The sequence below is a fragment of the Telmatherina bonti genome, assembly GCF_933228915.1.
Source record: "Telmatherina bonti genome assembly, chromosome: 18".
Taxonomy (NCBI): domain Eukaryota; kingdom Metazoa; phylum Chordata; class Actinopteri; order Atheriniformes; family Telmatherinidae; genus Telmatherina; species Telmatherina bonti.
Window position 1 is genome coordinate 5,454,135 of NC_136616.1, and position 144,179 is coordinate 5,598,313.

A 144,179-nucleotide genomic window follows, 5' to 3' on the forward strand; every position below is an offset into this window, starting at 1 on the left:
ATCCATCCATCATCCATCCATCATCCATCATCCATCCATCATCCATCCATCATCCATCCATCCATCCGTTATCTATCCATCATCCATCCATCATCCATCCATCATCCATCCATCCATCCATCCATCCATCCATCATCCATCCATCATCTATACATCATCCATCCATCCATCCATCATCCATCCATCATCCATCCATCATCCATCCATCATCCATCATCCATCCATCCATCCATCATCCATCATCCATCATCCATCATCCATCCATCCATCCATCATCCATCATCCATCCATTATCCATCATCCATCATCCATCCATCATCCATCATCCATCCATCCATCCATCTTCCATCATCCATCATCCATCCATCATCCATCCATCATCCATCCATCCATCCATCCATCATCCATCCATCATCCATCCATCATTCATCCATCATCCATCATCCATCCATCATCCATCCATCATCCATCATCAATCCATCATCCATCCATCATCCATCATCATCCATCATCCATCCATCAACAATCCATCATCCATCCATCCATCATACATCCATAATCCATCCATCATCCATCTATCATCCATCCATCCATCCATCCATCATCCATCCATCCATCATCCATCCATTATCCATCCATCCATCCATCTATCCATCCATCATCCATCCATCCATCATCCATCCATCCATCGTCCATCCATCCATCCATCCATCCATCCATCCATCATCCATCCATCATCCATCCATCATCCATCATCCATCCATCTATCCATCATCCATCCATCCATCATCCATCCATCATCCATCCATCCATCATCCATCCATCCATCGTCCATCCATCCATCCATCCATCATCCATCCATCATCCATCATCCATCCATCATCTATCCATCATCCATCCATCATACATCCATCCATCAATTATCGATCATCTATCCACCATCCATCCATCATCCATCCATCCATCCATCATCCATCCATCACCCATCCATCATCCATCTATCATCCATCCATCTATCCATCATCCATCCATCATCTATCCATCATTCATCCATCATACATCCATCCATCCAAATTCCATCCATCATCCATCCATCATCCATCCGTAATCAATCCATCCATCATCCATCCATTATCCATCCATCATCAATCCATCATCCATCTATCCATCATCAATCCATCCATCATCCATCCATCATCCATCCATCCATCCATCCATCATCCATCCATCATCTATCCATCATCCATCCATCATCCATCCATCATCCATCATCCATCCATCGATCCATCCATCATCTTTCCATCAACCATCCGTCATCCATCCATCCATCCATCCATCATCCATCCATCATCCATCATCCATCCATCATCCATCCATCATCCATCCATCCATCCGTCATCCATCCATCATCCATCCATCACCCATCCGTCCATCCATCATCCATCCATCATCCATCCATCCATCCATCATCCATCCATACTCCATCCATCATCCATCCATCATCCATCTATCATCCATCCATCATCCATCCATCCATCCATCCATCCATCATCCATCATCCATCCATCATCCATCCATCATACATCCATCCATCAATTATCGATCATCTATCCATCATCCATCCATCATCCATCCATCATCCATCATCCATCCATCGATCCATCCATCATCTTTCCATCAATCATCTGTCATCCATCCATCCATCCATCCATCCATCCGTCATCCATCCATCATCCATCCATCACCCATCTTCCATCCATCATCCATCCATCCATCCATCCATCATCCATCCATACTCCATCCATCATCCATCATCCATCCATCATCCATCCATCATCCATCCATCCATCCATCCATCCATCCATCCATCCATCATCCATCATCCATCCATCATCCATCCATCATACATCCATCCATCAATTATCGATCATCTATCCATCATCCATCATCCATCCATAATCCATCCATCCATCCATCATCCATCCATCATCCATCCATCATCCTTCCATCATCCATCCATCATCCATCCATCATACATCCATCCATCAATTATAGATCATCTATCCATCATCCATCATCCATCCATAATCCATCCATCCATCCATCATCCATCCATCATCCATCCATCATTCATCCATCCATCCATCCATCCATTATCCATCCATCATCTATCTATCATCCATCCATCATCCATCCATCATCCATCCATCCATCATCCATCCATCCATCCATCCATTATCCATCCATCATCCATCCATCCATCCATCATCCATCCATCATCCATCCATCCATCATCCATCCATCCATCGTCCATCCATCCATCCATCCATCCATCCATCATCCATCCATCATCCATCATCCATCCATCATCCATCCATCCATCCATCATCCATCCATCCTCTATCCATCATCCATCCATCATCCATCCATCCATCCATCCATCCATCCATCATCCATCCATCATCCATCCATCCATCCATCATCCGTCATCCATCCATCATCCATCCATCATCCATCATCCATCCATCCATCCATCCATCCATCATCCATCCATCATCCATCATCCATCCATCATCCATCCATCATCCATCCATCCATCCGTTATCTATCCATCATCCATCCATCATCCATCCATCATCCATCCATCCATCCATCCATCATCCATCCATCATCTATACATCATCCATACATCCATCCATCCATCATCCATCCATCATCCATCCATCATCCATCATCCATCCATCCATCCATCATCCATCATCCATCATCCATCCATCATCCATCATCCATCCATCCATCCATCATCCATCATCCATCCATTATCCATCATCCATCATCCATCCATCATCCATCATCCATCCGTCCATCCATCATCCATCATCCATCCATCATCCATCCATTCAACGAACATCCATCCATCATCCATCCATCATTCATCCATCATCCATCATCCATCCATAATCCATCCATCATCCATCATCAATCCATCATCCATCCATCATCCATCATCATCCATCATCCATCCATCATCCATCCATCATCAATCCATCATCCATCCATCCATCATACATCCATAATCAATCCATCATCCATCTATCATCCATCCATCATCCATCATCCATCCATCATCCATCCATCCATCCATCATCCATCCATCATCCATCCATCCATCATCCATCCATCCATCGTCCATCCATCCATCCATCCATCCATCCATCCATCATCCATCCATCATCCATCCATCATCCATCATCCATCCATCTATCCATCATCCATCCATCCATCATCCATCCATCATCCATCCATCCATCATCCATCCATCCATCGTCCATCCATCCATCAATCCATCCATCCATCCATCATCCATCCATCATCCATCCATCCATCATCCATCCATCATCTGTCCATCATCCATCCATCATCTGTCCATCATCCATCCATCATCCATCCATCATCCATCCATCATCAATCCATCATCCATCCATCATCCATCCATCCATCCATCCATCATCCATCCATCATCTGTCCATCATCCATCCATCATCCATCCATCCGTCCATCATCCATCCATCCATCCATAAACCATCCATCATCCATCCATCATCCATCCATCCATCCATCATCCATCCATCATCAATCCATCATCCATCCATACATCATCCATCCATCATCCTTCCATCCATCCATCCATCCATCATCCATCCATCATCCATCCATCATCCATCCATCCATCCATCATCCATCATCATCCATCCATCCATCCATCATCCATCCATCATCCATCCATCCATCCATCCATCATCCATCATCCATCCATCATCCATCCATCCATCCATCATCCATCCATCATCCATCCATCAGTCATCCATCATCTTTCCATCAACGATCCATCATCCATCCATCCATCCATCCATCCATCATCCATCCATCATCCATCCATCCATCCATCATCCATTCATCATCCATACATCATCTATCCATCATCCATCCATCATACATCCATCCATCAATTATCTATCATCTATCCATCATCCATCATCCATCCATCATCTATCCATCCATCCATCATCCATCCATCATCCATCCATCCATCATCCATCCATCACCCTTCCATCATCCGTCATCCATCCATCATCCATCCATCATCTATCCATCATCCATCCATCATCCATCCATCCATCCATCATCCATCATCCATCCATCATCTGTCCATCATCCATCCATAATCCATCCATCCGTCCATCATCCATCCATCCATCCATAAACCATCCATCATCCATCCATCATCCATCCATCATCCATCATCCATCCATCATCCATCCATCATCAATCCATCATCCATCCATCATCCATCCATCATCCATCGATCATCCATCCATCATCCATCCATCCATCCATCATCCATCCATCATCCATCCATCATCAATCCATCATCCATCCATACATCATCCATCCATCATCCATCCATCCATCCATCCATCCATCATCCATCCATCATCCATCCATCATCAATCCATCATCCATCCATACATCATCCATCCATCATCCATCCATCCATCCATCCATCCATCATCCATCCATCCATCCTTCATCCATACATCATCCATCATCCATCCATCATCCATCCATCCATCCATCCATCCATCCATCATCCATCTTCCATCCATCATCCATCCATCCATCCATCATCCATCCATCCATTATCCATCCATCATCCATCCATCCATCATCCATCCATCCATCCATCATCCATCCATCCATCCATCCATCATCCATCCATCCATCCTTCATCCATACATCATCCATCATCCATCCATCATCCATCCATCCATCCATCCATCATCCATCTTCCAACCATCATCTATCCATCATCCATCATCCATCCATCCATCATCCATCCATCATCCATCCATCATCCATCCATCCATCATCCATCCAACCATCCATCATCCATCCATCCATCCATCCATCCATCCAACATCCATCCATCCATCCATAATCCATCCATCATCCATCCATCATCCATCCATCCATCCATCATCCATCCATCATCAATCCATCATCCATCCATCCATCATCCATCCATCATCCATCCATCCATCCATCCATCCATCCATCCATCATCCATCCATCCATCCATCCATAATCCATCCATCATCCATCCATCATCCATCCATCCATCCATAATCCATCCATCATCCATCCATCCATCCATCATCCATCCATCATCCATCCATCATCCATCCATCAGCCATCATCCATCCATCATCCATCCATCCATCCATCCATCCATCCATCATCCATCTTCCATCCATCATCCATCCATCCATCATCCATCATCCATCCATCATTCATCCATCATCTTTCCATCAACCATCCATCATCCATCCATCCATCCATCCATCCATCATCTATCCATCATCCATCATCCATCCATCATCAATCCATCCATCCATCATCCATCCATCATCCATCCATCCATCCATCATCCATCCATCATCCATCCATCATCTATCCTCATCCATCCATCATACATCCATCCATCATCAATCCATCATCCATCCATCCAGCCATCATCAATCCATCATCCATCCATCATCCATCCATCCATCCATCCATCCATCATCCATCCATCATCTATCCATCATCCATCCATCATCCATCCTTCCATCCATCATCCATCCATCCATCCATAATCCATCCATCATCCATCCATCATCCATCCATCCATCCATCCATCATCCATCCATCATCCATCCATCATCAAGCCATCATCCATCCATCCATCATCCATCCATCATCCATCCATCATCTATCCATCATCCATCCATCATACATCCATCCATCAATTATCGATCATCTATCCATCATCCATCATCCATCCATCATCCATCCATCCATCATCCATCATCCATCCATCAATCATCCATCATCTTTCCATCAACCATCCATCATCCATCCATCCATCCATCCATCATCTATCCATCATCCATCATCCATCCATCATCAATCCATCCATCCATCATCCATCCATCATCCATCCATCCATCCATCATCCATCCATCATCCATCCATCATCTATCCTCATCCATCCATCATACATCCATCCATCATCAATCCATCATCCATCCATCCAGCCATCATCAATCCATCATCCATCCATCATCCATCCATCCATCCATCCATCCATCCATCATCCATCCATCATCTATCCATCATCCATCCATCATCCATCCTTCCATCCATCATCCATCCATCCATCCATAATCCATCACTCATCCATCCATCATCCATCCATCCATCCATCCATCATCCATCCATCATCCATCCATCATCAAGCCATCATCCATCCATCCATCATCCATCCATCATCCATCCATCATCCATCCATCATCTATCCATCATCCATCCATCATACATCCATCCATCAATTATCGATCATCTATCCATCATCCATCATCCATCCATCATCCATCCATCCATCCATCATCCATCCATCATCCATCCATCCATCATCCATCCATCACCCTTCCATCATCCATCATCCATCCATCATCCATCCATCATCTATCCATCATCCATCCATCATCCATCCATCCATCCATCATCCATCATCCATCCATCATCTGTCCATCATCCATCCATCATCCATCCATCCGTCCATCATCCATCCATCCATCCATAAACCATCCATCATCCATCCATCATCCATCCATCATCCATCATCCATCCATCATCCATCCATCATCAATCCATCATTCATCCATCATCCATCCATCCATCCATCCACCCATAAACCATCCATCATCCATCGATCATCCATCCATCATCCATCCATCCATCCATCATCCATCCATCATCCATCCATCATCAATCCATCATCCATCCATACATCATCCATCCATCATCCATCCATCCATCCATCCATCATCCATCCATCATCTATCCATCATCCATCCATCATCCATCCATCCATCCATCATCCATCATCATCCATCCATCCATCCATCATCCATCCATCATCCATCCATCATCCATCCATCCATCCATCCAGCCATCATCCATCATCCATCCATCATCCATCCATCCATCCATCATCCATCCATCCATCATCAATCCATCATCCATCCATCCATCCATCCATCCATCATCCATCCATCATCCATCCATCATCTATCCATCATCAATCCATCATGCATCCATCATCCATCCATCAGCCATCTATCATCCATCCATCTATCCATCATCCATCCATCATCTATCCATCATGCATCCATCATAGATCCATCCATCCATCATCCATCCATCATACATCCATCCATCCATCATCCATCCATCATCAATCCATCATCCATCCATCATCCATCATCCATCCATCCATCCATCATCCATCATCCATCCATCATCCATCCATCATCTATCCATCATCCATCCATCATCCATCATCCATCCATCATCCATCCATCATCAATCCATCATCCATCCATCATCTGTCCATCATCCATCCATCATCTGTCCATCATCCATCCATCATCCATCCATCATCCATCATCCATCCATCATCCATCCATCATCAATCCATCATCCATCCATCATCCATCCATCCATCCATCCATCATCCATCCATCATCTGTCCATCATCCATCCATCATCCATCCATCCGTCCATCATCCATCCATCCATCCATAAACCATCCATCATCCATCCATCATCAATCCATCATCCATCCATCATCAATCCATCATCCATCCATACATTATCCATACATCATCCATCCATCATCCATCCATCCATCCATCCATCCATCCATCATCCATCCATCATCCATCCATCCATCCATCATCCATCATCATCCATCCATCCATCCATCATCCATCCATCATCCGTCCATCCATCCATCAACCATCCATCATCCATCCATCCATCATCCATCCATCATCCATCATCCATCCATCGTCCATCCATCCATCCATCCATCCATCCATCATCCATCCATCATCCATCCATCCATCCATCATCCATCCATCATCCATACATCATCTATCCATCATCCATCCATCATACATCCATCCATCAATTATCGATCATCTATCCATCATCCATCATCCATCCATCATCCATCCATCCATCCATCATCCATCCATCATCCATCAATCCATCATCCACCCATCACCCTTCCATCATCCATCATCCATCCATCATCCATCCATCATCTATCCATCATCCATCCATCATCCATCAATCCATCCATCATCCATCATCCATCCATCATCTTTCCATCATCCATCCATCATCCATCCATCCGTCCATCATCCATCCATCCATCCATAAACCATCCATCATCTATCCATCATCCATCCATCATCCATCATCCATCCATCATCCATCCATCATCAATCCATCATCCATCCATCATCCATCCATCCATCCACCCATAAACCATCCATCATCCATCCATACATCATCCATCCATCATCCATCCATCCATCCATCCATCCATCCATCATCCATCCATCATCTATCCATCATCCATCCATCATCCATCCATCCATCCATCATCCATCATCATCCATCCATCCATCCATCATCCATCCATCATCCATCCATCATCCATCCATCCATCCATCCAGCCATCATCCATCATCCATCATCCATCCATCATCCATCCATCCATCCATCATCCATCCATCCGTCATCCATCCATCATCCATCCATCATTCATCCATCATCTTTCCATCAACCATCCATCATCCATCCATCCATTCATCCATCCATCATCCATCCATCATCCATCATCCATCCATCGTCCATCCATCCATCCATCCATCCATCCATCATCCATCCATCATCCATCCATCCATCCATCATCCATCCATCATCTATCCGTCATCCATCCATCATACATCCATCCATCAATTATCGATCATCTATCCATCATCCATCATCCATCCATCATCCATCCATCCATCCATCATCCATCCATCATCCATCCATCCATCATCCATCCATCCATCATCCATCATCCATCCATCATCCATCCATCATCTTTCCATCAACCATCCTTCATCCATCCATCCATCCTTCCATCCATCCATCATCCATCCATCATCCATCCATCATCCATCATCAATCCATCATCCATCCATCCATCCATCCATCATCCATCCATCATCTATCCATCATCCATCCATCATCCATCCATCCATCCATCATCCATCTATCATCCATCCATCTATCCATCATCCATCCATCAATTATCCATCATCCATCCATCATACATCCATCCATCCATCATCCATCATCCATCCATCATCCATCCATCATCAATCCATCATCCATCCATCATCCATCATCCATCCATCCATCCATCATCCATCTATCATACATCCATCATCCATCATCCATCCATCATCCATCCATCATCTATCCATCATCCATCCATCATCCATCCATCATCCATCCATCATCAATCCATCATCGATCCATCATCCATCCATCCATCCATCCATCATCCATCCATCATCTATCCATCATCCATCCATCCGTCCATCATCCATCCATCCATCCATAATCCATCCATCATCCATCCATCATCCATCCATCATCCATCATCCATCCATCATCCATCCATCATCTTTCCATTATCCATCAATCATCCATCCATCCATCCATCCATCATCCATCCATCATCCATCCATCATCCATCATCCATCCATCATCCATCCATCATCAATCCATCATCCATCCATCCATCATCAATCCATCATCCATCCATCATCCATCCATCCATCCATCATCCATCCATTATCTATCCATCATCCATCCATCAATCCATCATCCATCTATCCATCCATAATCCATCCATCATCCATCCATCATCCATCCATCCATCCATCATCCATCCATCATCCATCCATCATCCATCTATCATCCATCCATCTATCCATCATCCATCCATCATCTATCCATCATCCATCCATCATACATCCATCCATCCACCATCCATCCATCATCTATCCATCATCCATCCGTAATCCATCCATCCATCATCCATCCATTATCCATCCATCATCAATCCATCATCCATCCATCCATCCATCCATACATCATCCATCCATCATCCATCTATCATCTATCCATCATCAATCCATCATGCATCCATCATCCATCCATCAGCCATCTATCCATCCATCCATCCATCATCCATCCATCATCCATCCATCCATCCATCCATCCATCATCCATCCATCATCCATCCATCATCCATCCATCCATCCATCATCCATCCATCATACATCCATCCATCCATCCATCATCCATCCATCATCCTTCCATCATCCATCCATCATCCATCATCCATCCATCATCTATCCATCATCCATCCATCATCCATCCATCATCCATCCATCATCAATCCATCATCCATCCATCATCTGTCCATCATCCATCCATCATCTGTCCATCATCCATCCATCATCCATCCATCATCCATCATCCATCCATCATCCATCCATCATCAATCCATCATCCATCCATCCATCATCCATCCATCCATCCATCCATCATCCGTCCATCATCTGTCCATCATCCATCCATCATCCATCCATCCGTCCATCATCCATCCATCCATCCATAAACCATCCATCATCCATACATCATCCATCCATCATCCATCCATCATCCATCATCCATCCATCATCCATCCATCATCAATCCATCATCCATCCATCATCTGTCCATCATCCATCCATCATCAATCCATCATCCATCCATACATCATCCATACATCATCCATCCATCATCCATCCATCCATCCATCCATCATCCATCCATCATCCATCCATCCATCCATCATCCATCATCATCCATCCATCCATCCATAATCCATCCATCATCCATCCATCATCCATCCATCCATCCAGCCATCATCCATCATCCATCCATCATCCATCCATCCATCCATCATCCATCCATCCATCATCCATCCATCATCCATCCATCAGTCATCCATCATCTTTCCATCAACCATCCATCATCCATCCATCCATCCATCCATCCATCATCCATCCATCATCCATCATCCATCCATCGTCCATCCATCCATCCATCCATCCATCCATCATCCATCCATCATCCATCCATCATCCATCCATCCATCCATCCATCATCCATACATCATCCATACATCATCTATCCATCATCCATCCATCATACATCCATCCATCAATTATCGATCATCTATCCATCATCCATCATCCATCCATCATCCATCCATCCATCCATCATCCATCCATCATCCATCCATCCATCCATCCATCCATCATCCATCCATCATCCATCATCCATCCATCGTCCATCCATCCATCCATCCATCCATCAATCATCCATCCATCATCCATCCATCATCCATCCATCCATCCATCATCCATCCATCATCCATACATCATCTATCCATCATCCATCCATCATACATCCATCCATCAATTATCGATCATCTATCCATCATCCATCATCAATCCATCATCCATCCATCCATCCATCCATCCATCATCCATCCATCATCCATCCATCATCTATCCATCATCAATCCATCATGCATCCATCATCCATCCATCAGCCATCTATCATCCATCCATCTATCCATCATCCATCCATCATCTATCCATCATGCATCCATCATAGATCCATCCATCCATCATCCATCCATCATACATCCATCCATCCATCATCCATCCATCATCAATCCATCATCCATCCATCATCCATCATCCATCCATCCATCCATCATCCATCATCCATCCATCATCCATCCATCATCTATCCATCATCCATCCATCATCCATCATCCATCCATCATCCATCCATCATCAATCCATCATCCATCCATCATCTGTCCATCATCCATCCATCATCTGTCCATCATCCATCCATCATCCATCCATCATCCATCATCCATCCATCATCCATCCATCATCAATCCATCATCCATCCATCATCCATCCATCCATCCATCCATCATCCATCCATCCATCCATAAACCATCCATCATCCATCCATCATCAATCCATCATCCATCCATCATCAATCCATCATCCATCCATACATTATCCATACATCATCCATCCATCATCCATCCATCCATCCATCCATCCATCCATCATCCATCCATCATCCATCCATCCATCCATCATCCATCATCATCCATCCATCCATCCATCCATCATCCATCCATCATCCGTCCATCCATCCATCAACCATCCATCATCCATCCATCCATCATCCATCCATCATCCATCATCCATCCATCGTCCATCCATCCATCCATCCATCCATCCATCATCCATCCATCATCCATCCATCCATCCATCATCCATCCATCATCCATACATCATCTATCCATCATCCATCCATCATACATCCATCCATCAATTATCGATCATCTATCCATCATCCATCATCCATCCATCATCCATCCATCCATCCATCATCTATCCATCATCCATCCATCCATCATCCATCCATCACCCTTCCATCATCCATCATCCTTCCATCATCCATCCATCATCTATCCATCATCCATCCATCATCCATCAATCCATCCATCATCCATCATCCATCCATCATCTTTCCATCATCCATCCATCATCCATCCATCCGTCCATCATCCATCCATCCATCCATAAACCATCCATCATCTATCCATCATCCATCCATCATCCATCATCCATCCATCATCCATCCATCATCAATCCATCATCCATCCATCATCCATCCATCCATCCACCCATAAACCATCCATCATCCATCCATACATCATCCATCCATCATCCATCCATCCATCCATCCATCCATCCATCATCCATCCATCATCTATCCATCATCCATCCATCATCCATCCATCCATCCATCATCCATCATCATCCATCCATCCATCCATCATCCATCCATCATCCATCCATCATCCATCCATCCATCCATCCAGCCATCATCCATCATCCATCATCCATCCATCATCCATCCATCCATCCATCATCCATCCATCCGTCATCCATCCATCATCCATCCATCATTCATCCATCATCTTTCCATCAACCATCCATCATCCATCCATCCATTCATCCATCCATCATCCATCCATCATCCATCATCCATCCATCGTCCATCCATCCATCCATCCATCCATCCATCATCCATCCATCATCCATCCATCCATCCATCATCCATCCATCATCTATCCGTCATCCATCCATCATACATCCATCCATCAATTATCGATCATCTATCCATCATCCATCATCCATCCATCATCCATCCATCCATCCATCATCCATCCATCATCCATCCATCCATCATCCATCCATCCATCATCCATCATCCATCCATCATCCATCCATCATCTTTCCATCAACCATCCTTCATCCATCCATCCATCCTTCCATCCATCCATCATCCATCCATCATCCATCCATCATCCATCATCAATCCATCATCCATCCATCCATCCATCCATCATCCATCCATCATCTATCCATCATCCATCCATCATCCATCCATCCATCCATCATCCATCTATCATCCATCCATCTATCCATCATCCATCCATCAATTATCCATCATCCATCCATCATACATCCATCCATCCATCATCCATCATCCATCCATCATCCATCCATCATCAATCCATCATCCATCCATCATCCATCATCCATCCATCCATCCATCATCCATCTATCATACATCCATCATCCATCATCCATCCATCATCCATCCATCATCTATCCATCATCCATCCATCATCCATCCATCATCCATCCATCATCAATCCATCATCGATCCATCATCCATCCATCCATCCATCCATCATCCATCCATCATCTATCCATCATCCATCCATCCGTCCATCATCCATCCATCCATCCATCATCCATCCATCATCCATCCATCATCCATCATCCATCCATCATCCATCCATCATCTTTCCATTATCCATCAATCATCCATCCATCCATCCATCCATCATCCATCCATCATCCATCCATCATCCATCATCCATCCATCATCCATCCATCATCAATCCATCATCCATCCATCCATCATCAATCCATCATCCATCCATCATCCATCCATCCATCCATCATCCATCCATTATCTATCCATCATCCATCCATCAATCCATCATCCATCTATCCATCCATAATCCATCCATCATCCATCCATCATCCATCCATCCATCCATCATCCATCCATCATCCATCCATCATCCATCTATCATCCATCCATCTATCCATCATCCATCCATCATCTATCCATCATCCATCCATCATACATCCATCCATCCAACATCCATCCATCATCTATCCATCATCCATCCGTAATCCATCCATCCATCATCCATCCATTATCCATCCATCATCAATCCATCATCCATCCATCCATCCATCCATACATCATCCATCCATCATCCATCCATCATCTATCCATCATCAATCCATCATGCATCCATCATCCATCCATCAGCCATCTATCCATCCATCCATCCATCATCCATCCATCATCCATCCATCCATCCATCCATCCATCCATCATCCATCCATCATCCATCCATCATCCATCCATCCATCCATCATCCATCCATCATACATCCATCCATCCATCCATCATCCATCCATCATCCTTCCATCATCCATCCATCATCCATCATCCATCCATCATCTATCCATCATCCATCCATCATCCATCATCCATCCATCATCCATCCATCATCAATCCATCATCCATCCATCATCTGTCCATCATCCATCCATCATCTGTCCATCATCCATCCATCATCCATCCATCATCCATCATCCATCCATCATCAATCCATCTTCCATCCATCCATCATCCATCCATCCATCCATCCATCATCCGTCCATCATCTGTCCATCATCCATCCATCATCCATCCATCCGTCCATCATCCATCCATCCATCCATAAACCATCCATCATCCATACATCATCCATCCATCATCCATCCATCATCCATCATCCATCCATCATCCATCCATCATCAATCCATCATCCATGCATCATCTGTCCATCATCCATCCATCATCAATCCATCATCCATCCATACATCATCCATACATCATCCATCCATCATCCATCCATCCATCCATCCATCATCCATCCATCATCCATCCATCATCCATCCATCCATCCATCATCCATCATCATCCATCCATCCATCCATAATCCATCCATCATCCATCCATCATCCATCCATCCATCCATCCATCATCCATCATCCATCCATCATCCATCCATCCATCCATCATCCATCCATCCATCATCCATCCATCATCCATCCATCAGTCATCCATCATCTTTCCATCAACCATCCATCATCCATCCATCCATCCATCCATCCATCATCCATCCATCATCCATCATCCATCCATCGTCCATCCATCCATCCATCCATCCATCCATCATCCATCCATCATCCATCCATCATCCATCCATCCATCCATCATCCATACATCATCCATACATCCATCCATCCATCCATCATCCATCCATCATCCATCATCCATCCATCGTCCATCCATCCATCCATCCATCCATCAATCATCCATCCATCATCCATCCATCATCCATCCATCCATCCATCATCCATCCATCATCCATACATCATCTATCCATCATCCATCCATCATACATCCATCCATCAATTATCGATCATCTATCCATCATCCATCATCTATCCATCATCCATCCATCATCCATCCATCATCCATCCATCATCAATCCATCATCGATCCATCATCCATCATCCATCCATCATCCATCCATCATCAATCCATCATCCATCCATCCATCATCAATCCATCATCCATCCATCATCCATCCATCCATCCATCATCCATCCATCATCTATCCATCATCCATCCATCAATCCATCATCCATCTATCCATCCATAATCCATCCATCATCCATCCATCATCCATCCATCCATCCATCATCCATCCATCATCCATCCATCATCCATCTATCATCCATCCATCTATCCATCATCCATCCATCATCTATCCATCATCCATCCATCATACATCCATCCATCCAACATCCATCCATCATCTATCCATCATCCATCCGTAATCCATCCATCCATCATCCATCCATTATCCATCCATCATCAATCCATCATCCATCCATCCATCCATCCATACATCATCCATCCATCATCCATCCATCATCTATCCATCATCAATCCATCATGCATCCATCATCCATCCATCAGCCATCTATCCATCCATCCATCCATCATCCATCCATCATCCATCCATCCATCCATCCATCCATCATCCATCCATCATCCATCCATCATCCATCCATCCATCCATCATCCATCCATCATACATCCATCCATCCATCCATCATCCATCCATCATCCATCCATCATCCATCCATCATCCATCATCCATCCATCATCTATCCATCATCCATCCATCATCCATCATCCATCCATCATCCATCCATCATCAATCCATCATCCATCCATCATCTGTCCATCATCCATCCATCATCTGTCCATCATCCATCCATCATCCATCCATCATCCATCATCCATCCATCATCCATCCATCATCAATCCATCATCCATCCATCATCCATCATCCATCCATCCGTCCATCATCCATCCATCCATCCATAAACCATCCATCATCCATACATCATCCATCCATCATCCATCCATCATCCATCATCCATCCATCATCCATCCATCATCAATCCATCATCCATCCATCATCTGTCCATCATCCATCCATCATCAATCCATCATCCATCCATACATCATCCATACATCATCCATCCATCATCCATCCATCCATCCATCCATCATCCATCCATCATCCATCCATCATCCATCCATCCATCCATCATCCATCATCATCCATCCATCCATCCATAATCCATCCATCATCCATCCATCATCCATCCATCCATCCATCCATCATCCATCATCAATCCATCATCCATCCATCCATCCATCATCCATCCATCCATCATCCATCCATCATCCATCCATCAGTCATCCATCATCTTTCCATCAACCATCCATCATCCATCCATCCATCCATCAATCCATCATCCATCCATCATCCATCATCCATCCATCGTCCATCCATCCATCCATCCATCCATCCATCATCCATCCATCATCCATCCATCCATCCATCATCCATCCATCATCCATACATCATCTATCCATCATCCATCCATCATACATCCATCCATCAATTATCGATCATCTATCCATCATCCATCATCCATCCATCATCCATCCATCCATCCATCATCCATCCATCATCCATCCATCCATCATCCATCCATCACCCTTCCATCATCCATCATCCATCCATCATCCATCCATCATCTATCCATCATCCATCCATCATCCATCCATCCATCCATCATCCATCATCCATCCATCATCTGTCCATCATCCATCCATCATCCATCCATCTTTCCATCATCCATCCATCCATCCATAAACCATCCATCATCCATCCATCATCCATCATCCATCCATCATCCATCCATCATCAATCCATCATCCATCCATCATCCATCCATCCATCCACCCATAAACCATCCATCATCCATCGATCATCCATCCATCATCCATCCATCCGTCCATCATCCATCCATCCATCCATAAACCATCCATCATCCATCCATCATCCATCATCCATCCATCATCCATCCATCATCAATCCATCATCCATCCATCATCCATCCATCCACCCATAAACCATCCATCATCCATCGATCATCCATCCATCATCCATCCATCCATCCATCATCCATCCATCATCAATCCATCATCCATCCATACATCATCCATCCATCATCCATCCATCCATCCATCCATCCATCCATCCATCATCTATCCATCATCCATCCATCATCCATCCATCCATCCATCATCCATCATCATCCATCCATCCATCCATCATCCATCCATCATCCATCCATCATCCATCCATCCATCCATCCAGCCATCATCGATCATCCATCATCCATCCATCATCCATCCATCCATCCATCATCCATCCATCCGTCATCCATCCATCATCCATCCATCATTCATCCATCATCTTTCCATCAACCATCCATCATCCATCCATCCATCCATCCATCATCCATCCATCATCCATCATCCATCCATCGTCCATCCATCATCCATCCATCCATCCATCATCCATCCATCATCTATCCGTCATCCATCCATCATACATCCATCCATCAATTATCGATCATCTATCCATCATCCATCATCCATCCATCATCCATCCATCCATCCATCATCCATCAATCATCCATCCGTCCATCATCCATCCATCCATCATCCATCATCCATCCATCATCCATCCATCATCTTTCCATCAACCATCCTTCATCCATCCATCCATCCTTCCATCCATCCATCATCCATCCATCATCCATCCATCATCCATCATCAATCCATCATCCATCCATCCATCATCCATCCATCATCTATCCATCATCCATCCATCATCCATCCATCCATCCATAATCCATCCATCATCATCCATCATCCATCATCCATCCATCATCCATCCATCATCCATCTATCATCCATCCATCTATCCATCATCCATCCATCATCTATCCATCATCCATCCATCATACATCCATCCATCCATCCATCATCCATCATCCATCCATCATCCATCCATCATCAATCCATCATCCATCCATCATCAATCCATCATCCATCCATCATCCATCCATCCATCCACCCAAAAACCATCCATCATCCATCGATCATCCATCCATCATCCATCCATCCATCCATCATCCATCCATCATCAATCCATCATCCATCCATACATCATCCATCCATCATCCATCCATCCATCCATCATCCATCCGTCATCTATCCATCATCCATCCATCATCCATCCATCCATCCATCATCCATCATCATCCATCCATCCATCCATCATCCATCCATCATCCATCGATCCATCCATCCAGCCATCATCCATCATCCATCATCCATCCATCATCCATCCATCCATCCATCATCCATCCATCCGTCATCCATCCATCATCCATAAATCATTCATCCATCATCTTTCCATCAACCATCCATCATCCATCCATCCATCCATCCATCATCCATCCATCATCCATCATCCATCCATCGTCCATCCATCCATCCATCATCCATCCATCATCCATCCATCCATCCATCATCCATCCATCATCTATCCGTCATCCATCCATCATACATCCATCCATCAATTATCGATCATCTATCCATCATCCATCATCCATCCATCATCCATCCATCCGTCCATCATCCATCCATCCATCATCCATCATCCATCCATCATCCATCCATCATCTTTCCATCAACCATCCTTCATCCATCCATCCATCCTTCCATCCATCCATCATCCTTCCATCATCCATCCATCATCCATCATCAATCCATCATCCATCTATCCATCATCCATCCATCATCTATCCATCATCCATCCATCATACATCCATCCATCCATCATCCATCATCCATCCATCATCCATCCATCATCCATCCATCATCAATCCATCATCCATCCATCATCCATCATCCATCCATCCATCCATCATCCATCTATCATCCATCCATCATCCATCATCCATCCATCATCCATCCATCATCTATCCATCATCCATCCATCATCCATCCATCATCCATCCATCATCAATCCATCATCGATCCATCATCCATCCATCCATCCATCCATCATCCATCCATCATCTATCCATCATCCATCCATCCGTCCATCATCCATCCATCCATCCATAATCCATCCATCATCCATCCATCATCCATCCATCATCCATCATCCATCCATCATCCATCCATCATCTTTCCATTATCCATCAATCATCCATCCATCCATCCATCCATCATCCATCCATCATCCATCCATCATCCATCATCCATCCATCATCCATCCATCATCAATACATCATCCATCCATCCATCATCAATCCATCATCCATCCATCATCCATCCATCCATCCATCATCCATCCATCATCTATCCATCATCCATCCATCATCCATCCATCCATCCATCCATCCATCCATCATCCATCCATCATCCATCCATCATCCATCCATCCATCCATCATCTATCCATCATCCATCCGTAATCCATCCATCCATCATCCATCCATTATCCATCCATCATCCATCCATCCATCCATCCATACATCATCCGTCCATCATCCATCCATCATCTATCCATCATCAATCCATCATGCATCCATCATCCATCCATAAGCCATCTATCATCCATCCATCTATCCATCATCCATCCATCATCTATCCATCATCCATCCATCATAGATCCATCCATCCATCATCCATCCATCATCCATCCATCATCCATCCATCCATCCATCATCCATCCATCATCAATCCATCATCCATCCATCATCCATCATCCATCAATCCATCCATCATCCATCCATCATCCATCCATCATCCATCCATCCATCCATCCATCCATCATCCATCCATCATCCATCCATCCATCCATCCATCCATCCATCATCCATCCATCATCCATCCATCATCCATCCATCATCCATCCATCATCAATCCATCATCCATCCATCCATCCATCCATACATCATCCATCCATCATCCATCCATCATCTATCCATCATCAATCCATCATGCATCCATCATCCATCCATCAGCCATCTATCATCAATCCATCTATCCATCATCCATCCATCATCTATCCATCATCCATCCATCATAGATCCATCCATCCATCATCCATCCATCCATCCATCCATCCATCATCCATCCATCATCCATCCATCCATCCATCATCCATCCATAATCTATCCATCATTCATCCATCATCCATCCATCATCCATCCATCCATCCATCATCCATCCACCCATCCATCATCCATCCATCATCCATCCATCATCCATCCATCATCCATCCATCATCCATCATCCATCCATCATGCATCCATCATCTTTCCATCATCCATCAATCATCCATCCATCCATCCATCCATTATCCATCCATCATCCATCTATCATCCATCCATCCATCCATCCATCATCCATCCATCATCTATCCATCATCCATCCATCCATCATCCATCCATCCATCCATCATCCATCCATCATCCATCCATCATCCATCAATCCATCCATCATCCATCAATTTTCCATCCATCATCCATCTATCATCCATCCATCTATCCATCATCCATCCATCATCCATCCATCATACATCCATCCATCCAACATCCATCTATCATCCATCCGTAATCCATCCATCCATCATCCATCCATTATCCATCCATCATCAATCCATCATCCATCCATCCATCCATCCATCATCCATCCATCATCCATCCATCATGCATCCATCATCCATACATCGTCCATCCATCCATCCATCCATCCATCCATCCATCATCCATCCATCATCAATCCATCATCCATCTATCATCCATCCATCTATCCATCATCCATCCATCATCCATCCATCATCCATCCATCCATCCATCCATCATCCATCCATCATCCATCCATCATCTATCCATCATCCATCCATTATACATCCATCCATCCATCATCCATCCATCATCAATCCATCATCCATCCATCATCCATCATCCATCAATCCATCCATCATCCATCCATCATCTATCCATCATCCATCCATCATAGATCCATCCATCCATCATCCATCCATCATCCATCCATCAGACATCCATCCATCCATCATCCATCCATCATCAATCCATCATCCATCCATCATCCATCATCCATCAATCCATCCATCATCCATCCATCATCCATCCATCATCCATCCATCCATCCATCCATCCATCCATCATCCATCCATCATCCATCCATCCATCCATCCATCCATCATCCATCCATCATCCATCCATCCATCCATCATCCATCCATCATCAATCCATCATCCATCCATCCATCCATCCATACATCATCCATCCATCATCCATCCATCATCTATCCATCATCAATCCATCATGCATCCATCATCCATCCATCAGCCATCTATCATCCATCCATCTATCCATCATCCATCCATCATCTATCCATCCATCCATCCATCATAGATCCATCCATCCATCATCCATCCATCCATCCATCCATCCATCCATCATCCATCCATCATCCATCCATCCATCCATCCATCATCCATCCATAATCTATCCATCATTCATCCATCATCCATCCATCATCCATCCATCCATCCATCATCCATCCACCCATCCATCATCCATCCATCATCCATCCATCATCCATCCATCATCCATCCATCATCCATCATCCATCCATCATGCATCCATCATCTTTCCATCATCCATCAATCATCCATCCATCCATCCATCCATTATCCATCCATCATCCATCTATCATCCATCCGTCCATCCATCCATCATCCATCCATCATCTTTCCATCATCCATCCATCCATCATCCATCCATCCATCCATAATCCATCCATCATCCATCCATCATCCATCCATCATCCATCAATCCATCCATCATCCATCAATTTTCCATCCATCATCCATCTATCATCCATCCATCTATCCATCATCCATCCATCATCCATCCATCATACATCCATCCATCCAACATCCATCTATCATCCATCCGTAATCCATCCATCCATCATCCATCCATTATCCATCCATCATCAATCCATCATCCATCCATCCATCCATCCATCATCCATCCATCATCCATCCATCATGCATCCATCATCCATACATCGTCCATCCATCCATCCATCCATCCATCCATCATCCATCCATCATCAATCCATCATCCATCTATCATCCATCCATCTATCCATCATCCATCCATCATCCATCCATCCATCCATCCATCATCCATCCATCATCCATCCATCATCTATCCATCATCCATCCATCATACATCCATCCATCAATTATCGATCATCTATCCATCATCCATCATCCATCCATCATCCATCCATCCATCATCCATCCATCACCCTTCCATCATCCATCATCCATCCATCATCTATCCATCATCCATCCATCATCCATCCATCCATCCATCATCCATCATCCATCCATCATCTGTCCATCATCCATCCATCATCCATCCATCCGTCCGACATCCATCCATCATCCATCATCCATCCATCATCCATCCATCATCAATCCATCATCCATCCATCATCCATCCATCCATCCATCCATCATCCATCCATCATCTGTCCATCATCCATCCATCATCCATCCATCCGTCCATCATCCATCCATCCACCCATAAACCATCCATCATCCATCCATCATCCATCCATCATCCATCCATCCATCCATCATCCATCCATCATCAATCCATCATCCATCCATACATCATCCATCCATCATCCATCCATCCATCCATCCATCCATCATCCATCCATCATCTATCCATCATCCATCCATCATCAATCCATCCATCCATCATCCATCATCATCCATCCATCCATCCATCATCCATCCATCATCCATCCATCATCCATCCATCCATCCATCCAGCCATCATCCATCATCCATCATCCATCCATCATCCATCATCCATCCATCCATCCATCATCCATCCATCCATCATCCATCCATCATTCATCCATCATATTTCCATCAACCATCCATCATCCATCCATCCATCCATCCATCCATCCATCCATCCATCCATCCATCATCCATCCATCATCCATCCATCATCTATCCATCATACATCCATCATACATCCATCCATCAATTATCGATCATCTATCCATCATCCATCATCCATCCATCATCCATCCATCCATCCATCATCCATCAATCATCCATCCATCCATCATCCATCCATCATCCTTCCATCATCCATCATCCATCCATCATCCATCCATCATCTATCCATCATCCATCCATCATCCATCCATCCATCCATCCATCATCCATCATCCATCATCCATCCATCATCCATCCATCCATCATCCATCCATCATCCATCCATCCATCATCCATCCATCATCCATCCATCATCTTTCCATCAACCATCCTTCATCCATCCATCCATTCTTCCATCCATCCATCATCCATCCATCATCCATCCATCATCCATCATCAATCCATCATCCATCCATCCATCCATCCATCCATCCATCATCCATCCATCATCTATCCATTATCCATCCATCATCCATCCATCAATCCATCATCCATCCATCCATCCATAATCCATCCATCATCCATCCATCATCCATCCATCATCCATCATCCATCCATCATCCATCCATCATCCATCTATCATCCATCCATCTATCCATCATCCATCCATCATCTATCCATCATCCATCCATCATACATCCATCCATCCATCATCCATCTATCATCCATCCATCATCCATCATCCATCCATCATCCATCCATCATCTATCCATCATCCATCCATCATCCATCCATCATCCATCCATCATCAATCCATCATCGATCCATCATCCATCCATCATCCATCCATCATCAATCCATCATCCATCCATCCATCATCAATCCATCATCCATCCATCATCCATCCATCCATCCATCCATCCATCATCCATCCATCATCTATCCAACCTCCATCCATCATCCATCCATCAATCCATCATCCATCCATCCATCCATCCATCCATAATCCATCCATCATCCATCCATCATCCATCCATCCATCCATCATCCATCCATCATCCATCCATCATCCATCTATCATCCATCCATCATACATCCATCCATCCAACATCCATCAATCATCCATCCATCATCCATCCGTAATCCATCCATCCATCATCCATCCATTATCCATCCATCATCAATCCATCATCCATCCATCCATCCATCCATCCATCCATCCATCATCCATCCATCATCCATCCATCATCTATCCATCATCAATCCATCATGCATCCATCATCCATCCATCAGCCATCTATCATCCATCCATCTCTCCATCATCCATCCATCATCTATCCATCATCCATCCATCATAGATCCATCCATCCATCATCCATCCATCATCCATCCATCCATCATCCATCCATCATCAATCCATCATCCATCCATCATCCATCAATCCATCCATCATCCATCCATCATCCATCCATCCATCCATCCATCCATCCATCCTCCATCCATCATCCATCCATCCATCCATCCATCCATCCATCATCCATCCATCATCCATCCATCCATCATCCATCCATCATCCATCCATCCATCCATCATCCATCCGTAATCTATCCATCATTCATCCATCATCCATCCATCATCCATCCATCCATCCATCATCCATCCATCCATCCATAATCCATCCATCATCCATCCATCCATCCACCCATCATCCATCCATCATCCATCCATCATCCATCATCCATCATCCATCCATCATGCATCCATCATCTTTCCATCATCCATCAATCATCCATCCATCCATCCATCCATCATCCATCCATCATCCATCCATCATCCATCATCCATCCATCATCCATCCATCATCAATCCATCATCCATCCATCCATCCATCACCAATCCATCATCCATCCATCATCCATCCATCCATCCATCCATCCATCATCTATCCATCATCCATCCATCATCCATCCATCCATCCATCCATCCATCATCTATCCATCATCCATCCATCATCCATCCATCATCCATCCATCATCCATCCATCCATCCATCATCCATCCATCATCCATCCATCCATCCATCATCCATCCATCCATCATCCATCCATCATCCATCCATCATTCATCCATCATTCATCATCCATCCATCATCCATCCATCCATCCATCATCCATCCATCATCCATCCATAATCTATCCATCATCCATCCATCATACATCCATCCATCAATTATCGATTATCTATCCATCATCCATCATCCATCATCCATCCATCATCCATCCATCCATCCATCATCCATCCATCATCCATCCATCCATCATCCATCCATCATCCTTCCATCTTCCATCATCCATCCATCATCCATCCATCATCTATCCATCATCCATCCATCATCCATCCATCATCCATCATCCATCCATCATCCATCCATCATCTTTCCATCAACCATCCATCATCCATCCATCCATTCTTCGATCCATCCATCATCCATCCATCATCCATCATCCATCCATCATCCATCCATCCATCTATCATCCATCCATCATCCATCCATCATCAATCCATCATCAATCCATCATCCATCCATCCATCTATCCATCATCCATCCATCATCTATCCATCATCCATCCATCATCCATCCATCATCCATCCATCAATCCATCATACATCCATCCATCCATAATCCATCCATCATCCATCCATCATCCATCCATCCATCCATCATCCATCCATCATCCATCTATCATCCATCCATCTATCCATCATCCATCCATCATCTATCCATCATCCATCCATCATACATCCATCCATCCAACATCCATCCATCATCCATCCGTAATCCATCCATCCATCATCCATCCTTTATCCATCCATCATCAATCCATCATCCATCCATCCATCCTCCATCCATCATCTATCCATCATCAATCCATCATGCATCCATCATCCATCCATCAGCCATCTATCATCCATCCATCTATCCATCATCCATCCATCATCTATCCATCATCCATCCATCATAGATCCATCCATCCATCATACATCCATCCATCCATCATCCATCTATCATCAATCCATCATCCATCCATCATCCATCATCCATCCATCCATCATCCATCCATCATCCATCATCCATCCATCATCCATCCATCATCTATCCATCATCCATCCATCATCCATCCATCATCAATCCATCATCCATCCATCATCCATCCATCCATCATCCATCCATCATCTATCCATCATCCATCCATCATCCATCCATGTATACATCTAGCCATCCTTCCATCCATAACTTATCCATCCATCCATCGATCCATCCATCATCCATCCATCATCCATCCATCCATCCATCATCCATCCATCATCCATCCATCCATCCATCCATCCATCCATCCATCTATCATCCATCCATCATCCATCCATCGTCCATGATCCATCCATCACCCATCCATCATCCATCCATCATCCATCCATCCATCTCTCATCCATCCATCAACCATCATCCATCCATCATCCATCCATCATTCATCCATCCATCCATCATCCATCCATCATCAATCCATCATCCATCCATCATCCATCCATCCATCTATCATCCATCCATCATCCATCCATCCATCATCCATCTATCATCCATTTATCCATCTATCCATCATTCATCCATCCATCATCCATCCATCCATCTATAATCCAACCATCCATCTATCCATCCCTCCATCCATCATCCATCCATCATCCATCCATCCATCCATCATCCATCCATCTATCCATCCCTCCATCCATCATCCATCATCCATCATCATCAATCCATCCATCCATCCATCATCCATCCATCTATCCATCCCTCCATCCATCATCTATCCATCCATCCATCTATCCATGCTTCCGTCCATCATCTATCCATCCATCCATCTTTCCATCCCTCCATCATCATTCATCCATGATCCATCCATCCATCCATCCATCCATCCATCCATCCATCTATCCATCCCTCCATCCATCATCCATCCATCATCACCCATCCATCCATTATCCATCCATCCATCCATCATCAATCCATCTATCCATCCCTCCATCCATCATCCATCCATCCATCCATCTATCCATCCTTCCATCCATCATCTATCCATCCTTCCGTCCATCCATCTATCATCCATCCATCATCCATCCATCATCAATCCCTCCATCCACCATCTATCCATCCCTCCATCCATCCATCCATACATCATCCATCCATCATCCATCCATCCATCCATCATCTATCCATCATCCATCCATCCATCCATCATCTATCCATCCATCCATCCATCCATTCACCTATCCATCATTTTCTATGCTTAAGTTGGTTACCTTCATGTACCGAGTCTTCCTCTTCATCAGGTCCACCTTCTGGTACCGAGTCGTCCTCTTCATCGGGTTCACCTTCTGGTACCGAGTCGTCCTCTTCATCGGGTCCACCTTCTGGTACCGAGTCGTCCTCTTTATCGGGTCCACCTTCTGGTACCGAGTCGTCCTCTTCATCGGGTCCACCTTCTGGTACCGAGTCTTCCTCTTCATCGGGTACACCTTCTGGTACAGAGTCGTCCTCTTCATCGGGTCCACCTTCTGGTACCGAGTCGTCCTCTTCATCGGGTCCACCTTCTGGTACCGAGTCGTCCTCTTCATCGGGTCCACCTTCTGGTACCGAGTCTTCCTCTTTATCGGGTACACCTTCTGGTACCGAGTCGTCCTCTTCATCGGGTCCACCTTCTGGTACCGAGTCGTCCTCTTCATCGGGTCCACCTTCTGGTACCGAGTATTCCTCTTCATCGGGTCCACCTTCTGGTACCGAGTCGTACTCTTCATCAGGTCCACCTTCTGGTACCGAGTCGTCCTCTTCATCAGGTCCACCTTCTGGTACCGAGTAGTCTTCTTCGTCAGGTACCGGTTTGGACCTTGTTTATAATTCTTGGTGTGAAGAAGGTGGAAACCTTCCTCTTAGATTTTCCATCAAGTCATCTTCATCATGTCTAGAAGGTGCTGTCTGATTGGCTGGCTGGAAATTGTCGTAAACACTTTGATAAATAATGTTTCAAATTTGTCGCAAATCCCTTCTGATCTTCTTAAATATTTTGTTTATTGTTATTTTATTGATTTGATTTTATAATTTACTTTTAATTCATTTTTATTCATGATTCATTTAATTAATTTTTTGTCATTAATAATATAAGTAATATTTCATTGTAGTTTAATGTATTGCCTTCTTGTCCTATTGACAGGTTAACCCTCATATTCCCTGTGTTTCCTCAGTATTTATGTGACTGTAATTCAGTTCAGGCAGTTAGGTGTGTAGCTGTAATGGGGGTTTCTTGTATACTGCAGGCCCTGACATGTTTTTGGAGAAACTACTGGACTCCATTAGGTCTTGGACTGGATTTAGGTTGAGGTAAGGGTTAAATTCTGGTGCGTAGCAACAGTGGTTGGGTGAGGGGCCATGTAAGGAAGGCAGTATGTTAATGGTGAGTCCTCAGAAGTACATAAAGAGAAGGAGATGCTGTGCGTAAGGGAGGTTTCTTTTGCACTGGGATGTAGGAGGGGAGTCATCTGTTCCTGAAAGAATGGAGGAATAAGAATCAGGGTTATAAACCTCACGGGAGCCACGAGGGGACAATGTAGCCCTGCTGATGCAGCATTTGCACATATAAAGAGGTTTAGACACGTGTGTTCACACACAGATGGAAGCAGTGGTCACCCTCCCACTCCTCAGTGTAAAAAATTTGCTTTTTACATAAATCTAAAATAGAAAATTAATTTAATCAATTGACTGCTAAAGGATCAGACAGACAAATTAATCATTTATTCATACTTTGATTTGTAACAGAAAGTCAATGGAAAAACATAACGTTTATCTGGAGCAAGCTCAGGCCACGCCCACACACATGTCCATCAAACATGCTCCCTGTAGCCACGCCCACCGGTAGTCGCACCCTTGCCTCAGACAAACGTGAAGCTCAGGTGGAAGCAGACGTATGGTCACTCCACTTCCGGTTGGAACTGTCAAAATAAACAGTCGTTTCAGAGATATTTAGATAAATTTAAATGAGGATAAAGAAGCGGCTGGTTCCTCAAAACAAGGGAATTATAAATGATTCTTTCATGTTGATGCAGCTACTATTCTTTACAGATGCTTCATTCTTGTGTCTGTGAATCTCAATTTAGTGATTTTTTTATATATCATATATTTTTATATATTAAATTTCGTTTAGTTGAGCTTCATTTATGTCAAACCAATTCAAGACAAAATAGTTCAGACCAGTCTGGTATTGCCTGATAACTGTGTCCATGTAAACCCAGTCATAACAATACTACCCTAGTGAAGGAAACAGTTTGCATCAAATCTCGGTGATTCAGTGGTAAACAAACCATTAATATAATGATTCTCTAGTTGTATGTCGACAACTATTTTCATCTTGATGAAATGAGTTGATATGTTGTCTCTAAATAAACTCCATGAAAACTAAACATAACATGGTTTCCACAAGTTAGCTTAAAGCTAATCTAGTGCTAGCATAGATCAAGGCTGTGTCTCAATTACTTAGTGCACTGGAATGCAGTGCATAGTGTGCACTATGCACTTTTCTCTGTAGTGCGCACTACGGTGGGTAAGTACTGTCCCAAATGGAACATGGACGTAGAGCACTAACCGGTGGTGACGAACTCGCATTTGACCACAACTCTTCTGCCGCCAAAAGTAAAACAAAGCGCTAAATTACGAGAATGAATTTGCTTCTCTCATGAAACTACATCGCATTAAAGGTGACGAAGGATCCTCCTCCGATTGGCTGAACTGGTACGTATATTTATTTACTTGTAACGTGTATGACCTGTCTGTATACGTACCCAGACTGCGGACCTGTTGCCAGCCTCGCTTCATTGTTGGCTCATCGTTTCAGAGACGGTTCGTCCCACTAAATTCTTTTTAGGAAGTTGTAATAAATAAATGAACAAATCCAGCAAACATAACTTTATGTATCATATCATCATATATTATGGCCTACACTAGAATGATCTATGTCAGTTGTTAACAATACAAGGCAACATCAGACTGTCATGTGTCTCTGCATGTCTCCCTCAGGCTTATTAGTATAATAAAGTTTAAATCAAAACACTAATAAAACAGCTTTTAAATATGCAAAGATATTTTCAGTGGAAAAATGTCCTTTACATGAAACACATGTGTTTTAACTGGTGTTTACTCTGATGCTGTGCACATCTGGCAACAGGAAAGGGATTATAAATGATAATGTAGGGAATGTAATGCTGTAAAGAAGATGCTCAGAGTGAAGGTCCGTCTTTCAGGATCCCAGAGACCAGGTGGAGGTCCGTCTTTCAGGATCCTAGAGACCAGGTGGAGGTCCGTCTTTCAGGATCCTAGAGACCAGGTGGAGGTCCGTCTTTCAGGATCCTAGAGACCAGGTGGAGGTCCGTCTTTCAGGATCCTAGAGACCAGGTGGAGGTCCGTCTTTCAGGATCCTAGAGACCAGGTGGAGGTCCGTCTTTCAGGATCCTAGAGACCAGGTGGAGGTCCGTCTTTCAGGATCCTAGAGACCAGGTGGAGGTCCGTCTTTCAGGATCCCAGAGACCAGGTGGAGGTCCGTCTTTCAGGATCCTAGAGACCAGGTGGAGGTCCGTCTTTCAGGATCCCAGAGACCAGGTGGAGGTCCGTCTTTCAGGATCCTAGAGACCAGGTGGAGGTCCGTCTTTCAGGATCCTAGAGACCAGGTGGAGGTCCGTCTTTCAGGACCCTAGAGACCAGGTGGAGGTCCGTCTTTCAGGATCCCAGAGACCAGGTGGAGGTCCGTCTTTCAGGATCCTAGAGACCAGGCGGAGGTCCGTCTTTCAGGACCCTAGAGACCAGGTGGAGGTCCGTCTTTCAGGATCCTAGAGACCAGGTGGAGGTCCGTCTTTCAGGATCCTAGAGACCAGGTGGAGGTCCGTCTTTCAGGATCCTAGAGACCAGGTGGAGGTCCGTCTTTCAGGATCCTAGAGACCAGGTGGAGGTCCGTCTTTCAGGATCCCAGAGACCAGGTGGAGGTCCGTCTTTCAGGATCCTAGAGACCAGGTGGAGGTCCGTCTTTCAGGATCCCAGAGACCAGGTGGAGGTCCGTCTTTCAGGATCCTAGAGACCAGGTGGAGGTCCGTCTTTCAGGACCCTAGAGACCAGGTGGAGGTCCGTCTTTCAGGACCCTAGAGACCAGGTGGAGGTCCGTCTTTCAGGATCCCAGAGACCAGGTGGAGGTCCGTCTTTCAGGATCCTAGAGACCAGGCGGAGGTCCGTCTTTCAGGATCCTAGAGACCAGGTGGAGGTCCGTCTTTCAGGATCCTAGAGACCAGGCGGAGGTCCGTCTTTCAGGATCCTAGAGACCAGGTGGAGGTCCGTCTTTCAGGATCCCGGAGACCAGGTGGAGGTCCGTCTTTCAGGACCCTAGAGACCAGGTGGAGGTCCGTCTTTCAGGATCCTGGAGACCAGGTGGAGGTCCGTCTTTCAGGATCCTAGAGACCAGGTGGAGGTCCGTCTTTCAGGATCCTAGAGACCAGGTGGAGGTCCGTCTTTCAGGATCCTAGAGACCAGGTGGAGGTCCGTCTTTCAGGATCCTAGAGACCAGGTGGAGGTCCGTCTTTCAGGATCCCAGAGACCAGGTGGAGGTCCGTCTTTCAGGACCCTAGAGACCAGGTGGAGGTCCGTCTTTCAGGATCCTGGAGACCAGGTGGAGGTCCGTCTTTCAGGATCCTAGAGACCAGGTGGAGGTCCGTCTTTCAGGATCCCAGAGACCAGGTGGAGGTCCGTCTTTCAGGATCCTAGAGACCAGGTGGAGGTCCGTCTTTCAGGATCCTAGAGACCAGGTGGAGGTCCGTCTTTCAGGATCCTAGAGACCAGGTGGAGGTCCGTCTTTCAGGATCCCAGAGACCAGGTGGAGGTCCGTCTTTCAGGATCCTAGAGACCAGGTGGAGGTCCGTCTTTCAGGATCCTAGAGACCAGGTGGAGGTCTGTCTTTCAGGATCCTAGAGACCAGGTGGAGGTCCGTCTTTCAGGATCCCAGAGACCAGGTGGAGGTCCGTCTTTCAGGATCCTAGAGACCAGGTGGAGGTCCGTCTTTCAGGATCCTAGAGACCAGGTGGAGGTCCGTCTTTCAGGATCCTAGAGACCAGGTGGAGGTCCGTCTTTCAGGATCCTAGAGACCAGGTGGAGGTCCGTCTTTCAGGATCCTAGAGACCAGGTGGAGGTCCGTCTTTCAGGATCCTAGAGACCAGGTGGAGGTCCGTCTTCCAGGATCCTAGAGACCAGGTGGAGGTCCGTCTTTCAGGATCCTAGAGACCAGGTGGAGGTCCGTCTTTCAGGATCCTAGAGACCAGGTGGAGGTCCGTCTTTCAGGATCCTAGAGACCAGGTGGAGGTCCGTCTTTCAGGATCCTAGAGACCAGGTGGAGGTCCGTCTTTCAGGATCCTAGAGACCAGGTGGAGGTCCGTCTTTCAGGATCCCAGAGACCAGGCGGAGGTCCGTCTTTCAGGATCCTAGAGACCAGGTGGAGGTCTGTCTTTCAGGATCCTAGAGACCAGGCGGAGGTCTGTCTTTCAGGATCCTAGAGACCAGGTGGAGGTCCGTCTTTCAGGATCCCAGAGACCAGGCGGAGGTCTGTCTTTCAGGATCCTAGAGACCAGGTGGAGGTCCGTCTTTCAGGATCCTAGAGACCAGGCGGAGGTCCGTCTTTCAGGATCCTAGAGACCAGGCGGAGGTCCGTCTTTCAGGATCCTAGAGACCAGGCGGAGGTCCGTCTTTCAGGATCCTAGAGACCAGGCGGAGGTCTGTCTTTCAGGATCCTAGAGACCAGGTGGAGGTCCGTCTTTCAGGATCCTAGAGACCAGGTGGAGGTCCGTCTTTCAGGATCCTAGAGACCAGATGGAGGTCCGTCTTTCAGGATCCCAGAGACCAGGTGGAGGTCCGTCTTTCAGGATCCTAGAGACCAGGTGGAGGTCCGTCTTTCAGGATCCTAGAGACCAGGCGGAGGTCCGTCTTTCAGGAGCCTAGAGACCAGGTGGAGGTCCGTCTTTCAGGATCCTAGAGACCAGGCGGAGGTCTGTCTTTCAGGACCCTAGAGACCAGGTGGAGGTCCGTCTTCCAGGATCCCAGAGACCAGGTGGAGGTCCGTCTTTCAGGATCCTAGAGACCAGGTGGAGGTCCGTCTTTCAGGATCCCAGAGACCAGGTGGAGGTCCGTCTTCCAGGATCCTAGAGACCAGGTGGAGGTCCGTCTTTCAGGATCCCAGAGACCAGGTGGAGGTCCGTCTTTCAGGATCCTAGAGACCAGGTGGAGGTCCGTCTTTCAGGATCCTAGAGACCAGGTGGAGGTCCGTCTTTCAGGACCCTAGAGACCAGGTGGAGGTCCGTCTTTCAGGACCCTAGAGACCAGGTGGAGGTCCGTCTTTCAGGATCCCAGAGACCAGATGGAGGTCCGTCTTTCAGGATCCTAGAGACCAGGTGGAGGTCCGTCTTTCAGGATCCTAGAGACCAGGTGGAGGTCCGTCTTTCAGGATCCTAGAGACCAGATGGAGGTCCGTCTTTCAGGATCCTAGAGACCAGGTGGAGGTCCGTCTTTCAGGATCCTAGAGACCAGGTGGAGGTCCGTCTTTCAGGATCCTAGAGACCAGGTGGAGGTCCGTCTTTCAGGACCCTAGAGACCAGGTGGAGGTCCGTCTTCCAGGATCCTAGAGACCAGGTGGAGGTCCGTCTTTCAGGATCCCAGAGACCAGGTGGAGGTCCGTCTTTCAGGATCCTAGAGACCAGGTGGAGGTCCGTCTTTCAGGATCCTAGAGACCAGGTGGAGGTCCGTCTTTCAGGACCCTAGAGACCAGGTGGAGGTCCGTCTTTCAGGATCCTAGAGACCAGGTGGAGGTCCGTCTTTCAGGATCCCAGAGACCAGATGGAGGTCCGTCTTTCAGGATCCCAGAGACCAGGTGGAGGTCCGTCTTTCAGGATCCTAGAGACCAGGTGGAGGTCCGTCTTTCAGGACCCTAGAGACCAGATGGAGGTCCGTCTTTCAGGACCCCAGAGACCAGGTGGAGGTCCGTCTTTCAGGATCCTAGAGACCAGGTGGAGGTCCGTCTTTCAGGATCCCAGAGACCAGGTGGATGTCCGTCTTTCAGGATCCTAGAGACCAGGTGGAGGTCCGTCTTTCAGGATCCTAGAGACCAGGTGGAGGTCCGTCTTTCAGGATCCCAGAGACCAGGTGGAGGTCCGTCTTTCAGGATCCCAGAGACCAGGTGGAGGTCCGTCTTTCAGGATCCTAGAGACCAGGTGGAGGTCCGTCTTTCAGGATCCCAGAGACCAGGTGGAGGTCTGTCTTTCAGGATCCTAGAGACCAGGTGGAGGTCCGTCTTTCAGGACCCTAGAGACCAGGTGGAGGTCCGTCTTTCAGGATCCTAGAGACCAGGTGGAGGTCCGTCTTTCAGGATCCCAGAGACCAGGTGGAGGTCCGTCTTTCAGGATCCCAGAGACCAGGTGGAGGTCCGTCTTTCAGGATCCTAGAGACCAGGTGGAGGTCCGTCTTTCAGGATCCTAGAGACCAGGTGGAGGTCCGTCTTTCAGGATCCTAGAGACCAGGTGGAGGTCCGTCTTTCAGGACCCTAGAGACCAGGTGGAGGTCCGTCTTTCAGGATCCTAGAGACCAGGTGGAGGTCCGTCTTTCAGGACCCTAGAGACCAGGTGGAGGTCCGTCTTTCAGGACCCTAGAGACCAGGTGGAGGTCCGTCTTTCAGGATCCTAGAGACCAGGTGGAGGTCCGTCTTTCAGGACCCTAGAGACCAGGTGGAGGTCCGTCTTTCAGGACCCTAGAGACCAGGTGGAGGTCCGTCTTTCAGGATCCTAGAGACCAGATGGAGGTCCGTCTTTCAGGACCCTAGAGACCAGGTGGAGGTCCGTCTTTCAGGATCCTAGAGACCAGGTGGAGGTCCGTCTTTCAGGATCCTAGAGACCAGGTGGAGGTCCGTCTTTCAGGACCCTAGAGACCAGGTGGAGGTCCGTCTTTCAGGACCCTAGAGACCAGGTGGAGGTCCGTCTTTCAGGATCCTAGAGACCAGGTGGAGGTCCGTCTTTCAGGACCCTAGAGACCAGGTGGAGGTCCGTCTTTCAGGACCCTAGAGACCAGGTGGAGGTCCGTCTTTCAGGATCCTAGAGACCAGATGGAGGTCCGTCTTTCAGGACCCTAGAGACCAGGTGGAGGTCCGTCTTTCAGGATCCCAGAGACCAGGTGGAGGTCCGTCTTTCAGGATCCCAGAGACCAGGTGGAGGTCCGTCTTTCAGGATCCTAGAGACCAGGTGGAGGTCCGTCTTTCAGGATCCTAGAGACCAGATGGAGGTCCGTCTTTCAGGACCCTAGAGACCAGGTGGAGGTCCGTCTTTCAGGACCCTAGAGACCAGGTGGAGGTCCGTCTTTCAGGACCCTAGAGACCAGGTGGAGGTCCGTCTTTCAGGATCCTAGAGACCAGATGGAGGTCCGTCTTTCAGGACCCTAGAGACCAGGTGGAGGTCCGTCTTTCAGGATCCTAGAGACCAGGCGGAGGTCCGTCTTTCAGGATCCTAGAGACCAGGTGGAGGTCCGTCTTTCAGGATCCTAGAGACCAGGTGGAGGTCCGTCTTTCAGGATCCTAGAGACCAGGTGGAGGTCCGTCTTTCAGGATCCTAGAGACCAGGTGGAGGTCCGTCCTCCACAACATCTGCATGAGCAGCGGTGACCTTCTGGAGCCAGATGATGATGATGATGATGATGATGATGAAGATGATGATGATGATGAAGATGTCAGGAGGGCAGCTGGGGAACAACCAGCAGGAGAACCAGCAGCATCTCCAGGAACCGTCTGTGAGGCTGATGAGAGGCAGAGGATGGTAATGATGTGTTACTCCCCAGATCATGACTGCATTTATATCTAAACAATAAATAATTTGGCGAATGGGAAACAAATTGTGTGTCTCTATATGATGAAGATCTACAATGAACTTCTCTTTACATTTTTCTAATATAATTAAATATTTTGTAATTATTAATTTATTACCACACACAAAACACACAAAACATTCAGTAAATATTACATGACACCAACTACAACGTAAACTAAACACACACACACGCACACACACACACACACACACACAATCGATGGATTTTCAATCAGGGACAGACGAGGTGGAGCCATGCAGAAGAAAGTTACACACTTTGCACTCTAATAATCAAACCAACTAAATTCACTACTATGTTTATTTTATATCTATATTTTCTCGTTCAGTCTCAGCAGATCAGATCTGACGATACGATGCAGATTTATGGCATCAGTGGTAACCATAGTAACGGACCACTCTCTAAAAACTGGCGCTATATCGGTATTAATAGTTTACGTTATAAACACCACAATGCTTCATCTGGACGTTCAACAAGGATGAATGAACATACAGAACCTATAACATTCATCATTTATAACACATATAACCTGTATACGTCCACTACAGCGGATAAAAACTGCTAACAGTGTGCTAAGCTACGGTGCTAACTACCGAGTCTGACAAATGGTCAGATCCATAACTGTCGTCAGGGATAGATTAGCAGGTTGCAGTATACATCACAATCATAACGGAATAATTTAATACTTACATTTATACAAATGAATCCCCGCCTGGTATATATATATATGTATATATATATATATATATATATATATATATATATATATATATATATATGTATATCATTGTGTGTGTGTGTGTGTGTTAGCTAATGCCAATTTCAGGAAGAGCATTAGCTCCTATCAGAGTATAGCGTATATAGTATATAGATAGCGTATAGATAGTATAGATACAGTTTAGGTCTAATGAGTCAGGTTTAGCTTCATGTCAGCGTTTTATAACTCATCAGTTTAAATGTAATTTATTCTTAAGAATCTGCATAATTAGGAGCGTGTCCTTTTGATTGACAGGTATCTGACATCCAGTTGCTAACAGCGCCTTAGCTTCAGCCCGCTAACCCCGATAGCTGGTTAGCTCTCCTTAGCTCCAGGTTAGCTTGGGTAGCTCTTAGTTACATGCAGTTTGGAGTTTGACAGGTAACATCCACTCCCACTCACAGCCCGCTCTCAGTTTCACCTTAGCCAATATTTACATCCATGACGCTGCCAAGATGGCGACGGTGGGAACCGCCCACCAAGCTTCATTGATTTCTTCAGAAACTTACGGGTGACGTAACGGAGACCCTGCCCATTAATAAATTATACGGTCAACAGGCAAAACCACTTTGATAATTTTTAATGACTTTCTTTCTTTAATCAGACTATAGGTCCATTACCAAGCAAAAAAAAAAATAAATAAATAAAAAAAATAAAATAAAAAGACGCGTACCGGACACGGGATTTGATTTATTTTGAAAGGAGCAGGAAGTCCCGCCACCCTGTAGTTTGTAAATGTCTTCACTTGACGCAACTTCCTGAAAGATTGACAGCTTGTGTCTCTCCGGTTCATTTGTGGAAGAAGGGAAATCTGAAGCCGTGTAAGGAGAGAATAAAACCCTCGACGCCACCTTTCATTTCACCCTCTCCTGGATATACTTTTGTACTTTTCTGGAAGTTTCCCGGAGGAGTCTTGGCTTGGAGCTCACGCAGATCTGCGGGGTATGAAAGTGAAGCGGACGCGTCAAAGAAAGTAGAGAGGAGGCAGACCCGCACGCCTGATGGCTGCGGGGGATGGAGCCCAGCTGCCGGCCACCGTAGCGGCCAGCCGCGGCGTGGAGAAGGCGCTGGAGGAGGCTTCCGCGAGCGGAGCTCTCAACTTGTCCAACCGCAAACTGAAGGAGTTTCCCCGTAGCGCGAGGAACTACGACCTATCCGACATCACGCACGCAGGTCAGTTCACTTTTCCTGAGATAAAGTACAAAGAAAGCCCCGCGTGCTCGCTCTTATCACGAGAATCGCCTTTTGTTTTATCCCCACCTGCTTTTGGTTTCCTCCATCCGCCGCCGCGTTGCGCAAGAAGCGGCCAAGAACTGCGCAGTTTGCGTCGTTTCTGGCTTCTACTCCCAGTTTGCTGGTTTTACTCCCAGTTAGCTTTTACTCCCAGTTTGCTGGTTTTACTCCCAGTTAGCTTCTACTCCCAGTTTGCTGGTTTTACTCCCAGTTAGCTTTTACTCCCAGTTTGCTGGTTTTACTCCCAGTTAGCTTTTACTCCCAGTTTGCTGGTTTTACTCCCAGTTAGCTTCTACTCCCAGTTTGCTGGTTTTACTCCCAGTTAGCTTTTACTCCCAGTTTGCTGGTTTTACTCCCAGTTAGCTTTTACTCCGTTTGCTGGTTTTACTCCCAGTTAGCTTTTACTCCCAGTTTGCTGGTTTTACTCCCAGTTTACTACTTTACTCCCAGTTTGCTGCTTTTACTCCCAGTTTACTACTTTACTCCCAGTTTGCTGCCCTTACTCCCAGTTTGCTGCCTTTACTCCCAGTTTGCTGCCCTTACTCCCAGTTTGCTGCTCTTACTCCCAGTTTGCTGCTCTTACTCCCAGTTTGCTACTTTACTCCCAGTTTGCTGTCTTTACTCCCAGTTTGCTGCTTTTACTCCCAGTTTGCTGCTTTTACTCTCAGTTTGCTGCTTTTACTCTGTTTGCTGCTTTTACTCCCAGTTTGCTGCTCTTACTCCCAGTTTACTGCTTTCACTCCCAGTTTTTAGTCCCAGTTTGCTGCCTTTACTCCCAGTTTGCTCCTCTTACTCCCAGTTTTTAGTCCCAGTTTGCTACCTTTACTTCCAGTTTGCTGCTTTTACTCCCAGTTTGCTGCTTTTACTCCCAGTTTGCTGCTTTTACTCCCAGTTTGCTGCTCTTACTCCCAGTTTACTGCTTTCACTCCCAGTTTTTAGTCCCAGTTTGCTGCCTTTACTCCCAGTTTGCTCCTCTTACTCCCAGTTTTTAGTCCCAGTTTGCTACCTTTACTTCCAGTTTGCTGCTTTTACTCCCAGTTTGCTGCTTTTACTCCCAGTTTGCTGCTTTTACTCCCAGTTTGCTGCTTTTACTGCCAGTTTGCTGCTTTTACTCCCAGTTGGCTGCTCTTACTCCCAGTTGGCAGCTCTTACTCCCAGTTGGCTGCTCTTACTCCCAGTTGGCTGCTCTTACTCCCAGTTGGCTGCTCTTACTCCCAGTTGGCTGCTCTTACTCCCAGTTGGCAGCTCTTACTCCCAGTTGACTGCTCTTACTCCCAGTTGGCTGCTTTCACTCCCAGTTTTTAGTCCCAGTTTGCTGCCTTTACTCCCAGTTTGCTCCTCTTACTCCCAGTTTTTAGTCCCAGTTTGCTGCCTTTACTTCCAGTTTGCTGCCTTTACTTCCAGTTTGCTGCCTTTACTTCCAGTTTGCTGCCTTTACTTCCAGTTTGCTGCTTTTACTCCCAGTTTGCTGCTTTTACTGCCAGTTTGCTGCTTTTACTGCCAGTTTGCTGCTTTTACTGCCAGTTTGCTGCTTTTACTCCCAGTTGGCTGCTCTTACTCCCAGTTGGCTGCTCTTACTCCCAGTTGGCAGCTCTTACTCCCAGTTGGCAGCTCTTACTCCCAGTTGGCAGCTCTTACTCCCAGTTGGCAGCTCTTACTCCCAGTTGGCTGCTCTTACTCCCAGTTGGCTGCTCTTACTCCCAGTTGGCTGCTCTTACTCCCAGTTGGCAGCTCTTACTCCCAGTTGACTGCTCTTACTCCCAGTTGGCAGCTCTTACTCCCAGTTGACTGCTCTTACTCCCAGTTGGCTGCTCTTACTCCCAGTTGGCAGCTCTTACTCCCAGTTGGCAGCTCTTACTCCCAGTTGGCTGCTCTTACTCCCAGTTGGCAGCTCTTACTCCCAGTTGACTGCTCTTACTCCCAGTTGGCAGCTCTTACTCCCAGTTGACTGCTCTTACTCCCAGTTGGCTGCTCTTACTCCCAGTTGGCAGCTCTTACTCCCAGTTGGCAGCTCTTACTCCCAGTTGGCAGCTCTTACTCCCAGTTGGCTGCTCTTACTCCCAGTTGGCTGCTCTTACTCCCAGTTGGCTGCTCTTACTCCCAGTTGACTGCTCTTACTCCCAGTTGACTGCTCTTACTCCCAGTTGACTGCTCTTACTCCCAGTTGACTGCTCTTACTCCCAGTTGGCTGCTCTTACTCCCAGTTGGCAGCTCTTACTCCCAGTTGGCTACCATAAAGGCAGGAAAGTGGAGACCTGTGTCCTCCCAGAGACCAAACTCTTCATTCCTGTTTGGTAATCAGCTGAAATCCTCTTTACAGGCTGAACCTGGAGCCAAACTGCGGCCGGTTTACAGTTTTACTTCCAGAGTTTTTAACTCTTCAGTTTTCCTTACAGCTTTCACAGATTTCTTGTTTTGTTAAATATTCAGATCAAAAGAGAAGAAAAGGTAAAAACCTGAGGTAGAACCTCCTCTTCCTGCTTGAAGGAAGTTGTTGTTGCTTGTTTCAGATTCACTCTGTGGTTTTATTTCAAAGTGCAGCTTCAGGTTTAAACTCTGATTGGACGTTACCCTCAGTTTAAGCTCTCTGATTGGACCGTCAGTTTAAGCTCTCTGATTGGACCGTCAGTTTAAGCTCTCTGATTGGACCGTCAGTTTAAGCTCTCTGATTGGACCGTCAGTTTAAGCTCTCTGATTGGTGGAAAGTCTGACAGGAAGTGTCTACATCATCATGTCCAGGTGAAAATAGAGGTCTCTTAGCAACATGGTAGTGATGGTGATGAAGATGTGATAAATAATGGTGGATTTACCATCTAGAGTCTCTGAATAAACACTACATGTTGTGTCTGGATTGTAAACCTCCTGGACGGATAGAAACGCTGGAAAACCTCCGTAGACCAGCTGGAGGGTCACATGACCATCACAGTTACACACTGCTGGGATACCTGGAGGGGGGGGGGTGTGAAATGAGAGGGTGAATGATGAAACGCTCCCCCTGCAGGTAAATCTCTGGCTGAGCGTATCCTGACAGGAAGGTGAAACTTGCATGACGATGTGGATTAAAGGGAAACACGTCGACCTGGCTTCACCGTGCTGAGAGGAGGATTACCCCCCCCAAGTCAGTCTGGCAGCATGTGATTTAAAGCGACTCCCCCCCTCGCTGCTCTGCTGCTTTCTGTGCATTGGTAATTATGACCATCTGCTAATAACAAGGCAGGTCTCGGGATGACGAGGCCTTCAGCGTGCACACACCTGCCAGGGTGGCAACCCGACCCGACTGCGGGGGAGATTAACGTACCGCCGGTCGTAGTGTGGCGACACCGCTGGGTTTGGGTGTGTTTGTCCGAATGTAAACACCTGGATAAAGATGTGGCAGTGACTCATGGAGCTAGCTGTTGAAGTTCCTGCTGTTCATTAACACCAAGCAGAGTCTGGTCCTGCTTTTATTATTGCTCTGATCTGGTTTGTTTGAAGGGAACCCTTTTCACCGCCGCACCACTACCCTCTACCCACCTCAACGCAACCCGCAGAAACGTGTTTCCAGTCTAAAGCGGTCGTAAAGATGAAACCTGAAGGACTTTCTGACATCTCCAGGAGTGGAGCCTGATGATGTCACAAGTTTTTCAGCTCACAGCTGTCCTCCAACGCTCTGCACGTATCGTCTGGAGCTGCGTTTCCATGAAATTTCAGCGAAGTGCAGCTGTGATTCGTAGGTGTTCGGCCAATAAGCTGTGACTCCACTTTAACCAGGATGGAGATACGAAACATTTTGCGCTTTGGAGCCGACGTCCTCACCAGAAAAAGAAGCAGCGGGAAAAAGTTCGTACATACGCGAGTGAACGTAAATTTCTGTTTTCTTGGAGAGGATCGTCGGCGAGGGATTCAGACAAATCGTGGGTTCAGTTTTAAATTTCACGAAACTTCAGAACTTCCATGTCAACTTTACCTGAAATGAACGTGACGTCTTTACGCCGTGTAAATGCGATAAAACTTTCCTTTTGACTTTAGCGACATATTTCGATACGAATGTCTGAGAAAGCACCAGAGGAGAGCGTAAAAACTTTTCATGGGAATTTGAGAAGGTTTTGGAAATGTCTGTGTTTCCATTAGCGGGTTTTTGTTTTTGGGTTATTCAGTTGTTTCGCAGTTCTCGGCGTTAAGTTAGCACAGTTAGCTTCAGCTTTAATAGGTAGCGTTTAGCAGCGGTGGTGCGGAGACGTTCTGTTGTTTGATCTCGCAAAGCGCTTTGGGTCGCTGTAAAGTTCTGCTTTACGCAGCCACGCAAATGTAAATGCTAGCTTAACGTTCATAAAGTCATGGACGTGTTGCCATGGAAACCACGGATCCCTGTGGGAAAAGCCTGGCTTTCCCAGCTCTGTGGAGATGATGGTAGATGTAAACTAGACCTGCAGGAGCATAAAATGTCCGTGTAGCCGCTGACGTCCATGCTGCAGGCGGCGTCTCCGCTCCCACAGTGGCTCCGGTTCACGTTGTCTCTCGGGACTCGTCGCTTTTCTCGACTCGGTTTCTGGGTCACTGCGACTCCTGTTGCTTACAGCCGCTGACACATCATGATGTCGGCTGAGAGTCCTTCCCGACGCCGTCTGCCCGGGCGGCGGCGAGCTGTCATGGCGGCTGTCGGGTCACATCTTGTCGAGCTAATCCTCAGGTGGTGCAGGAGGATGGCGGTGGCTTCGTCATGCTGAGGCGTTACTGACAGAGTTGCTCCGGATTGGACGTTACTGACAGAGCTGCTCCGGATTGGACGTTACTGACAGAGCTGCTCCTGATTGGACGTTACTGACAGAGCTGCTCCTGATTGGACGTTACTGACAGAGCTGCTCCGGATTGGACGTTACTGACAGAGTTGCTCCGGATTGGACGTTACTGACAGAGCTGCTCCGGATTGGACGTTACTGACAGAGCTGCTCCTGATTGGACGTTACTGACAGAGCTGCTCCTGATTGGACGTTACTGACAGAGCTGCTCCGGATTGGACGTTACTGACAGAGTTGCTCCGGATTGGACGTTACTGACAGAGCTGCTCCTGATTGGACGTTACTGACAGAGCTGCTCCTGATTGGACGTTTCTGACAGAGCTGCTCCGGATTGGACGTTACTGACAGAGCTGCTCCGGATTGGACGTTACTGACAGAGCTGCTCCGGATTGGACGTTACTGACAGAGCTGCTCCGGATTGGACGTTACTGACAGAGCTGCTCCGGATTGGACGTTACTGACAGAGCTGCTCCGGATTGGACGTTACTGACAGAGCTGCTCCGGATTGGACGTTACTGACAGAGCTGCTCCTGATTGGACGTTACTGACAGAGCTGCTCCTGATTGGACGTTACTGACAGAGCTGCTCCTGATTGGACGTTACTGACAGAGCTGCTCCTGATTGGACGTTACTTACAGTTTAAGTTCTCTGATTGGTGGAGAGTCTGGCAGGTAGACGTTCCTCAGGTGAGGAACAGCGCTGGCGGAGATCTAGCCGAGTTGAAAGGATTCAGCAGATGTGCCAGAACTGGCAGGAATCTATGAAAGTGGCATTTGGCGTGGATGCAGAGGCGGTGGAGTGGTGGACGAGCGCCATCGCCGAGCTTTCTATACGTACCGCGTTCGTAGGACCGCTGGTCGGGACCATCAGGCCGGTTGCAGCAGGAAACACCGAGCATGGAGGAGGAACTGGGACGATAAGGCCCAGCAAGGCTGGTCCAGCAGGACTAGGACTGACCGGTGGATCTGGTCCAGCAGGACCAGGACTGACCGGTGGATCTGGTCCAGCAGGACCAGGACTGACCGGTGGATCTGGTCCAGCAGGACTAGGACTGACCGGTGGATCTGGTCCAGCAGGACCAGGACTGACCGGTGGATCTGGTCCAGCAGGACCAGGACTGACCGGTGGATCTGGTCCAGCAGGACTAGGACTGACCGGTGGATCTGGTCCAGCAGGACCAGGACTGACCGGTGGATCTGGTCCAGCAGGACTAGGACTGACCGGTGGATCTGGTCCAGCAGGACCAGGACTGACCGGTGGATCTGGTCCAGCAGGACCAGGACTGACCGGTGGATCTGGTCCAGCAGGACCAGGACTGACCGGTGGATCTGGTCCAGCAGGACCAGGACTGACCAGTGGATCTGGTCCAGCATGGAAGACCGACGTGGAACCGACAAAAGACCAGCTCCCAGTCCCGACAACGGACTCCGACACAACTAACTCATTTCATCACCTGCAGGAATCAGAATAAAGAATAGAGTCAATAAAAGCAGCGTCTAGTGGAGGAGAAAGCTCAGAATAAAGTCCAGACGCTGCAGCAGGTGGAACGTCATACGGCCATAGTTCCCCCAGATGGAAGATCACTGCTCCTGTTGCCTAGCAACACCTGATACATAACTGATGGCCGACACAACATTACACAGTTTATATGGTTACGGATCATTATGGGATGGAAGAGGAGCGATGTGAGATGTCGGTCGTATCGCCCCGCCGTACTTCATAACAACTTGAAAAGTTTCCACCTTGATCCATCAGTCCCACCTGGAAGGAAAAGGAGGTCTGATGGCGGTTTTACTTCCCTGCAGACAGAAAGAAGCTGCAGGACGTTTCTTCAGGGTCATGATGGAGGATGTAGCATGTTAGCATTGCAGTGCTAACATTTAGCAGCAGCTCTCAGCTCCACACAGCTGCTCTGGTGGCTGCAGAAAATCTTCATACTGTACAGCTGGATATGTGTGTGTGTGTGTGTGTGTGTGTGTGTGTGTGTGGCTTCCCAGTCAGTTGTTTACAGCTGTTCCATGTCATGTGTGCAGCGATACTCCATGCATGCATGTTGTTGTAATGTGTGTGTGTGGGTCTAATTTCCTGTGTTTGGCGGATGTGGGCGGCCTGAACACACACACTTCTGCTTTGTCTGCCTTGTGTGAATCTTCACTGAGTTTCTGAACGCCATGTTGCAGGCGCTCCTGCCCCGACGGAGGCTTCAGGATACTTCTCCTCTTCAGCTTCTGATGGAAGCAGTTCTGCATTAAAACACGAAATATTGTCTCCTCACTGAGGGTAGATACGTCTGCACAAGGCCCAGTATTTATTCTTCCTCTCTTGGCGGATCTGGTCACGTGTCCGGGTCTAAAACCCGCGGCTGTGTTTTCTCTCTCGGACAGCAGCAGCTGGTGAGGAGGGGGGAATCCCTGTCGGTCCCCTGGGTGGTAACCAGAGAGAAAAAACGCTGAAAAACAGATGAAGAGGCCAGCAGCAGGTCTGCAGCCCCAACACGTCTACCGAGCCACTATACCGACTTCAGTTTCATTACTGGTTATGTTACATCCATGTAACACAAGTCGACAAGTCCGCTCTTACAGATTACTGCAAGTAAAACTCTGAAGATACAAGTCAGAGTAAAACTCTGAAGATACAAGTCAGAGTAAAACTCTGAAGATACAAGTCAGAGTAAAACTCTGAAGATACAAGTTGGGTTTCCCCCGTCCAGAAGAACACGCTAGAACGGCGGTATTTGTCCTACGACGACCACAGTCCAGCAGGTTTTCCTCGTGTTTCTGCTTCGACATGCCTGAATCAAATGAAACGGATCCGACCGCCAGTTCTGCAGAAAGACGCAGATCGGGATGTTTTCTAATGAAGCTGTGGATGAAAACATGCCAGATTCACGACCATGTTGTAGACATTATGGCTGTAGCTGTTCCTGTTTAAAATGACATGCTAACTTCATGTGGGTTCAGTTGGGGATGTTCTCCAGTTCTTTACTGGTGTGAAATGTTCTCTGGTTCTTTACTGCTTTAAAATGTTCTCTGGTTCTTTACTGCTTTAAAATGTTCTCTGGTTCTTTACTGCTTTAAAATGTTCTCTGGTTCTTTACTGGTGTGAAATGTTCTCTGGTTCTTTACTGGTGTGAAATGTTCTCTGGTTCTTTACTGGTTTGAAATGTTCTCCGGTTCTTTACTGGTTTGAAATGTTCTCCGGTTCTTTACTGGTTTGAAATGTTCTCCAGGTCTTTACTGGTTTGAAATGTTCTCCAGGTCTTTACTGGTTTGAAATGTTCTCCGGTTCTTTACTGGTTTGAAATGTTCTCCGGTTCTTTACTGGTTTGAAATGTTCTCCGGTTCTTTACTGGTTTGAAATGTAATGTTTTACACACATGAATAGATCCTCAGTTTGCAACATAAACATTTTATTTAGTCGTCCTGAGATCCTTTGAAATAAAAAAAAAGTTGCTTTTTGGGTTGAAATTCTGCCATTAAACATCATTCAGACTAAATAATTTCTAAGCATCTGATTTATTAGATCCAATAAATGTCATCAATACATGTCAAAGAATCCAAATTTCATCTTCAGCTGCGCTGTAGAGGCCTCCTCCTCCTCCTCCTCCTCCTCCTCCTCCTCATGGTGTGAATAATGCCATGGTGTTGGGCTGGAAGTGGAGTCCTGTGTAACTCCCAGTAAAGACAGCCAGTCAGAGGGTCCGGTCTGGTCTGGTCCGGTCCGGACTTGGAGGTCTGGTCTGGTCCAGTCTGGTCTGGGAGGACTGGTCTGGTCTGGTCTGGTCCGGTCTGGTCTGGGAGGACTGGTCTGGTCCGGTCTGGTCTGGGAGGACTGGTCTGGTCTGGGAGGTCTGGTCTGGTCCGGTCTGGTCTGGTCCGGTGTGGTCTGGGAGGACTGGTCTGGTCTGGTCTGGTCTGGGAGGACTGGTCTGGGAGGACTGGTCTGGGATGACTGGTCTGGTCCGGTGTGGGAGGTCTGGTCTGGTCCGGTGTGGTCTGGTCTGGTCCGGTCTGGTCTGGGAGGACTGGTCCGGTCTGGTCTGGTCCGGTGTGGTCTGGGAGGACTGGTCTGGTCCGGTCTGGTCTGGTCCGGTGTGGTCTGGGAGGACTGGTCTGGACTGGTCTGGACTGGTCTGGTCCGGTCTGGTCTGGTCTGGTCTGGTCCGGTGTGGTCTGGGAGGACCGGTCTGGTCCGGTCTGGTCTGGTCCGGTGTGGTCTGGGAGGACTGGTCTGGTCCGGTGTGGTCTGGGAGGACTGGTCTGGTCCGGTCTGGTCTGGTCCGGTGTGGTCTGGGAGGACGGGTCTGGTCTGGTCTGGTCTGGTCTGGTCCGGTGTGGTCTGGGAGGACTGGTCTGGTCCGGTCTGGTCTGGTCCGGTGTGGTCTGGGAGGACGGGTCTGGTCTGGTCTGGTCTGGTCTGGTCTGGTCCGGTGTGGTCTGGGAGGACTGGTCTGGTCCGGTGTGGTCTGGGAGGACTGGTCTGGTCCGGTGTGGTCTGGGAGGACGGGTCTGGTCTGGTCTGGTCTGGTCTGGTCCGGTGTGGTCTGGGAGGACTGGTCTGGTCCGGTGTGGTCTGGGAGGACTGGTCTGGTCCGGTGTGGTCTGGGAGGACTGGTCTGGTCCGGTGTGGTCTGGGAGGACGGGTCTGGTCCGGTGTGTCTGGGAGGACGGGTCTGGTCTGGTCCGGTCTGGTCCGGTGTGTCTGGGAGGACTGGTCTGGTCTGGTCCGGTCTGGTCTGGGAGGACTAGTCTGGTCCGGTGTGTCTGGGAGGACGGGTCTGGTCTGGTCCGGTCTGGTCCGGTCTGGTCTGGGAGGACTGGTCTGGTCCGGTCTGGTCCGGTCTGGTCTGGGAGGACGGGTTAATAGCGTAAAATAATCCAGTTTACGGTGATATTTTAATGTTGGGATCTTCTCTGGACGGATGGAGGTGACTTCAGTCTGTGTGAGGAGCCGAGTCAGGATTACTACACGCATGTGGAAATGTACACGTCTGCACGTTCAGCACATGATCATCATGTGGAGTTCACGCTGGTTTTATGGATCCATGCGGATCTGGGAGCTGTGGTGAAACTGGGAAATAAAATCACAAATAGATGAATAAATAAACTATTTAAATAAAAACAGAAATCTGAATCATCTCCAGAGAAAAACCCGGATATTCCTGCTGTAAACTGTCCTTCCAGTCTGACGGGAAATGCTGGAAATAAACACGCCTGCTGTGCCAAGCCGTCGCCATGACGACGGGGTCGGTTTAACAGAGATGGTTCCGGAGTTGGTTCCGGAAGGTTCCAGGTTGACCTGTCTGTGCTCCGCCGCTCTGGCAGTCTGACAGAAAGAGGAGCAGAGGAGGAGGAAGGAGGTCATCAGCAGAACAGCTTTACTTCCTGTTTAGCTGAGTCACCTGATCACCTGATCAGAGCCTGTTCTCCAAGCTGGCTCGTCTGCTCAGGAACGAATCAAACGCACACGTTGGGACCGGGGGGAGGAGCCGGGACCGGGGGGAGGAGCCGGGACCGGGGGGAGGAGCCGGGACCGGGGGGAGGAGCCGGGACTGGGGGGAGGAGCCTCGGCAGGACCTCATCTCATCTCATCTTCATCGCCTCCTCCTGGTCCTTCTCTTCGTCGCCTCCTCCTTCTTCTCCTCTTCGTCGCCTCCTCCTTCTTCTCCTCTTCGTCGCCTCCTCCTACTTCTCCTCTTCGTCGCCTCCTCCTTCTTCTCCTCTTCGTCGCCTCCTCCTACTTCTCCTCTTCGTCGCCTCCTCCTACTTCTCCTCTTCGTCGCCTCCTCCTTCTTCTCCTCTTCGTCGCCTCCTCCTTCTTCTCCTCTTCGTCGCCTCCTCCTACTTCTCCTCTTCGTCGCCTCCTCCTTCTTCTCCTCTTCGTCGCCTCCTCCTACTTCTCCTCTTCGTCGCCTCCTCCTTCTTCTCCTCTTCGTCGCCTCCTCCTACTTCTCCTCTTCGTCGCCTCCTCCTACTTCTCCTCTTCGTCGCCTCCTCCTTCTTCTCCTCTTCGTCGCCTCCTCCTTCTTCTCCTCTTCGTCGCCTCCTCCTTCTTGTCCTCTTCGTCGCCTCCTCCTACTTCTCCTCTTCGTCGCCTCCTCCTACTTCTCCTCTTCGTCGCCTCCTCCTACTTCTCCTCTTCGTCGCCTCCTCCTACTTCTCCTCTTCGTCGCCTCCTCCTGGTCCTCCTCTTCGTCGCCTCCTCCTACTTCTCCTCTTCGTCGCCTCCTCCTACTTCTCCTCTTCGTCGCCTCCTCCTGGTCCTCCTCTTCGTCGCCTCCTCCTACTTCTCCTCTTCGTCGCCTCCTCCTACTTCTCCTCTTCGTCGCCTCCTCCTGTTCCTCCTCTTCGTCGCCTCCTCCTACTTCTCCTCTTCGTCGCCTCCTCCTGGTCCTCCTCTTCGTCGCCTCCTCCTACTTCTCCTCTTCGTCGCCGCCTCCTACTTCTCCTCTTCGTCGCCTCCTCCTACTTCTCCTCTTCGTCGCCTCCTCCTACTTCTCCTCTTCGTCGCCTCCTCCTGGTCCTCCTCTTCGTCGCCTCCTCCTCCTACTTCTCCTCTTCGTCGCCTCCTCCTACTTCTCCTCTTCGTCGCCTCCTCCTGGTCCTCCTCTTCGTCGCCTCCTCCTGGTCCTCCTCTTCGTCGCCTCCTCCTACTTCTCCTCTTCGTCGCCTCCTCCTGGTCCTCCTCTTCGTCGCCTCCTCCTCCTACTTCTCCTCTTCGTCGCCTCCTCCTACTTCTCCTCTTCGTCGCCTCCTCCTGGTCCTCCTCTTCGTCGCCTCCTCCTGGTCCTCCTCTTCGTCGCCTCCTCCTGGTCCTCCTCTTCGTCGCCTCCTCCTACTTCTCCTCTTCGTCGCCTCCTCCTACTTCTCCTCTTCGTCGCCTCCTCCTACTTCTCCTCTTCGTCGCCTCCTCCTGGTCCTCCTCTTCGTCGCCTCCTCCTACTTCTCCTCTTCGTCGCCTCCTCCTACTTCTCCTCTTCGTCGCCTCCTCCTGGTCCTCCTCTTCGTCGCCTCCTCCTACTTCTCCTCTTTGTCGCCTCCTCCTACTTCTCCTCTTCGTCGCCTCCTCCTACTTCTCCTCTTCGTCGCCTCCTCCTGGTCCTCCTCTTCGTCGCCTCCTCCTACTTCTCCTCTTCGTCGCCTCCTCCTACTTCTCCTCTTCGTCGCCTCCTCCTGGTCCTCCTCTTCGTCGCCTCCTCCTACTTCTCCTCTTCGTCGCCTCCTCCTGGTCCTCCTCTTCGTCGCCTCCTCCTGGTCCTCCTCTTCGTCGCCTCCTCCTACTTCTCCTCTTCGTCGCCTCCTCTTGGTCCTCCTCTTCGTCGCCTCCTCCTACTTCTCCTCTTCGTCGCCTCCTCCTGGTCCTCCTCTTCGTCGCCTCCTCCTGGTCCTCCTCTTTGTCGCCTCCTCCTACTTCTCCTCTTCGTCGCCTCCTCCTGGTCCTCCTCTTTGTCGCCTCCTCCTACTTCTCCTCTTCGTCGCCTCGTCCTACTTCTCCTCTTCGTCGCCTCCTCCTGGTCCTCCTCTTCGTCGCCTCCTCCTGGTCCTCCTCTTCGTCGCCTCCTCCTACTTCTCCTCTTCGTCGCCTCCTCCTACTTCTCCTCTTCGTCGCCTCCTCTTGGTCCTCCTCTTCGTCGCCTCCTCCTGGTCCTCCTCTTCGTCGCCTCCTCCTACTTCTCCTCTTCGTCGCCTCCTCCTACTTCTCCTCTTCGTCGCCTCCTCCTACTTCTCCTCTTCGTCGCCTCCTCCTGGTCCTCCTCTTCGTCGCCTCCTCCTGGTCCTCCTCTTCGTCGCCTCCTCCTACTTCTCCTCTTCGTCGCCTCCTCCTGGTCCTCCTCTTCGTCGCCTCCTCCTACTTCTCCTCTTCGTCGCCTCCTCTTGGTCCTCCTCTTCGTCGCCTCCTCCTGGTCCTCCTCTTCGTCGCCTCCTCCTGGTCCTCCTCTTCGTCGCCTCCTCCTACTTCTCCTCTTCGTCGCCTCCTCCTACTTCTCCTCTTCGTCGCATCCTCCTACTTCTCCTCTTCTTCGCCTCCTCCTGGTCCTCCTCTTCGTCGCCTCCTCCTACTTCTCCTCTTCGTCGCCTCCTCCTGGTCCTCCTCTTCGTCGCCTCCTCCTACTACTCCTCTTCGTCGCCTCCTCCTGGTCCTCCTCTTCGTCGCCTCCTCCTACTTCTCCTCTTCGTCGCCTCCTCCTGGTCCTCCTCTTCGTCGCCTCCTCCTGCAGCAGTTTCACACGAACACGCTGCTCGCCGTCGGTAACTGTAACAGGAAGCGCCGTCACCACATCCTGTCTGCCAGCAGACGGCGAGCTGCGTTGCCGAGGCAACTGCTGACATGAAACCAGACAGGTGGGAGGGGCCAGCTCTCTGGCTTCACAGCTGTTGCCATGGAAACGAACAGTTAAACATTTTACATCTAAAATATAAACAAAAACAATATCACCTGTTTACAAACGCATGCAGCAACATGGAGGTTTTACTGGTTTAACTGGGAACAGGTCGGTGGGATGACTGGTTTCACTGGGAACAGGTCGGTGGGATGACTGGTCTCACTGGGAACAGGTTGGTGGGATGACTGGTTTCACTGGGAACAGGTCGGTGGGATGACTGGTTTCACTGGGAACAGGTCGGTGGGATGACTGGTTTCACTGGGAACAGGTCGGTGGGATGACTGGTCTCACTGGGAACAGGTCGGTGGGATGACTGGTCTCACTGGGAACAGGTCGGTGGGATGACTGGTCTCACTGGGAACAGGTCGGTGGGATGACTGGTCTCACTGGGAACAGGTCGGTGGGATGACTGGTCTCACTGGGAACAGGTCGGTGGGATGACTGGTCTCACTGGGAACAGGTCGGTGGGATGACTGGTCTCACTGGGAACAGGTCGGTGGGATGACTGGTCTCACTGGGAACAGGTCGGTGGGATGACTGGTTTCACTGGGAACAGGTCGGTGGGATGACTGGTTTCACTGGGAACAGGTCGGTGGGATGACTGGTTTCACTGGGAACAGGTCGGTGGGATGACCGGTTTCACTGGGAACAGGTCGGTGGGATGACCGGTCTCACTGGGAACAGGTCGGTGGGATGACCGGTTTCACTGGGAACAGGTCGGTGGGATGACCGGTTTCACTGGGAACAGGTCGGTGGGATGACCGGTCTCACTGGGAACAGGTCGGTGGGATGACTGGTCTCACTGGGAACAGGTCGGTGGGATGACTGGTCTCACTGGGAACAGGTCGGTGGGATGACTGGTTTCACTGGGAACAGGTCGGTGGGATGACTGGTTTCACTGGGAACAGGTCGGTGGGATGACTGGTCTCACTGGGAACAGGTCGGTGGGATGACTGGTCTCACTGGGAACAGGTCGGTGGGATGACTGGTTTCACTGGGAACAGGTCGGTGGGATGACTGGTCTCACTGGGAACAGGTCGGTGGGATGACTGGTCTCACTGGGAACAGGTCGGTGGGATGACCGGTCTCACTGGGAACAGGTCGGTGGGATGACTGGTCTCACTGGGAACAGGTCGGTGGGATGACTGGTCTCACTGGGAACAGGTCGGTGGGATGACTGGTCTCACTGGGAACAGGTCGGTGGGATGACTGGTTTCACTGGGAACAGGTCGGTGGGATGACTGGTTTCACTGGGAACAGGTCGGTGGGATGACTGGTCTCACTGGGAACAGGTCGGTGAGATGACTGGTCTCACTGGGAACAGGTCGGTGGGATGACTGGTTTCACTGGGAACAGGTCGGTGGGATGACTGGTTTCACTGGGAACAGGTCGGTGGGATGACTGGTCTCACTGGGAACAGGTCGGTGGGATGACTGGTCTCACTGGGAACAGGTCGGTGGGATGACTGGTTTCACTGGGAACAGGTCGGTGGGATGACTGGTCTCACTGGGAACAGGTCGGTGGGATGACTGGTCTCACTGGGAACAGGCCGGTGGGATGACTGGTCTCACTGGGAACAGGCCGGTGGGATGACTGGTCTCACTGGGAACAGGTCGGTGGGATGACTGGTCTCACTGGGAACAGGTCGGTGGGATGACTGGTCTCACTGGGAACAGGTCGGTGGGATGACTGGTTTCACTGGGAACAGGTCGGTGGGATGACTGGTCTCACTGGGAACAGGTCGGTGGGATGACTGGTCTCACTGGGAACAGGCCGGTGGGATGACTGGTCTCACTGGGAACAGGCCGGTGGGATGACTGGTCTCACTGGGAACAGGTCGGTGGGATGACTGGTTTCACTGGGAACAGGTCGGTGGGATGACTGGTCTCACTGGGAACAGGTCGGTGGGATGACTGGTCTCACTGGGAACAGGCCGGTGGGATGACTGGTCTCACTGGGAACAGGCCGGTGGGATGACTGGTTTCACTGGGAACAGGTCGGTGGGATGACTGGTCTCACTGGGAACAGGTCGGTGGGATGACTGGTTTCACTGGGAACAGGTCGGTGGGATGACTGGTTTCACTGGGAACAGGTCGGTGGGATGACTGGTTTCACTGGGAACAGGTCGGTGGGATGACTGGTCTCACTGGGAACAGGCCGGTGGGATGACTGGTCTCACTGGGAACAGGCCGGTGGGATGACTGGTCTCACTGGGAACAGGCCGGTGGGATGACTGGTCTCACTGGGAACAGGCCGGTGGGATGACTGGTCTCACTGGGAACAGGCCGGTGGGATGACTGGTCTCACTGGGAACAGGTCGGTGGGATGACTGGTTTCACTGGGAACAGGTCGGTGGGATGACTGGTTTCACTGGGAACAGGTCGGTGGGATGACTGGTCTCACTGGGAACAGGCCGGTGGGATGACTGGTTTCCATGCCGTCCAGCCAGTTTTTAGAGTTTCTTCAGAGACTCCACAGGGATCCGTGTCAACACCGTTCCGGATCCCGTTTCGTGGTGAAACCGTCGTGCGGACCTTCCTGGAGCTGGTTTGGTGTCAGACGGCGATGCTTCCTGCTGATTGGCTCATATCGACGCAGGAACATGTGAGCTGCAGACGTTTGCTGCCGTTCCTCCTGAGAAGTAAACAAAGTGAGTGAAACTGCTTGTACGTGCACGGTCATGTAAAACCTCACCAGACTGAGGAGAAAGGACTCGGCTGATTGCATCACAAACCGGAATCTGGGGATCCTGCTCCGGAGGTTGTTCCTGACGCTGTATGCTGTGCCGTGGAGGTCACCGGGCCAGAGGTGACGTAACCGTAGAGCCTGTAGTTAGACTGCTCCGATGGGAAACTCTTCGTCTGCTGATCCTGTGAAATCCTGTGGCACACATTCAGCTAGTTTAGTCTCATTCTTCCAGATAAAGGCTGCTCCTCTGCAACACCGTGTCCAGACGGGCTGTTGGCCGTTACGTAACATCACATCAACTCTGATCTTCTTACTCCGGAACTCCAAAACTCTGTTTACAGGCTTTTTGTGGGTTTTTTATTCTGTGATGCTGAGCAGATAATTACATTATACTGCTCACATACAGGTTGCTGTCATCTTTAACACTTTTAGCGCACGTTCACACTGCAGCCGTCTGATCTGCTGGATCCGGACCGCTTGATCCCGGACCGCCGGATCCAGACCGTGGTCCACTTCACGCTTTCCATTGATTTTGTGATTAAAATACAACTATCGAGTACTTTTAGAATTGAGTACTCTAACGATTTTTTTTTTTATTTTTTTTTTTATCATAATTTGTAAAACAGATACTAGAAACTCTACCAAAGTAAATCTATAAATGTATATTAGTGCAGCTGTTGCATGAGGAGGAAAAGGTTTTAAAACGTTACACTTTGGTGCAGCCAACATGTTTGTGGAGAAACAATTCTCAACCGATCGCAAATTTCTGCCTTTTAAAAGATTAAAAGAAGAATTCCCGTAGAAAGAATGACTGACTTGTAAACATGTCCACAGTTAGAACTAGCATAGCGATAGCTAGCCCTAACAATAACATCTGCTAGCATAGCGGTAGCTAGCTATAACATCTGCTAGCATAGCGGTAGCTAGCTAAAACATCTGCTAACGATAACATCTGCTTTCATTGCGGTAGCTAGCTATAACATCAGCTTTCATAGCGGTAGCTAGCTAAAACATCTGCTAACGATAACATCTGCTTTCATAGCGGTAGCTAGCTATAACATCAGCTTTCATAGCGGTAGCTAGCTAAAACATCTGCTAACGATAACATCTGCTTTCATTGCGGTAGCTAGCTATAACATCAGCTTTCATAGCGGTAGCTAGCTATAACATCTGCTCACGATAACATCTGCTATCGTAGCGGTAGCTACACATTTATTTTCTTATGTTTTATTTTTAGTTGCATATTTATTCAACAAATAAAGACAAAATGATTTATCGTTTTTCTTAACCTGCTTTGATGTTCGGCACTCTGAGCTCCTGCTGCAATGCATTCTGGGTATCTTGACCCGTATAGTGATGCTCGATGTCTAGATGCATTGTGGGTAATTCTGAGAGCACTGCTTCCTCTCTGGACTTTGGGATGTTGGTAGGAAGTGGCGTGAGGAGTATGCAGGGAACAGGGTGCATATTCAGACACGGATTCCTTCCAGACTGGGAACAAAGCGAGGTGTTCCAGCGGTCGCCAGCTGTTGGTATAACATCTGGACTAATTGGACCTGAAAGCAGCTGCCAGCCAGATGTAAAATAACATTTAACTTAATAAACTTGTTTTTCTTATTTAGAGCCGTTTCTTGCTTTTAGTTCCTGTTGGTGTTGTTGCAGTTTGATCTCCTTTTCATCCCATTTAATGGAAACTAGCAGGCGCGCCTAACGTCAAATAAAATCCTGGACATCCATTTGGTGTCGGTACCGCCCCCCGTCCCGTCCCGTCCCAACTTAAGCTTTTTAAAAGGGACGTGTCGTCGTCATGGCGCTGCGTCGGTCCTCGTCTCCACGTTGCTCTGTTGAGCTGACAGGTTGAACACCAGCGTCCAAGCTGTTCCCAAGACTCCAGCCGTTACCGGGGCAACAAAACGTCTCAGCTGTGCATATTTGCTCTCGTTACTCCTGTACCGGGTTTTAGTTCCTGTACTCTGTCTGGATGTTGTCAGATTCTCAGTCTGAACACGAGCAGAACTTCCTTGTTCTGGTCCTGATGGAGGTTTTCCCTCCTGGTTCTTGTCCTGATGGAGGTTTTCCCTCCTGGTTCTGGTCCTGATGGAGGTTTTCCCTCCTGGTTCTGGTCCTGATGGAGGTTTTCCCTCCTGGTTCTTGTCCTGATGGAGGTTTTCCCTCCTGGTTCTGGTCCTGATGGAGGTTTTGCCTCCTGGTTCTGGTTCCGATGGAGGTTTTGCCTCCTGGTTCTGGTCCTGATAGAGGTTTTGCCTCCTGGTTCTGGTCCTGATAGAGGTTTTCCTCTCTGGTTCTGGTCCTGATGGAGGTTTTCCCTCCTGGTTCTGGTCCTGATGGAGGTTTTGCCTCCTGGTTCTGGTCCTGATGGAGGTTTTGCCTCCTGGTTCTGGTCCTGACGGAGGTTTTGCCTCCTGGTTCTGGTCCTGACGGAGGTTTTGCCTCCTGGTTCTGGTCCTGACGGAGGTTTTCCCTCCTGGTTCTTGTCCTGATGGAGGTTTTCCCTCCTGGTTCTGGTCCTGATAGAGGGTTTCCCTCCTGGTTCTGGTTCTGATGGAGGTTTTCCTCTCTGGTTCTGGTCCTGATGGAGGTTTTCCCTTCTGGTTCTGGTCCTGATGGAGGTTTTCCCTCCTGGTTCTGGTCCTGACGGAGGTTTTGCCTCCTGGTTCTGGTCCTGACGGAGGTTTTGCCTCCTGGTTCTGGTCCTGACGGAGGTTTTCCCTCCTGGTTCTGGTCCTGATAGAGGTTTTCCCTCCTGGTTCTGGTCCTGATGGAGGTTTTCCCTCCTGGTTCTGGTCCTGATGGAGGTTTTCCCTCCTGGTTCTGGTCCTGATAGAGGGTTTCCCTCCTGGTTCTGGTTCTGATGGAGGTTTTCCTCTCTGGTTCTGGTCCTGATGGAGGTTTTCCCTTCTGGTTCTGGTCCTGATGGAGGTTTTCCCTCCTGGTTCTGGTCCTGATAGAGGTTTTCCCTCCTGGTTCTGGTCCTGACGGAGGTTTTCCCTCCTGGTTCTGGTCCTGATAGAGGGTTTCCCTCCTGGTTCTGGTTCTGATGGAGGTTTTCCTCTCTGGTTCTGGTCCTGACGGAGGTTTTCCCTCCTGGTTCTGGTCCTGACGGAGGTTTTCCCTCCTGGTTCTGGTCCTGATAGAGGTTTTCCCTCCTGGTTCTGGTCCTGATGGAGGTTTTCCCTCCTGGTTCTGGTCCTGATAGAGGGTTTCCCTCCTGGTTCTGGTTCTGATGGAGGTTTTCCTCTCTGGTTCTGGTCCTGATGGAGGTTTTCCCTTCTGGTTCTGGTCCTGATGGAGGTTTTCCCTCCTGGTTCTGGTCCTGATGGAGGTTTTCCTCCAGCTGGACTGTGACAGACGGTTTCCACCCCCTCCCATTGTCCAGCCTCCCTCCAGCTATGGGGCAGTGAAGACGTGGAATCAGCTGCTTCTGACACAAAGGAAACCCGCTGCTATGTGGGCGAAGACCAGAGGACTCTGGCGGACATGTTGTGGCGTTTCTTTGTTCATTTGTTTTGTTTGAAATCATTTTTGCTCTTCATGAGTGTGAATTAAAGTCAGGAAGGATTTCTCCTATGTTCTGCAGATAAAACGCTGGAACATGTAAATAACATCTAACAGCTTCCATGAAGGAATGAATTTTTATCTTCCCTCGGGGAAAATTAAATTATTTCTAAAGTAAAAAATCTACAGATAATCCTGAAAGGTGTCTGAAAATCAGGGATTAAGACAGAAATAAAGGCTAAAATAAACAAGTTTAATCTAATTTATTTATAAATTTTAATGTGTTTTATAATAAGTGGATAGGGTTCAGTTCATGTCCTTTATATTTCCATGCATCCCATTCATTCTGATGTATCGAAGAAAAAAACAGATTCCAATTTATTTGTTTTTATTGAGTGTGTGTGTGGGTAACCCCCCTGACATTATAGTGTTTTCTTATTCAGTCCATTTTAGTTAATGATTTTTTTCTTCAAATTCTGATGGAAATCCCCACAGCGGTCCGAACAAAGAGTGGACCACCCCACCCCCCCCCTCGCGGCAGATCAATAAACAGCCGCTGGACTGTCTACTACGGTCGGACGTCTGTCTCATCCTGCAGCCCTGAAGGTTTCTGCGCCTTTACTGTCTGCTGCATGACCCCCCCCCCCCCCCCCCCAAGTCTACACCTGGACCTGGACGTTGATCTGAAGCTGAGTCTGGATAAAATGGTCCAATCAGCTGCATGTTTACGTAGATGCTGGATGGACAGTCCAATCAGCTACGTGTTTACGTAGATGCTGGATGGAACTGTCCAATCAGCTACGTGTTTACGTAGATGCTGGATGGAACTGTCCAATCAGCTACGTGTTTACGTAGATGCTGGATGGACAGTCCAATCAGCTACGTGTTTACGTAGATGCTGGATGGAACTGTCCAATCAGCTACGTGTTTACGTAGATGCTGGATGGAACTGTCCAATCAGCTACGTGTTTACGTAGATGCTGGATGGACAGTCCAATCAGCTACGTGTTTACGTAGATGCTGGATGGACAGTCCAATCAGCTACGTGTTTACGTAGATGCTGGATGGAACTGTCCAATCAGCTACGTGTTTATGTAGACGCTAGATGGACAGTCCAATCAGCTACGTGTTTACGTAGATGCTAGATGGACAGTCCAATCAGCTGTGTGTTTACGTAAACGCTGGATGGACAGTCCAATCAGCTACGTGTTTAAGTAAACGCTGGATGGACAGTCCAATCAGCTACGTGTTTAAGTAAACGCTGGATGGACAGTCCAATCAGCTACGTGTTTATGTAGACGCTGGATGGACAGTCCAATCAGCTACGTGTTTATGTAGACGCTGGATGGACAGTCCAATCAGCTACGTGTTTACGTAGACGCTGGATGGACAGTCCAATCAGCTACGTGTTTACGTAGACGCTAGATGGACAGTCCAATCAGCTGCGTGTTTATGTAGACGCTAGATGGACAGTCCAATCAGCTGCGTGTTTACGTAGACGCTGGATAGAACTGTCCAATCAGCTGTGTGTTTACGTAGACGCTGGATGGACAGTCCAATCAGCTACGTGTTTACGTAGACGCTAGATGGACAGTCCAATCAGCTGCGTGTTTATGTAGACGCTAGATGGACAGTCCAATCAGCTGCGTGTTTACGTAGACGCTGGATAGAACTGTCCAATCAGCTGTGTGTTTACGTAGACGCTGGATGGAACTGTCCAATCAGCTACGTGTTTACGTAAACGCTGGATGGACGGTCCAATCAGCTACGTGTTTACGTAGACGCTAGATGGACGGTCCAATCAGCTACGTGTTTATGTAGACGCTGGATGGACAGTCCAATCAGCTACGTGTTTATGTAGACGCTAGATGGACAGTCCAATCAGCTGCGTGTTTACGTAGACGCTGGATAGAACTGTCCAATCAGCTGTGTGTTTACATAGACGCTGGATGGAACTGTCCAATCAGCTACGTGTTTACGTAAACGCTGGATGGACGGTCCAATCAGCTACGTGTTTACGTAGACGCTGGATGGAACTGTCCAATCAGCTACGTGTTTATGTAGACGCTGGATGGACAGTCCAATCAGCTGCGTGTTTACGTAGACGCTGGATGGACAGTCCAATCAGCTACGTGTTTACGTAGACGCTGGATGGAACTGTCCAATCAGCTACGTGTTTACGTAGACGCTGGATGGAACTGTCCAGTTAGCTACGTGTTTACGTAGACGCTGGATGGACAGTCCAATCAGCTACGTGTTTACGTAGACGCTAGATGGACGGTCCAATCAGCTACGTGTTTATGTAGACGCTGGATGGACAGTCCAATCAGCTGCGTGTTTACGTAGACGCTGGATGGACAGTCCAATCAGCTACGGGTTTATGTAGACGCTGGATGGACAGTCCAATCAGCTACGTGTTTACGTAGACGCTGGATGGAACTGTCCAATTAGCTACGTGTTTACGTAGACGCTGGATGGAACTGTCCAATTAGCTACGTGTTTACGTAGACGCTGGATGGAACTGTCCAATTAGCTACGTGTTTACGTAGACGCTGGATGGACAGTCCAATCAGCTACGTGTTTACGTAGACGCTGGATGGACAGTCCAATCAGCTACGTGTTTATGTAGACGCTGGATGGACAGTCCAATCAGCTACGTGTTTACGTAGACGCTGGATGGACAGTCCAATCAGCTACGTGTTTACGTAGACGCTGGATGGAACTGTCCAATTAGCTACGTGTTTACGTAGACGCTGGATGGAACTGTCCAATTAGCTACGTGTTTATGTAGACGCTGGATTGAAAAAGTTTCTATTGAAAAGTTCATGAAATTAATTGACATAGAACGTTTTCAGCGATGAATTCAGCAGATTACTCTGTTGGATTTCTGGCTTTATTTGGCAGAATTCTCACATTTGTAAAACATTTGTCAGCCGTTGCTTTGGTTTGTTCTGCTTTTCCTTCAACTCCTCGTTCTGTTTCACGTGATGCGCCCATTTGCTTTCTAAGGGAACGTTAGTCCTGCATATGACGCATGTCGCTGTTTTGTTGGCGGAATATTCTAACAAGAAATGACGACATATTCCAAACGTAACACTAAATGTTAGCATGACAGACACCCGTACAGCTGCATCGCCACCTGCGATTCAAGACAGTTGCCATTCGAGGTTGCGTAACTTTCATTCTGTGTGGCGGGAAAAAAAGTTCCTCCTCTCGGCCACACCACCGATCCCCAGGAGGGGAACCAGCTTTTTTTATTAACGGCCATACAAAACAGCGGTTTTGCACGCAGACTGTCTGATAGCACATCGCACTCTAGCCGTTTCCATGGTGACTGATGGCATCCTTGCTGTTCCCCTTGCTTTTGGCGAGATCTGCGAGTGGTTCCGATGCTACCATGGGTACAGCTCTGTTGTGCGGTAGCCGATGCTGCTTCAGGATGCTGTCGTGTTGGAGCTGTGCAGTATTTACACCTGGTCCGAGGCGGATGACGGCAGCCTACATACAGCAGCTCTGGAGGCAGAAAGCAGGACGCTGCCAGCAGAAGCTATTTTTGGAAACACTCACCCAGTTTGGTGAAATGGCCGAGGTCTGGCCTCGCTGGGGCTTTGTCCCGGCAGCATGGGAGCTGCTGCTGGCTTTACTGGTTTGTATGGAGGTTATTAAATGGTACAAGGACATGTGAAACATCCCTGGAGCTGCTGGAGGAGTTGAACTATAAAAACTCGGGACATTAAAGCCAAATATCCTGTCAGGGTTCTGCATGGCCGCTTGGCTAACCTTCTGCTTTGCTTTCCAGCCTCACTGCTGCTGGGACATGAAAGCAGGAGAAAACATGGCTGCAGGGTCAGTCTGACGTCTGCTGCTTTCTCTTTCAGATCTGTCCAAGAACCGTCTGTGTGAACTTCCTGAGGAGCTCTGTCAGTTCATCTCGCTGGAGACTCTGAGCTTATACCACAATGGGATGCGCTCGCTGTCCTCCAGCCTGGGCAACCTGCAGGCCCTCACCTACCTCAACCTCAGGTACGCGGGTCTACCGTCACAGACCAGTCCAGTTAAAGTCCTGCTGAAGTGATCCGTCGTATGATCCACATCAGACCAGCTGGGCTCAGATAAAGTCTCGTTCTGCAGCGTGAGAGGACGTTCGGCCTCCGACATCGATACGGTTCACAGATCGATCATCGATCCACGGAGGGATCTTCGTGTTTATTCTGCTGGTTTAAGCCTGATGCAGAATCAGGTCATTTCCATTAGAACTCCAGTTTTTATGTATTTAGGTTTTATTCAGTTTCTAGGTGAAGTGCAGTGTTAGTAACGCGTGTCTGACGGGGAAGGAGCTGCTTTGCATGGTTAGCTTGTCTTTCATTTGGATATATTTTAATCTGGAAAAGCAAGACGGCAACTTGAAGTGTGTGTGGAGGAGCCGCGTTTCCCTTCAGCCAGGAAGGGAAGAGGAAATAGTGCTGCAGACACCTTCCAGGTGAACTTCCAGCAGACCAGGTGAAACCTGAAGCGTGGAAAAGCTAGCCCGCAGTCTGTCTGACAGGGATCATTCTGCAAAGTGAAATGCTGGAATGCTGCGTGACAAAGCGACTTGCATGTAGGTGAAGGAAATCTCCAGTTTGGGTTGTTCCGCCCACTCGCTGCAGCTCGTTGAGAATGTTGTTATTTCACAGCGCAGCGTTCGCCGTGCTAACGTCTGAGCCCCGGTCTGTTAGCAACGCTGTTGGACCGTTGAAGATTATTCACACACATCCTGCTGCCCTTCGACACCTCCGCTCCAACCTTCCACATGTTGTGTTGACGCCAAGAAGAATAGCTGTATTGCAATAGCTAGTGGAGATCAAAATAAATACGAATACACATTCAAACAGCTGCTCTCTGTTTTTATTAAGAAGCGGTTCCAGACATCGTACTTGAGGTTTTTTCTTATAGATAAATTGGAAAAACATTTAATTCAATTAATCTGAAGACGTGGTGTTTCCATGGAGACGTGACGCTTCCGTGATGTTTCCATGGAGACGTGGCGTTTCCATGGAAACATCCCGTCTTCATGCTGACTGGGATTAAGAGCTTTGACAGAAAGTTTTAAGTTAAAAGAAAAACTAGCAAAGCGAGGATAGTGGAAAGTTTTACTGTCGTTAAATGATTGATCGATATGAGACGTTATGACAGCTGATTTAACTCAACCACTTTTATTCACATCAACTCACAACAGACAAGTAAAATATGTCGTTTTCTTCCTGGTCAGACGTGGAATGAAAAGGTTTTCCTCCAGATGGCGGCTGTGTCCTGATGTTCAGGCCTCATCAGCTGTTATAACGTTCTGTTAAAGTCGTCTGGAAAACTTCTGAAAAACGAGCTTTAACTGGGAATTCCTCCCTCTAAAATGGTTTAACTTCATGTTTCCAGGCTGGCTTTATGTTGTCAGGTTTTAGAAACAAACTGTGGGTCTGAACAGCTCTGTTTACTCTGGCGATGAAGAGGAGGCCATCCCAGTCCTTTCCAAACCTTCACTCCTCCATGCTAACTGTTGCTAGGAGACAGGAAACCCCTCCGGCGGGCAGCAGGAGTTGGTTCAGAGCAAGATCATGTGAGAAGATGTTTAACAGGGTTCTGGTGTGTCTTCACAGCCGTAATCTCCTGTCCAGTTTACCCCCGTCGGTGTTCCAGCTTCCCCTCCTGCGAGTTCTCATCATCAGCAACAACAAGCTGTCTTCACTGCCGTCCTCCATATACTCCCTCATCCATCTGCGACAGCTGGTACGGCTCCCAGATCTTTTCCTGACTGGTTCTCACAGTGCAGTGTCTTAATCGGCGTCTTGTTTTCCTGTCAGGATGCAAGCTGCAACGAGCTGCAGCTGCTGCCGTCAGAGCTCGGTCAGCTGGAGGGACTCAGGGACCTCAACCTGAGGAGGAACCGGCTCACCACCTTGCCTGAAGGTACGGCCACGCTTCACCATCAACCTCACATCCTGCTGCCAGACCCCACTCATGTTGCTCGTCAGGAAGTTTCATAGTCATTCGGATGCTGATCATTAATGTGCTTATTGATCAGTTATACGTTTAGGGAACAGCAGCTTTAATGGGTCTTTCAGCAGTTAATGTTTCATTAGGAGGAAATGGAAACGTCAACGCAGAACTGGGCCGTCCTCTTCATCAGGCCCACATTCTGGTACCGAGTAAACAAGGTGGAAACTTTCCTCTGCAGAGATTCTGCACAATATTAATATGAAGCATCACACAACTGCTGCACCATGAGAATCTCCCGTTCCACCTCATCACCATGAGAATCTCCCGTTCCACCTCATCACCATGAGAATCTCCCGTTCCACCACATCACCATGAGAATCTCCCGTTCCACCTCATCACCATGAGAATATCCTGTTCCACCACATCACCATGAGAATCTCCCGTTCCACCACATCACCATGAGAATCTCCCGTTCCACCTCATCACCATGAGAATCTCCCGTTCCACCACATCACCATGAGAATCTCCCGTTCCACCTCATCACCATGAGAATCTCCCGTTCCACCACATCACCATGAGAATCTCCCGTTCCACCTCATCACCATGAGAATCTCCCGTTCCACCACATCACCATGAGAATCTCCCCCGTTCCACCTCATCACCATGAGAATCTCCCGTTCCACCTCATCACCATGAGAATCTCCCGTTCCACCACATCACCATGAGAATCTCCCGTTCCACCTCATCACCATGAGAATCTCCCGTTCCACCACATCACCATGAGAATCTCCCATTCGACCTCATCACCATGAGAATCTCCCGTTCCACCACATCACCATGAGAATCTCCCGTTCGACCTCATCACTATGAGAATCTCCCGTTCCACCACATCACCATGAGAATCTCCCGTTCCACCACATCACCATGAGAATCTCCCGTTCCACCTCATCACCATGAGAATCTCCCGTTCCACCTCATCACCATGAGAATCTCCCGTTCCACCTCATCACCATGAGAATCTCCCGTTCCACCTCATCACCATGAGAATCTCCCGTTCCACCTCATCACCATGAGAATCTCCCGTTCCACCTCATCACCATGAGAATCTCCCGTTCCACCTCATCACCATGAGAATCTCCCGTTCCACCTCATCACCATGAGAATCTCCCGTTCCACCTCATCACCATGAGAATCTCCCGTTCCACCTCATCACCATGAGAATCTCCCGTTCCACCTCATCACCATGAGAATCTCCCGTTCCACCTCATCACCATGAGAATCTCCCGTTCCACCTCATCACCATGAGAATCTCCCGTTCCACCTCATCACCATGAGAATCTCCCGTTCCACCTCTTCACCATGAGAATCTCCCGCTCCACCACATCACCATGAGAATCTCCCGCTCCACCTCATCATGATGAGAATCTCCCGCTCCACCTCATCATGATGAGAATCTCGCGTTCCACCTCATCATGATGAGAATCTCCCGTTCCACCTCATCATGATGAGAATCTCCCGCTCCACCACATCACCATGAGAATCTCCCGTTCCACCTCATCACCATGAGAATCTCCCGTTCCACCTCATCACCATGAGAATCTCCCGTTCCACCTCATCACCATGAGAATCTCCCGTTCCACCTCATCACCATGAGAATCTCCCGCTCCACCACATCACCATGAGAATCTCCCGCTCCACCTCATCATGATGAGAATCTCCCGTTCCACCTCATCATGATGAGAATCTCCCGTTCCACCTCATCACCATGAGAATCTCCCGTTCCATCTCATCACCATGAGAATCTCCCGCTCCACCACATCACCATGAGAATCTCCCGTTCCACCTCATCATGATGAGAATCTCCCGTTCCACCTCATCATGATGAGAATCTCCCGCTCCACCACATCACCATGAGAATCTCCCGTTCCACCTCATCACCATGAGAATCTCCCGTTCCACCTCATCACCATGAGAATCTCCCGTTCCACCTCATCACCATGAGAATCTCCCGTTCCACCTCATCATGATGAGAATCTCCCGTTCCACCTCTTCACCATGAGAATCTCCCATTCCACCTCATCATGATGAGAATCTCCCGTTCCACCTCATCACGATGAGAATCTCCCGCTCCACCTCATCACCATGAGAATCTCCCGCTCCACCACATCACCATGAGAATCTCCCGCTCCACCTCATCATGATGAGAATCTCCCGCTCCACCTCATCACCATGAGAATCTCCTGTTCCACCTCATCACCATGAGAATCTCCCGTTCCACCTCATCACCATGAGAATCTCCCGTTCCACCTCATCACCATGAGAATCTCCCGCTCCACCTCATCACCATGAGAATCTCCCGTTCCACCTCATCACCATGAGAACCTCCCGTTCCACCTCATCACCATGAGAATCTCCCGTTCCACCTCATCACCATGAGAACCTCCCGTTCCACCTCATCACCATGAGAATCTCCCGTTCCACCTCATCACCATGAGAACCTCCCGTTCCACCTCATCACCATGAGAACCTCCCGTTCCACCTCATCACCATGAGAATCTCCCGTTCCACCTCATCACCATGAGAATCTCCCGTTCAACCTCATCACCATGAGAATCTCCCGCTCCACCTCATCACCATGAGAAACTCCCGTTCCACCTCATCACCATGAGAATCTCCCGTTCCACCTCATCACCATGAGAATCTCCCGTTCCACCTCATCACCATGAGAATCTCCCGTTCCACCTCATCACCATGAGAATCTCCCGTTCCACCTCATCACCATGAGAATCTCCCGTTCCACCTCATCACCATGATAATCTCCCGTTCCACCTCACCATGATGAGAATCTCCCGCTCCACCACATCACCATGAGAATCTCCCGTTCCACCTCATCACCATGAGAATCTCCCGTTCCACCTCATCACCATGAGAATCTCCCGTTCCACCTCATCACCATGAGAATCTCCCGTTCCACCTCATCACCATGAGAATCTCCCGTTCCACCTCATCACCATGAGAATCTCCCGTTCCACCTCATCACCATGAGAATCTCCCGTTCCACCTCATCACCATGAGAATCTCCCGTTCCACCTCATCACCATGAGAATCTCCCGCTCCACCTCATCACCATGAGAATCTCCCGCTCCACCTCATCACCATGAGAATCTCCCGTTCCACCTCATCATGATGAGAATCTCCCGCTCCACCTCATCATGATGAGAATCTCCCGCTCCACCACATCACCATGAGAATCTCCCGCTCCACCACATCACCATGAGAATCTCCCGCTCCACCTCATCATGATGAGAATCTCCCGCTCCACCACATCACCATGAGAATCTCCCGTTCCACCTCATCACCATGAGAATCTCCCGTTCCACCCCATCATGATGAGAATCTCCCGTTCCACCTCATCATGATGAGAATCTCCCGTTCCACCTCATCACGATGAGAATCTCCCGTTCCACCTCATCACAATGAGAATCTCCCGCTCCACCACATCACCATGAGAATCTCCCGTTCCACCCCATCATGATGAGAATCTCCCGTTCCACCTCATCATGATGAGAATCTCCCGTTCCACCTCATCATGATGAGAATCTCCCGTTCCACCTCATCACAATGAGAATCTCCCGCTCCACCACATCACCATGAGAATCTCCCGTTCCACCTCATCACAATGAGAATCTCCCGTTCCACCTCATCACCATGAGAATTTCCCGTTCCACCTCATCACCATGAGAATCTCCCGTTCCACCTCATCACCATGAGAATTTCCCGTTCCACCACATCATGATGAGAATCTCCCGTTCCACCACATCCCAAAGCTGCTCTGCTGGATGTAGATCTGGTGACTGTGGAGGCTGTTGGAGGACAGTGAACTCATCGTCATGGTGGAGATGATGTGAGCTTTGTGACATGGTGCATCATCCTGCTGGAAGTTTCCATCAGAAGATGCTCCACTGTGCTCAGAAAGGGATGGACATGGTCAGCAGCAGGACTCAGGTAGGCTGTGGAGGTTAAACCAGGTCATGTTGGTGCTCCAGCCTGGTGATCCTGACGGCAGGATGGATCCATGTTGTCATGATGTTTCCAGCAGATTCTGATCCTACCATGTGAATGTGGAGCTGAACTGGAGACTCATCAGACCAGCAACGTGAAGATGGTTGTGGCTGAAAATTCCAGTAAATAATCATACCAACAACCTGAAATCTCCTTTCGTCTTAGTTCTGATGCTCAGATGGAACTTCAGGTCGTCTTCACCGTGTCTACATTCTGCCGTCTGGTTGGCTGCTTGGATATATGCAGTAACAGGAAGTTGATCAGATGGATCAGATTAAGCGAAGGCCTAGTGTGTAGATCTGTGTGTTGTTACGATGTGCAGCTACTTCAGTAAATATTCATGAATTTTAAGCATTTTTGGATGTTAAAGTTTTGGACCTTTCCTTTTCTTCTCTGATCTTCATCCAGAAATATCTGAACTCCCGCTCGTCCGGCTCGATGTGTCCTGCAACCGAATTTCTCACGTGCCTTTGTGCTACCGTCACCTGCGGCATCTACAGAGCATCTCACTGGACAACAACCCCCTGCAAATGCCACCTGCGCAGATTTGCTCCAAAGGCAAATATCACATTTTCAAGTACCTGAACATGGAGGCCTGCAAGCGGAGCCAAGAGGAGCTGGATAAACACCTGAGGCCCAGCGGATTCAGCAGCTGGTGAGGAAACATGGCTGGACTTCCTGTTAACATCTGAGATGGAGCTTTACAGGAATGAAATGAGATCAGATGCAGAGTGTGAACTTTGTTTCATAGGAGCAGGAGAAGCTGTTAGCTTAGCTTCACAGAAGCAGTTCAATCAGTTAGCTTAGCTTTACAGAAGCAATACAATCTGTTAGCTTAGCTTAGCTTTACAGAGGCAAACGGAAGCAATACAATCAGTTAGCTTCATTCTGCAGAAACGGTGGAAGCAGTTAGCTTAGCTTAACAGAAGTATTAGAAGCAGTTAGCATAGCTTAACAGAAGCATTAGAAGCAGTTAGCATAGCTTAACAGAAGCATTAGAAGCAGTTAGCATAGCTTAACAGAAGCATTAGAAGCAGTTAGCTTAGCTTAACAGAAGTATTAGAAGCAGTTAGCATAGCTTAACAGAAGTATTAGAAGCAGTTAGCATAGCTTAACAGAAGCATTAGAAGCAGTTAGCATAGCTTAACAGAAGCATTAGAAGCAGTTAGCTTAGCTTAACAGAAGCATTAGAAGCAGTTAGCATAGCTTAACAGAAGTATTAGAAGCAGTTAGCATAGCTTAACAGAAGCATTAGAAGCAGTTAGCTTAGCTTAACAGAAGTATTAGAAGCAGTTAGCATAGCTTAACAGAAGTATTAGAAGCAGTTAGCATAGCTTAACAGAAGTATTAGAAGCAGTTAGCATAGCTTAACAGAAATATTAGAAGCAGTTCTCTGGGCTTCCTTTACTGTTTATACTCTTTGCAGAACCTGTAAAGTTTACGCCTTTAATGATATGAAACATCTGAGACGATAAACAGAATGAAGAAATTGTGACAGATGTGACCAAAGCGATCGAAGTCCCGTCTTCTGTGTCTTCTAACGGATCTTGTTCTGTTTCGGGCTAACACAGCGAGCTCTGCAGATCCTTCCTGAAACTAATGGGGCAACAAACTCCAGATCCAAAACAGACAAAAAAAGCTTTTTCCCTCTAAATACCGAACTGTTCCTTCAGTACGCTGCTGGGAAAACTGAAATAACGAATGTTTTCAGGTCATGTCTAATGGGTGACAGACTGGTTGGTTAGTGATGGGTCAGCTGCTGCATTAGAAGTCAGTATGTGAGCTCAGATATAAGTCCAGAGACAGACACAGTCAGCACACTGAGGCGGATTTATCTAATATTTATGAAGTCAAATGGAGCCTTTTAGCTGCCAGCAGAAGGATTTCTCTGGAACCAGAACTGCAGGACGTCAGGCGCAGATAAGAGGCAGTATTGATGACTGGAGGAGAAAACCATGAGTCACTGGCCTTGCAGTTTGTTAACAGTGTAAACACAGCGATGTTGACGTTCCCCTGCAGCCTGTCGGACCAGGAGCTGTTCGGGGGGCTGGACTCCGGCTTCAACAGCGTGGACAGCGGCAGCAAAAGGTGGTCGGGCAACGAGGTAAGCCTGCTGGACTCACCTGGAAAACAGAGGGAAGGGGAACGCATGAGGGTGACAGTGGTGTCCTCTGCTCAGTCAGCAGATGACTTCTCGGAGCGCTCCCTCCGTATGGCCGAGGTCGGCAGGGACCAGAGGAATCTGGAGGAGGAGGAGGAGGAGGAGGGGTCTCTGGAGGCCAACAATGGTGAGAAAGTCCCTCCTCTCGGCTTCCCCGTCTTTAGTTCCGCTTGTAGCTCTGGTTCTGCCTCTGCAGTGAACGGCGAGGCGGAGCAGATGGACTTCGACAGCGTGGCGGCGGAGGAAGAGGAGGAGGAGGTCAGGATGGATGCGCCGACGCCTCCTGTACCGCTGCCGCATACGGTACGGTCAGTCTGCTGTCTGTCGCCACAACTCGTCCGTCAGCGGAAAGACGTCATGATGTCTGTCCCCGATTTACAGGAGACGTCTTCATCATCATCTCCATCATCTTCATCGCGGACGCAGGACTCAGCAGCGCGCAGGTAAGTCACACCTGACCTCCGGTAGAGCTTTCAGAGATCGGCTACTTCCTTCCAGAACGTTCTCAGCTTCACGTCCCATAAACACAGCTTCCTGCTGTTACCGGTGCAGCGGTGAAACCCGTCCCCCTCAGCTTCCTGCTGGGTGCAGCGGTGAAACCCGTCCCCCTCAGCTTCCTGCTGGGTGCAGCGGTGAAACCCGTCCCCCTCAGCTTCCTGCTGGGTGCAGCGGTGAAACCCGTCCCCCTCAGCTTCCTGCTGTTACCGGTGCAGCGGTGAAACCCGTCCCCCTCAGCTTCCTGCTGTTACCGGTGCAGCGGTGAAACCCGTCCCCCTCAGCTTCCTGCTGTTACCGGTGCAGCGGTGAAACCCGTCCCCCTCAGCTTCCTGCTGTTACCGGTGCAGCGGTGAAACCCGTCCCCCTCAGCTTCCTGCTGTTACCGGTGCAGCGGTGAAACCCGTCCCCCTCAGCTTCCTGCTGGGTGCAGCGGTGAAACCCGTCCCCCTCAGCTTCCTGCTGGGTGCAGCGGTGAAACCCGTCCCCCTCAGCTTCCTGCTGGGTGCAGCGGTGAAACCCGTCCCCCTCAGCTTCCTGCTGTTACCGGCGCAGCGGTGAAACCCGTCCCCCTCAGCTTCCTGCTGTTACCGGTGCAGCGGTGAAACCCGTCCCCCTCAGCTTCCTGCTGTTACCGGTGAAAACACTGTCGATCAATAACTCTGCTAGTGATTGGAAAGCTGATCAAGTCCAGTTTAAGCGATCAGCTGTGACTGAAGTTGGAAACGTTTTTGCTGCTCTGCTTGGTCTGGCTGGAAGTCCGGTCCGTCTCCTGGTTTTTCCCTCCTCCTTGCCTGGCAGGCTAATTTCCGCTGGGAAAGTCAACAGGTAATGACCCACCAGGCCGCTCCACGTCCGTTGTCGCTACGTTTGCTGACATCAGAAGCTTCGTTGTTTTAAGTTCAGGTTCCAGATCCAGACGGAACTGGTTTCCAGCTCGACCAGTACATTACACAAAAGTTTCATTTTTAATGGTCCTTTTATTTTTAAAAGTTTTTGCTGGTATTTATATAAATATTATTCTTGCACTTTTTACATTTTTTTTCTAATTTTTTTCTCATATTTTGTTTTATATTTGCTTTTGTTAATAATTTATCAAATCTTATCAAATCACTTTATTAAAATATTTATTAGTTGGATTAAAATATTAAAATATCCTGATGTTTAGTGCGGCCCGGTCCGACCCTCCATACGGCCGGTTTTGGGCCGCGCACCGTATGTTTCACAGCTGTCAGATTTTCTCAGCTTCAAAATTTATTTTATGTTTCGATCTGATGGTTAGAAACGACTCCAAGCGAAGCTGCTCTGTAGGTCTCTGACCCGGTTCTGACCCGGCTCGGTTCTGACACCAGCATCGCGTCTCGGCAGATAATTCTGGATGAGACCCCGCAGAGACCCAGGTCCGGACCGCTTTCCTGTTTTAAAACGGGTCTTCCAGATTTTTTCCCGCTGGACTAAAAGTAGATCGGCAAACTGAAACGGAAGTTTTGCTTTTGGGAATTCACGTCGGCATGAAAAACGTTTGACGTGATGAAAAGCTTCCGTCGCCACAAAGTCACAAATCAATACGTCCGAAAAATTCCAAGAACACCAGAAAACATCCAGAGAAGAAGGAAATGAGTCAGTCCATGAAAACCAGGAGAGAAATCAAATAGAAGAAATAAAAAATCTGATCACATCATTTATTATGAAATGAAAGTTTTCATTCATTTCACAATGCAGGGAAATTAAGTAAAGTCAATATAATAAATAATTTAGTTAGATAAAATTAAAATGATTACATTTTTTAATCAGGTAAAAACATTAATTGGATAAAATACAATAGATAAAAACAATTAATGACTTGAAAAAATTCTATTCAATGGAATAAAGATAAAAAATGAAGTAAAAAAAAATTATTAAAACAAAATAAAAATTAAGTAGAAAATGACATTAAATCAAATACATGAGAAATAATTAAAAAATCATAAATCTGATGAAATAAAAGGGCTCACATTAAAAGAAATATTTGTAATGAATAATGAAATAAAATTAAGTCACTACAAATTTGATTTAAAAAATAGAAAATAAAAAATGAAGTAAACAAAAACATTGAATTGCAAATGCAGCAAGTGAGATTAAATGAAAAAAGTAGAGAAATTAATAGAATTAAAACAATAAATGAAATAAAATATAATTTAAGTAAATAGAAATAAATATATTGGATTGTAATAAATAACTGGATAAAATAAAATTATTAAAACAAAAAAGAATAAAATGTGAGTGTTGAACATCGATGTCTGCGATGATCTGAGTCGTTGCTCTGCAGCATCTGGTGGCATCCTGCTTCTATACCTTCACTATAATATACTGGTGCTTGGTCCGTGGGATCCGGTTCTGGTCTGGACCTGGACCTGGACCTGGACCAGGACCTGGACCAGGACCAGGACCTGGACCTGGACCTGGACCAGGACCTGGACCAGGACCAGGACCAGGACCAGTCTGAACTGTGAAGACTGAGCCTCGTCTGACAGGCGGATGAAACCACCTCAGTCCTCTCTGCTTCCTCCCAGACCCAGCGTCCAGGTGGAGGTGTGCTCCCAGTCCTGCCCGCCGTCTCCGTCCAGCCCCACCCTGGAGGAGCGGCGGCGACCCGGCACGCTGCAGATCTGGCAGGAGCGGGAACGGCAGCAGCAGCAGAGGGACAAGCCCAGGTGGACAAATCCTCCATTCTGATCCGTTTACTGCAAACGGAGCAAATCTGACCCGTTTCAACCCAAACTTCTCATTTCTGCAGTTTCACCAAGTCGTCCAGCAGAACAGGAAGTCACGTGACCAGCTCGCCACCAGCAGGAAGTAGCTCATGGTGAGTGGAGTCGGTGCGCCACACGTTCCGTCCTGACGGAGGATTAACGCCGGTCTCTGTCTCCCTCTAGTGGCGGCTCACCAGACAGCAGTTCCCACTGCGGCCTGCGGCAGAGATGTGGGGTGAGCTTCATTGTGCTTCATCATCACATGACCATGTTTACGTTTACTGACACGTGTTTGTTTGATCAGAGCGCCGAGCAGACGATCAGCGCGTCTCCTTCCCTGCTGCTACAGCGCTCCAACAGCAGAACAGGTACGCCGCTCACCTGCCTTCAGTCAGCTGGGGCTAAAAACAGCAGATAAAGCTGGAGACCTGCACGGTTAGACGTGTTCCTGCAGGACTCCCTTTACCTGACGGGTCCTGATGAGGTTCTGGTGGGTTCTGACAGGGTTCTGGTGGGTTCTGACAGGTCCTGATGGGTCCTGACGGGTCCTGATGAGGTTCTGGTGGGTTTTGACGGGTCCTGACAGATCCTGATGGGTTCTGACGGGTCCTGATGAGGTTCTGGTGGGTTTTGACGGGGTTCTGGTGGGTTCTGACGGGGGTCTGATGGGTTCTGACAGATCCTGGTGGGTCCTGACGGGGTTCTGGTGGGTCCTGACGGGGTTCTGGTGGGTCCTGACGGGGTTCTGGTGGGTTTTGACGGGGTTCTGGTGGGTTCTGACGGGGGTCTGATGGGTTCTGACAGATCCTGGTGGGTCCTGACGGGGTTCTGGTGGGTCCTGACGGGGTTCTGGTGGGTTCTGACGGGGGTCTGGTGGGTTCTGACGGGGGTCTGGTGGGTTCTGACGGGGGTCTGATGGGTTCTGACAGATCCTGGTGGGTCCTGACGGGGTTCTGGTGGGTTCTGATGGGTCCTGACGGTTCCTGACGGGTCCTGATGGGGTTCTGATGGGTCATGATGGGGTTCTGATGGGTCATGATGGGGTTCTGATGGGTCCTGATGGGGTCCTAATGGGGTTCTGATGGGTCCTGATGGGGTTCTGATGGGTCCTGGTGGGGTTCTGATGGGGTCCTGATGGGTCCTGGTGGGGTTCTGATGGGGTCCTGATGGGTCCTGATGGGGTCCTGATGGGGTTCTGATGGGTCCTGATGGGTCCTGATGGGGTTCTGATGGGTCCCGATGGGGTCCTGATGGGTCCTGATGGGTCCCGATGGGGTTCTGATGGGTCCTGATGGGGTCCTAATGGGGTTCTGATGGGTCCTGATGGGTCCTGATGGGGTTCTGATGGGTCCTGGTGGGGTTCTGATGGGGTCCTGATGGGTCCTGATGGGGTCCTGATGGGTCCTGATGGGTCCTGGTGGGGTTCTGATGGGGTCCTGATGGGTCCTGATGGGGTCCTGATGGGGTTCTGATGGGTCCTGATGGGTCCTGATGGGGTTCTGATGGGTCCCGATGGGGTCCTGATGGGTCCTGATGGGTCCCGATGGGGTTCTGATGGGTCCTGATGGGTCCTGATGGGTCCCGATGGGGTTCTGATGGGTCCTGATGGGTCCTGATGGGGTTCTGATGGGTCCTGATGGGGTTCTGATGGGTCCTGATGGGTCTCGATGGGGTTCTGATTGGTCATGACGAGGTTCTGATGGGTCCTGATGGGGTTCTGATGGGTCCTGATGGGGTTCTGATGGGGTTCTGATGGGTCCCGATGGGGTCCTGATGGGTCCTGATGGGTCCCGATGGGGTTCTGATGGGTCCTGATGGGGTCCTAATGGGGTTCTGATGGGTCCTGATGGGTCCTGATGGGGTTCTGATGGGTCCTGGTGGGGTTCTGATGGGGTCCTGATGGGTCCTGATGGGGTCCTGATGGGTCCTGATGGGTCCTGGTGGGGTTCTGATGGGGTCCTGATGGGTCCTGATGGGGTCCTGATGGGGTTCTGATGGGTCCTGATGGGTCCTGATGGGGTTCTGATGGGTCCCGATGGGGTCCTGATGGGTCCTGATGGGTCCCGATGGGGTTCTGATGGGTCCTGATGGGTCCTGATGGGTCCCGATGGGGTTCTGATGGGTCCTGATGGGTCCTGATGGGGTTCTGATGGGTCCTGATGGGGTTCTGATGGGTCCTGATGGGTCTCGATGGGGTTCTGATTGGTCATGACGAGGTTCTGATGGGTCCTGATGGGGTTCTGATGGGTCCTGATGGGGTTCTGATGGGTCCTGATGGGTCTCGATGGGGTTCTGATTGGTCATGACGAGGTTCTGATGGGTCCTGATGGGTCCCGATGGGGTTCTGATTGGTCATGACGAGGTTCTGATGGGTCCTGATGGGTCCCGATGGGGTTCTGATTGGTCATGACGAGGTTCTGACGGGTCCTGATGAGTCTCACATGTACCAGTGGGTTCTGTACAACAGCTAGCCGACACAGCGGTCGTATATAAAGACGTATTTCTCTTTAGTTAAGCTGTTTTCTAGGATTTACTACGGTATAAAATAACATTTACAGTCCTGATCTGTTTCCATCAGACGGCCCGTCCTCCCCGAAGACGTCCCCTCCTTCCGGTCAGGCCCAGAAACCCAACAGCTTCCTGTTCAGGACCTCATCCCGAAGCAATGTCAAGCCCACGGGTTCGCACACACACACACACACACACACTCTCCCGCAGCAACGTCTTCCTTCTGGAAGGGTCCAACATGATGTCCACCATGTCCTCTGCTTTCAGGAGCCTCCTTCACGCTGGGCGAGTCCGGCAGAAGTGAGTCTCGGACAACATTGCGTTCTCCGAAAGAGGAGAGACCGGACGTGACGCAGCTACGCAAGGTACCAGACACACACACACACACACACACACACACACACACACGCGCGCGCGCGCGCATGCACACAGCTGATTCACAGCTGACCTGGGTAACAACATCACACCTCCTCCTCCGCAGACGCTGGAGTCTCGGCTAAAGATCAGCCTTCCAGAGGACCTGGGCGAGGCGCTGTCCAACGGGACCGTCCTCTGCCAGCTGGTCAACCACATCCGACCACGCTCCGTCTCCACCATCCACGTTCCCTCCCCGGCAGTGGTGAGTCGGACCGTCTGTCCTCGGCAGCACATGGCTGCCATGTTTGATAGCGATAGAAAATGTAACGTGATATCTCGTGATAACGTCGTCCAAATGCATCCCAACCTCCGTGGGACTCAGCTGAGCAAGTGGACGAGGACGGATGGCCAATTAGAGTGCAGATAGCATACATAGTGTGACATACATGATGTTATAACCACTGATAGAGCACAAACCAGATTCATATAAATGACTTGAAATCACGTTTCCTATAACAAGCTGACCCGCTAGCTAGCAGATTTGACAACCTACACGTCCCAACACGCTAGCTAGCAGATACAACATCCTACACGTCTTGACACGCTAGTTAGCAGATACATCCTACATGTCCCGACACGCTAGCTAGCAGATACGACATCCTACACGTCTTGACACGCAAGCTAGCAGATACAACCTACATGTCCCGACACGCTAGCTAGCAGATACAGCATCCTACACATCCCGACACGCTAGCTAGCAGATACAGCATCCTACACATCCCGACACGCTGGCTAGCAGATACAGCATCCTACACATCCCGACACGCTGGCTAGCAGATACAGCATCCTACACATCCCGACACGCTGGCTAGCAGATACGACATCCTACACGTCTTGACACGCTAGCTAGCAGACACAAGCTACATGTCCCATCCGCTAGCTAGCAGACACAAGCTACACATCCCACCCGTTAGCTAGCAGATACAAGCTACACGTCCCACCCGCTAGCTAGCAGATACAACCTACACGTCCCACCCACTAGCTAGCAGACACAACCTACACGTCCCACCCGCTAGCTAGCAGACACAAGCTACATGTCCCATCCGCTAGCTAGCAGACACAAGCTACATGTTCCATCCGCTAGCTAGCAGACACAAGCTACATGTCCCATCCGCTAGCTAGCAGACACAAGCTACACATCCCACCCGTTAGCTAGCAGATACAAGCTACACGTCCCACCCGCTAGCTAGCAGATACAACCTACACGTCCCACCCACTAGCTAGCAGACACAACCTACACGTCCCACCCGCTAGCTAGCAGACACAAGCTACATGTCCCATCCGCTAGCTAGCAGACACAAGCTACATGTTCCATCCGCTAGCTAGCAGACACAAGCTACATGTCCCATCCGCTAGCTAGCAGACACAAGCTACACATCCCACCCGTTAGCTAGCAGATACAAGCTACACGTCCCACCCGCTAGCTAGCAGATACAACCTACACGTCCCAACCGCTAGCTAAGAGGTACGACATCCTACACGTCCCGAACCGCTAGCTAGCAGACACAACCTACACGTCCCAACCCGCTAGCTAGCAGATACAAGCTACAAGTCCCACCCGCTAACAAGCAGATACAACCTACACGTCCTACCCGCTAGCTAGCTGGGGGTAAACTTGACTTGTGGAACCAGGAGAAATAAACGGAAGCTCTGTCCTGCTGACTGACCTGAGCGTCTTTGTTTTCAGCCCAAACTGAGCTCGGCGAAGTCTCGTCTGAATGTGGAAAACTTCCTCGCTGCTTGCCGCAGACTGGGCGTCTCAGAGGTATACGACGTGGATGTTTCTGTTTTCTTTCCAACAAGCTGAACGTTTGTCCTGCTGCTTAGTAAAATGCTGAGTCATTGTTTAACCGTGTTTCTTCTGTGTGTTGTCGTCCAGACTGATGTGTGCGTGAGCTCTGATGTGCTTCTCTGTAAGCTTCCAGCTGTGCTGCGCTGTGCGACGGCCCTGCTGGCTCTGGAGGCGGGGGACACGGTGGCGGACGTGCCCCCCCAGCGCTCCTCGCCTCCGTCCTCTTCCTCGCTGCTGTCCGCAGACTTCCTGCTGTTTTACTGTGCCATCATGGCTCTGCTCTACGTGGTCTACTGCTACGTGCTCACATAAAGCTGCATCACGCTGCTTCCGCTGCAGCGAGGAAGCCATGGAGCCGAGCCGCCCACAACAAAGCTGTTACCAAAATGACTCAGAGATGGAGGCGCTCATGTCATTCCTTTCCCATTTTCATGAGTAGTTTAAGTTTCTTTTCCTTCTGTAACAGAGGCATGAACGCGCCGCGTTCTGATGTTCATAAACTTCAGCTGCAGGTTGTTTGTTGTTTTACATCCAGAAAGTCAGAAGGTTGTTTAGACTTGATGCTGGACGGGAAGGAAGAAGATGGATCTGAGGAATGGAAGATGTTTATGGTTTAACGCTCTGTTTGACCTTTTAGTCGCTTCAAGCAGAGACGAGAAGACGTTAAATCGGTTGTAGGCGACTGGATGTGAAGTTCCCACACAGAACTGTGAATGTGATTCTTAACTTTTAGCCTTGAGACGGACAGAAGTGAAGTTGAAGTGAGGAAGAGGGACGTTTGGTCAGAGATTCATGCTGTTCCTGATGGAAGCAACAGGGGGGGATGTTGCTGCATCACCCTGACAACGGTACAAACTCCTCCAGGAGGCCTGAGGGGCTTTTGCTGCCTTTGCTTGTATACATGTAAACAGTTGATTAAATTATTGTTTTTATTTTATTTATTCTGGATCGTCTGAGCTGATTTGGTCACATATCCAAACAGCCTTCTCGAGGTTTGTAAAAATCTTCCGGATCCATCTCACAAAGGCAAAAGAGATCAGATCAATATGTGATGATTAAATAAAGGTGTCAGCGTCTCAGTGATGGTTCCTGGGATCTCGTTGCCATGCCTACAGGATGTCAGTGCTCCACTGAAGCCGTTAAATCCAGAGGTTTCCACATTTCTCAAAGTTCTTCTCTTCAAACTGCAGTGGAAGAGCGAAAAACAAGTCGTTTGTTTCAGACAATAACTTCTCATTACCAGCTGCTAACACACGTAGCCTGCTAGCAGCTGCTAACACACGTAGCCTGCTAGCAGCTGCTAATATACGTAGCCTGCTAGCAGCTGCTAACACACGTAGCCTGCTAGCAGCTGCTAACATACGTAGCCTGCTAGCAGCTGCTAACATACGTAGCCTGCTAGCAGCTGCTAACACACGTAGCCTGCTAGCAGCTGCTAACACACTTAGGCTGCTAGCGCCTTCTCTGCTGGAACACCAGTTTATTTGTAGAGAAAATGTTCATGTGGGATGAGCATGTGGCATTTGTGGGTTGTACCTGTGTCGGCCGAGTCAGGTGTTCACTAGTTTAAGATGTTTATAGTGGCCGCATCCCACACATTTATCTGCCGCTCATCCCACAAACACACTTCTCACTGTGATTTACTGCCAAACACCGACGAGTCGTGTTTGTTGTAACGACACTGTTGTTTTGTGGAACGAGCCGTAGCTTAGCATGTGGGACGAGCCGTAGCTTAGCATGTGGGACGAGCCGTAGCTTAGCATGTGGGACGAGCCGTAGCTTAGCATGTGGGACGAGCACACGGACAAGCTTTCCAAACAGCTGACTCGGGCTTTCGCTCTTCTTCTGAGCTTGACTTGGCAACTTTCACGCAGGCGCTACGACATCCTGAAGCTGCTCGTCCTACGTCAGATTTATGCAAAGTTTCTCGCATTTTTGTGCACAATCAGCTTCTTTCCTCCCTTTCGGTGTTTCCTGGAGGGCCACTGTACGAACGCGCCTCGCCACGTCTCCTTTCAGACACTTTTATATTATTATCCTGCTGTTCAGCTCAGATTTCTACAGTTTCCATGTAAATGTATATTTTCTAAGTGAAACTGGAGAAACTTCACTCGGTGGCCGAGACTAGATGTTGGTGGAGCAGAAGTGCTCCTGTGATCTATATTTATATAACTCTTGTACCATCAGAAGCGATTTGACTATATGAAATCTTTATGTGAAGTTTTTTCCTTCCTGCTGTAAAGAATTTATTAAAAATGAAACTTGGATGGTGTTGCTGGTTTTCTGTGCTGCCTGCTATTGTGCTTTTGCCTAATCAGCAAATAAATGTGTGTTCAGGGTATCTGCAGCCCCCTCCAGCTCCTTCATTAGCTTTTCACGGAGATCCCTCAGGTCCAAACAGATGCCCTGCGGAGGAATTCCTTCCCTGTTCATTTCATCTGGGAACGGCGAAGGTTGCTGCTGATATTCAGCATGATGTTTCGTACCCTGCTGCGACCGCTTGTCCTCGAATGCCTCGTCTCTCATTAGGACAACAAGCGGCTCCTGGTGGAACGCCAATGTCACCTCCTTTAGATTAATGTTGCATCCTTCTGCGTCCTCCGTCACATCGACCCCTGCCTCCACCTTTATCTTATGTGGAAAGCGTAAAAACTGATGATTTACAGCTAAAGCAGGGTGAACGTAGAAACTACTGAGCTGATGCTGCAGGAACCGAGGAGGAGCAGCTGGTCCTGGTCTGACCTGCTTCATCTGAAGTCGCTGCTCCGTCAGGACCAGGTGGAACTCCGTCAGGACCAGGTGGAGCTCCAGGTGGAACTCCGTCAGGACCAGGTGGAGCTCCAGGTGGAACTCCGTCAGGACCAGGTGGAACTCCGTCAGGACCATATGGAGCTCCAGGTGGAACTCCGTCAGGACCAGGTGGAGCTCCAGGTGGAACTCCGTCAGGACCAGGTGGAACTCCGTCAGGACCATATGGAGCTCCAGGTGGAACTCCGTCAGGACCAGGTGGAGCTCCAGGTGGAACTCCGTCAGGACCAGGTGGAACTCCGTCAGGACCATATGGAGCTCCAGGTGGAACTCCGTCAGGACCAGGTGGAGCTCCAGGTGGAACTCCGTCAGGTCCAGGTTTATACAGTAAGATTTATCTCCAGTCTGTCTTCTGACCAACCTGCTTCTTCCAGGTAGTCGTCCCACCACGACACGGTGAAAGTGTGTCGTGAGAGTCACAGGTCAGGCTAAGGGTCGGGGGGTCTGGGCTAAGGGTCGGGGGTCTGGGCTAAGGGTCGGGGGTCTGGGCTAAGGGTCGGGGGGTCTGGGCTAGGGTCGGGGGGTCTGGGCTAGGGTCGGGGGGGTCTGGGCTAAGGGTCGGGGGGTCTGGGCTAGGGTCGGGGGGGTCTGGGCTAGGGTTGGGGGTCAGGGCGCAGCGGGCTGCAGATACCCTGCGGTTAACCTTTCTGTCCTGTGCTTTAACCTGTCGACGCTCCTGCGTGATCTCCAGACAGGAGCTTACCGCCGTGACTTTGTGGCGCCGTTGCTGCAGCAGGTGAGTCAGCTGATCCGAGGTCACAGGAAAGGTCGCGGTCGGCCTTCAGGTTTGTAGAGCTGCTGCCGTTTCTGCATCAGCCTGCCGCTGCTGTCGCTGCAGATGGAGGACGTCCAGTCCCGCTTCGCTAGTTCAGCTGCCGATCAGCTGATCGGTAACATGTTGCTATGGTAACCGAACTGACAAGTGTATAAAACAATGTGTGAACTTGTAAATGCGACTGCACACATGCACGGCCTGATGTGCACGGATCAGAGGAGTTCTGAGACTTTCCAAGCCCTCACATGCTGTGTTTAAGTACCGGAGGAAAGCTCGGTGATCTGGACGACACGTGGTTGCTGTGGAAACAGAACTGCTTGTTGACTGCATGTCTGGTTGCTATGGAAACATAACTGGTTGCTGGGCATTTACACGTAGCACCTGAAGCAGACAGGTTAACCTTCGACTGCTGACGTGTCCGTACACACCTGACACAAGGTGAGACTCAGATCTGAACCAGTTTCACAGACACGATCCAGTTAAATCCATCACGTGATCCACATCAGTCCAGGGAAACCACCGTCAGAACCAGGGGGGAAAACCTCCATCGGGACCAGACGGGAAGGAAAACTATCTTCCTGGACCGATTGGGGGTCTGAAAGTCGGTGGCTTTGGCTTGTGGTCCAATCAGATCCTGTTACTGAGTCTAGAGGGTCTCTGGTCTGCTACATGTGGAGCTCCGCCTGGTCCTGACTGAGCTGCTCCAGGACCCTGGTGGAACCCACAGAGCTTCATCTCCGTCACGTTTTATCCCGTTTGCGAGCATTAAACGTCTGTAGCTGCTGTCGCTCCGTCCGCCGCCTGCAGAGGAACGAGGACGTCAGGATTTAACAGCGTCTGTAAATCTGTCGGACTGAACTGACGTTTGTTGCAGAACCACACTGAGCCCGACTTGAAACGGGTTCAATCATCGTAAAACCAGCAAGGATCACCTGACTACAGGATCAGCAGAGCGTCTGCTTTCACGGTGAATCCTGGAGATTTTGTACAAACTGAAGAAGTTTCCGTAAACACAGCCGAACGTTCATGTGCACAGCGGGAAGCTAAGCTAAAGCTGCGCACAGAGTTTCTAACTTCTGCACAAAAAACGGTTTAAAATGAATAATTTTGGCTTCTTCATTATGAATTTACGAACAGCTGTGAGACAACCGTCAGAAAGACGTCTCAGAGATGTTCAGGGAGGAGAAGAAAAACCGATCTGAAGTCTGAAGTGTGACCAAGATGGCTGCCGTTGGCAGGGGCGGAGCTAGAGGGGGAAATCTGACTATAACCTCACAAGATTGACAGGTCACTGGAGGAAAGACGTTTTTCCAGCATCACCAGTATCACAAAACCAGTTTGAAGTAAATATTGAAGTAGTTTACTGATTATTCATCCTATATAAGTAACTCTGTGTCTGCAGTAAAGATTCACCGTGTTGTCCGGCCTGGTCCTGTTCCTGACCGTGATACCGATCATCTGATGCGGATTTACACAGTATATTCTGTTGTTTCTGCAGTTACCGCCTGGCTTTTAGGCTGCTAGCTAACGCTATGCTAGGTTAGCATAGCTACAGCGACGTTATTGACGTTATTAACAGACGGAGTAAAAGTCTCTTTGCTAACTGAGAGGACCGTGAGGATTCGCTCCACACGATGGTATGAACTGATCTGAGTCATTCTTTAGGTTAGAGGTGGAACTCGCTGACCGCATCACACACACAGATCGGGTAGTATCAGTGGGCGGCACTATATACTGCAAACAGGCAGTAAAACTTAAGCTAGGTTAGCACAACATTAGCAATGCAGCGTAAATGAAAAGCTCTCACTCGGTATTACACGTAGCCATGAGAGTTAAACTGAAACTGGAGACATGTTGAGTCATTTTTATCACAACCTACCTGTCAGCAAGCTCCGCCCACCTGTGATGTTCCTGACTAAAGCTTTGAGTACAAATGGCATCAGAGGTCCATCTAGTGGACAAAGCCACAAGTACATCATTCTGGGCAACTCTGACACTTAACAGCATTACGAATAAATTGCTGTTCAATAAGCAAAACTGTGTATTTATGTACAGGTACGATGTTTTTAAAAAGGGCTGTAATTGTGCGGCCGATAAATCGGTCCTGGGCCGAGTCTGTAGCCAATTAGCTCCAAGTAGCCGCGTTTGTGAATAAATGCTGCTGAAAGATGTGAAAAAGTTCACATCATGCTACGTCTGCAGGCACAGAGCTAGCTTAGCAAGCGCTCCAGGTCACATGATCGCTCCAGGTCACATGATCACTCCAGGTCACATGATCCATGAGAGACTGACCCGCTCCTGAAGGCTTCTGAAGAGGGTCGCACCCTCGGAGGGCCGACATGCATCAGGACCCCAGCAATCCTCCATTATTACTCACATCAGACTGATGATTGGCGCAGAAGTTCCCTTAAATAAAAGTCAACATTCAGGTGTGTAAAAAAAGTCAGAGTAACGCATCCCGTTTCTCAGTAACATCTTCATCCAGCGGCAGCCATCTTGGGACCATTGAGTTGATGGAACGAGTCAGGTTCATCGTCAACTCTGTGACATGTTTCTGACAGTTTTCTCACAAAAACATGGAAAAGTTATTAGAGCTGCTTGATTTCACGACATCATCTGTGTTCAGTTCAGCGGAACATAAAAACCTGATCTTGACCTGGACCAGCAGTTCTGTCTCAAGTTTCCGTCAACATTCCCGCCTGGTTTCCAGTCCAGATCCTGTAAGATTTACCTGGAAACGGCTCCAGATCAGACTCCTGTCGGGACTGAAGAACCAGGCACATGAACAGGGTCTGAAATCCAGCAAGACCTGAACCAGGACCTGAGAGATGCATCTGGACCCTCAGCTGGTCCATCTACTGTTGGCCGAAACATCACCAGAAATCGTCTCCATGGAAACGAGAACTAGTCTGCAGATCAGTGGGAACAGGTCTTATGGAGGCCTGGAAAGTCTTTCAAGGATCCTGGAGAACTCTTCCTGGAAAGTCCTTCAAGGATCCTGGAGAACTCTTCCTGGACACTAACTTGGTTGGATCTAGCGTAGACTTTGTAAATAAATCGAGGTTCATCTGGATAAAAGTAAGAACTATGTCTTGATACGGGTCTAACCGGGTCTTAACGGGTCTCAACTGGATCCAAACCGGTCTTAACTGGGTCCAAACCGGTCTTAACTGGGTCTAACCGGGTCTTAACGGGTCTAACTGGGTCCAAACCGGTCTTAACGGGTCTAACCAGGTCTTAAGTGGGTCTAAACTGGATCTAAACCGGGTCTCAACTGGATCCAAACCGGTCTTAACTGGGTCCAAACCGGTCTTAACTGGGTCTAACCGGGTCTTAACGGGTCTAACTGGGTCCAAACCGGTCTTAACGGGTCTTAACCAGGTCTTAAGTGGGTCTAAACTGGATCTAAACCGGGTCTCAACTGGATCCAAACCGGTCTTAATGGGTCTAACCGGGTCTTAACCGGGTCTTATCTGGGTCTAAACTGGTCTAAACGGGTATTAACGGGTCTAAATGGGTCTTAACAGGCCTAACCAGGTCTTAACGGGTCTTAACTGGGTCTTAACGGGTCTAACTGGGTCTAATTAGGTTTTAACTTGGTCCAAACTGGTCTTTAGGGGTCTAACCGGGTCTTTACGGTTCTAACTGGGTCTAAACGGGTCTAAACAGGTCTAAACGGGTCTAAACAGGTCTAAACGGGTCTAAACAGGTCTTAACAGGTCTAAACGGGTCTTAACAGGTCTAAATGGGTCTAAACAGGTCTTAACAGGTCTAAACGGGTCTAACCGGGTATTGAGAAGTGGTCTGGTCTGGTCTGGTCTGGACAGAACTAGACTAGTCTCTTCCTGTTCTGCTGGTCTATGCAGACCAAATGGACCTGAACCTGTCTGACCCGACTGTGAGACGATGTTTCTAACTTCACCTCCTCACTCCTCCTCAACCAGGACTCCTTGTGCTCCCCCCAGCTCATCATGGAGGACGAAGGTCTGAGCCGGCTGGCCCAGACCGTCCAGGTGTTGGTGGACCTGGCGGACGGCATCCAGCGGGGGTCCAAGCAGGAAGTGGCCGCTGGCTCCCCCCAGTACTAGTGGTCTGATGTGGTCTCAGGACGAGCAGGGGGTCCTGCTGGACGGGTTAAGTGTCCGCGAGAACAAAAACCAATAAAGTCATCAATGTCTACAAGCTGCGTGTGTTTCAGATCCTTTACTGAGTCCTGCAGCATCGATCCAGATCCTGATCCTGATCAGGTCCGAGATCTGCTGGTGGTGCCGAAACTGGTCTGGACCGTTCTCTTCGTCACACTCACCGTCCTCTTCGCCACGCCCACCGTTCTCTTCGTCACGCCCACCGTCCTCTCCGCCACGCCCACTGTCCTCTCCGCCACGCCCACCGTCCTTTTTGTCACGCCCGCCGTTCTCTTCGCCACGCCCACCGTCCTCTTCGTCACGCCCACCGTCCTGTCCGTCACGCCCACCGTCCTCTCCGCCACGCCCACTGTCCTCTCCATCACGCCCACCGTTTTGTAAGTCACGCCCACCATCGTCTTCATCACGCCCACCGTCCTCTTCGCCACGTCCACCGTCCTGTCCGTCACGCCCACCGTCCTCTCCGCCACGCCCACTGTCCTCTTCATCTCGCCCACCATTTTGTAAGTCACGCCCACCGTCGTCTTCGTCACGCCCACCGTCCTGTCCGTCACGCCCACCGTCCTCTCCGCCACGCCCACTGTCCTCTCCATCACGCCCACCGTTTTGTAAGTCACGCCCACCATCGTCTTCATCACGCCCACCGTCCTCTTCACCACGTCCACCGTCCTGTCCGTCACGCCCACCGTCCTCTCTGCCACGCCCACTGTCCTCTCCATCACGCCCACCGTTTTGTAAGTCACGCCCACGATCGTCTTCATCACGCCCACCGTCCTCTTCGCCACGTCCACCGTCCTCTCCGCCACGCCCACCGTCCTCTTCGCCACGCCCACCGTCCTCTTCATCTCGCCCACCATTTTGTAAGTCACGCCCACCGTCGTCTTCATCACGCCCACCGTCGTCTTCATCACGCCCACCGTCCTCTTCGTCACGCCCACCGTCCTCTTCGTCACGCCCACCGTCCTCTTCATCACGCCCACCATCCTCTTCGTCACGCCCACCGTCCTCTTCGTCACGCCCACTGTCCTCTTCATCTCGCCCACCGTCCTCTTCATCACGCCCTCCGTCCTCTTCATCTCGCCCACCGTCCTCTCCGCCACGCCCACTGTCCTCTCCGCCACGCCCCCTGTCCTCTCCATCACGCCCACCGTTTGTAAGTCACGCCCACCGTCGTCTTCATTACGCCCACCGTCCTCTTTGTCACGCCCACCGTCCTCTTTGTCACGTCCACCGTCCTCTCCGCCACGCCCACTGTCCTCTCCGCCACGCCCACTGTCCTCTCCATGACGCCCACCGTTTTGTAAGTCACGCCCACCGTCGTCTTCGCCACGCCCACTGTCCTCTCCATCACGCCCACCGTTTTGTAAGTCACGCCCACCATCGTCTTCATCACGCCCACCGTCCTCTTCGCCACGTCCACCGTCCTCTCCGCCACGCCCACCGTCCTCTTTGTCACGTCCACCGTCCTCTCCGCCACGCCCCCTGTCCTCTCCATGACGCCCACCGTTTGTAAGTCACGCCCACCGTCGTCTTCATTACGCCCACCGTCCTCTTTGTCACGCCCACCGTCCTCTTTGTCACGTGCACCGTCCTCTCCGCCACGCCCACTGTCCTCTCCTTGACGCCCACCGTTTTGTAAGTCACGCCCACCGTCGTCTTCATCACGCCCACCGTCCTCTCCGCTACGCCCACCGTCCTCTTCGCCACGCCCACCGTCCTCTTCGCCACGCCCACCGTCCTCTTCATCATGCTCACCGTCCTCTTCATCACGCTCACCGTCCTCTTCGCCACGCCCACCGTCCTCTTCGCCACGCCCACCGTCCTCTTCATCACGCCCACCGTCCTCTTCGCCACGCCCACCGTCCTCTTCATTACGCCCACCGTCCTCTTCATCACGCCCACCGTCCTCTTCATCACGCCCACCGTCCTCTTCGCCACGCCCACCGTCCTCTTCATCACGCCCACCGTCCTCTTCATCACGCCCACCGTCCTCTTCGCCACGCCCACCGTCCTCTTCGTCACACCTGGTGTATTCCCCTAACGTGAACGTGCACGCTGTGAGGCGTATGGCTGACTGGAGACCTGACATTGATGTAACTGATGATGGCTGTGGACCCCCCCACTCTGAGGAGGACCTGCTGTGGCGGACTCCATGCTGCTGCAGGGCTCTTCCTGCTCATGTGGAGGATTTCCACCCACAGGCTGAAACGCAGCTATTTGTGAATAAATATGAGAATATAAATGATGGAAATGTGATGGCAGCAGCAGGATTCTGGTGTGCTAACCTGAACAAGGTGGAAACTCTCCTCCACACTGACATGAAGCATCACACAGTTGCTGCCGGAACCTGCAGCCGTGGTGAAATCATGGAAAGCTGGGAGACCTGAGCGCTAATTGTCTGTAATGAAGGTGGGCAGGAAGCTCTTCCAAGTCTCTGAAAGCTCTTTATCAGCGTTTCTGAAGTGGCCAACAGGTGAAGGGTCTCCTGCTAATGACGGCTGATTACTGAACTGATGCAATCAGAGGAGCCTGTAATGCAGCAGGAGGCGGTTGCCAGACAACCACCTGGAGGAGGCGCACAAGTGGACACATTATCCTTCAGCCAACTGATGGGATCCAGGAGGACTAAAAAACTCCAGGCTGCAGCAGGCTGTCAGAAGGAGGAAAGGTTTATTCATGCTGGTTCAGGCTCAGGCGCAAGCTGGACTCAAGGTGAGTCAGAATGTGTCTCCATGGCAACAGACAAGCCATTACCTGCAGGATCCACCAATTAAGCTCTCCAAAGCCAGATTATAAAAGCAGCTGAGGAGGAAACAAAGGAACAGGCAGGAGCGAGGAGAAAACAGGACATTAAAATCCTTTTTCTGGAACTGTCGTGATTTTAACTGTAATTAGCTCAACATGCTAACGAGGACACATAAAGCAGACATGGCTGCAGGTGTTTAAATGCTGCTTCAGGACTACATGGAGATGAAAACATCTAAGTTAAAGGTTATATGATGCATATGTCATGAACATCTCCAACAGCTCTTTCTATGTTGCTGAATTTATTTATTGCACAGCATGAAGGACAAACGGTTTCTACTGTATCTATTGCAGCAGGAGTTACAGTAAAAATACTTTGAAATGATGGAGTTTGAACAGCTCGACGATTCTCCACATGATGAAGAAGGAATGGGGAATGTGTTCTGTCAGAGGCTTCTGCATGTCTGCTGCAAGGTTCAGGAAACCAGAAGCTGCAGGTGTGAAACCAGAAGCTGCAGGTGTGAAACCAGAAGCTGCAGGTGTGAAACCGGAAGCTGCAGGTGTGAAACTAGAAGCTGCAGGTGTGAAACCAGAAGCTGCAGGTGTGAAACTAGAAGCTGCAGGTGTGAAAACGGAAGCTGCAGGTGTGAAACCGGAAGCTGCAGGTGTGAAACTAGAAGCTGCAGGTGTGAAACCAGAAGCTGCAGGTGTGAAACTAGAAGCTGCAGGTGTGAAACTAGAAGCTGCAGGTGTGAAACCAGAAGCTGCAGGTGTGAAACCAGAAGCTGCAGGTGTGAAACTAGAAGCTGCAGGTGTGAAACTAGAAGCTGCAGGTGTGAAACTAGAAGCTGCAGGTGTGAAACTAGAAGCTGCAGGTGTGAAACCAGAAGCTGCAGGTGTGAAACCAGAAGCTACAGGTGTGAAACCAGAAGCTGCAGGTGTGAAACCAGAAGCTGCAGGTGTGAAACCAGAAGCTGCAGGTGTGAAACCAGAAGCTGCAGGTGTGAAACTAGAAGCTGCAGGTGTGAAACCAGAAGCTGCAGGTGTGAAACCAGAAGCTGCAGGTGTGAAACCAGAAGCTGCAGGTGTGAAACTAGAAGCTGCAGGTGTGAAACCAGAAGCTGCAGGTGTGAAACCAGAAGCTGCAGGTGTGAAACCAGAAGCTGCAGGTGTGAAACTAGAAGCTGCAGGTGTGAAACCAGAAGCTGCAGGTGTGAAACCAGAAGCTGCAGGTGTGAAACTAGAAGCTGCAGGTGTGAAACCAGAAGCTGCAGGTGTGAAACTAGAAGCTGCAGGTGTGAAACCAGAAGCTGCAGGTGTGAAACCACAAGCTGCAGGTGTGAAACTAGAAGCTACAGGTGTGAAACCAGAAGCTGCAGGTGTGAAACCAGAAGCTGCAGGTGTGAAACTAGAAGCTGCAGGTGTGAAACCAGAAGCTGCAGGTGTGAAACTAGAAGCTGCAGGTGTGAAACCAGAAGCTGCAGGTGTGAAACTAGAAGCTGCAGGTGTCAAACCAGAAGCTGCAGGTGTGAAACTAGAAGCTGCAGGTGTGAAACCAGAAGCTGCAGGTGTGAAACCAGAAGCTGCAGGTGTGAAACTAGAAGCTGCAGGTGTGAAACCAGAAGCTGCAGGTGTGAAACCAGAAGCTGCAGGTGTGAAACCAGAAGCTGCAGGTGTGAAACCAGAAGCTGCAGGTGTGAAACCAGAAGCTGCAGGTGTGAAACTAGAAGCTGCAGGTGTGAAACCAGAAGCTGCAGGTGTGAAACCAGAAGCTGCAGGTGTGAAACCAGAAGCTGCAGGTGTGAAACCAGAAGCTGCAGGTGTGAAACCAGAAGCTGCAGGTGTGAAACCAGAAGCTGCAGGTGTGAAACTAGAAGCTGCAGGTGTGAAACCAGAAGCTGCAGGTGTGAAACCAGAAGCTGCAGGTGTGAAACCAGAAGCTGCAGGTGTGAAACTAGAAGCTGCAGGTGTGAAACCAGAAGCTGCAGGTGTGAAACTAGAAGCTGCAGGTGTGAAACTAGAAGCTGCAGGTGTGAAACTAGAAGCTGCAGGTGTGAAACCAGAAGCTGCAGGTGTGAAACTAGAAGCTGCAGGTGTGAAACTAGAAGCTGCAGGTGTGAAACCAGAAGCTGCAGGTGTGAAACTAGAAGCTGCAGGTGTGAAACCGGAAGCTGCAGGTGTGAAACTAGAAGCTGCAGGTGTGAAACTAGAAACTGCAGGTGTGAAACCGGAAGCTGCAGGTGTGAAACCGGAAGCTGCAGGTGTGAAACTAGAAGCTGCAGGTGTGAAACTAGAAGCTGCAGGTGTGAAACCGGAAGCTGCAGGTGTGAAACCAGAAGCTGCAGGTGTGAAACCAGAAGCTGCAGGTGTGAAACTAGAAGCTGCAGGTGTGAAACCAGAAGCTGCAGGTGTGAAACCAGAAGCTGCAGGTGTGAAACTAGAAGCTGCAGGTGTGAAACCAGAAGCTGCAGGTGTGAAACCAGAAGCTGCAGGTGTGAAACTAGAAGCTGCAGGTGTGAAACTAGAAGCTGCAGGTGTGAAACCAGAAGCTGCAGGTGTGAAACCAGAAGCTGCAGGTGTGAAACTAGAAGCTGCAGGTGTGAAACCAGAAGCTGCAGGTGTGAAACTAGAAGCTGCAGGTGTGAAACTAGAAGCTGCAGGTGTGAAACCAGAAGCTGCAGGTGTGAAACTAGAAGCTGCAGGTGTGAAACCAGAAGCTGCAGGTGTGAAACTAGAAGCTGCAGGTGTGAAACTAGAAGCTGCAGGTGTGAAACCAGAAGCTGCAGGTGTGAAACTAGAAGCTGCAGGTGTGAAACCAGAAGCTGCAGGTGTGAAATCAGAAGCTGCAGGTGTGAAATCAGAAGCTGCAGGTGTGAAACCAGAAGCTGCAGGTGTGAAACTAGAAGCTGCAGGTGTGAAACCAGAAGCTGCAGGTGTGAAACCAGAAGCTGCAGGTGTGAAACTAGAAGCTGCAGGTGTGAAACTAGAAGCTGCAGGTGTGAAACTAGAAGCTGCAGGTGTGAAACCAGAAGCTGCAGGTGTGAAACCAGAAGCTGCAGGTGTGAAACCAGAAGCTGCAGGTGTGAAACTAGAAGCTGCAGGTGTGAAACCAGAAGCTGCAGGTGTGAAACCAGAAGCTGCAGGTGTGAAACCAGAAGCTGCAGGTGTGAAACTAGAAGCTGCAGGTGTGAAACCAGAAGCTGCAGGTGTGAAACTAGAAGCTGCAGGTGTGAAACCAGAAGCTGCAGGTGTGAAACTAGAAGCTGCAGGTGTGAAACCAGAAGCTGCAGGTGTGAAACCAGAAGCTGCAGGTGTGAAACTAGAAGCTGCAGGTGTGAAACTAGAAGCTGCAGGTGTGAAACCAGAAGCTGCAGGTGTGAAACTAGAAGCTGCAGGTGTGAAACCAGAAGCTGCAGGTGTGAAACTAGAAGCTGCAGGTGTGAAACTAGAAGCTGCAGGTGTGAAACCGGAAGCTGCAGGTGTGAAACCGGAAGCTGCAGGTGTGAAACTAGAAGCTGCAGGTGTGAAACCGGAAGCTGCAGTTGTGAAACCGGAAGCTGCAGGTGTGAAACTAGAAGCTGCAGGTGTGAAACCAGAAGCTGCAGGTGTGAAACCGGAAGCTGCAGGTGTGAAACCAGAAGCTGCAGGTGTGAAACCAGAAGCTGCAGGTGTGAAACCAGAAGCTGCAGGTGTGAAACTAGAAGCTGCAGGTGTGAAACCAGAAGCTGCAGGTGTGAAACTAGAAGCTACAGGTGTGAAACCAGAAGCTGCAGGTGTGAAACCAGAAGCTGCAGGTGTGAAACCAGAAGCTGCAGGTGTGAAACCAGAAGCTGCAGGTGTCAAACCAGAAGCTGCAGGTGTGAAACCAGAAGCTGCAGGTGTCAAACCAGAAGCTGCAGGTGTGAAACTAGAAGCTGCAGGTGTGAAACCAGAAGCTGCAGGTGTGAAACCAGAAGCTGCAGGTGTCAAACCAGAAGCTGCAGGTGTGAAACTAGAAGCTGCAGGTGTGAAACCAGAAGCTGCAGGTGTGAAACCAGAAGCTGCAGGTGTCAAACCAGAAGCTGCAGGTGTGAAACTAGAAGCTGCAGGTGTGAAACTAGAAGCTGCAGGTGTGAAACTAGAAGCTGCAGGTGTGAAACCAGAAGCTGCAGGTGTGAAACTAGAAGCTGCAGGTGTGAAACCAGAAGCTGCAGGTGTGAAACCAGAAGCTGCAGGTGTGAAACTAGAAGCTGCAGGTGTGAAACTAGAAGCTGCAGGTGTGAAACCAGAAGCTGCAGGTGTGAAACCAGAAGCTGCAGGTGTGAAACCAGAAGCTGCAGGTGTGAAACTAGAAGCTGCAGGTGTCAAACCAGAAGCTGCAGGTGTGAAACCAGAAGCTGCAGGTGTGAAACTAGAAGCTGCAGGTGTGAAACTAGAAGCTGCAGGTGTCAAACCAGAAGCTGCAGGTGTGAAACCAGAAGCTGCAGGTGTGAAACTAGAAGCTGCAGGTGTGAAACCAGAAGCTGCAGGTGTCAAACCAGAAGCTGCAGGTGTGAAACTAGAAGCTGCAGGTGTGAAACTAGAAGCTGCAGGTGTCAAACCAGAAGCTACAGGTGTGAAACCAGAAGCTGCAGGTGTGATACCAGAAGCTGCAGGTGTGAAACTAGAAGCTGCAGGTGTGAAACCAGAAGCTGCAGGTGTGAAACTAGAAGCTGCAGGTGTGAAACTAGAAGCTGCAGGTGTGAAACCAGAAGCTGCAGGTGTGAAACCAGAAGCTGCAGGTGTGAAACTAGAAGCTGCAGGTGTGAAACTAGAAGCTGCAGGTGTGAAACCAGAAGCTGCAGGTGTGAAACCAGAAGCTGCAGGTGTGAAACCAGAAGCTGCAGGTGTGAAACTAGAAGCTGCAGGTGTGAAACCAGAAGCTGCAGGTGTGAAACTAGAAGCTGCAGGTGTGAAACCAGAAGCTACAGGTGTGAAACCAGAAGCTGCAGGTGTGAAACTAGAAGCTGCAGGTGTGAAACTAGAAGCTGCAGGTGTGAAACCAGAAGCTGCAGGTGTGAAACCAGAAGCTGCAGGTGTGAAACCAGAAGCTGCAGGTGTGAAACCAGAAGCTGCAGGTGTGAAACCAGAAGCTGCAGGTGTGAAACCAGAAGCTGCAGGTGTGAAACTAGAAGCTGCAGGTGTGAAACCAGAAGCTGCAGGTGTGAAACCAGAAGCTGCAGGTGTGAAACCAGAAGCTGCAGGTGTGAAACCAGAAGCTGCAGGTGTGAAACTAGAAGCTGCAGGTGTGAAACTAGAAGCTGCAGGTGTGAAACCAGAAGCTACAGGTGTGAAACCAGAAGCTGCAGGTGTGAAACTAGAAGCTGCAGGTGTGAAACCAGAAGCTGCAGGTGTGAAACTAGAAGCTGCAGGTGTGAAACCAGAAGCTACAGGTGTGAAACCAGAAGCTGCAGGTGTGAAACTAGAAGCTGCAGGTGTGAAACTAGAAGCTGCAGGTGTGAAACCAGAAGCTGCAGGTGTGAAACCAGAAGCTGCAGGTGTGAAACCAGAAGCTGCAGGTGTGAAACTAGAAGCTGCAGGTGTGAAACTAGAAGCTGCAGGTGTGAAACCAGAAGCTGCAGGTGTGAAACCAGGAGCTGCAGGTGTGAAACTAGAAGCTGCAGGTGTGAAACTAGAAGCTGCAGGTGTGAAACCAGAAGCTGCAGGTGTGAAACCAGAAGCTGCAGGTGTGAAACTAGAAGCTGCAGGTGTGAAACCAGAAGCTGCAGGTGTGAAACCAGAAGCTGCAGGTGTGAAACCAGAAGCTGCAGGTGTGAAACTAGAAGCTGCAGGTGTGAAACCAGAAGCTGCAGGTGTGAAACCAGAAGCTGCAGGTGTGAAACTAGAAGCTGCAGGTGTGAAACCAGAAGCTGCAGGTGTGAAACCAGAAGCTGCAGGTGTGAAACTAGAAGCTGCAGGTGTGAAACTAGAAGCTGCAGGTGTGAAACCAGAAGCTGCAGGTGTGAAACCAGAAGCTGCAGGTGTGAAACTAGAAGCTGCAGGTGTGAAACTAGAAGCTGCAGGTGTGAAACTAGAAGCTGCAGGTGTGAAACCAGAAGCTGCAGGTGTGAAACCAGAAGCTGCAGGTGTGAAACTAGAAGCTGCAGGTGTGAAACCAGAAGCTGCAGGTGTGAAACTAGAAGCTGCAGGTGTGAAACCAGAAGCTGCAGGTGTGAAACTAGAAGCTGCAGGTGTGAAACTACAAGCTGCAGGTGTGAAACCAGAAGCTGCAGGTGTGAAACTAGAAGCTGCAGGTGTGAAACCAGAAGCTGCAGGTGTGAAACTAGAAGCTGCAGGTGTGAAACCAGAAGCTGCAGGTGTGAAACCAGAAGCTGCAGGTGTGAAACTAGAAGCTGCAGGTGTGAAACCAGAAGCTGCAGGTGTGAAACCAGAAGCTGCAGGTGTGAAACTAGAAGCTGCAGGTGTGAAACTAGAAGCTGCAGGTGTGAAACCAGAAGCTGCAGGTGTGAAACCAGAAGCTGCAGGTGTGAAACTAGAAGCTGCAGGTGTGAAACTAGAAGCTGCAGGTGTGAAACTAGAAGCTGCAGGTGTGAAACTAGAAGCTGCAGGTGTGAAACCAGAAGCTGCAGGTGTGAAACTAGAAGCTGCAGGTGTGAAACTAGAAGCTGCAGGTGTGAAACTAGAAGCTGCAGGTGTCAAACCAGAAGCTGCAGGTGTGAAACCAGAAGCTGCAGGTGTGAAACCAGAAGCTGCAGGTGTGAAACCAGAAGCTGCAGGTGTGAAACCAGAAGCTGCAGGTGTGAAACCAGAAGCTGCAGGTGTGAAACTAGAAGCTGCAGGTGTGAAACTAGAAGCTGCAGGTGTGAAACCAGAAGCTGCAGGTGTGAAACTAGAAGCTGCAGGTGTGAAACCAGAAGCTGCAGGTGTGAAACCTGAAGCTGCAGGTGTGAAACCAGAAGCTGCAGGTGTGAAACCAGAAGCTGCAGGTGTGAAACCAGAAGCTGCAGGTGTGAAACTAGAAGCTGCAGGTGTGAAACCAGAAGCTGCAGGTGTGAAACTAGAAGCTGCAGGTGTGAAACCAGAAGCTGCAGGTGTGAAACTAGAAGCTGCAGGTGTGAAACTAGAAGCTGCAGGTGTGAAACCAGAAGCTGCAGGTGTGAAACCAGAAGCTGCAGGTGTGAAACCAGAAGCTGCAGGTGTGAAACTAGAAGCTGCAGGTGTGAAACCAGAAGCTGCAGGTGTGAAACTAGAAGCTGCAGGTGTGAAACTAGAAGCTGCAGGTGTGAAACCAGAAGCTGCAGGTGTGAAACTAGAAGCTGCAGGTGTGAAACTAGAAGCTGCAGGTGTCAAACCAGAAGCTGCAGGTGTGAAACTAGAAGCTGCAGGTGTGAAACCAGAAGCTGCAGGTGTGAAACTAGAAGCTGCAGGTGTGAAACCAGAAGCTGCAGGTGTGAAACCAGAAGCTGCAGGTGTGAAACCAGAAGCTGCAGGTGTGAAACCAGAAGCTGCAGGTGTGAAACCAGAAGCTGCAGGTGTGAAACTAGAAGCTGCAGGTGTGAAACCAGAAGCTGCAGGTGTGAAACCAGAAGCTGCAGGTGTGAAACCAGAAGCTGCAGGTGTGAAACTAGAAGCTGCAGGTGTGAAACTAGAAGCTGCAGGTGTGAAACCAGAAGCTGCAGGTGTGAAACCAGAAGCTGCAGGTGTGAAACCAGAAGCTGCAGGTGTGAAACTAGAAGCTGCAGGTGTGAAACCAGAAGCTGCAGGTGTGAAACTAGAAGCTGCAGGTGTGAAACTAGAAGCTGCAGGTGTGAAACCAGAAGCTGCAGGTGTGAAACTAGAAGCTGCAGGTGTGAAACTAGAAGCTGCAGGTGTGAAACCAGAAGCTGCAGGTGTGAAACTAGAAGCTGCAGGTGTGAAACTAGAAGCTGCAGGTGTGAAACTAGAAGCTGCAGGTGTGAAACCAGAAGCTGCAGGTGTGAAACCAGAAGCTGCAGGTGTGAAACCAGAAGCTGCAGGTGTGAAACTAGAAGCTGCAGGTGTGAAACCAGAAGCTGCAGGTGTGAAACCAGAAGCTGCAGGTGTGAAACTAGAAGCTGCAGGTGTGAAACCAGAAGCTGCAGGTGTGAAACCAGAAGCTGCAGGTGTGAAACCAGAAGCTGCAGGTGTGAAACCAGAAGCTGCAGGTGTCAAACCAGAAGCTGCAGGTGTGAAACCAGAAGCTGCAGGTGTCAAACCAGAAGCTGCAGGTGTGAAACTAGAAGCTGCAGGTGTGAAACCAGAAGCTGCAGGTGTGAAACCAGAAGCTGCAGGTGTCAAACCAGAAGCTGCAGGTGTGAAACCAGAAGCTGCAGGTGTGAAACCAGAAGCTGCAGGTGTGAAACCAGAAGCTACAGGTGTGAAACCAGAAGCTGCAGGTGTGAAACTAGAAGCTGCAGGTGTGAAACCAGAAGCTGCAGGTGTGAAACTAGAAGCTGCAGGTGTGAAACTAGAAGCTGCAGGTGTGAAACCAGAAGCTGCAGGTGTCAAACCAGAAGCTGCAGGTGTGAAACCAGAAGCTGCAGGTGTGAAACTAGAAGCTGCAGGTGTGAAACCAGAAGCTGCAGGTGTCAAACCAGAAGCTGCAGGTGTGAAACCAGAAGCTGCAGGTGTGAAACTAGAAGCTGCAGGTGTGAAACTAGAAGCTGCAGGTGTCAAACCAGAAGCTGCAGGTGTGAAACCAGAAGCTGCAGGTGTGAAACTAGAAGCTGCAGGTGTGAAACCAGAAGCTACAGGTGTCAAACCAGAAGCTGCAGGTGTGAAACTAGAAGCTGCAGGTGTGAAACTAGAAGCTGCAGGTGTCAAACCAGAAGCTGCAGGTGTGAAACTAGAAGCTGCAGGTGTGAAACTAGAAGCTGCAGGTGTCAAACCAGAAGCTACAGGTGTGAAACCAGAAGCTGCAGGTGTGATACCAGAAGCTGCAGGTGTGAAACTAGAAGCTGCAGGTGTGAAACTAGAAGCTGCAGGTGTGAAACTAGAAGCTGCAGGTGTGAAACCAGAAGCTGCAGGTGTGAAACTAGAAGCTGCAGGTGTGAAACTAGAAGCTGCAGGTGTGAAACCAGAAGCTGCAGGTGTGAAACCAGAAGCTGCAGGTGTGAAACTAGAAGCTGCAGGTGTCAAACCAGAAGCTGCAGGTGTGAAACCAGAAGCTGCAGGTGTGAAACTAGAAGCTGCAGGTGTGAAACCAGAAGCTACAGGTGTGAAACCAGAAGCTGCAGGTGTGAAACTAGAAGCTGCAGGTGTGAAACTAGAAGCTGCAGGTGTGAAACCAGAAGCTGCAGGTGTGAAACCAGAAGCTGCAGGTGTGAAACTAGAAGCTGCAGGTGTCAAACCAGAAGCTGCAGGTGTGAAACCAGAAGCTGCAGGTGTGAAACTAGAAGCTGCAGGTGTGAAACCAGAAGCTGCAGGTGTGAAACCAGAAGCTGCAGGTGTGAAACCAGAAGCTGCAGGTGTGAAACTAGAAGCTGCAGGTGTGAAACTAGAAGCTGCAGGTGTGAAACCAGAAGCTACAGGTGTGAAACCAGAAGCTGCAGGTGTGAAACTAGAAGCTGCAGGTGTGAAACTAGAAGCTGCAGGTGTGAAACTAGAAGCTGCAGGTGTGAAATCAGAAGCTGCAGGTGTGAAACCAGAAGCTGCAGGTCTGAAACCAGAAGCTGCAGGTGTGAAACCAGAAGCTGCAGGTGTGAAACTAGAAGCTGCAGGTGTGAAACCAGAAGCTACAGGTGTGAAACCAGAAGCTGCAGGTGTGAAACTAGAAGCTGCAGGTGTGAAACTAGAAGCTGCAGGTGTGAAACTAGAAGCTGCAGGTGTGAAATCAGAAGCTGCAGGTGTGAAACCAGAAGCTGCAGGTCTGAAACCAGAAGCTGCAGGTGTCAAACCAGAAGCTACAGGTGTGAAACCAGAAGCTGCAGGTGTCAAACCAGAAGCTGCAGGTGTGAAACCAGAAGCTGCAGGTGTGAAACTAGAAGCTGCAGGTGTGAAACTAGAAGCTGCAGGTGTGAAACTAGAAGCTGCAGGTGTGAAACCAGAAGCTGCAGGTGTGAAACTAGAAGCTGCAGGTGTGAAACCAGAAGCTGCAGGTGTGAAACTAGAAGCTGCAGGTGTGAAACCAGAAGCTGCAGGTGTGAAACCAGAAGCTGCAGGTGTGAAACCAGAAGCTGCAGGTGTGAAACCAGAAGCTGCAGGTGTGAAACTAGAAGCTGCAGGTGTGAAACTAGAAGCTGCAGGTGTGAAACTAGAAGCTGCAGGTGTGAAACCAGAAGCTGCAGGTGTGAAACCAGAAGCTGCAGGTGTGAAACTAGAAGCTGCAGGTGTGAAACCAGAAGCTGCAGGTGTGAAACTAGAAGCTGCAGGTGTGAAACCAGAAGCTGCAGGTGTGAAACTAGAAGCTGCAGGTGTGAAACTAGAAGCTGCAGGTGTGAAACCGGAAGCTGCAGGTGTGAAACCGGAAGCTGCAGGTGTGAAACCGGAAGCTGCAGGTGTGAAACTAGAAGCTGCAGGTGTGAAACCGGAAGCTGCAGGTGTGAAACTAGAAGCTGCAGGTGTGAAACCGGAAGCTGCAGGTGTGAAACTAGAAGCTGCAGGTGTGAAACCAGAAGCTGCAGGTGTGAAACCAGAAGCTGCAGGTGTGAAACTAGAAGCTGCAGGTGTGAAACCGGAAGCTGCAGGTGTGAAACTAGAAGCTGCAGGTGTGAAACCGGAAGCTGCAGGTGTGAAACCGGAAGCTGCAGGTGTGAAACCGGAAGCTGCAGGTGTGAAACTAGAAGCTGCAGGTGTGAAACCGGAAGCTGCAGGTGTGAAACCGGAAGCTGCAGGTGTGAAACCAGAAGCTGCAGGTGTGAAACTAGAAGCTGCAGGTGTGAAACCAGAAGCTGCAGGTGTGAAACCGGAAGCTGCAGGTGTGAAACCGGAAGCTGCAGGTGTGAAACCAGAAGCTGCAGGTGTGAAACCGGAAGCTGCAGGTGTGAAACCGGAAGCTGCAGGTGTGAAACCAGAAGCTGCAGGTGTGAAACCAGAAGCTGCAGGTGTGAAACCAGAAGCTGCAGGTGTGAAACCACAAGCTGCAGGTGTGAAACCAGAAGCTGCAGGTGTGAAACTAGAAGCTGCAGGTGTGAAACCAGAAGCTGCAGGTGTGAAACCAGAAGCTGCAGGTGTGAAACCAGAAGCTGCAGGTGTGAAACTAGAAGCTGCAGGTGTGAAACCAGAAGCTGCAGGTGTGAAACCAGAAGCTGCAGGTGTGAAACTAGAAGCTGCAGGTGTGAAACCAGAAGCTGCAGGTGTGAAACCAGAAGCTGCAGGTGTGAAACTAGAAGCTGCAGGTGTGAAACCAGAAGCTGCAGGTGTCAAACCAGAAGCTACAGGTGTGAAACCAGAAGCTGCAGGTGTGAAACCAGAAGCTGCAGGTGTGAAACTAGAAGCTGCAGGTGTGAAACAAGAAGCTGCAGGTGTGAAACTAGAAGCTGCAGGTGTCAAACCAGAAGCTGCAGGTGTGAAACCAGAAGCTGCAGGTGTGAAACTAGAAGCTGCAGGTGTGAAACTAGAAGCTGCAGGTGTGAAACCAGAAGCTGCAGGTGTCAAACCAGAAGCTGCAGGTGTGAAACCAGAAGCTGCAGGTGTGAAACTAGAAGCTGCAGGTGTGAAACTAGAAGCTGCAGGTGTGAAACTAGAAGCTGCAGGTGTGAAACTAGAAGCTGCAGGTGTCAAACCAGAAGCTACAGGTGTGAAACCAGAAGCTGCAGGTGTGAAACCAGAAGCTGCAGGTGTGAAACCAGAAGCTGCAGGTGTGAAACTAGAAGCTGCAGGTGTGAAACTAGAAGCTGCAGGTGTGAAACCAGAAGCTGCAGGTGTGAAACCAGAAGCTGCAGGTGTGAAACCAGAAGCTGCAGGTGTCAAACCAGAAGCTGCAGGTGTGAAACTAGAAGCTGCAGGTGTGAAACTAGAAGCTGCAGGTGTCAAACCAGAAGCTACAGGTGTGAAACCAGAAGCTGCAGGTGTGAAACCAGAAGCTGCAGGTGTGAAACCAGAAGCTGCAGGTGTGAAACTAGAAGCTGCAGGTGTGAAACTAGAAGCTGCAGGTGTGAAACCAGAAGCTGCAGGTGTGAAACCAGAAGCTGCAGGTGTCAAACCAGAAGCTGCAGGTGTGAAACTAGAAGCTGCAGGTGTGAAACTAGAAGCTGCAGGTGTCAAACCAGAAGCTACAGGTGTGAAACCAGAAGCTGCAGGTGTGAAACCAGAAGCTGCAGGTGTGAAACTAGAAGCTGCAGGTGTGAAACCAGAAGCTGCAGGTGTGAAACTAGAAGCTGCAGGTGTGAAACTAGAAGCTGCAGGTGTGAAACCAGAAGCTACAGGTGTGAAACCAGAAGCTGCAGGTGTGAAACTAGAAGCTGCAGGTGTCAAACCAGAAGCTGCAGGTGTGAAACCAGAAGCTGCAGGTGTGAAACTAGAAGCTGCAGGTGTGAAACCAGAAGCTACAGGTGTGAAACCAGAAAATGCAGGTGTGAAACTAGAAGCTGCAGGTGTGAAACCAGAAGCTGCAGGTGTGAAACTAGAAGCTGCAGGTGTGAAACTAGAAGCTGCAGGTGTCAAACCAGAAGCTACAGGTGTGAAACCAGAAGCTGCAGGTGTCAAACTAGAAGCTGCAGGTGTGAAACTAGAAGCTGCAGGTGTGAAACCAGAAGCTGCAGGTGTGAAACTAGAAGCTGCAGGTGTGAAACCAGAAGCTGCAGGTGTGAAACCAGAAGCTGCAGGTGTCAAACCAGAAGCTGCAGGTGTGAAACCAGAAGCTGCAGGTGTCAAACCAGAAGCTGCAGGTGTGAAACTAGAAGCTGCAGGTGTCAAACCAGAAGCTGCAGGTGTGAAACCAGAAGCTGCAGGTGTGAAACTAGAAGCTGCAGGTGTGAAACCAGAAGCTGCAGGTGTGAAACTAGAAGCTGCAGGTGTGAAACTAGAAGCTGCAGGTGTGAAACCAGAAGCTACAGGTGTGAAACCAGAAGCTGCAGGTGTGAAACTAGAAGCTGCAGGTGTGAAACCAGAAGCTGCAGGTGTGAAACCAGAAGCTGCAGGTGTGAAACTAGAAGCTGCAGGTGTGAAACTAGAAGCTACAGGTGTGAAACCAGAAGCTGCAGGTGTGAAACCAGAAGCTGCAGGTGTGAAACCAGGAGCTGCAGGTGTGAAACTAGAAGCTGCAGGTGTGAAACTAGAAGCTGCAGGTGTGAAACCAGAAGCTGCAGGTGTGAAACCAGAAGCTGCAGGTGTGAAACTAGAAGCTGCAGGTGTGAAACCAGAAGCTGCAGGTGTGAAACCAGAAGCTGCAGGTGTGAAACCAGAAGCTGCAGGTGTGAAACTAGAAGCTGCAGGTGTGAAACCAGAAGCTGCAGGTGTGAAACCAGAAGCTGCAGGTGTGAAACTAGAAGCTGCAGGTGTGAAACCAGAAGCTGCAGGTGTGAAACCAGAAGCTGCAGGTGTGAAACTAGAAGCTGCAGGTGTGAAACTAGAAGCTGCAGGTGTGAAACCAGAAGCTGCAGGTGTGAAACCAGAAGCTGCAGGTGTGAAACTAGAAGCTGCAGGTGTGAAACTAGAAGCTGCAGGTGTGAAACTAGAAGCTGCAGGTGTGAAACCAGAAGCTGCAGGTGTGAAACCAGAAGCTGCAGGTGTGAAACTAGAAGCTGCAGGTGTGAAACCAGAAGCTGCAGGTGTGAAACTAGAAGCTGCAGGTGTGAAACCAGAAGCTGCAGGTGTGAAACTAGAAGCTGCAGGTGTGAAACTACAAGCTGCAGGTGTGAAACCAGAAGCTGCAGGTGTGAAACTAGAAGCTGCAGGTGTGAAACCAGAAGCTGCAGGTGTGAAACTAGAAGCTGCAGGTGTGAAACCAGAAGCTGCAGGTGTGAAACCAGAAGCTGCAGGTGTGAAACTAGAAGCTGCAGGTGTGAAACCAGAAGCTGCAGGTGTGAAACCAGAAGCTGCAGGTGTGAAACTAGAAGCTGCAGGTGTGAAACTAGAAGCTGCAGGTGTGAAACCAGAAGCTGCAGGTGTGAAACCAGAAGCTGCAGGTGTGAAACTAGAAGCTGCAGGTGTGAAACTAGAAGCTGCAGGTGTGAAACTAGAAGCTGCAGGTGTGAAACTAGAAGCTGCAGGTGTGAAACCAGAAGCTGCAGGTGTGAAACTAGAAGCTGCAGGTGTGAAACTAGAAGCTGCAGGTGTGAAACTAGAAGCTGCAGGTGTCAAACCAGAAGCTGCAGGTGTGAAACCAGAAGCTGCAGGTGTGAAACCAGAAGCTGCAGGTGTGAAACCAGAAGCTGCAGGTGTGAAACCAGAAGCTGCAGGTGTGAAACCAGAAGCTGCAGGTGTGAAACTAGAAGCTGCAGGTGTGAAACTAGAAGCTGCAGGTGTGAAACCAGAAGCTGCAGGTGTGAAACTAGAAGCTGCAGGTGTGAAACCAGAAGCTGCAGGTGTGAAACCTGAAGCTGCAGGTGTGAAACCAGAAGCTGCAGGTGTGAAACCAGAAGCTGCAGGTGTGAAACCAGAAGCTGCAGGTGTGAAACTAGAAGCTGCAGGTGTGAAACCAGAAGCTGCAGGTGTGAAACTAGAAGCTGCAGGTGTGAAACCAGAAGCTGCAGGTGTGAAACTAGAAGCTGCAGGTGTGAAACTAGAAGCTGCAGGTGTGAAACCAGAAGCTGCAGGTGTGAAACCAGAAGCTGCAGGTGTGAAACCAGAAGCTGCAGGTGTGAAACTAGAAGCTGCAGGTGTGAAACCAGAAGCTGCAGGTGTGAAACTAGAAGCTGCAGGTGTGAAACTAGAAGCTGCAGGTGTGAAACCAGAAGCTGCAGGTGTGAAACTAGAAGCTGCAGGTGTGAAACTAGAAGCTGCAGGTGTCAAACCAGAAGCTGCAGGTGTGAAACTAGAAGCTGCAGGTGTGAAACCAGAAGCTGCAGGTGTGAAACTAGAAGCTGCAGGTGTGAAACCAGAAGCTGCAGGTGTGAAACCAGAAGCTGCAGGTGTGAAACCAGAAGCTGCAGGTGTGAAACCAGAAGCTGCAGGTGTGAAACCAGAAGCTGCAGGTGTGAAACTAGAAGCTGCAGGTGTGAAACCAGAAGCTGCAGGTGTGAAACCAGAAGCTGCAGGTGTGAAACCAGAAGCTGCAGGTGTGAAACTAGAAGCTGCAGGTGTGAAACTAGAAGCTGCAGGTGTGAAACCAGAAGCTGCAGGTGTGAAACCAGAAGCTGCAGGTGTGAAACCAGAAGCTGCAGGTGTGAAACTAGAAGCTGCAGGTGTGAAACCAGAAGCTGCAGGTGTGAAACTAGAAGCTGCAGGTGTGAAACTAGAAGCTGCAGGTGTGAAACCAGAAGCTGCAGGTGTGAAACTAGAAGCTGCAGGTGTGAAACTAGAAGCTGCAGGTGTGAAACCAGAAGCTGCAGGTGTGAAACTAGAAGCTGCAGGTGTGAAACTAGAAGCTGCAGGTGTGAAACTAGAAGCTGCAGGTGTGAAACCAGAAGCTGCAGGTGTGAAACCAGAAGCTGCAGGTGTGAAACCAGAAGCTGCAGGTGTGAAACTAGAAGCTGCAGGTGTGAAACCAGAAGCTGCAGGTGTGAAACCAGAAGCTGCAGGTGTGAAACTAGAAGCTGCAGGTGTGAAACCAGAAGCTGCAGGTGTGAAACCAGAAGCTGCAGGTGTGAAACCAGAAGCTGCAGGTGTGAAACCAGAAGCTGCAGGTGTCAAACCAGAAGCTGCAGGTGTGAAACCAGAAGCTGCAGGTGTCAAACCAGAAGCTGCAGGTGTGAAACTAGAAGCTGCAGGTGTGAAACCAGAAGCTGCAGGTGTGAAACCAGAAGCTGCAGGTGTCAAACCAGAAGCTGCAGGTGTGAAACCAGAAGCTGCAGGTGTGAAACCAGAAGCTGCAGGTGTGAAACCAGAAGCTACAGGTGTGAAACCAGAAGCTGCAGGTGTGAAACTAGAAGCTGCAGGTGTGAAACCAGAAGCTGCAGGTGTGAAACTAGAAGCTGCAGGTGTGAAACTAGAAGCTGCAGGTGTGAAACCAGAAGCTGCAGGTGTCAAACCAGAAGCTGCAGGTGTGAAACCAGAAGCTGCAGGTGTGAAACTAGAAGCTGCAGGTGTGAAACCAGAAGCTGCAGGTGTCAAACCAGAAGCTGCAGGTGTGAAACCAGAAGCTGCAGGTGTGAAACTAGAAGCTGCAGGTGTGAAACTAGAAGCTGCAGGTGTCAAACCAGAAGCTGCAGGTGTGAAACCAGAAGCTGCAGGTGTGAAACTAGAAGCTGCAGGTGTGAAACCAGAAGCTACAGGTGTCAAACCAGAAGCTGCAGGTGTGAAACTAGAAGCTGCAGGTGTGAAACTAGAAGCTGCAGGTGTCAAACCAGAAGCTGCAGGTGTGAAACTAGAAGCTGCAGGTGTGAAACTAGAAGCTGCAGGTGTCAAACCAGAAGCTACAGGTGTGAAACCAGAAGCTGCAGGTGTGATACCAGAAGCTGCAGGTGTGAAACTAGAAGCTGCAGGTGTGAAACTAGAAGCTGCAGGTGTGAAACTAGAAGCTGCAGGTGTGAAACCAGAAGCTGCAGGTGTGAAACTAGAAGCTGCAGGTGTGAAACTAGAAGCTGCAGGTGTGAAACCAGAAGCTGCAGGTGTGAAACCAGAAGCTGCAGGTGTGAAACTAGAAGCTGCAGGTGTCAAACCAGAAGCTGCAGGTGTGAAACCAGAAGCTGCAGGTGTGAAACTAGAAGCTGCAGGTGTGAAACCAGAAGCTACAGGTGTGAAACCAGAAGCTGCAGGTGTGAAACTAGAAGCTGCAGGTGTGAAACTAGAAGCTGCAGGTGTGAAACCAGAAGCTGCAGGTGTGAAACCAGAAGCTGCAGGTGTGAAACTAGAAGCTGCAGGTGTCAAACCAGAAGCTGCAGGTGTGAAACCAGAAGCTGCAGGTGTGAAACTAGAAGCTGCAGGTGTGAAACCAGAAGCTGCAGGTGTGAAACCAGAAGCTGCAGGTGTGAAACCAGAAGCTGCAGGTGTGAAACTAGAAGCTGCAGGTGTGAAACTAGAAGCTGCAGGTGTGAAACCAGAAGCTACAGGTGTGAAACCAGAAGCTGCAGGTGTGAAACTAGAAGCTGCAGGTGTGAAACTAGAAGCTGCAGGTGTGAAACTAGAAGCTGCAGGTGTGAAATCAGAAGCTGCAGGTGTGAAACCAGAAGCTGCAGGTCTGAAACCAGAAGCTGCAGGTGTGAAACCAGAAGCTGCAGGTGTGAAACTAGAAGCTGCAGGTGTGAAACCAGAAGCTACAGGTGTTAAACCAGAAGCTGCAGGTGTGAAACTAGAAGCTGCAGGTGTGAAACTAGAAGCTGCAGGTGTGAAACTAGAAGCTGCAGGTGTGAAATCAGAAGCTGCAGGTGTGAAACCAGAAGCTGCAGGTCTGAAACCAGAAGCTGCAGGTGTCAAACCAGAAGCTACAGGTGTGAAACCAGAAGCTGCAGGTGTCAAACCAGAAGCTGCAGGTGTGAAACCAGAAGCTGCAGGTGTGAAACTAGAAGCTGCAGGTGTGAAACTAGAAGCTGCAGGTGTGAAACTAGAAGCTGCAGGTGTGAAACCAGAAGCTGCAGGTGTGAAACTAGAAGCTGCAGGTGTGAAACCAGAAGCTGCAGGTGTGAAACTAGAAGCTGCAGGTGTGAAACCAGAAGCTGCAGGTGTGAAACCAGAAGCTGCAGGTGTGAAACCAGAAGCTGCAGGTGTGAAACCAGAAGCTGCAGGTGTGAAACTAGAAGCTGCAGGTGTGAAACTAGAAGCTGCAGGTGTGAAACTAGAAGCTGCAGGTGTGAAACCAGAAGCTGCAGGTGTGAAACCAGAAGCTGCAGGTGTGAAACTAGAAGCTGCAGGTGTGAAACCAGAAGCTGCAGGTGTGAAACTAGAAGCTGCAGGTGTGAAACCAGAAGCTGCAGGTGTGAAACTAGAAGCTGCAGGTGTGAAACTAGAAGCTGCAGGTGTGAAACCGGAAGCTGCAGGTGTGAAACCGGAAGCTGCAGGTGTGAAACCGGAAGCTGCAGGTGTGAAACTAGAAGCTGCAGGTGTGAAACCGGAAGCTGCAGGTGTGAAACTAGAAGCTGCAGGTGTGAAACCGGAAGCTGCAGGTGTGAAACTAGAAGCTGCAGGTGTGAAACCAGAAGCTGCAGGTGTGAAACCAGAAGCTGCAGGTGTGAAACTAGAAGCTGCAGGTGTGAAACCGGAAGCTGCAGGTGTGAAACTAGAAGCTGCAGGTGTGAAACCGGAAGCTGCAGGTGTGAAACCGGAAGCTGCAGGTGTGAAACCGGAAGCTGCAGGTGTGAAACTAGAAGCTGCAGGTGTGAAACCGGAAGCTGCAGGTGTGAAACCGGAAGCTGCAGGTGTGAAACCAGAAGCTGCAGGTGTGAAACTAGAAGCTGCAGGTGTGAAACCAGAAGCTGCAGGTGTGAAACCGGAAGCTGCAGGTGTGAAACCGGAAGCTGCAGGTGTGAAACCAGAAGCTGCAGGTGTGAAACCGGAAGCTGCAGGTGTGAAACCGGAAGCTGCAGGTGTGAAACCAGAAGCTGCAGGTGTGAAACCAGAAGCTGCAGGTGTGAAACCAGAAGCTGCAGGTGTGAAACCACAAGCTGCAGGTGTGAAACCAGAAGCTGCAGGTGTGAAACTAGAAGCTGCAGGTGTGAAACCAGAAGCTGCAGGTGTGAAACCAGAAGCTGCAGGTGTGAAACCAGAAGCTGCAGGTGTGAAACTAGAAGCTGCAGGTGTGAAACCAGAAGCTGCAGGTGTGAAACCAGAAGCTGCAGGTGTGAAACTAGAAGCTGCAGGTGTGAAACCAGAAGCTGCAGGTGTGAAACCAGAAGCTGCAGGTGTGAAACTAGAAGCTGCAGGTGTGAAACCAGAAGCTGCAGGTGTCAAACCAGAAGCTACAGGTGTGAAACCAGAAGCTGCAGGTGTGAAACCAGAAGCTGCAGGTGTGAAACTAGAAGCTGCAGGTGTGAAACAAGAAGCTGCAGGTGTGAAACTAGAAGCTGCAGGTGTCAAACCAGAAGCTGCAGGTGTGAAACCAGAAGCTGCAGGTGTGAAACTAGAAGCTGCAGGTGTGAAACTAGAAGCTGCAGGTGTGAAACCAGAAGCTGCAGGTGTCAAACCAGAAGCTGCAGGTGTGAAACCAGAAGCTGCAGGTGTGAAACTAGAAGCTGCAGGTGTGAAACTAGAAGCTGCAGGTGTGAAACTAGAAGCTGCAGGTGTGAAACTAGAAGCTGCAGGTGTCAAACCAGAAGCTACAGGTGTGAAACCAGAAGCTGCAGGTGTGAAACCAGAAGCTGCAGGTGTGAAACCAGAAGCTGCAGGTGTGAAACTAGAAGCTGCAGGTGTGAAACTAGAAGCTGCAGGTGTGAAACCAGAAGCTGCAGGTGTGAAACCAGAAGCTGCAGGTGTGAAACCAGAAGCTGCAGGTGTCAAACCAGAAGCTGCAGGTGTGAAACTAGAAGCTGCAGGTGTGAAACTAGAAGCTGCAGGTGTCAAACCAGAAGCTACAGGTGTGAAACCAGAAGCTGCAGGTGTGAAACCAGAAGCTGCAGGTGTGAAACCAGAAGCTGCAGGTGTGAAACTAGAAGCTGCAGGTGTGAAACTAGAAGCTGCAGGTGTGAAACCAGAAGCTGCAGGTGTGAAACCAGAAGCTGCAGGTGTCAAACCAGAAGCTGCAGGTGTGAAACTAGAAGCTGCAGGTGTGAAACTAGAAGCTGCAGGTGTCAAACCAGAAGCTACAGGTGTGAAACCAGAAGCTGCAGGTGTGAAACCAGAAGCTGCAGGTGTGAAACTAGAAGCTGCAGGTGTGAAACCAGAAGCTGCAGGTGTGAAACTAGAAGCTGCAGGTGTGAAACTAGAAGCTGCAGGTGTGAAACCAGAAGCTACAGGTGTGAAACCAGAAGCTGCAGGTGTGAAACTAGAAGCTGCAGGTGTCAAACCAGAAGCTGCAGGTGTGAAACCAGAAGCTGCAGGTGTGAAACTAGAAGCTGCAGGTGTGAAACCAGAAGCTACAGGTGTGAAACCAGAAAATGCAGGTGTGAAACTAGAAGCTGCAGGTGTGAAACCAGAAGCTGCAGGTGTGAAACTAGAAGCTGCAGGTGTGAAACTAGAAGCTGCAGGTGTCAAACCAGAAGCTACAGGTGTGAAACCAGAAGCTGCAGGTGTCAAACTAGAAGCTGCAGGTGTGAAACTAGAAGCTGCAGGTGTGAAACCAGAAGCTGCAGGTGTGAAACTAGAAGCTGCAGGTGTGAAACCAGAAGCTGCAGGTGTGAAACCAGAAGCTGCAGGTGTCAAACCAGAAGCTGCAGGTGTGAAACCAGAAGCTGCAGGTGTCAAACCAGAAGCTGCAGGTGTGAAACTAGAAGCTGCAGGTGTCAAACCAGAAGCTGCAGGTGTGAAACCAGAAGCTGCAGGTGTGAAACTAGAAGCTGCAGGTGTGAAACCAGAAGCTGCAGGTGTGAAACTAGAAGCTGCAGGTGTGAAACTAGAAGCTGCAGGTGTGAAACCAGAAGCTACAGGTGTGAAACCAGAAGCTGCAGGTGTGAAACTAGAAGCTGCAGGTGTGAAACCAGAAGCTGCAGGTGTGAAACCAGAAGCTGCAGGTGTGAAACTAGAAGCTGCAGGTGTGAAACTAGAAGCTACAGGTGTGAAACCAGAAGCTGCAGGTGTGAAACTAGAAGCTGCAGGTGTGAAACCAGAAGCTGCAGGTGTGAAACCAGAAGCTGCAGGTGTGAAACCAGAAGCTGCAGGTGTGAAACCAGAAGCTGCAGGTGTGAAACTAGAAGCTGCAGGTGTGAAACTAGAAGCTGCAGGTGTGAAACCTGAAGCTGCAGGTGTGAAACCAGAAGCTGCAGGTGTGAAACCAGAAGCTGCAGGTGTCAAACCAGAAGCTGCAGGTGTGAAACTAGAAGCTGCAGGTGTGAAACCAGAAGCTGCAGGTGTGAAACCAGAAGCTGCAGGTGTCAAACCAGAAGCTGCAGGTGTGAAACCAGAAGCTGCAGGTGTCAAACCAGAAGCTGCAGGTGTGAAACCAGAAGCTGCAGGTGTGAAACCAGAAGCTGCAGGTGTGAAACCAGAAGCTACAGGTGTGAAACTAGAAGCTGCAGGTGTGAAACTAGAAGCTACAGGTGTGAAACTAGAAGCTGCAGGTGTGAAACTAGAAGCTGCAGGTGTGAAACCAGAAGCTGCAGGTGTGAAACCAGAAGCTGCAGGTGTGAAACTAGAAGCTGCAGGTGTGAAACCAGAAGCTGCAGGTGTGAAACCAGAAGCTGCAGGTGTGAAACCAGAAGCTGCAGGTGTGAAACCAGAAGCTGCAGGTGTGAAACTAGAAGCTGCAGGTGTGAAACCAGAAGCTGCAGGTGTGAAACTAGAAGCTGCAGGTGTGAAACTAGAAGCTGCAGGTGTGAAACTAGAAGCTGCAGGTGTGAAACCAGAAGCTGCAGGTGTGAAACCAGAAGCTGCAGGTGTGAAACCAGAAGCTGCAGGTGTGAAACCAGAAGCTGCAGGTGTGAAACCAGAAGCTGCAGGTGTGAAACTAGAAGCTGCAGGTGTGAAACCAGAAGCTGCAGGTGTGAAACCAGAAGCTGCAGGTGTGAAACCAGAAGCTGCAGGTGTGAAACTAGAAGCTGCAGGTGTGAAACTAGAAGCTGCAGGTGTGAAACCAGAAGCTGCAGGTGTGAAACCAGAAGCTGCAGGTGTGAAACCAGAAGCTGCAGGTGTGAAACTAGAAGCTGCAGGTGTGAAACCAGAAGCTGCAGGTGTGAAACTAGAAGCTGCAGGTGTGAAACTAGAAGCTGCAGGTGTGAAACCAGAAGCTGCAGGTGTGAAACTAGAAGCTGCAGGTGTGAAACTAGAAGCTGCAGGTGTGAAACCAGAAGCTGCAGGTGTGAAACTAGAAGCTGCAGGTGTGAAACTAGAAGCTGCAGGTGTGAAACTAGAAGCTGCAGGTGTGAAACCAGAAGCTGCAGGTGTGAAACCAGAAGCTGCAGGTGTGAAACCAGAAGCTGCAGGTGTGAAACTAGAAGCTGCAGGTGTGAAACCAGAAGCTGCAGGTGTGAAACCAGAAGCTGCAGGTGTGAAACTAGAAGCTGCAGGTGTGAAACCAGAAGCTGCAGGTGTGAAACCAGAAGCTGCAGGTGTGAAACCAGAAGCTGCAGGTGTGAAACTAGAAGCTGCAGGTGTGAAACCAGAAGCTGCAGGTGTCAAACCAGAAGCTGCAGGTGTGAAACCAGAAGCTGCAGGTGTGAAACTAGAAGCTGCAGGTGTGAAACCAGAAGCTGCAGGTGTCAAACCAGAAGCTGCAGGTGTCAAACCAGAAGCTGCAGGTGTGAAACCAGAAGCTGCAGGTGTCAAACCAGAAGCTGCAGGTGTGAAACTAGAAGCTGCAGGTGTGAAACCAGAAGCTGCAGGTGTGAAACCAGAAGCTGCAGGTGTCAAACCAGAAGCTGCAGGTGTGAAACCAGAAGCTGCAGGTGTGAAACCAGAAGCTGCAGGTGTGAAACCAGAAGCTACAGGTGTGAAACCAGAAGCTGCAGGTGTGAAACTAGAAGCTGCAGGTGTGAAACCAGAAGCTGCAGGTGTGAAACTAGAAGCTGCAGGTGTGAAACTAGAAGCTGCAGGTGTGAAACCAGAAGCTGCAGGTGTCAAACCAGAAGCTGCAGGTGTGAAACCAGAAGCTGCAGGTGTGAAACTAGAAGCTGCAGGTGTGAAACCAGAAGCTGCAGGTGTCAAACCAGAAGCTGCAGGTGTGAAACCAGAAGCTGCAGGTGTGAAACTAGAAGCTGCAGGTGTGAAACTAGAAGCTGCAGGTGTCAAACCAGAAGCTGCAGGTGTGAAACCAGAAGCTGCAGGTGTGAAACTAGAAGCTGCAGGTGTGAAACCAGAAGCTACAGGTGTCAAACCAGAAGCTGCAGGTGTGAAACTAGAAGCTGCAGGTGTGAAACTAGAAGCTGCAGGTGTCAAACCAGAAGCTGCAGGTGTGAAACTAGAAGCTGCAGGTGTGAAACTAGAAGCTGCAGGTGTCAAACCAGAAGCTACAGGTGTGAAACCAGAAGCTGCAGGTGTGATACCAGAAGCTGCAGGTGTGAAACTAGAAGCTGCAGGTGTGAAACTAGAAGCTGCAGGTGTGAAACTAGAAGCTGCAGGTGTGAAACCAGAAGCTGCAGGTGTGAAACTAGAAGCTGCAGGTGTGAAACTAGAAGCTGCAGGTGTGAAACCAGAAGCTGCAGGTGTGAAACCAGAAGCTGCAGGTGTGAAACTAGAAGCTGCAGGTGTCAAACCAGAAGCTGCAGGTGTGAAACCAGAAGCTGCAGGTGTGAAACTAGAAGCTGCAGGTGTGAAACCAGAAGCTACAGGTGTGAAACCAGAAGCTGCAGGTGTGAAACTAGAAGCTGCAGGTGTGAAACTAGAAGCTGCAGGTGTGAAACCAGAAGCTGCAGGTGTGAAACCAGAAGCTGCAGGTGTGAAACTAGAAGCTGCAGGTGTCAAACCAGAAGCTGCAGGTGTGAAACCAGAAGCTGCAGGTGTGAAACTAGAAGCTGCAGGTGTGAAACCAGAAGCTGCAGGTGTGAAACCAGAAGCTGCAGGTGTGAAACCAGAAGCTGCAGGTGTGAAACTAGAAGCTGCAGGTGTGAAACTAGAAGCTGCAGGTGTGAAACCAGAAGCTACAGGTGTGAAACCAGAAGCTGCAGGTGTGAAACCAGAAGCTGCAGGTGTGAAACTAGAAGCTGCAGGTGTGAAACTAGAAGCTGCAGGTGTGAAATCAGAAGCTGCAGGTGTGAAACCAGAAGCTGCAGGTCTGAAACCAGAAGCTGCAGGTGTGAAACCAGAAGCTGCAGGTGTGAAACTAGAAGCTGCAGGTGTGAAACCAGAAGCTACAGGTGTGAAACCAGAAGCTGCAGGTGTGAAACTAGAAGCTGCAGGTGTGAAACTAGAAGCTGCAGGTGTGAAACTAGAAGCTGCAGGTGTGAAATCAGAAGCTGCAGGTGTGAAACCAGAAGCTGCAGGTCTGAAACCAGAAGCTGCAGGTGTCAAACCAGAAGCTACAGGTGTGAAACCAGAAGCTGCAGGTGTCAAACCAGAAGCTGCAGGTGTGAAACCAGAAGCTGCAGGTGTGAAACTAGAAGCTGCAGGTGTGAAACTAGAAGCTGCAGGTGTGAAACTAGAAGCTGCAGGTGTGAAACCAGAAGCTGCAGGTGTGAAACTAGAAGCTGCAGGTGTGAAACCAGAAGCTGCAGGTGTGAAACTAGAAGCTGCAGGTGTGAAACCAGAAGCTGCAGGTGTGAAACCAGAAGCTGCAGGTGTGAAACCAGAAGCTGCAGGTGTGAAACCAGAAGCTGCAGGTGTGAAACTAGAAGCTGCAGGTGTGAAACTAGAAGCTGCAGGTGTGAAACTAGAAGCTGCAGGTGTGAAACCAGAAGCTGCAGGTGTGAAACTAGAAGCTGCAGGTGTGAAACTAGAAGCTGCAGGTGTGAAACCAGAAGCTGCAGGTGTGAAACTAGAAGCTGCAGGTGTGAAACCAGAAGCTGCAGGTGTGAAACTAGAAGCTGCAGGTGTGAAACTAGAAGCTGCAGGTGTGAAACCGGAAGCTGCAGGTGTGAAACCGGAAGCTGCAGGTGTGAAACTAGAAGCTGCAGGTGTGAAACCGGAAGCTGCAGGTGTGAAACTAGAAGCTGCAGGTGTGAAACCGGAAGCTGCAGGTGTGAAACTAGAAGCTGCAGGTGTGAAACCAGAAGCTGCAGGTGTGAAACCAGAAGCTGCAGGTGTGAAACTAGAAGCTGCAGGTGTGAAACCGGAAGCTGCAGGTGTGAAACTAGAAGCTGCAGGTGTGAAACCGGAAGCTGCAGGTGTGAAACCGGAAGCTGCAGGTGTGAAACCGGAAGCTGCAGGTGTGAAACTAGAAGCTGCAGGTGTGAAACCGGAAGCTGCAGGTGTGAAACCGGAAGCTGCAGGTGTGAAACCAGAAGCTGCAGGTGTGAAACTAGAAGCTGCAGGTGTGAAACCGGAAGCTGCAGGTGTGAAACCGGAAGCTGCAGGTGTGAAACCGGAAGCTGCAGGTGTGAAACCAGAAGCTGCAGGTGTGAAACCGGAAGCTGCAGGTGTGAAACCGGAAGCTGCAGGTGTGAAACCAGAAGCTGCAGGTGTGAAACCAGAAGCTGCAGGTGTGAAACTAGAAGCTGCAGGTGTGAAACCAGAAGCTGCAGGTGTGAAACCAGAAGCTGCAGGTGTGAAACTAGAAGCTGCAGGTGTGAAACCAGAAGCTGCAGGTGTGAAACCAGAAGCTGCAGGTGTGAAACTAGAAGCTGCAGGTGTGAAACCAGAAGCTGCAGGTGTCAAACCAGAAGCTACAGGTGTGAAACCAGAAGCTGCAGGTGTGAAACCAGAAGCTGCAGGTGTGAAACTAGAAGCTGCAGGTGTGAAACAAGAAGCTGCAGGTGTGAAACTAGAAGCTGCAGGTGTCAAACCAGAAGCTGCAGGTGTGAAACCAGAAGCTGCAGGTGTGAAACTAGAAGCTGCAGGTGTGAAACTAGAAGCTGCAGGTGTGAAACCAGAAGCTGCAGGTGTCAAACCAGAAGCTGCAGGTGTGAAACCAGAAGCTGCAGGTGTGAAACTAGAAGCTGCAGGTGTGAAACTAGAAGCTGCAGGTGTGAAACTAGAAGCTGCAGGTGTGAAACTAGAAGCTGCAGGTGTCAAACCAGAAGCTACAGGTGTGAAACCAGAAGCTGCAGGTGTGAAACCAGAAGCTGCAGGTGTGAAACCAGAAGCTGCAGGTGTGAAACTAGAAGCTGCAGGTGTGAAACTAGAAGCTGCAGGTGTGAAACCAGAAGCTGCAGGTGTGAAACCAGAAGCTGCAGGTGTGAAACCAGAAGCTGCAGGTGTCAAACCAGAAGCTGCAGGTGTGAAACTAGAAGCTGCAGGTGTGAAACTAGAAGCTGCAGGTGTCAAACCAGAAGCTACAGGTGTGAAACCAGAAGCTGCAGGTGTGAAACCAGAAGCTGCAGGTGTGAAACCAGAAGCTGCAGGTGTGAAACTAGAAGCTGCAGGTGTGAAACTAGAAGCTGCAGGTGTGAAACCAGAAGCTGCAGGTGTGAAACCAGAAGCTGCAGGTGTCAAACCAGAAGCTGCAGGTGTGAAACTAGAAGCTGCAGGTGTGAAACTAGAAGCTGCAGGTGTCAAACCAGAAGCTACAGGTGTGAAACCAGAAGCTGCAGGTGTGAAACCAGAAGCTGCAGGTGTGAAACTAGAAGCTGCAGGTGTGAAACCAGAAGCTGCAGGTGTGAAACTAGAAGCTGCAGGTGTGAAACTAGAAGCTGCAGGTGTGAAACCAGAAGCTACAGGTGTGAAACCAGAAGCTGCAGGTGTGAAACTAGAAGCTGCAGGTGTCAAACCAGAAGCTGCAGGTGTGAAACCAGAAGCTGCAGGTGTGAAACTAGAAGCTGCAGGTGTGAAACCAGAAGCTACAGGTGTGAAACCAGAAAATGCAGGTGTGAAACTAGAAGCTGCAGGTGTGAAACCAGAAGCTGCAGGTGTGAAACTAGAAGCTGCAGGTGTGAAACTAGAAGCTGCAGGTGTCAAACCAGAAGCTACAGGTGTGAAACCAGAAGCTGCAGGTGTCAAACTAGAAGCTGCAGGTGTGAAACTAGAAGCTGCAGGTGTGAAACCAGAAGCTGCAGGTGTGAAACTAGAAGCTGCAGGTGTGAAACTAGAAGCTGCAGGTGTGAAACTAGAAGCTGCAGGTGTGAAACCAGAAGCTGCAGGTGTGAAACCAGAAGCTGCAGGTGTGAAACTAGAAGCTGCAGGTGTGAAACCAGAAGCTGCAGGTGTGAAACCAGAAGCTGCAGGTGTGAAACCAGAAGCTGCAGGTGTCAAACCAGAAGCTGCAGGTGTGAAACCAGAAGCTGCAGGTGTCAAACCAGAAGCTGCAGGTGTGAAACTAGAAGCTGCAGGTGTCAAACCAGAAGCTGCAGGTGTGAAACCAGAAGCTGCAGGTGTGAAACTAGAAGCTGCAGGTGTGAAACCAGAAGCTGCAGGTGTGAAACTAGAAGCTGCAGGTGTGAAACTAGAAGCTGCAGGTGTGAAACCAGAAGCTACAGGTGTGAAACCAGAAGCTGCAGGTGTGAAACTAGAAGCTGCAGGTGTGAAACCAGAAGCTGCAGGTGTGAAACCAGAAGCTGCAGGTGTGAAACTAGAAGCTGCAGGTGTGAAACTAGAAGCTACAGGTGTGAAACCAGAAGCTGCAGGTGTGAAACTAGAAGCTGCAGGTGTGAAACCAGAAGCTGCAGGTGTGAAACCAGAAGCTGCAGGTGTGAAACCAGAAGCTGCAGGTGTGAAACCAGAAGCTGCAGGTGTGAAACTAGAAGCTGCAGGTGTGAAACTAGAAGCTGCAGGTGTGAAACCTGAAGCTGCAGGTGTGAAACCAGAAGCTGCAGGTGTGAAACCAGAAGCTGCAGGTGTCAAACCAGAAGCTGCAGGTGTGAAACTAGAAGCTGCAGGTGTGAAACCAGAAGCTGCAGGTGTGAAACCAGAAGCTGCAGGTGTCAAACCAGAAGCTGCAGGTGTGAAACCAGAAGCTGCAGGTGTCAAACCAGAAGCTGCAGGTGTGAAACCAGAAGCTGCAGGTGTGAAACCAGAAGCTGCAGGTGTGAAACCAGAAGCTACAGGTGTGAAACTAGAAGCTGCAGGTGTGAAACTAGAAGCTACAGGTGTGAAACTAGAAGCTGCAGGTGTGAAACTAGAAGCTGCAGGTGTGAAACCAGAAGCTGCAGGTGTGAAACCAGAAGCTGCAGGTGTGAAACTAGAAGCTGCAGGTGTGAAACCAGAAGCTGCAGGTGTGAAACCAGAAGCTGCAGGTGTGAAACCAGAAGCTGCAGGTGTGAAACCAGAAGCTGCAGGTGTGAAACTAGAAGCTGCAGGTGTGAAACCAGAAGCTGCAGGTGTGAAACTAGAAGCTGCAGGTGTGAAACTAGAAGCTGCAGGTGTGAAACTAGAAGCTACAGGTGTGAAACTAGAAGCTGCAGGTGTGAAGCTAGAAGCTGCAGGTGTGAAACCAGAAGCTGCAGGTGTGAAACCAGAAGCTGCAGGTGTGAAACTAGAAGCTGCAGGTGTGAAACCAGAAGCTGCAGGTGTGAAACCAGAAGCTACAGGTGTGAAACCAGAAGCTGCAGGTGTGAAACCAGAAGCTGCAGGTGTGAAACTAGAAGCTGCAGGTGTGAAACTAGAAGCTGCAGGTGTGAAACCAGAAGCTGCAGGTGTGAAACCAGAAGCTGCAGGTGTGAAACCAGAATCTGCAGGTGTGAAACTAGAAGCTGCAGGTGTGAAACCAGAAGCTGCAGGTGTGAAACTAGAAGCTGCAGGTGTGAAACTAGAAGCTGCAGGTGTGAAACCAGAAGCTGCAGGTGTGAAACTAGAAGCTGCAGGTGTGAAATCAGAAGCTGCAGGTGTGAAACCAGAAGCTGCAGGTGTGAAACTAGAAGCTGCAGGTGTGAAACCAGAAGCTGCAGGTGTGAAACCAGAAGCTGCAGGTGTGAAACTAGAAGCTGCAGGTGTGAAACCAGAAGCTGCAGGTGTGAAACTAGAAGCTGCAGGTGTGAAACCAGAAGCTGCAGGTGTGAAACCAGAAGCTGCAGGTGTGAAACTAGAAGCTGCAGGTGTGAAACTAGAAGCTGCAGGTGTGAAACTAGAAGCTGCAGGTGTCAAACCAGAAGCTACAGGTGTGAAACTAGAAGCTGCAGGTGTGAAACTAGAAGCTACAGGTGTGAAACTAGAAGCTGCAGGTGTGAAACCAGAAGCTGCAGGTGTGAAACTAGAAGCTGCAGGTGTGAAACCAGAAGCTGCAGGTGTGAAACCAGAAGCTGCAGGTGTGAAACCAGAAGCTGCAGGTGTGAAACTAGAAGCTGCAGGTGTCAAACCAGAAGCTGCAGGTGTGAAACTAGAAGCTGCAGGTGTGAAACTAGAAGCTGCAGGTGTCAAACCAGAAGCTGCAGGTGTGAAACCAGAAGCTGCAGGTGTGAAACTAGAAGCTGCAGGTGTGAAACCAGAAGCTACAGGTGTGAAACCAGAAGCTGCAGGTGTGAAACTAGAAGCTGCAGGTGTGAAACCAGAAGCTGCAGGTGTGAAACTAGAAGCTGCAGGTGTGAAACCAGAAGCTGCAGGTGTGAAACCAGAAGCTGCAGGTGTGAAACTAGAAGCTGCAGGTGTGAAACTAGAAGCTGCAGGTGTGAAACTAGAAGCTGCAGGTGTGAAACTAGAAGCTGCAGGTGTCAAACCAGAAGCTACAGGTGTGAAACCAGAAGCTGCAGGTGTGAAACCAGAAGCTGCAGGTGTGAAACCAGAAGCTGCAGGTGTGAAACTAGAAGCTGCAGGTGTGAAACTAGAAGCTGCAGGTGTGAAACCAGAAGCTGCAGGTGTGAAACCAGAAGCTGCAGGTGTGAAACCAGAAGCTGCAGGTGTCAAACCAGAAGCTGCAGGTGTGAAACTAGAAGCTGCAGGTGTGAAACTAGAAGCTGCAGGTGTCAAACCAGAAGCTACAGGTGTGAAACCAGAAGCTGCAGGTGTGAAACCAGAAGCTGCAGGTGTGAAACCAGAAGCTGCAGGTGTGAAACTAGAAGCTGCAGGTGTGAAACTAGAAGCTGCAGGTGTGAAACCAGAAGCTGCAGGTGTGAAACCAGAAGCTGCAGGTGTCAAACCAGAAGCTGCAGGTGTGAAACTAGAAGCTGCAGGTGTGAAACTAGAAGCTGCAGGTGTCAAACCAGAAGCTACAGGTGTGAAACCAGAAGCTGCAGGTGTGAAACCAGAAGCTGCAGGTGTGAAACTAGAAGCTGTAGGTGTGAAACCAGAAGCTGCAGGTGTGAAACTAGAAGCTGCAGGTGTGAAACTAGAAGCTGCAGGTGTGAAACCAGAAGCTACAGGTGTGAAACCAGAAGCTGCAGGTGTGAAACTAGAAGCTGCAGGTGTCAAACCAGAAGCTGCAGGTGTGAAACCAGAAGCTGCAGGTGTGAAACTAGAAGCTGCAGGTGTGAAACCAGAAGCTACAGGTGTGAAACCAGAAAATGCAGGTGTGAAACTAGAAGCTGCAGGTGTGAAACCAGAAGCTGCAGGTGTGAAACTAGAAGCTGCAGGTGTGAAACTAGAAGCTGCAGGTGTCAAACCAGAAGCTACAGGTGTGAAACCAGAAGCTGCAGGTGTCAAACTAGAAGCTGCAGGTGTGAAACTAGAAGCTGCAGGTGTGAAACCAGAAGCTGCAGGTGTGAAACTAGAAGCTGCAGGTGTGAAACCAGAAGCTGCAGGTGTGAAACCAGAAGCTGCAGGTGTCAAACCAGAAGCTGCAGGTGTGAAACCAGAAGCTGCAGGTGTCAAACCAGAAGCTGCAGGTGTGAAACTAGAAGCTGCAGGTGTCAAACCAGAAGCTGCAGGTGTGAAACCAGAAGCTGCAGGTGTGAAACTAGAAGCTGCAGGTGTGAAACCAGAAGCTGCAGGTGTGAAACTAGAAGCTGCAGGTGTGAAACTAGAAGCTGCAGGTGTGAAACCAGAAGCTACAGGTGTGAAACCAGAAGCTGCAGGTGTGAAACTAGAAGCTGCAGGTGTGAAACCAGAAGCTGCAGGTGTGAAACCAGAAGCTGCAGGTGTGAAACTAGAAGCTGCAGGTGTGAAACTAGAAGCTACAGGTGTGAAACCAGAAGCTGCAGGTGTGAAACTAGAAGCTGCAGGTGTGAAACCAGAAGCTGCAGGTGTGAAACCAGAAGCTGCAGGTGTGAAACCAGAAGCTGCAGGTGTGAAACCAGAAGCTGCAGGTGTGAAACTAGAAGCTGCAGGTGTGAAACTAGAAGCTGCAGGTGTGAAACCTGAAGCTGCAGGTGTGAAACCAGAAGCTGCAGGTGTGAAACCAGAAGCTGCAGGTGTCAAACCAGAAGCTGCAGGTGTGAAACTAGAAGCTGCAGGTGTGAAACCAGAAGCTGCAGGTGTGAAACCAGAAGCTGCAGGTGTCAAACCAGAAGCTGCAGGTGTGAAACCAGAAGCTGCAGGTGTCAAACCAGAAGCTGCAGGTGTGAAACCAGAAGCTGCAGGTGTGAAACCAGAAGCTGCAGGTGTGAAACCAGAAGCTACAGGTGTGAAACTAGAAGCTGCAGGTGTGAAACTAGAAGCTACAGGTGTGAAACTAGAAGCTGCAGGTGTGAAACTAGAAGCTGCAGGTGTGAAACCAGAAGCTGCAGGTGTGAAACCAGAAGCTGCAGGTGTGAAACTAGAAGCTGCAGGTGTGAAACCAGAAGCTGCAGGTGTGAAACCAGAAGCTGCAGGTGTGAAACCAGAAGCTGCAGGTGTGAAACCAGAAGCTGCAGGTGTGAAACTAGAAGCTGCAGGTGTGAAACCAGAAGCTGCAGGTGTGAAACTAGAAGCTGCAGGTGTGAAACTAGAAGCTGCAGGTGTGAAACTAGAAGCTACAGGTGTGAAACTAGAAGCTGCAGGTGTGAAGCTAGAAGCTGCAGGTGTGAAACCAGAAGCTACAGGTGTGAAACCAGAAGCTGCAGGTGTGAAACTAGAAGCTGCAGGTGTGAAACCAGAAGCTGCAGGTGTGAAACCAGAAGCTACAGGTGTGAAACCAGAAGCTGCAGGTGTGAAACCAGAAGCTGCAGGTGTGAAACTAGAAGCTGCAGGTGTGAAACTAGAAGCTGCAGGTGTGAAACCAGAAGCTGCAGGTGTGAAACCAGAAGCTGCAGGTGTGAAACCAGAAGCTGCAGGTGTGAAACCAGAAGCTGCAGGTGTGAAACCAGAAGCTGCAGGTGTGAAACTAGAAGCTGCAGGTCTGAAACCAGAAGCTGCAGGTGTGAAACCAGAAGCTGCAGGTGTGAAATCAGAAGCTGCAGGTGTGAAACTAGAAGCTGCAGGTGTGAAACCAGAAGCTACAGGTGTGAAACCAGAAGCTGCAGGTGTGAAACCAGAAGCTGCAGGTGTGAAACTAGAAGCTGCAGGTGTGAAACCAGAAGCTGCAGGTGTGAAACCAGAAGCTGCAGGTGTGAAACTAGAAGCTGCAGGTCTGAAACCAGAAGCTGCAGGTGTGAAACCAGAAGCTGCAGGTGTGAAATCAGAAGCTGCAGGTGTGAAACTAGAAGCTGCAGGTGTGAAACCAGAAGCTACAGGTGTGAAACCAGAAGCTGCAGGTGTGAAACCAGAAGCTGCAGGTGTGAAACCAGAAGCTGCAGGTGTCAAACTAGAAGCTGCAGGTGTCAAACCAGAAGCTACAGGTGTGAAACCAGAAGCTGCAGGTGTCAAACCAGAAGCTGCAGGTGTGAAACCAGAAGCTGCAGGTGTGAAACCAGAAGCTGCAGGTGTGAAACTAGAAGCTGCAGGTGTGAAACTAGAAGCTGCAGGTGTGAAACCAGAAGCTACAGGTGTGAAACCAGAAGCTGCAGGTGTGAAACTAGAAGCTGCAGGTGTGAAACTAGAAGCTGCAGGTGTGAAACCAGAAGCTGCAGGTGTCAAACCAGAAGCTGCAGGTGTGAAACCAGAAGCTGCAGGTGTGAAACTAGAAGCTGCAGGTGTCAAACCAGAAGCTACAGGTGTGAAACCAGAAGCTGCAGGTGTCAAACCAGAAGCTGCAGGTGTCAAACCAGAAGCTGCAGGTGTGAAACCAGAAGCTGCAGGTGTGAAACCAGAAGCTGCAGGTGTGAAACTAGAAGCTGCAGGTGTGAAACTAGAAGCTGCAGGTGTGAAACCAGAAGCTGCAGGTGTCAAACCAGAAGCTGCAGGTGTGAAACCAGAAGCTGCAGGTGTCAAACCAGAAGCTGCAGGTGTGAAACCAGAAGCTGCAGGTGTGAAACCAGAAGCTGCAGGTGTGAAACCAGAAGCTACAGGTGTGAAACTAGAAGCTGCAGGTGTGAAACCAGAAGCTACAGGTGTGAAACTAGAAGCTGCAGGTGTGAAACTAGAAGCTGCAGGTGTGAAACCAGAAGCTGCAGGTGTGAAACCAGAAGCTGCAGGTGTGAAACTAGAAGCTGCAGGTGTGAAACCAGAAGCTGCAGGTGTGAAACCAGAAGCTGCAGGTGTGAAACCAGAAGCTGCAGGTGTGAAACCAGAAGCTGCAGGTGTGAAACTAGAAGCTGCAGGTGTGAAACCAGAAGCTGCAGGTGTGAAACTAGAAGCTGCAGGTGTGAAACCAGAAGCTACAGGTGTGAAACCAGAAGCTGCAGGTGTGAAACTAGAAGCTGCAGGTGTGAAACCAGAAGCTGCAGGTGTGAAACCAGAAGCTACAGGTGTGAAACCAGAAGCTGCAGGTGTGAAACCAGAAGCTGCAGGTGTGAAACTAGAAGCTGCAGGTGTGAAACTAGAAGCTGCAGGTGTGAAACTAGAAGCTGCAGGTGTGAAACCAGAAGCTGCAGGTGTGAAACCAGAAGCTGCAGGTGTGAAACTAGAAGCTGCAGGTCTGAAACCAGAAGCTGCAGGTGTGAAACTAGAAGCTGCAGGTGTGAAACTAGAAGCTGCAGGTGTGAAACTAGAAGCTGCAGGTGTGAAATCAGAAGCTGCGGGTGTGAAACCAGAAGCTGCAGGTGTGAAACCAGAAGCTGCAGGTGTGAAACCAGAAGCTGCAGGTGTGAAACCAGAAGCTGCAGGTGTGAAACCAGAAGCTGCAGGTGTGAAACCAGAAGCTGCAGGTGTGAAACCAGAAGCTGCAGGTGTGAAACCAGAAGCTGCAGGTGTGAAACCAGAAGCTGCAGGTGTGAAACTAGAAGCTGCAGGTGTGAAACTAGAAGCTGCAGGTGTCAAACCAGAAGCTACAGGTGTGAAACCAGAAGCTGCAGGTGTCAAACCAGAAGCTGCAGGTGTGAAACCAGAAGCTGCAGGTGTGAAACCAGAAGCTGCAGGTGTGAAACTAGAAGCTGCAGGTGTGAAACTAGAAGCTGCAGGTGTGAAACCAGAAGCTGCAGGTGTGAAACTAGAAGCTGCAGGTGTGAAACCAGAAGCTGCAGGTGTCAAACCAGAAGCTGCAGGTGTGAAACCAGAAGCTGCAGGTGTGAAACTAGAAGCTGCAGGTGTGAAACCAGAAGCTGCAGGTGTGAAACCAGAAGCTGCAGGTGTGAAACTAGAAGCTGCAGGTGTGAAACTAGAAGCTGCAGGTGTGAAACCAGAAGCTGCAGGTGTGAAACCAGAAGCTGCAGGTGTGAAACTAGAAGCTGCAGGTGTGAAACTAGAAGCTGCAGGTGTGAAACCAGAAGCTGCAGGTGTCAAACCAGAAGCTGCAGGTGTGAAACCAGAAGCTGCAGGTGTGAAACTAGAAGCTGCAGGTGTCAAACCAGAAGCTACAGGTGTGAAACCAGAAGCTGCAGGTGTCAAACCAGAAGCTGCAGGTGTCAAACCAGAAGCTGCAGGTGTGAAACCAGAAGCTGCAGGTGTGAAACCAGAAGCTGCAGGTGTGAAACTAGAAGCTGCAGGTGTGAAACTAGAAGCTACAGGTGTGAAACCAGAAGCTGCAGGTGTGAAACTAGAAGCTGCAGGTGTGAAACCAGAAGCTGCAGGTGTGAAACCAGAAGCTGCAGGTGTCAAACCAGAAGCTGCAGGTGTGAAACCAGAAGCTGCAGGTGTCAAACCAGAAGCTGCAGGTGTGAAACTAGAAGCTGCAGGTGTCAAACCAGAAGCTGCAGGTGTGAAACTAGAAGCTGAAGGTGTGAAACCAGAAGCTGCAGGTGTCAAACCAGAAGCTGCAGGTGTCAAACCAGAAGCTGCAGGTGTGAAACCAGAAGCTGCAGGTGTCAAACCAGAAGCTGCAGGTGTGAAACCAGAAGCTGCAGGTGTGAAACCAGAAGCTGCAGGTGTGAAACCAGAAGCTACAGGTGTGAAACTAGAAGCTGCAGGTGTGAAACCAGAAGCTACAGGTGTGAAACTAGAAGCTGCAGGTGTGAAACTAGAAGCTGCAGGTGTGAAACCAGAAGCTGCAGGTGTGAAACCAGAAGCTGCAGGTGTGAAACTAGAAGCTGCAGGTGTGAAACCAGAAGCTGCAGGTGTGAAACCAGAAGCTGCAGGTGTGAAACCAGAAGCTGCAGGTGTGAAACCAGAAGCTGCAGGTGTGAAACTAGAAGCTGCAGGTGTGAAACCAGAAGCTGCAGGTGTGAAACTAGAAGCTGCAGGTGTGAAACTAGAAGCTGCAGGTGTGAAACTAGAAGCTACAGGTGTGAAACCAGAAGCTGCAGGTGTGAAACTAGAAGCTGCAGGTGTGAAACCAGAAGCTACAGGTGTGAAACCAGAAGCTGCAGGTGTGAAACTAGAAGCTGCAGGTGTGAAACCAGAAGCTACAGGTGTGAAACCAGAAGCTGCAGGTGTGAAACTAGAAGCTGCAGGTGTGAAACCAGAAGCTGCAGGTGTGAAACCAGAAGCTACAGGTGTGAAACCAGAAGCTGCAGGTGTCAAACCAGAAGCTGCAGGTGTGAAACCAGAATCTGCAGGTGTGAAACTAGAAGCTGCAGGTGTGAAACTAGAAGCTGCAGGTGTGAAACCAGAAGCTGCAGGTGTGAAACCAGAATCTGCAGGTGTGAAACTAGAAGCTGCAGGTGTGAAACCAGAAGCTGCAGGTGTGAAACCAGAATCTGCAGGTGTGAAACTAGAAGCTGCAGGTGTGAAACCAGAATCTGCAGGTGTGAAACTAGAAGCTGCAGGTGTGAAACCAGAAGCTGCAGGTGTGAAACTAGAAGCTGCAGGTGTGAAACTAGAAGCTGCAGGTGTGAAACTAGAAGCTGCAGGTGTGAAACCAGAAGCTGCAGGTGTGAAACCAGAAGCTGCAGGTGTGAAACTAGAAGCTGCAGGTGTGAAATCAGAAGCTGCAGGTGTGAAACCAGAAGCTGCAGGTGTGAAACTAGAAGCTACAGGTGTGAAACCAGAAGCTGCAGGTGTGAAACCAGAAGCTGCAGGTGTGAAACTAGAAGCTGCAGGTGTGAAATCAGAAGCTGCAGGTGTGAAACCAGAAGCTGCAGGTGTGAAACTAGAAGCTACAGGTGTGAAACTAGAGGCTGCAGGTGTGAAACCAGAAGCTGCAGGTGTGAAACTAGAAGCTGCAGGTGTGAAACCAGAAGCTGCAGGTGTGAAACTAGAAGCTGCAGGTGTGAAACTAGAAGCTGCAGGTGTGAAATCAGAAGCTGCAGGTGTGAAACCAGAAGCTGCAGGTGTGAAACTAGAAGCTACAGGTGTGAAACCAGAAGCTGCAGGTGTGAAACCAGAAGCTGCAGGTGTGAAACTAGAAGCTGCAGGTGTGAAACCAGAAGCTGCAGGTGTGAAACTAGAAGCTGCAGGTGTGAAACCAGAAGCTGCAGGTGTGAAACCAGAAGCTGCAGGTGTGAAACTAGAAGCTGCAGGTGTGAAACTAGAAGCTGCAGGTGTGAAACCAGAAGCTACAGGTGTGAAACTAGAAGCTGCAGGTGTGAAACTAGAAGCTACAGGTGTGAAACTAGAAGCTGCAGGTGTGAAACCAGAAGCTGCAGGTGTGAAACCAGAAGCTGCAGGTGTGAAACTAGAAGCTGCAGGTGTGAAACCAGAAGCTGCAGGTGTGAAACCAGAAGCTGCAGGTGTGAAACCAGAAGCTGCAGGTGTGAAACCAGAAGCTGCAGGTGTGAAACCAGAAGCTGCAGGTGTGATACCAGAAGCTGCAGGTGTGAAACTAGAAGCTGCAGGTGTGAAATCAGAAGCTGCAGGTGTGAAACCAGAAGCTGCAGGTGTGAAACTAGAAGCTGCAGGTGTGAAACTAGAAGCTGCAGGTCTGAAACCAGAAGCTGCAGGTGTGAAACTAGAAGCTGCAGGTGTGAAACTAGAAGCTGCAGGTGTGAAATCAGAAGCTGCAGGTGTGAAACCAGAAGCTGCAGGTGTGAAACTAGAAGCTGCAGGTCTGAAACCAGAAGCTGCAGGTGTGAAACTAGAAGCTGCAGGTGTGAAACTAGAAGCTGCAGGTGTGAAATCAGAAGCTGCAGGTGTGAAACCAGAAGCTGCAGGTGTGAAACCAGAAGCTGCAGGTGTGAAACCAGAAGCTGCAGGTGTGAAACCAGAAGCTGCAGGTGTGAAACTAGAAGCTGCAGGTCTGAAACCAGAAGCTGCAGGTGTGAAACCAGAAGCTGCAGGTGTGAAATCAGAAGCTGCAGGTGTGAAACCAGAAGCTGCAGGTGTGAAACCAGAAGCTGCAGGTGTGAAACCAGAAGCTGCAGGTGTGAAACTAGAAGCTGCAGGTCTGAAACCAGAAGCTGCAGGTGTGAAACCAGAAGCTGCAGGTGTGAAATCAGAAGCTGCAGGTGTGAAACTAGAAGCTGCAGGTGTGAAACCAGAAGCTGCAGGTGTGAAACTAGAAGCTGCAGGTGTGAAACCAGAAGCTGCAGGTGTGAAACCAGAAGCTGCAGGTGTGAAACCAGAAGCTGCAGGTGTGAAACTAGAAGCTGCAGGTGTGAAACCAGAAGCTGCAGGTGTGAAACTAGAAGCTGCAGGTGTGAAATCAGAAGCTGCAGGTGTGAAACTAGAAGCTGCAGGTCTGAAACCAGAAGCTGCAGGTGTGAAACCAGAAGCTGCAGGTGTGAAATCAGAAGCTGCAGGTGTGAAACCAGAAGCTGCAGGTGTGAAACCAGAAGCTGCAGGTGTGAAACCAGAAGCTGCAGGTGTGAAACCAGAAGCTGCAGGTGTGAAACCAGAAGCTGCAGGTGTGAAATCAGAAGCTGCAGGTGTGAAACTAGAAGCTGCAGGTGTGAAACCAGAAGCTGCAGGTGTGAAACTAGAAGCTGCAGGTGTGAAACCAGAAGCTGCAGGTGTGAAATCAGAAGCTGCAGGTGTGAAATCAGAAGCTGCAGGTGTGAAACCAGAAGCTGCAGGTGTGAAACCAGAAGCTGCAGGTGTGAAACCAGAAGCTGCAGGTGTGAAACCAGAAGCTGCAGGTGTGAAACTAGAAGCTGCAGGTGTGAAACCAGAAGCTGCAGGTGTGAAACCAGAAGCTGCAGGTGTGAAATCAGAAGCTGCAGGTGTGAAACTAGAAGCTGCAGGTGTGAAACTAGAAGCTGCAGGTGTGAAACTAGAAGCTGCAGGTGTGAAACCAGAAGCTGCAGGTGTGAAACTAGAAGCTGCAGGTGTGAAACTAGAAGCTGCAGGTGTGAAACCAGAAGCTGCAGGTGTGAAACTAGAAGCTGCAGGTGTGAAACTAGAAGCTGCAGGTGTGAAATCAGAAGCTGCAGGTGTGAAACTAGAAGCTGCAGGTGTGAAACCAGAAGCTGCAGGTGTGAAACCAGAAGCTACAGGTGTGAAACCAGAAGCTGCAGGTTTCAAACCAGAAGCTGCAGGTGTGAAACCAGAATCTGCAGGTGTGAAACTAGAAGCTGCAGGTGTGAAACTAGAAGCTGCAGGTGTGAAACCAGAAGCTGCAGGTGTGAAACCAGAATCTGCAGGTGTGAAACTAGAAGCTGCAGGTGTGAAACTAGAAGCTGCAGGTGTGAAACTAGAAGCTGCAGGTGTGAAACCAGAAGCTGCAGGTGTGAAACCAGAAGCTGCAGGTGTGAAACCAGAATCTGCAGGTGTGAAACTAGAAGCTGCAGGTGTGAAACCAGAAGCTGCAGGTGTGAAACTAGAAGCTGCAGGTGTGAAACTAGAAGCTGCAGGTGTGAAACTAGAAGCTGCAGGTGTGAAACCAGAAGCTGCAGGTGTGAAACCAGAAGCTGCAGGTGTGAAACTAGAAGCTGCAGGTGTGAAATCAGAAGCTGCAGGTGTGAAACCAGAAGCTGCAGGTGTGAAACTAGAAGCTACAGGTGTGAAACCAGAAGCTGCAGGTGTGAAACCAGAAGCTGCAGGTGTGAAACTAGAAGCTGCAGGTGTGAAATCAGAAGCTGCAGGTGTGAAACCAGAAGCTGCAGGTGTGAAACTAGAAGCTACAGGTGTGAAACTAGAAGCTGCAGGTGTGAAACCAGAAGCTGCAGGTGTGAAACTAGAAGCTGCAGGTGTGAAACCAGAAGCTGCAGGTGTGAAACTAGAAGCTGCAGGTGTGAAACTAGAAGCTGCAGGTGTGAAATCAGAAGCTGCAGGTGTGAAACCAGAAGCTGCAGGTGTGAAACTAGAAGCTACAGGTGTGAAACCAGAAGCTGCAGGTGTGAAACCAGAAGCTGCAGGTGTGAAACTAGAAGCTGCAGGTGTGAAACCAGAAGCTGCAGGTGTGAAACCAGAAGCTACAGGTGTGAAACCAGAAGCTGCAGGTGTGAAACCAGAAGCTGCAGGTGTGAAACTAGAAGCTGCAGGTGTGAAACCAGAAGCTGCAGGTGTGAAACTAGAAGCTGCAGGTGTGAAACCAGAAGCTGCAGGTGTGAAACCAGAAGCTGCAGGTGTGAAACTAGAAGCTGCAGGTGTGAAACTAGAAGCTGCAGGTGTGAAACCAGAAGCTACAGGTGTGAAACTAGAAGCTGCAGGTGTGAAACTAGAAGCTACAGGTGTGAAACTAGAAGCTGCAGGTGTGAAACCAGAAGCTGCAGGTGTGAAACCAGAAGCTGCAGGTGTGAAACTAGAAGCTGCAGGTGTGAAACCAGAAGCTGCAGGTGTGAAACCAGAAGCTGCAGGTGTGAAACCAGAAGCTGCAGGTGTGAAACCAGAAGCTGCAGGTGTGAAACCAGAAGCTGCAGGTGTGAAACTAGAAGCTGCAGGTGTGAAACTAGAAGCTGCAGGTGTGAAATCAGAAGCTGCAGGTGTGAAACCAGAAGCTGCAGGTGTGAAACTAGAAGCTGCAGGTGTGAAACTAGAAGCTGCAGGTCTGAAACCAGAAGCTGCAGGTGTGAAACTAGAAGCTGCAGGTGTGAAACTAGAAGCTGCAGGTGTGAAATCAGAAGCTGCAGGTGTGAAACCAGAAGCTGCAGGTGTGAAACCAGAAGCTGCAGGTGTGAAACTAGAAGCTGCAGGTCTGAAACCAGAAGCTGCAGGTGTGAAACCAGAAGCTGCAGGTGTGAAATCAGAAGCTGCAGGTGTGAAACTAGAAGCTGCAGGTGTGAAACCAGAAGCTGCAGGTGTGAAACTAGAAGCTGCAGGTGTGAAACCAGAAGCTGCAGGTGTGAAACCAGAAGCTGCAGGTGTGAAACCAGAAGCTGCAGGTGTGAAACTAGAAGCTGCAGGTGTGAAACCAGAAGCTGCAGGTGTGAAACTAGAAGCTGCAGGTGTGAAATCAGAAGCTGCAGGTGTGAAACTAGAAGCTGCAGGTGTGAAATCAGAAGCTGCAGGTGTGAAACCAGAAGCTGCAGGTGTGAAACCAGAAGCTGCAGGTGTCAAACCAGAAGCTGCAGGTGTGAAACTAGAAGCTGCAGGTGTGAAACTAGAAGCTGCAGGTGTGAAACCAGAAGCTGCAGGTGTGAAACTAGAAGCTGCAGGTGTGAAATCAGAAGCTGCAGGTGTGAAACTAGAAGCTGCAGGTGTGAAATCAGAAGCTGCAGGTGTGAAACCAGAAGCTGCAGGTGTGAAACCAGAAGCTGCAGGTGTGAAACCAGAAGCTGCAGGTGTGAAACCAGAAGCTGCAGGTGTGAAACTAGAAGCTGCAGGTGTGAAACTAGAAGCTGCAGGTGTGAAACCAGAAGCTGCAGGTGTCAAACCAGAAGCTGCAGGTGTGAAACCAGAAGCTGCAGGTGTGAAACCAGAAGCTGCAGGTGTGAAACCAGAAGCTGCAGGTGTGAAATCAGAAGCTGCAGGTGTGAAACCAGAAGCTGCAGGTGTGAAACCAGAAGCTGCAGGTGTGAAACCAGAAGCTGCAGGTGTGAAACTAGAAGCTGCAGGTCTGAAACCAGAAGCTGCAGGTGTGAAACCAGAAGCTGCAGGTGTGAAATCAGAAGCTGCAGGTGTGAAACCAGAAGCTGCAGGTGTGAAACCAGAAGCTGCAGGTGTGAAACCAGAAGCTGCAGGTGTGAAACTAGAAGCTGCAGGTCTGAAACCAGAAGCTGCAGGTGTGAAACCAGAAGCTGCAGGTGTGAAATCAGAAGCTGCAGGTGTGAAACTAGAAGCTGCAGGTGTGAAACTAGAAGCTGCAGGTGTGAAACCAGAAGCTGCAGGTGTCAAACCAGAAGCTGCAGGTGTGAAACCAGAAGCTGCAGGTGTGAAACCAGAAGCTGCAGGTGTGAAACCAGAAGCTGCAGGTGTGAAATCAGAAGCTGCAGGTGTGAAACCAGAAGCTGCAGGTGTGAAACCAGAAGCTGCAGGTGTGAAACCAGAAGCTGCAGGTGTGAAACTAGAAGCTGCAGGTCTGAAACCAGAAGCTGCAGGTGTGAAACCAGAAGCTGCAGGTGTGAAATCAGAAGCTGCAGGTGTGAAACCAGAAGCTGCAGGTGTGAAACCAGAAGCTGCAGGTGTGAAACCAGAAGCTGCAGGTGTGAAACTAGAAGCTGCAGGTCTGAAACCAGAAGCTGCAGGTGTGAAACCAGAAGCTGCAGGTGTGAAATCAGAAGCTGCAGGTGTGAAACTAGAAGCTGCAGGTGTGAAACCAGAAGCTGCAGGTGTGAAACTAGAAGCTGCAGGTGTGAAACCAGAAGCTGCAGGTGTGAAACCAGAAGCTGCAGGTGTGAAACTAGAAGCTGCAGGTGTGAAACTAGAAGCTGCAGGTGTGAAACCAGAAGCTGCAGGTGTGAAACTAGAAGCTGCAGGTGTGAAATCAGAAGCTGCAGGTGTGAAACTAGAAGCTGCAGGTGTGAAATCAGAAGCTGCAGGTGTGAAACCAGAAGCTGCAGGTGTGAAACCAGAAGCTGCAGGTGTCAAACCAGAAGCTGCAGGTGTGAAACTAGAAGCTGCAGGTGTGAAACTAGAAGCTGCAGGTGTGAAACCAGAAGCTGCAGGTGTGAAACTAGAAGCTGCAGGTGTGAAATCAGAAGCTGCAGGTGTGAAACTAGAAGCTGCAGGTGTGAAATCAGAAGCTGCAGGTGTGAAACCAGAAGCTGCAGGTGTGAAACCAGAAGCTGCAGGTGTGAAACCAGAAGCTGCAGGTGTGAAACCAGAAGCTGCAGGTGTGAAACTAGAAGCTGCAGGTGTGAAACTAGAAGCTGCAGGTGTGAAACCAGAAGCTGCAGGTGTCAAACCAGAAGCTGCAGGTGTGAAACCAGAAGCTGCAGGTGTGAAACCAGAAGCTGCAGGTGTGAAACTAGAAGCTGCAGGTGTGAAACTAGAAGCTGCAGGTGTGAAATCAGAAGCTGCAGGTGTGAAACTAGAAGCTGCAGGTGTGAAATCAGAAGCTGCAGGTGTGAAACTAGAAGCTGCAGGTGTGAAACTAGAAGCTGCAGGTGTGAAACTAGAAGCTGCAGGTGTGAAACTAGAAGCTGCAGGTGTGAAATCAGAAGCTGCAGGTGTGAAACCAGAAGCTGCAGGTGTGAAACTAGAAGCTGCAGGTGTGAAACCAGAAGCTGCAGGTGTGAAACCAGAAGCTGCAGGTGTGAAACCAGAAGCTGCAGGTGTGAAACTAGAAGCTGCAGGTGTGAAACTAGAAGCTGCAGGTGTGAAACTAGAAGCTGCAGGTGTGAAATCAGAAGCTGCAGGTGTGAAACCAGAAGCTGCAGGTGTGAAACCAGAAGCTGCAGGTGTGAAACCAGAAGCTGCAGGTGTGAAACCAGAAGCTGCAGGTGTGAAACCAGAAGCTGCAGGTGTGAAACTAGAAGCTGCAGGTGTGAAACCAGAAGCTGCAGGTGTGAAACCAGAAGCTGCAGGTCTGAAACCAGAAGCTGCAGGTGTGAAACCAGAAGCTGCAGGTGTGAAATCAGAAGCTGCAGGTGTGAAACCAGAAGCTGCAGGTGTGAAACCAGAAGCTGCAGGTGTGAAACTAGAAGCTGCAGGTGTGAAACCAGAAGCTGCAGGTGTGAAACCAGAAGCTGCAGGTGTGAAACCAGAAGCTGCAGGTCTGACACCAGAAGCTGCAGGTGTGAAACCAGAAGCTGCAGGTGTGAAATCAGAAGCTGCAGGTGTGAAACTAGAAGCTGCAGGTGTGAAACCAGAAGCTGCAGGTGTGAAACCAGAAGCTGCAGGTGTGAAACCAGAAGCTGCAGGTGTGAAACCAGAAGCTGCAGGTGTGAAACTAGAAGCTGCAGGTGTGAAACCAGAAGCTGCAGGTGTGAAACCAGAAGCTGCAGGTGTGAAACCAGAAGCTGCAGGTGTGAAACTAGAAGCTGCAGGTGTGAAACTAGAAGCTGCAGGTGTGAAACCAGAAGCTGCAGGTGTGAAACTAGAAGCTGCAGGTGTGAAATCAGAAGCTGCAGGTGTGAAACTAGAAGCTGCAGGTGTGAAATCAGAAGCTGCAGGTGTGAAACCAGAAGCTGCAGGTGTGAAATCAGAAGCTGCAGGTGTGAAACTAGAAGCTGCAGGTGTGAAATCAGAAGCTGCAGGTGTGAAACCAGAAGCTGCAGGTGTGAAACTAGAAGCTGCAGGTGTGAAACCAGAAGCTGCAGGTGTGAAACTAGAAGCTGCAGGTCTGAAACCAGAAGCTGCAGGTGTGAAACCAGAAGCTGCAGGTGTGAAACCAGAAGCTGCAGGTGTGAAACTAGAAACTGCAGGTGTGAAACTAGAAGCTGCAGGTGTGAAACTAGAAGCTGCAGGTGTGAAATCAGAAGCTGCAGGTGTGAAACTAGAAGCTGCAGGTGTGAAACCAGAAGCTGCAGGTGTGAAACCAGAAGCTGCAGGTGTGAAACCAGAAGCTGCAGGTGTGAAACCAGAAGCTACAGGTGTGAAACTAGAAGCTGCAGGTGTGAAACCAGAAGCTGCAGGTGTGAAACCAGAAGCTGCAGGTGTGAAACCAGAAGCTGCAGGTGTGAAACCAGAAGCTGCAGGTGTGAAACTAGAAGCTGCAGGTGTGAAACCAGAAGCTGCAGGTGTGAAACCAGAAGCTGCAGGTGTGAAACCAGAAGCTGCAGGTCTGACACCAGAAGCTGCAGGTGTGAAACCAGAAGCTGCAGGTGTGAAATCAGAAGCTGCAGGTGTGAAACTAGAAGCTGCAGGTGTGAAACCAGAAGCTGCAGGTGTGAAACTAGAAGCTGCAGGTGTGAAACCAGAAGCTGCAGGTGTGAAACCAGAAGCTGCAGGTGTGAAACCAGAAGCTGCAGGTGTGAAACTAGAAGCTGCAGGTGTGAAACTAGAAGCTGCAGGTGTGAAACCAGAAGCTGCAGGTGTGAAACTAGAAGCTGCAGGTGTGAAATCAGAAGCTGCAGGTGTGAAACTAGAAGCTGCAGGTGTGAAATCAGAAGCTGCAGGTGTGAAACCAGAAGCTGCAGGTGTGAAATCAGAAGCTGCAGGTGTGAAACTAGAAGCTGCAGGTGTGAAATCAGAAGCTGCAGGTGTGAAACCAGAAGCTGCAGGTGTGAAACTAGAAGCTGCAGGTGTGAAACCAGAAGCTGCAGGTGTGAAACCAGAAGCTGCAGGTGTGAAACTAGAAGCTGCAGGTCTGAAACCAGAAGCTGCAGGTGTGAAACCAGAAGCTGCAGGTGTGAAACCAGAAGCTGCAGGTGTGAAACTAGAAACTGCAGGTGTGAAACTAGAAGCTGCAGGTGTGAAACTAGAAGCTGCAGGTGTGAAATCAGAAGCTGCAGGTGTGAAACTAGAAGCTGCAGGTGTGAAACCAGAAGCTGCAGGTGTGAAACCAGAAGCTGCAGGTGTGAAACCAGAAGCTGCAGGTGTGAAACCAGAAGCTACAGGTGTGAAACTAGAAGCTGCAGGTGTGAAACCAGAAGCTGCAGGTGTGAAACCAGAAGCTGCAGGTGTGAAACCAGAAGCTGCAGGTGTGAAACCAGAAGCTGCAGGTGTGAAACTAGAAGCTGCAGGTGTGAAACCAGAAGCTGCAGGTGTGAAACTAGAAGCTGCAGGTGTGAAACCAGAAGCTGCAGGTGTGAAACCAGAAGCTGCAGGTGTGAAACCAGAAGCTGCAGGTGTGAAACTAGAAGCTGCAGGTGTGAAACTAGAAGCTGCAGGTGTGAAACTAGAAGCTGCAGGTGTGAAACCAGAAGCTGCAGGTGTGAAACCAGAAGCTGCAGGTGTGAAACCAGAAGCTGCAGGTGTGAAACCAGAAGCTGCAGGTGTGAAACCAGAAGCTGCAGGTGTGAAACTAGAAGCTGCAGGTGTGAAACCAGAAGCTACAGGTGTGAAACTAGAAGCTGCAGGTGTGAAACTAGAAGCTGCAGGTGTGAAACTAGAAGCTGCAGGTGTGAAACCAGAAGCTACAGGTGTGAAACTAGAAGCTGCAGGTGTGAAACTAGAAGCTGCAGGTGTGAAACTAGAAGCTGCAGGTGTGAAACTAGAAGCTGCAGGTGTGAAACTAGAAGCTGCAGGTGTGAAACCAGAAGCTACAGGTGTGAAATCAGAAGCTGCAGGTGTGATACCAGAAGCTGCAGGTGTGAAACCAGAAGCTGCAGGTGTGAAACCAGAAGCTGCAGGTGTGAAACCAGAAGCTGCAGGTGTGAAACCAGAAGCTGCAGGTGTGAAACCAGAAGCTGCAGGTGTGAAACCAGAAGCTGCAGGTGTGAAACCAGAAGCTGCAGGTGTGAAACCAGAAGCTGCAGGTGTGAAACTAGAAGCTGCAGGTGTGAAACCAGAAGCTGCAGGTGTGAAACTAGAAGCTGCAGGTGTGAAACTAGAAGCTGCAGGTGTGAAACTAGAAGCTGCAGGTGTGAAACTAGAAGCTGCAGGTGTGAAACTAGAAGCTGCAGGTGTGAAACCAGAAGCTGCAGGTGTGAAATCAGAAGCTGCAGGTGTGAAACTAGAAGCTGCAGGTGTGAAACTAGAAGCTGCAGGTGTGAAACTAGAAGCTGCAGGTGTGAAACCAGAAGCTGCAGGTGTGAAACCAGAAGCTACAGGTGTGAAACTAGAAGCTGCAGGTGTGAAACCAGAAGCTGCAGGTGTGAAACTAGAAGCTGCAGGTGTGAAACAAGAAGCTGCAGGTGTGAAACCAGACGCTGCAGGTGTGAAACCAGAAGCTGCAGGTGTGAAACCAGAAGCTGCAGGTGTGAAACTAGAAGCTGCAGGTGTGAAACTAGAAGCTGCAGGTGTGAAACTAGAAGCTGCAGGTGTGAAACTAGAAGCTGCAGGTGTGAAACCAGAAGCTGCAGGTGTGAAACCAGAAGCTGCAGGTGTGAAACCGGAAGCTGCAGGTGTGAAACCAGAAGCTGCAGGTGTGAAACCAGAAGCTGCAGGTGTGAAACTAGAAGCTGCAGGTGTGAAACCAGAAGCTGCAGGTGTGAAACTAGAAGCTGCAGGTGTGAAACTAGAAGCTGCAGGTGTGAAACCAGAAGCTGCAGGTGTGAAACTAGAAGCTGCAGGTGTGAAACTAGAAGCTGCAGGTGTGAAACCAGAAGCTGCAGGTGTGAAACCAGAAGCTGCAGGTGTGAAACCAGAAGCTACAGGTGTGAAACCAGAAGCTGCAGGTGTGAAACTAGAAGCTGCAGGTGTGAAACTAGAAGCTGCAGGTGTGAAACCAGAAGCTGCAGGTGTGAAACTAGAAGCTGCAGGTGTGAAACCAGAAGCTGCAGGTGTGAAACCGGAAGCTGCAGGTGTGAAACTAGAAGCTGCAGGTGTGAAACTAGAAGCTGCAGGTGTGAAACCAGAAGCTGCAGGTGTGAAACCGGAAGCTGCAGGTGTGAAACCGGAAGCTGCAGGTGTGAAACTAGAAGCTGCAGGTGTGAAACCAGAAGCTGCAGGTGTGAAACCAGAAGCTGCAGGTGTGAAACCAGAAGCTGCAGGTGTGAAACCAGAAGCTGCAGGTGTGAAACCAGAAGCTGCAGGTGTGAAACCAGAAGCTGCAGGTGTGAAACCAGAAGCTGCAGGTGTGAAACTAGAAGCTGCAGGTGTGAAACTAGAAGCTGCAGGTGTGAAACTAGAAGCTGCAGGTGTGAAACCAGAAGCTGCAGGTGTGAAACTAGAAGCTGCAGGTGTGAAACTAGAAGCTGCAGGTGTGAAACTAGAAGCTGCAGGTGTGAAACCAGAAGCTGCAGGTGTGAAACTAGAAGCTGCAGGTGTGAAACTAGAAGCTGCAGGTGTGAAACTAGAAGCTGCAGGTGTGAAACTAGAAGCTGCAGGTGTGAAACCAGAAGCTGCAGGTGTGAAACCAGAAGCTGCAGGTGTGAAACTAGAAGCTGCAGGTGTGAAACTAGAAGCTGCAGGTGTGAAACTAGAAGCTGCAGGTGTGAAACTAGAAGCTGCAGGTGTGAAACTAGAAGCTGCAGGTGTGAAACCAGAAGCTGCAGGTGTGAAACCAGAAGCTGCAGGTGTGAAACCAGAAGCTGCAGGTGTGAAACCAGAAGCTGCAGGTGTGAAACCAGAAGCTGCAGGTGTGAAACTAGAAGCTGCAGGTGTGAAACCAGAAGCTGCAGGTGTGAAACTAGAAGCTGCAGGTGTGAAACTAGAAGCTGCAGGTGTGAAACCAGAAGCTGCAGGTGTGAAACCAGAAGCTGCAGGTGTGAAACCAGAAGCTGCAGGTGTGAAACCAGAAGCTGCAGGTGTGAAACTAGAAGCTGCAGGTGTGAAACCAGAAGCTGCAGGTGTGAAACTAGAAACTGCAGGTGTGAAACCAGAAGCTGCAGGTGTGATACCAGAAGCTGCAGGTGTGAAACTAGAAGCTGCAGGTGTGAAACCAGAAGCTGCAGGTGTGAAACCAGAAGCTGCAGGTGTGAAACCAGAAGCTGCAGGTGTGAAACCAGAAGCTGCAGGTGTGAAACCAGAAGCTGCAGGTGTGAAACCAGAAGCTGCAGGTGTGAAACCAGAAGCTGCAGGTGTGAAACCAGAAGCTGCAGGTGTGATACCAGAAGCTGCAGGTGTGAAACCAGAAGCTGCAGGTGTGAAACCAGAAGCTGCAGGTGTGAAACCAGAAGCTGCAGGTGTGAAATCAGAAGCTGCAGGTGTGAAACCAGAAGCTGCAGGTGTGAAACTAGAAACTGCAGGTGTGAAACCAGAAGCTGCAGGTGTGAAACCAGAAGCTGCAGGTGTGAAACCAGAAGCTGCAGGTGTGAAACCAGAAGCTGCAGGTGTGAAACCAGAAGCTGCAGGTGTGAAACCAGAAGCTGCAGGTGTGAAACCAGAAGCTGCAGGTGTGAAACCAGAAGCTGCAGGTGTGAAACCAGAAGCTGCAGGTGTGAAACCAGAAGCTGCAGGTGTGAAACCAGAAGCTGCAGGTGTGAAACCAGAAGTTTTATTCCAAAACTAGATATGTTCATTCTCCTGATTGAACAAACAATGACCGGTGAGGGTGCCGGGATGTGGTATAAAAGAGTCTTCTACTAAAGAATGTTGGTTGTAGCAAACAAGTTGCTAACGTGGCCGCAAACTGGACCATTTCTGGTGCAGACATCATGAGATGTTTAATCACCACATATAAACGCCGGCAGCTATCTGGCCATGTCCCAGTTGTTCTCGGAATCCTGAGAAATCTTTGTCGGAAACAACAATGCCATCTCAGGAGTCCAAGCAGATTCCAGATTTAAAGATGTCAGCAGGACCACCTGTAGGTCTGCCTGCTAAGTTTCAGCTGTAAACAGCAGCGAGTTCTTGTCATTGATAATTACGTTGCTGCAGCTTTTCATAAAGAATTGGGTCAATATTTGGTTTCTCAAAGTGTCTATTATGCACATTTCAGTCTAATTTATTTTAATATACAAGCCCAGAATGGCAGGAAGTGATCGAACATTTTTCACAAACCCCTTCATTCATTTTATATTGATCCTCTCAGAAAGCTCCGCCCTGAGCCCCGCCTTCTCCTGCTGCGGGCTGCGTCTGATTGGTCAACTGCCATGACTGTTTGTCGTGCATATCAGCTGTTTTTGTTTGCAGCAACACAGGTGGAAATAGTAAACAAACCTAACTAGTTACTCTGGAAATAAAGTCCACACCAAACATACAGCTGTATATGTTCAAGCCCGGATCGGACCCCGACAACGAGAGCGAACAACTCAGCAAACCGCAGCGACATATCTGTTTGGTAAATACTCACTTTCCAGCTATAATACAAAAAACTTTGGCATTTTTCACTCGCCTTGTACAATCGTAAATATTCCTGTAAATAAGTGTACACGTACCACAAAGCCATCTACATCTGTTAGCTTGCATATTTCTAGCATGCTTGTCAGCATCCCTCCATCTATATCTATTGTTCCATGTAGCTCATCACTGGGATGTTTTTAGCATGTTACGTTTGTAGCATCCATCCGTCTACATCTGTTGTTTAATGAAAATGATAAAACGTACATAAATAATGTTTCCTAATGCACATGAACGCATTACAATAATTTTCTTTTTCCTTTCTGTGTGGAGTTTGCATGTTCTCCCCGTGTCTGCGTGGGTTCTCTCCGGGTTCTCCGGCTTCCTCCCACCATCCAAAGACATGATGTTAGGTTAACTGGTTACTCTAAATCGCCCCTAGGAGTGAGTGGTTGTGTGTCTCTGTGTGTCCCTTTGATGGACCGACGAGCTGTCCAGGCTGTACCCTGCCTTTCACCCAGACAGGATAGGAAGATGGGAACTTAACGTCAACGTTAGCAACTCCTGTTTGGTTCAGAATCACAATATTTATTCACAATTCAACCAGTTACTAATCGTAAATCCCAAAATGCCGTTGTTTCTGTTGTCAGCCCATATGCTTTTAACTATGTGCACCTCTGATCACAGTATATATATATATATATATATATATATATATATATATATATATATATATATATATATATATATATATATATATATATATATATATATATATATATATATATATATATATATATATATATATATATATACACCATTCACAAAAAGTTAGGGATATTCAGCTTTTGGGTGAAATTTCACAAGAAGCCTAAAATGCATTCAAACCTGTACAGGTGAACTTAATGTGATCTTCTCTAAGCTTTTAAATGCACATGTCCAACTGTTAAATGTTTCAATAAATTTTGCACAAGTTGCTGTTCTCTAACAAGGAGCTTAACGGCAAAAATCACGGCAGGTGTGTGATCCTTGAATTGACCAATAAATGTCCTGGTTCAATTAGAGCTGGTGTTTAAACAGTTGTCCTCATCATGCTGTTCACATTTTGACATCATGAGACCAAGACGACACCTAACAATGGAACAACAGTCCCTTGCCATTGCCATGCTTCAAACAGGACGTTCTCAGACAGAAGTGGCCACTGAGCTTGGAGTGTCACAGAGTGTCATCAGCAGGTTGCAACAGAGATATGGAGAGACTGGAAGAGTCACAGAAAGGCCTAGAAGTGGACGTCCTTTGGCCACATCCCGTGCTGATGACCGCTACATTGTGAACACTGCCCTGAGAAACCGGATGATGAATGCCACTCAACTCCAGGCACGTTTAAGAGAGGTGAGAGGCACCCAAGTGTCACGTCAGACCATTGGAAACCGTTTCCATCAGCGTGGTCTGCGTGCTAGACCACCTGCACGGGTACCTGACCACACCACCAGGCACAGGCATCATCGTCTTGCATGGGCCAGGGAGCATTTACGCTGGACGAGGAACCAGTGGGCCTCAGTGCTGTTCTCTGATGAAAGTCGATTCACACTGAGCAGAAATGATGGCCGGCAACGATGTTGGAGACGTCAGGGAGAGCGCTATGCATCAGCCACTGTTGTCACCAGGCCAGCTTTTGGTGGTGGCGGTGTTACAGTGTGGGCAGGGGTGTCCACTTGGTACAGAACTGCCCTACACTTTGTGAATGGTACAGTGACAAGCCCATACTACCTGAATAACATCATTAATCCAGTGATTGTGCCCCTACATGAACAGCACAGGCCTAATTTCATCTTCATGGACGACAATGCTCCTGCTCATCGAGGCCGCATCATCAGGGAACGGCTGTTGGAGACTGGTGTACCTCAAATGGAACGGCCTGCACTCTCTCCAGACCTGAATCCCATTGAAAACCTGTGGGATCAGCTGAGCCGTCGTGTTGAGGCTCGAGACCCTGCACCCCAGAACCTCAATGACCTGAGGGCCGCCCTTCAAGAAGAGTGGGATGCCATGCCTCAGCAGGCAATAAGTTGCCTTGTGAACAGCATGAGACGTCGTTGTCAAGCTGTAATTGATGCTCAAGGGCACATGACCAGATATTGAGACGTTCACATTTTTTGTTGTGGTGTAACTACCATTGTTGTTACCTTTTGTGTTGAATGAATTTTTTGAGATGAGGAAATCAGTAGTGCATCCTTCTACTTAAATGTCTTACTTTTATATTATATCACTGTAGCATCAACATATTGCATTTTCCATAAATTTCACCTGAAAGCCAAATATCCCTAACTTTTTGTGAGAAGTGTATATTGCAATTTATCGAACACGCTGCTTTTATTGTGAAGTGAGCGGAAGTCACTGGGTAAGCCTGTGTGCAACTTCCTAGCTTTCTTTAAATACGAGGCCCACAGCGTTCTCAGGTGAGAATTGCTGGGCTGTAGTTGCCGGCTAAGGCTTCCAGACGTGTAAGTGTTTCACTTTTTAATCTTTTGCACACTAAAAAAACTTAATCCAAATTTAACTTAAAATCTACACTGTGTTTTTCATAGGGGACCGACGTGTGTGTACATCTGTGACATGAAAACGTGAAAAAAATAATAAAATAAAGACAAAGGAGGAAGTGCCGGACTATTGTTCATTCTAAGGGTGCAACATTTTGCGTGCTGCTGACACGGCAGGTGTACCATTGCGTGGCGAGCTCTGCTTGCTGCCGGTTTAAACAAATTTATTGATGAGTTGCCATGGCAATAAAATCAATACATCTTCAGATCTAAAAGGGTTTTATTGGTCCGGGAAAATGTGTTTAGTTTGCTAAAAGAAATGTAAAATAAAAGCAGAAATATGTCTTGATAAATTAGAGATCACAAGCAGATCTGCTCCATAATCAAATCAATTCAAACTTTATTTGTATAGTCCTTTTCATGCTTAAAAACAATACAAAGTGCCTTACATTATAAACAATTTACATCAAAATAGATAAAACACTAACACACAGACCGTATATGGAAGATGGGCGGAGCCTCCGGTGGTTGCAAACGAAGCCGATGCAGAAGTGTATAAAACTGCAGTTCCCCCTTCATCCACTAGGGGCTGCAAAACAGAGCGAATCCCCATAGACTCCCATGTTAAAAAGACCAACTTCACAGCAGAAATAAACATATTTACAGCAGAAATAAACATGTTTACAGCAGGAATGAACATGTTTACAGCAGAAAAACATATTTACAGCAGGAATAAACATGTTTACAGCAGGAATAAACATATTTACAGCAGGAATAAACATGTTTACAGCAGGAATAAACATGTTTACAGCAGAAAAGACATATTTACAGCAGAAATAAACATGTCTACAGCAGGAATAAACATGTTTACAGCAGGAATAAACATGTTTACAGCAGAAATAAACATGTTTACAGCAGGAATAAACATGTTTACATCAGAAAAGACATATTTACAGCAGAAATAAACATGTCTACAGCAGGAATAAACATGTTTACAGCAGGAATAAACATGTTTACAGCAGAAATAAATATGTTTACAGCCAGAATAAACATGTTTACAGCAGGAATAAACATGTTTTCAGCAGAAATAAACATGTTTACAGCAGAAATAGACATGTTTACAGCAGGAATAAACATGTTTACAGCAGAAATAGACATGTTTACAGCAGAAATAGACATGTTTTCAGCAGAAATAAACATGTTTTCAGCAGAAATAGACATGTTTACAGCTGGAATAAACATGTTTACAGCAGAAATAGACATGTTTACAGCAGAAATAGACATGTTTACAGCAGAAATAAATATGTTTACAGCCAGAATAAACATGTTTACAGCAGGAATAAACATGTTTTCAGCCTGGTTAGAAAATCCATTTTAGGTTTAATAGGTCAGGTTTACCTTCATGACAACTGTGGGGGGAATGAATTTTTTTCTAACTCGCCCGTTTAAAAGTGATTTAATCTCGAAATTCTGCATATTTGGGGGCGTGTCCTTTTGATTGACAGGTACCCGATCTCCCGCTTCAAGTCAGAAGAACAACCGTGGTTTTTAGCCGGTTAACAACGTGACTTAGCTTTAGCCCGCTTACCTCCGCTAGCTGGTTAGCTCCTGTTATCTCCGGGTTAGCTCGGTTAGCTCTTAGCTACAGAAAGCTCAGAGTTCACTCGATGTCAATCATCCACCATGACGCTCACAGCCCCCCTCTCAGCTCCACCTCTTATCCTATATTTGTATTTTCCGGGTGAGACGACACGCATGTCCCTGCCAAGATGGTGATGGTAGGAACCGCCCACCGAGCTTCAAGTCAGCTCTTCAGAAACCTACGGGTGACGTCACGGAGGCTCCGTCCATCTTTTATATACGGTCTGTCTATCTGGTCCCTACGGCGCCATACAGGACCACAATCCTTTGCTTCCAGACAGGTGATGAAGTCAAACCAGCTCTTCATCTTCAGGTTGTTGCGGCAGTTTGCTTCCATCCTGATTTAACTAAACCTAACCCGTTTACCTTCCGTTTAACTAAACCACCAACATTTTCATAGCTTTAACCCTTTAAATGCCACGTTTAGTTGTAGTGAGTGAAACTTTATTGATAAGCGGGATGGTTTTGGGTGATTAGTCTTACATGTTGTATCAGAAACTCCTTCGTGTCTTATTGATTTTACGTAAAACTTCAGGTTTTAATGTCTTTGCTGTCAGCTCTTCATTTCCCGCCATCGGAGGCAGATTTTCTGGTTTCGTGGCTAACTGATTGCTAGCCGTATGAAGCCGTGTCTTCCCTCAGGACAGACGCTGATTTATGGGCCCTGGGCAGGAAGAAAAAAGAACTCAGCCTTTTCATTTCCACCGTGTCTGGCTGGAAAAACAGCCCTCGGGTTTGTTAGGCGTCCTGGTAATGGACCGGGAACGTGTCTACATCAATACATCTCCCGCGAGGCCATTCCTCCTCACTGTCTGGCAGCGCTGCACTCGGACCGGGACCGTCTGATAGATTAGTCTCTAGAGAGCTGGGAGTTTGGCAGAGATCTCATTTCCAGCAGAGTGGATCCATTATGAGCCGCTGCAGGTGGAGACGAACCACCAGAAGGTTCCCGCCAACGTCCTCCCCGCACAACCTGCCGTCGTTATTTATAGCCCTCATGGTGCGCGGTGACAGTGGCTCAGGTGGGGCAGGGGCTGATGGTCGGCAGTTCGAGTCCTGCTGCCCAACGCTGCTGCAGCCCCGAGGGGGGAAATGATTATTCTCTTTGGGTCGGTTCCAGGCCCAGATAAATGCAGAGGGGGTTTGTGTCAAGGAGAGCATCCGGCATAAAACATGTTGTTTTTCTTACTGGTTCTGGTTCATATGGAGGTTTTTCTAGCTGGTTCTGGTCCATAGGGAGGTTTTTCTAGCTGGTTCTAGTTCATGTGGAGGTTTTTCTTACTGGTTCTGGTTCATATGGAGGTTTTTCTAGCTGGTTCTGGTTCATAGGGAGGTTTTTCTAGCTGGTTCTGGTCCATATGGTGGTTTTCGTGCTGGTCCTGCTCCATATGGTGGTTTTTCTACCTGGTTCTGGTCCATATGGTGGTTTTCGTGCTGGTTCTGGTCCATATGGTGGTTTTTCTTGCTGGTTCTGGTCCATATTGTGGTTTTTCTAGCTAGTTCTGGTCCATATGGAGGTTGTTCTTGCTGGTTCTGCTCCATATGGTGGTTTTTCTACCTGGTTCTGGTCCATATGGTGGTTTTCGTGCTGGTTCTGGTCCATATGGTGGTTTTCCTTGCTGGTTCTGGTCCATATGGTGGTTTTTCTTGCTGGTTCTGCTCCATATGGTGGTTTTTCTACCTGGTTCTGGTCTATATGGTGGTTTTCTTGCTGGTTCTGGTCCATATGGTGGTTTTTCTTGCTGGTTCTGGTCCATATGGTGGTTTTCTTGCTGGTTCTGGTCTATATGGTGGTTTTCTTGCTGGTTCTGGTCTATATGGTGGTTTTTCTTGCGGGTTCTGGTCTATATGGTGGTTTTCTTGCTAGTTCTGGTCTATATGGTGGTTTTTCTTGCGGGTTCTGGTCTATATGATGGTTTTTCTTGCGGGTTCTGGTCCATATGGTGGTTTTTCTCTCCTAGTTCTGGTCTATATGGTGGTTTTTCTTTCTAGTTCTGGTCCATATGGTGGTTTTTCTCTCCTAGTTCTGGTCTATATGGTGGTTTTTCTTGCGGGTTCTGGTCTATATGGTGGTTTTTCTCTCTTAGTTCTGGTCTATATGGTGGTTTTTCTTGCGGGTTCTGGTCTATATGGTGGTTTTTCTCTCCTAGTTCTGGTCTATATGGTGGTTTTTCTCTCCTAGTTCTGGTCTATATGGTGGTTTTTCTTGCTAGTTCTTGTCCATATGGTGGTTTTTCTCTCCTAGTTCTGGTCTATATGGTGGTTTTTCTTGCTAGTTCTGGTCTATATGGTGGTTTTCTTGCTAGTTCTGGTCCATATGGTGGTTTTTCTTGCTAGTTCTGGTCTATATGGTGGTTTTCTT

General features: G+C 49.0%; 1 protein-coding gene across 3 annotated transcripts; it reads left to right on the top strand.

Annotated features, from left to right (window-relative positions):
* Positions 1–38,274: 38,274 nt before the first annotated feature.
* lrch4 (leucine-rich repeats and calponin homology (CH) domain containing 4) lies at positions 38,275–85,982 on the top strand. 3 transcript variants are annotated; one of them, XM_079257344.1, is made up of 18 exons: positions 38,275–38,671; positions 61,975–62,119; positions 63,730–63,859; positions 63,934–64,039; positions 68,540–68,786; positions 70,151–70,235; positions 70,311–70,419; positions 70,489–70,595; positions 70,674–70,735; positions 73,340–73,480; positions 73,564–73,632; positions 73,703–73,754; positions 73,824–73,887; positions 76,098–76,199; positions 76,295–76,392; positions 76,509–76,646; positions 78,132–78,209; positions 85,764–85,982. In XM_079257344.1, the coding sequence occupies exons 1-18, from the start codon at positions 38,500–38,502 to the stop codon at positions 85,905–85,907; spliced, it is 2,049 nt and encodes a 682-aa protein (XP_079113470.1). In that variant the 5' UTR covers positions 38,275–38,499; the 3' UTR covers positions 85,908–85,982. The 3 variants fall into 3 exon arrangements, with proteins under 3 accessions (XP_079113470.1, XP_079113471.1, XP_079113469.1); XM_079257345.1 differs by having other exon boundaries at positions 85,785–85,982; XM_079257343.1 differs by lacking the exon at positions 85,764–85,982 and adding an exon at positions 78,324–81,105.
* The last annotated feature ends 58,197 nt before the right edge of the window (positions 85,983–144,179 follow it).

What these genes read in the sequence shown, in the direction of transcription:
- lrch4 (XM_079257343.1), top strand. Translation starts at nt 38,500, where the DNA reads ATGGCTGCGGGGGATGGAGCCCAGCTGCCGGCCACCGTAGCGGCCAGC. An exon ending in CCCAGCGGATTCAGCAGCTG is followed by an intron (nt 68,787 to 70,150) that starts GTGAGGAAACAT and finishes GTTCCCCTGCAG; the next exon opens with CCTGTCGGACCAGGAGCTGT. An exon ending in CAGCAGAGGGACAAGCCCAG is followed by an intron (nt 73,481 to 73,563) that starts GTGGACAAATCC and finishes TCATTTCTGCAG; the next exon opens with TTTCACCAAGTCGTCCAGCA.